The sequence below is a fragment of the Uranotaenia lowii genome, chromosome 2 (genome assembly GCF_029784155.1).
Source record: "Uranotaenia lowii strain MFRU-FL chromosome 2, ASM2978415v1, whole genome shotgun sequence".
Lineage (NCBI taxonomy): Eukaryota > Metazoa > Arthropoda > Insecta > Diptera > Culicidae > Uranotaenia > Uranotaenia lowii.
In genome coordinates, this window is record NC_073692.1 from 4,791,920 (window position 1) to 4,936,098 (window position 144,179).

A 144,179-nucleotide genomic window follows, 5' to 3' on the forward strand; every position below is an offset into this window, starting at 1 on the left:
CCGGTGACTCGTGTAATTAAGTTATGACTTGGCCCCCAGAGGCACAATTGTAGAATCTTTTGTACCTGAATACTACCTACCATCATCAGATATGCTGGAGTGCCCACCAGCACCAATTTCTTACAATGGATTGATGGACGCCGACAACGACCTGGTGGCGATTCCCTGGACTTTGTGGCCACCGGAGCGTGCTTCCTCCGTTGTTAATCATCGGCTTTTGTCTGTGTGTACACGCAAACACCGAAAATGATTTTATTTTCTTTCGAGCTCAAAAGTTTCCCCATCAAAGTTTTCATTCTAACTACGTGGACCCCCCCTTTAAAGTTAACGTATTCGCTAATTACCTTTCATTTGAGTTCGTTTATTTCCAGCAGGTTGTTTTCTGCATTTTACTGTTCTCCTTCGCTCGAGATCTCTGCTCATAATTATCGTGCTCAAGTTTATTCAAGGTCTTTTCCCTCCGTATCGCGAACATTCTAAACAGTTTTTTTTTGTGATTAACATTTATTCAAGCTTCGAGCCAAGAGGGTGGAAAATCCTTGAATAACAATTCCCAATCAACTTCCCTTGTTACAAACAAATCAATAAAATAGACATTTTTCCCGGCAAACAGACCAATTTCTCGAAACCGAAAAAGGTACTCCTGCTACCAAATGCACTTTCCAGGATAATACATATGACATGGAACAGATGGTTCTGACCTCCTTCTTATCGTGACAAACTTCCACCACACCGCGACGTGTCCCTTTTTCCGTTTTTTATTGTTGCATAGGCATAAACGACGATCAAATAAAAATCGAACTCCAGCGAGGGTTGGCCCAAACTCGTTTAGCAGTTTGTTTATTCCGATCAACTCCTCGGCACTCCTCAAGAGGCCGTCAGACCCAGGACCGAGCCAAGCTAGGCGAGGCGGAAAAAAGCGAAAACTTTCATTCTACCCCTACTTCACCACCCCGAAGACAAACGGACGAACGCCGGTGTGGTTTGGGAAAAATTGTTCACTTGCAGTTTTCTGCATAGTTAGGGACTCTTCCTGGGGGCCGTTAACAAAAGGACTGAAACCACCAACCAAGTCGAGCGACCCAATTTCCGCAAGCTGTCCTGAACAGGGAAAAGCCAGCCAAAAAATAAAAAAAAAGATGTTTTTACCAGGTCTATCAAATACAAATTTGCCACACGAGAATGTACAAGCGGGACCACCGGATGTCGGTTCGATTGCTTTCAATCGATGCTCGGGTTTGGAACCGGTAATCGGTTAAATTTGTCTTTCTCCGGTGGTTAAGCTGAAACAGGAGAACAAGACTATGAAAACTGAAAACTATGTATAGTCGGTCGATTTTAAGAGCTGCTGGTTTGATGGCCTGATTTTAACCTTCCCTCACTTTTTAATGGTTTTGAAAGCCATTTCATAAAATTTTAATTATGGCATCCAAAATGTAAACCAAGATAAATTAGAACAAAAGAAATCTTGTTTTCAATGCTGAAATTAATATTGAGTGCCACTACGATCGGTCATTGAGTACATTCCGTTTGTTTACCATTTAGAAAACTTTAACGACAAAGTAATAGGGAAGAGTGGGGATACTTGATCCCCTTTTCTTATTTTCACCATATCTTTTTGGAAAAATTTAGCAACTCGCCGTCTTTGACATTTTCTTACAGCTTGTAACTTCAAGTTTCTATGCTCCAAAAATTAGAACGATACTTGAACCCGTTGATGAACTAGAAGCATTTTCGTGGGAGTAAAAAAATTGCGATTTTTTAGGGGAGACTTGATCCCCTATTGAAGGAGACTTGATCTTTTATTCAGGAAGCCCTAATCCTTGTATAAAAATCAAACAAAACCCCAAGATAGAATGTTAATTGACTATTTTGGTCATTTTTGTTCTCATTTCACAATTTATAGCAGACATAAGAAGAAAATTCTATAGGGGAGAATGAGGATACTTGATCCCTGGGGATACTTGATTCCTTAGCTATATCTCGAAACTGGAATGTCTTACAAAGATCAAATGTTCTAGAAAAATGTGCCAAAATGAGCAAAATAACAATGCTTGTAGTTTAAAAAAATTCAACAAAATAATTGTTTGAGTAATTGAACTTTTTTGAAAAATTTCACAAAATGTAACTTGAAGATCTTTTTTCATTACTTTAAAATGTTCCTTACATGGGAAAATTATGAAAAAAATATTTGTTCCAATGTATCAATCGTTCGAGCGTAAATTGAACTTCATAATGCTATATTTTCAAAGCAATAGAAAACTCTCAACTTTTTTCAGAAAAAGTTTTCTAAAATGTTGATTATGGGTACAATTGATCCCCTAGAGTTGGGTACAATTGATCCCCCTTCCAAACGGCATATTCTTCTTCTGAATTGATCGTTATGATTGCTGATTACGAAATTACTAATATTTATCCAAAAACTAATATTTATCAAACAATTGTCTGAAGAAAAGAGTAAAAATAAATAATTTTCTCTTAATTATAAAAAATAGCGCCTTTAAGTATGCAATGTTATTAGCGTTGAGACAAAGTTATAGAATTTTCTTCTTATGTCTACTATAAGTTGTGAAATGAGAACAAACATGACCAAAATAGTCAATTAACATTCTATCTTGGGGTTTTGTTTGATTTTTATACAAGGATTAGGGCTTCTTGAATAAAAGATCAAGTCTCCTTCAATAGGGGATCAAGTCTCCCCTAACTTCAGAAAAATCGCAATTTTTTTACTCCTACGAAAATGCTTCTAGTTCATCAACGGGTTCAAGTATCGTTCTAAATTTTGGAGCATAGAAACTTGAAGTTACAAGCTGTCAGGAAATGCCAAAGACGGCGAGTTGCTAAATTTTTCCATAAAGATATGGTGAAAATAAGAAAAGGGGATCAAGTATCCCCACTCTCCCCTAACTTTGTCTCAACGCTAATGACATTGCATACTTAAAGGCGCTATTTTTTATAATTAAGAGAAAATTAATTATTTTTGCTCTTTTCTTCAGACAATTGTTTGATAAATATTAGTTTTTGTATAAATATTAGTAATTTCGTAATCAGCAATCATAACGATCAATTCAGAAGAAGAATATGCCGTTTGGAAGGGGGATCAATTGTACCCATAATCAACATTTGAGAAAACTTTTTCTAAAAAAAGTTGAGAGTTTTCCATTGCTTTGAAAATATGGCATTATGAAGTTCATTTTACGCTCAAACGATTGATACATTGGAACAAATATTCTTTTCATAATTTTCCCATGTAAGGAACATTTTAAAGTGATGGAAAAAGATCTTCAAATTACATTTTGTGAAATTTTTCAAACAAAGTTCAATTACTCAAACAATTATTTTGTTAAAAAATTTTAAGCTGCAAGCATTGTTATTTTGCTCATTTTGGCACATTTTTCTAGAACATTTGATCTTTGTAAGACATTCCAGTTTCGAGATATAGCCAAGGAATCAAGTATCCCCAGGGATCAAGTATCCTTATTCTCCCCTATCTAATTTTGCTATCATAAATAAAAAATCATGTTGCCCGAATCACGGTGGGCCGAAATGTGGGTATCAATCTCAATTTACGAATACCGCATGTAGGTATTCGAAAATTGTCATGTCAAATGTAGGTTTCATTGAAAGCTTATTGATTCCTCGTTTATTCACCGTGCCATCATGCATTTTGAGAGCACAATGCACGCACTTTTTAGAAGCAAGTGCACTTGGTTTCGCTGTGCTTTCTGACCTTTTTTTAAGCAAACATCGCATCAAGTGGCACTTTACCTACCTACCTAAGGGTCCAACGCCGATTGACCGGCGCATAGGGCTGAGATAAAAGATCTCCACTGCTGGCGATCCGGAGCCAGCGTCTTCACTTGCTGCCAGCCAAGGTTCTCGTCAACTGTGCGGATTTCAGTGGCTAGACTTCGCCGCCACGAGCTTTTGGGCCTGCCTCTTCTCCGATGCCCATCTGGATTCCAGTCAAGCGCCTCTCTGCAAATCTCGTTTTCATCTCTTCGCAGCGTGTGCCCAATCCATCTCCACTTACGTTCCCGAATCTCGATTTCTAGCGCCTTTTGATGACACCGGCTATGAAGTTCAACGTTTGAGATCCAGTTGCCAGGCCACCAAGCGCGGATGATGTTCCGCAGGCAGCGATTCACAAAAACTTGCAGTTTTCGCGTCGTCACCGCATATGTGCACCAAGTTTCACACCCGTACAGCAATACGGATTTGACGTTTGAGTTGAAGATTCGAATCTTAGTTCGTAGAGAGATCTGGCGTGACCGCCAGATGTTTCGGAGACTCGCAAACGCAAATCGGACTTTTCTGATCCGGGTCTCGATGTCCTTCTTGGTCCCACCATCAGGCGTAATCTGGCTACCAAGATACTGGAAGCACTCCACTATCTCAACCTGTTGTCCAGCTACCACGAAATTGGAACGATTTTCTGTATTGATTTCCATCGACTTGGTCTTTCCGACATTGATTTTGAGACCTGCTGCCTTGGAGCTTTCGGTGAGGTCGTCGAGTTTGCTCTGCATGTCTTGTTGTGTTTGGGCGAGCAAAACAATATCGTCTGCCAGGTCAAGGTCGTTCAGTTGCTCCATGGTTGAAGGATTCCACGGCAATCCTCGGTTTGGTCTACAGTCAATCGATCCAGTCAAGATCTCATCCATTACGATGAGAAAAAGCAGCGGTGACAAAATACATCCTTGTCTCACTCCAGCAGTTACCGGGATTGGTTCAGACAAGACACCGTCGTGCAAGACCTTGCACGAAAACGCCTCGTACTGTGCTTCGATGAGATGGACTAGTTTCTCTGGGACCCCTCGTCGTCTAAGAGCAGCCCAGATGTTTTCGTGGTTCAGTCGGTCAAATGCTTTTTCGAAATCAACGAACACCAGCAAAAGAGAGTCCTGGAATTCGTTGATTTGTTCCAGTATTATTCGTAGCGTAGTGATGTGGTCCACACATGATCGTCCGGATCGGAATCCAGCTTGTTGCCGTCGGAGTGTAGCGTCGATTTTCTCCTGGATCCTGTTCAGGATCACTTTGCAGAGTACTTTGAGGGTTGTACAGATCAAAGTTATGCCACGCCAGTTACCGCACTCTGTTAGGTCTCCTTTCTTTGGGACCTTTACGAGGATACCCTGCATCCAGTCGGCCGGGAATGTTGCAGTATCCCAAATGTCAGCGAAAAGACGGTGCAACATTTGTGCTGATAGGGCAGGGTCGGCTTTGAGCATTTCAGTGGCACTTTGCTATTGATAAATAATGGTTGCACTCCGTGAGTGATTCGAAAATGAAAGGTTGCTGGGATCAAGCTACACAATCTCACTGAACAGTTTTGAGAATTTCAAAATTCAATATGAACCAACCACGACACCGGCCAAGTCCGTGTAGTCGATAAGAAGAAGGGAAGTGCAGCACACTTAGAACCTGCCACTTAGCCACAACAGCCACTTAGATCCTGCGCTTCTTAGTCCTAAAACTGATAAGTTTCCTTGTATGAATAACTAATATTTTCTCCAAACGGTCAAAAATGAAAAAAATGCTGATTTTTAAATAAATTAAAATTAAAAATTGGTTGTGACGTAGGTTCATATTTAAGCTAAATTTTGGCAGTCATTAAAATTTTCCATTTTACACTGACTGTAGTTTTCTAAGCCTTACCTCCTCTAGAATTTTTTTCAAAAATCAATTATGTCATTTTTCTACAAAGTATATGAATTTTAAAAGAGGAACAAACATTATTAACCCTGCTGGAATGTAGCTATTGTGAATTATTTTTAATTATTTTCGCAGTTATACATAACTTAATAAATGAAATTGGTCCTCCTATCTCTTTTCCTGTTTTCTTGTCGTTTCTATCATTTTACGTTGAATTATGTTTAAATATATTAAGATTTCTAATAAGTTTATCTGTAGGGGAGAGTGGGGTATCGTGGGCCATGGGGAAACGTGGGCCACTTTTAATATCTCAGATGTGTGTTGAGATAAAAATCTCAAACGAACTGTCATCGTCGTCGCTTTGCGTGAGCATATATTCCTATATGTTGTTGACTGAAATACGCATCATATGCTTCTTTTATTTATCAAGCTAAAAATAGTTAGAAAAATTTACTTACATAATTAAAAAAACACCTGCTAATTTCATCGATGGGGAACCTAAAGTGCATAACAAAAATATGCCCATACGCTTATGATCTTAGTTTTGTCATGATCTTTCACATGGAAAATAATTTTTGATGAAACATCAATAAGTCACACAAACGCAACCAATTTGCAAATCATAGCTTGTGGGGAATCGTGGGCCACACATCTTGAATCACCTATATTTTTATGTTTTTATACACATTCAGAACTTAAAATACGTTTTACTTATCTGTAAAGTTTTCTTATGCCAAATGAAGAGTTATGAACAATATTTTGTCCATCCTATATAAGAAATTTTGCCAAAACGTTCGCGAGCCAGGTTTTGGAATCTTTTCGATCATACACAGCTCTCCCTTTTTATTTCATCATCTGGAATTGCTTAAAAATAACGAAATGAATTAAGAAATCACAGTTTTGGGTCAACTCATAAACTTTGCATGTTATTTGGTCAATTTGGATTTGGTGGCCCACGATTCCCCACCATTTTTCAAAATCCAAAAAATATTGCTTTTTTTCAAACAGTCAAAACTTTAGAAAAATAACTTATTAAAAATTAAAAAAAATACCTTATGATACCTTGAAAATATAGAAAACCATAACATTTTTTATTTGAATTTTATCTTTTATAATAAAGAAGTTATGGAACAACGAAAAAAAGTGGCCCATGATTCCCCACTCTCCCATATTCAATTGAAATTTCAATTGTTAAATAATATTTTAAGAAAAAAGATATAATTTAGATAATTAAAAAAACCCTTGTTCGTTAGAATTTTCCATCAAATACATTACAATTCAAACTTTATACCTAAACATGTTAGAGTTGCAAGAAAAAGTGCTAGAATTAGCGGTGAAACGACAATTGGTAGCTTTTATTGAGTCAGGAGATATTTTGATCGACGGACAGTCTGGATTCAGGAAGAAACATTCGACGGAGACTGCAGTAAATTTGTTGTTACGTAACTGGAAAGGTAACATTGAAAAAGGCAACTACACAGTCGCTGTATTCCTTGATTTTAAAAGAGCGTTCGAAACAATTGATCGAATGAAGCTATTGGAAGTTTTAGTAAGAATTGGGATAAACGGCACAGCCTTAAAGTGGTTTCAAAGTTATTTAGGTAAAAGGATGCAAAGGACTAAGTTTGGTTCTGCCTACTCGCAGTACAGAGAGAATAAATTGGGAGTTCCTCAAGGCAGTGTCTTGGGACCAATTTTGTTTATTCTATACATCAACGACTTGAAAATGTGTTTGCGAGGCGGTCACCTTAAATTGTTTGCAGATGATTCAGTGTCCTATTGGACTGGTGATAACTTGGACCTTGTGATGCAAAAAGCAAATGCTGATTTAGAAAACATTACCGAGTTTTTGAAACAAAGAAAATTGTGTCTGGATCTCGACAAAACCAACTGGATGATAATTGGAAATCGCAAAATTGTTGATTGTCCAAGCTTACTGATTGACTACACTGGTGTTCTTTGCCGAATAAACAGATTTTTGACTTTCTGGTCAAAAATTATTTATGTGAAGTCAGTTATTATGCCGCGTTTTGATGACTGTTCCACAATTTTACTTCACGCTTCAGACTCGCAAATCAAGCGACTACAGAGGATCCAGAACAAAATAATGAGAATTGTAATACGTTGTACGTTGCTACAATGGTTATCAGTCAAGCAAAGGATTGCCTACAATAGCTTAATGTTCGTGCATAAAATCAAAAACGGAATGTTACCGTCATACTTAACTGAGGATTTACAGTACGGGAATGCCATACATAGCCATAACACAAGAAGAGCACGAGATTTTAGATGACCAGATGCAAGGAAAGAAATGACAAAAAGATCTATTTTCTACAATGGCTTGAAAATGTACAACAGCTTACCACAATGCATCAAGGACTGCACAAACATAGTCAGCTTTAAGAAAATGACAGTACACTACGTAAAGCACAACATTTAAAATATGTACGAATTATAAAAATGTGATGGAAATGTCATGTGATATCAGACAGAGAATCTGTACAGTGATGGACATACGCGGGAGTTGAAAGACAACCAAGATGTACAGAAAAGACATAAATATGTTAACACAATTATCCAAAGGATAACCTGTCCCTCCCACTTCTAAAGAGGCGTATGGGGTGGAGGAAGGACCCAAATGGGCCTGTGGGACCATCATAATAAAAAAAAATAAGCCCATCGTAGAAAATATTGTTTTATGTATTTTTTTTTAAATTTATTTAATTTTGAAACATTGCTGTTTCTAAACTCACAAAAATAGTGAGAGAAAATGAGACATATTAAAGCTCGTTTATTTTTCAATAAATTCGATTGCATATTTTAAAAAGAAAGGTACAATTGTAAATGCGGTATCTTCAAATACAAATGTTCTTATCGAATACAATATTTTTGAAAATGATTTAACATCCACTTAAAAATAAACGAATTCTAGGATCCACTTAAAAATGAACGATTTGATATAAAAACCAATTTACGGGCGTCCCGTTAGAATGCAATACATGTGATGACAATATAATGATAAAAATGTTACTTATCTTTGAATACCGGTCCAAGAACTGTTAAATTCCTGCATCCAACTTTCTTCATCTTTGAACAGTCTTTAGTCCGGAGGTCTAGGGCACCTGATTTGATGCTTTGCTAATAGGTTAGGGAACCGGGTACCTGAGCAGCACAAATCCCTCTGCCAAATCACAACAAAACCGGCTTCATTCCCCGTTGCTCAAAACCAACTTAACAGAAACTTTAAAAAATATTCAATTTGTTTCAACACTTTAACAATTTTTGGAAGAGCAAAATTTTTCACGTCTTGACAGTTCTATGGGTTGCTTTGATCGATCTCTGGCACCAAGTGGCACTTTGATGTTGATTAGAGCAAGATCACTCGTTTTGGGAAAAAATGCTACAATTTTTGACACTCGTAGCTCATTTTGAAAATTTTACCATACAAAAATGTTTTCAAGATTTTTGGCCGTCAAGTTTTTCACAACATTTTTTCTCGAATCAAAGTCCACTCGGGTAGATCATTTTAATTTATCATCCCTATGTATATAAAAATGGATTTCTGTCTTTCTGATCGACCGCTAGTTTCCGAAACTTGCATAAAATTTGGCAGTTGGTAGTATTTGGATCGGGGAAGGTTTACATAATGGATTAAGATTTAGACTCCCCTCCTCACTGAAAGAAGAAGGGAGGGGGGGCTCCCGAACAAATGTTTGAAAAACTTGAGATCCAATCCATGCGAATACAATAGTAGAAAAATCTTAAGGATGGTTGAGACTCATAGGTACATCCTTCCGGTAGGGAGATAAAAAGGGAGAGCTGTGCAAAAACAAATTAATGGAGCCTCCCTATACATTTTTTTTTGCACAGCTCGATAACTAATAGAGCAAATGAAACCAAATTTAGCATGGGAGAGAAGTTGAATGCGAGAAAATTCTATGATTGTTTGAGACCCCCATTTTTCCCATTAGGGAGGTAGAGAGAGGGGTCTTATACATTTTTGTTGCATATCTCGAGAATTAATTATGTGAAAGGAGAAATATTGTTCTCATTTTTTTTGCATAACTCGAGAACTAATCGACCAAATTGTAGAAATTTTTTGAATTGGAAAGTGTTTAGGTACAAACTCTAAGGCTATTTGAGAACCTTCCTTCCTTCAAGTGGGGAGATTGTTAGAGTATGGTGGGGTAAAAGTACGACCTTAGTGCTATCCTATTTTTAGAAAATTTTGCCAGTTGTTTTCCAAAAAACCAAGAACAGCATTTGATTCTTTAGACTTTTACCTCTCTTCTACAAAATTACGAAGATAATCGATCGACGCATTTGATAACAGTAGTGAAAATGCCTAACTGCTATCGAAACGTACTCTTACCCCACCTCTGGGGCAAAAGTTCGAATGATGTGGGGTAAAAGTACGACCATTCAAAATTCCACATTTCTGCATTGAGTCAAGAGGAAAATTATTTTATATCAATCTTTGCTTACAAAAGCAGCTCCTGTGTTCGCTTCTCATACAAGTTCTAAACATGGGTGAATAACCTGCGCAAATTTTCAGCTCTTTACCAATTGTCAATATTCAACAGGTTTACAGTATCCAGTTCTCATTGAATTTGAGCAATTTTTCGCGCGAGCAAGTCTTGTGATAACAAGAATATGCGCTGATGTTTCCAGAGCATTTAAAAAATAAGTTTAAATTTTTCGTTCAGATTTACTTCAGTAGACCCTTCGTACTTTTGCCCCATTTGCAGTTCGTACTTTTGCCCCTTCATGGTTTCTCATGATTCACAGTTTATTATGCAGAACAGAGACATAGTAATTTAATTCTGTCTTCGGCATTCGATAGTAATTGAATACAACTAAAAAGACACATTAAAACTTTCATTGAAAGCCAGACTTTTGATTGCACAAACATGTTTGCCGTTATTTGAAATATTACATCATTCATGCAAAAAAGCTACTTTACCTCATTTTTCGGAGTATTTTCAATCTCTACGAAAAAAAATTATGGCTGGTTGTTGGCAGTCCAAATCACTATCAATCCACGCCAGAGTTTTGAATTTTACTGTTCTCGGTTTGTGATAATCCCAAAACGTACTTTTACCCGACTCGTACTTTTACCCCACCTTACTGGAGGAAAAAGGCTCTTATTCGTTTTTATCACATAGATCACGAACTAATCAATCAAATGAAACTTAATTTGACATGGTAGGTTTGTTGGGTCCGAAAAATGTTTATGACTATTTAATACCCCTCCCTTCTTCAAGATTCGAAAAATCTTGCTCCCTTATCAAGGAACTGGAATGTTTTACTAGTAGAAGAACTGGATTTTTGGAATCAGCTGTGTAGCCCAGAAGAGTAAATTGGAAGAAATGGCAATGAAAAGTCCGCAACTTGTTTGCACTATCTCGTTCCCTTCAAAATTTTTATTCAAGCTGCTTTTAGCAAAATGATTTCAATCAATATAAATATTATGAAACAGTTCATAATATTCTAATTCTTAAAACAAAATTAAAAATTTCAACGTTCATTCAAAAATTATCTTTAAACGCCACCAGAATCAGAAATTAATCGTTTCGGTCGTTTTCCGGTTCCCTTTGCAACCGTTGAACGTACGACTGACATCCTTTTTTCCCGGCCCGAGAACGCCCCGAGACAGATTACCAGCTGGAAGGACGACTGCGGGGTTATGTTGATGAATAAATTTCCCTTGCAGCTACAACACGATTTGGCTGCTCTGTTCTTCCAAAAAACCGGCTGCAGGTTGTAGGAGTATACGTGCGACGGGTAACCCGATTTTAGATTCAAAGGTGGGGAGGTTGAGATGAGGTAGACACGTAAAGACAATGTGCTTCCTCCTCTATCGATGTACCTACCATATACCTATTCAACGCCAACCGTTTGGTATGCATTGGCATAATAATTTGGCCGTTGCGGTTGCCACCATTCGGTGTGGCTTTTCCACATCTAGCCGAAGGAGGGTTCGACGGGAAACAGTAGCGGGGAGCAGGAAGGAGGTTTTGCAACTTCCGGTACCTACCTAACTACTCGAAGGCGGTGGCTTTTCAGCATAATGAATTGCACCCCCGAGCCAGGCCAGGAGGGTATCAGGTTGTTCTATCGCGCCCGCCCGCCAGTATGTTTGCAGAATGTAGAATTAATTTCCTTTTTTTATTCATCGCACTTCTTGGAATTGGCCCCGATGTGATATGTCCTCAAGACCCGGTCGGTGTTTTTGCTGCTGGTGGGGTAAGTTGGCGGATAGTCAGAACGTGAGAGTACCAACAAAAAATATGCCGATGGTACGTGATCCGGTTAAAAGTTTCAAGATCAGCGTGTGTTCACACGATTGTGGTTTCCGTGGCCATAATTTGTCACTTTTATTCTTGGAGGTGGATGCCTGCTGATGAGATCCGAGGAGGGCTTTCGTGTGACTTTGATGACACGAAGAGAAAACACGAAATACATGTGCGGGTGGTTGTTTCTGACGACACGCATTTGTCGATGCCATTAGCCTGCCTGTGTGCAATATTCAATAGAGAAAAATCGATAAAATCGTCGTTCCCGATGTTGGCCAGCATGTCTCGTCTCGCGTTCGAGGCCGGCAAATTAGGTCGGAGCAATTTCAACGCCGGAGTGCATCACACGTTGCAATTCCAGGCCATGGAAAGTAGAACTGATCCTCTTTAAAAATCTATCTATTTATTGTAAGATGGCGCTATAAAATTTACACTGATCTAATACAGAAGCGTTCACCTTTTAGTTTTATTACAAAATCGTGACATCATTCGACTGCTGAAATTTAACGAAGGTTGCCCATTCGATTGAATCTCGAATAATTTTATCGCTCTTGCATAAATTCATAATACGTCATATGTTAACCAACAAAAAGCTAATGAAATCGTTGAAGAAACCATATAAATAGTTCACGCTCTGGACAAATAACTCCTTTCGTATAAAATAAACACAAAGGAGCAATTTGTAACCCTTTGTGTTTGTCCAAAATATTTCCTAAAACGCGTCATAACCATAAAACGGTCGAATTTCGTTACAGCACTACAGCAACGAAAAAAAAGCACTTCCAGTCCAGTTTATGTTGTTGAATAATTCATTTCCTGCCTCGAGTGTAACCTTCTGTTTCTTGACTCGGCTTGCATTATAAGTGTATTATAATCCACTCCAACAGTCCCAAAAGTCCTGATTGATTGTCCGTTACGATAGCCGTCAGTTTCTTTCTCATTTGTTTCATTGCGAAATCAGGTGCCGTTTATGTTTTCCTTTTGTTTTCTGTTCGCTCGTTTTGGTTGAGTTGGGTCTTTCTTTCCTTGCAATCGATTCACAAAGTGTCTGACCTTTGGCTCGAATCCCTATGAGGGTTTGACCGCTTGCTTGCTTGCTGGCTCGTAAAAAAATCGTTAAACTTCAATACCTACATTCATCGATATGAAATGATGGGTGGCCGCATTCTCCCGTTGATGACGAAATTCCAGCCGGACGGACAAATATGTCGCCAAACACAGACACACCAACACATTAGTTTGATCATTTTTCATCTGCATTCTAATGGTCGCTGGTTTAATAGAGAGAAAAAATCGTCCTTGGGCTAACCTTCCCGAATGGGTCCCTGAGTACTGTTAGTTTTTTTTTCTCCCTGTTCCACCCTCATAGATCTTCAAAGCGTGTAAGCGTTGCTAGTCAGTCGAAGGAGGCCGCGGTGATCTAGTTGTAATTGTAAATTAAATAAATGTTGCAGTGTTGTTTGTGGGGGTTAAGGGGCTCTCCTTGGTGAAGCAGTCCACCAAGCCACGCTAACCTAGCGAACGACCGGGCGAAAGATGGTCGTTCAACAACCCACCACCAGAGCGCAGTGCAGAGATGTGAGCCGTAGTCTTCAGGCGAAGAGGCGAAGCGTGCGATAGGGCGAAGCGAAAACTAGCGCGGGACGGGGGCAATGAACGCGAATGGGGTCAGAGCCGGTCAAAATGGAAATGACCATTCACTCTGGAAATAGTTCGCGAACGCACCAAACCGATCCTAAAAGTAACTGAAGGATCATAAAATTCTTTGTAAAATTTTAATTGTGGTGATTTGTGTAATCAGATTCCTAAAGGAACAGGAATCACCACCAGCAGAAGATTCATAAAAGGAAAGGCCAATCTTGAGTCGTTTCCGATTGGAACTCCAGGTAACCCCACGCCATTTTGCCCCTGCCCAAAAATATCCCTCTAATATAACCCTGAATATTATCAGGACCCCGCTGTTTCGGTTTGATTTTAAATCAACCAAACCCCGAGAGCGCCACCGCGCTCTAGAACTTCAGCCGTCCACCACACCCGTCGGTGTGGTTCATTCCGGTACCTGGTTCAGCATCCAAGGTGGGGCCAGGTACGGCATCACCACGCGCTTTACTCACCGTAGAAGGTCCAAGCGCGCCGCCCGACAAAAACGACCGACCACCGTCGGTGTTACTTTCCCGGTACCTGTCTCAGCACCCAAGGTGGGGTCAGGTACTCCACAATCACGCCGTTTCGCTCAGCTACGACGGACCAGCAGTGCCCGGTTCAGCACCCAAGGTGGGGCCGGGTACAACAACACTACCCGCAAGAGCCAGCTAGCTTCTAAGCGGACCTCATCAAACCCGAGCTCGACGACAAGGAGGAACGGAATACTTACCAGGTCAGATAATTAGGTTAAGAAAGTGGTGGGTTAGCCAATTACTGCGAATCTGTTAAATTAAACGGTACCTAGACTTTATCCGAGGAGTTTTTCTTAGCTCTCCCGAACTTCCCTGCAACTTGGTTTTATGTAAGTTTGCCGACCCTAGGGATTATTAGGGGTTCACCACAAATCTACCGATTGGCTAACAGCCAGTCTTACACTTTGGCGCCCAACTAAAACTGCCTTACCGTTACTAGTTGTAGGGGTTCCACCGGTATCCGTTGCAGAATTCTCTGGGAAAACATCCAGGTTTCCTTTAAATAATTTTTGCAGTAATTGGTTGAATTACAAAACTTTCAACCGCTTTTGAAATTATTTCATATTTAACAGAGGGGTTCTGAAGTTCAAATGAACGAGGAAAACACGATTGTTTAAAAATTTAGTCGGAGAGAAATTGAGTTAAATAATTTGTTTCAAATTGGAGCAATTTTTATCTGTATGTTGTGGTAATTTTTGGTGTGATGATCTGTGATATTCAAAAGTAAAACAAAACAATACAAAACTCTTTATTTCATCTTAATGATATCTTACAATTACAATTTTAACATGTTCTTATTTTGTAGAAGTTCTTACTTTTGAACATTAATTATTTTTTAATTTATTATTATTTCATAATATTCGTTAAATTTTTTCCCTTGGTGCTATTTTAATCCTTAAGTTCATCTGATTGACTTTACATTCAATTATTTTGTGGTTCTATTCAACTTTTCTTTTGCTGTTCTTGTTAAATACCTTTGATTATTCAACTGTTGAATTCTAAACACGAAAATGGAATCGCAACTAAAACAACAATATTTATCCATAAACCCAGCTCATCTCTCTGATCACGAGCTTGATCATGAGTTGCGTATCCGCCACACAGACGTGTCCGATTTGAGGCGCAGCAACCAGGAACGCACTTTACGCGAACTTTTGAAAGCTGAAAAGAAAAAAAAAACAGTTGAATACGAAATTTTATGGGAAAAGCCAGAAGATGAAATAATCGAATGTGGGGTTAAGTTAGATGAGATTAGGAATGCATTAAAGGGTAAAAAGGCGAAAAAAGTTCCAGACCAATGTCACAAGACCAGACTGTTGCATGTATTTTTCAGAATGGAACGATTGAAATTGCACGCTAAGAATGTAGATGACGTCAACAGCATTGATATCTTTGCTGCTGAGTGCACTAAACTTCTGAGCATGTTCTTCTCAATCGTTTCCCCCATCCAAGAAGTCAGACAAGCAGAATTGAGCCTGATCAATGAAAGTATTCATCCTGTCATTGATAACGAACCAAATGAGAATGGAGAGGGTTTAAATGATCATCTTAGCAGCGAACCAAATCCAAACGAACAAGCTATGCTTGAGCGAGATGAATACGTTGATCCGGCAACAAATGCGAGTGAAGATCACGGCGAATTCGAAAACAACTCTTTTGATGAGGATCGAGTAGAAACAATGGGATTGTTAGACGAGAAAGATAAAGCTATTCTCAAACTCGTAGGCGAAAATCGTAAGTTGAAATCGGCGCTAAGCCAACTGCTCGAGCGCATCTCGGCATTGGAAAGCTCTCGCGATACTAATAAGCCCGCAGGGTATGCAAATGGGAAAAAGTCGAGCAGTTCTGTACGTTCAGAAACTGGCAGCATAAAAAAACCATCAAATTTCGATGAATGGTTGAAAATCAAAGGAGCTTCTTTGCCAAGTTTGGTCGAGGAAATTAGGCCTATTTCGACTCATGAAATCGTTGAAAATAACAACCAAATAATATCACGTCGCGATCGTCTACCCATCCACAAATGGACGGTTCGGTATGATGGGATGGATAACGGTAGGAGAATTAACGAGTTCCTAAAAGAAATCGAATTTAATGCTAGGTCTGAAGGCTTTTCAAAAGATGAACTGTTTGCGTCTGCGCATCATCTTTTTACGCGTAAGGCACGTGCTTGGTTTATGGAGATAAACGGCTCCAATGAATTAGGTTCATGGGATAACCTCGTGAAGGAGCTCAAAAATGAGTTTATGCCGATAGATATGGACTATCAATACGAGCGGTTAGTTAACGCGAGAAGGCAAGGGCCACGCGAAAAATTTCAGGATTTTTACCTGGATATAGTCCGTATTTTCCGTTGCATGTCCGAGCCATGGGATGACCGTCGGAAATTTGATACTCTTTTCCGCAATACCAGGGAAGATTGTAGAACTGCGATGTTAGCTGCCGGAACAGATTCGATCCCTAAAATGAGAGAGTTCGGTAAGCGGTTCGATGCTATTAATTGGCACATTTATGCAAAAAAAGATACCCAGTTTTCGATGAGATCTAATGCTGAAATCGGAGAATTGCACTACGGTAACAATCAGTCTGGTAACAATAATTATTACGAATATAATAAACATTCCAATAATAATTATCAAAAGAAAACGCCAAATTCTGATTATCAATCAATTAGTTATAATAAAAAAAATAATCAAAGAACAAATTACCGTACTGAACCAGAAAAACAAGAATTGGGGAAAAATGAAAGGTTTCCTCAAAGGAATAAACCATTCACTTCTGGAAATTCTTATGGTGGGAACCAAAATCCTGGTCCAAGTGGAACGGACCCAATTCAAAGAATTGTTAAAGCCTACATTCCCATAAAAAGGGGATTTTGTTTCAACTGCCACGAACAGGGACATGATTTTAAGGAATGTGAGGAATCTCGGAACGTGTTCTGCTGGGTTTGTGGTTTTCCCGGGTTCGCCACTTCGGAGTGTCCTTATTGTGATGCAAAAAACGCAGGAAAGGCTGTTCAGTGAGGCAGAGCAGTCAACGTAACTCCTTAAGGCCTCAAGTTCCCATTTCAAATGACCCAACAGACATTCTCCAACAATTGGGTTATGCGAAGGTATTCAATCATGCTAAGGATGACGAGATTGCAACGTTGCTCATCAACCTTAACAATGATTCAAGACCTTTCGCGAAAATCCATTTGATGGGGATTGAACTGGTTGGTCTTTTGGACAGTGGAGCTGCACGAACGGTTGTAGGGATCGGGGCAAGAAAAATTATTCAACTACTAAATTTAAATCTAGAAACGGCTCCTGTAAATTTGAAAACTGCTTCCGGAGAAAAACTTGAAATTTTAGGATGTGCGGATGTTCCAGTAACCTTTAACGATACAACAAAAATTTTAAATTTAATTTTCGCCCCAACCCTCAAACGCAAGTGCATTTTGGGGTATGACTTTTGGCAGAAATTTGGGATAACACCAACAATCCAGGATCTGCCATTAAGTTTTGCTGATAATGAAACCCACGAAATTATGGAAATCCAAGAAGAATTAACAGAAATCCAAAAACAAAAATTAGAAAAAGTCAAAAGTATGTTTTTTCACGCGGAGGAAGGAAAATTTGGAAAAACAAATGTATTAGAACATAAAATTGAATTTAAAAATGAATATAAAGATGCTGCACCATTGAGGCAAAATCCTTATCCATGGAGTCCACAAATAAGGGATAAAATAAATGATGCCTTGGATAAGTTACTGAAAGATGGAATAGTGGAACCTTCAAACTCTGAATGGTCACTTCCGATTATAGCAGTAGCTAAGAAGGACGCATCGGAAGTTAGAATATGTCTCGACGCCCGGAAGCTCAATGAGCGCACAAAAGGAGATGCTTACCCATTGCCGCACCAGAACCGAATACTGAGCCACCTGGGCCCAGTGAAGTACCTTTCTACCATAGACTTGTCGCAGGCCTTTTTTCAAATTCCGTTACACACCGAGTCCCGAAAATACACGGCATTTTCGGTCCCAGGAAGAGGACTCTTCCAGTGGACACGTTGTGTAATGGGGTTATGTAATTCGCCAGCCACTTTGAGCAAGTGTATGGATAGAATTCTGGACCATGGTGCTCTCGAGCCGTCAATATTCGTGTATCTGGACGACATTGTGGTAGCATCTCAAACGTTTGATGAACATATATTACGACTTGAAGATCTTGCTGAGCGCTTAAAAAAGGCAAACCTCTGCATAAATTTGAAAAAATCGAAGTTCTGCTGTCAGCAATTGCCGTATCTTGGATATGTCTTATCCCAAGATGGTTTACGGCCTAATCCCGATCGCATAAAAGCGATCGTTGGATATCAGGTTCCGAAATCGGTAAGACAACTCAGACGATTCCTCGGTATGACCAACTACTACCGTAGGTTTATCGAAAATTTCAGCGAGATTACAGCACCTCTCACTGACTTGTTGAAGAACAAGCCAAAGAGGGTGCAGTGGACCACGGCAGCAGACGCTTCTTTCAAAATCATAAAAGACCGACTCATATCAGCGCCTGTGATGGCTAATCCAAATTTCGCGCTTCAATTCACAGTCCAAACCGACGCGAGTGATTCGGCTATCGCAGGTGTCCTCACTCAAATTCAGAATGGCGAGGAAAAGGTAATAGCGTACCACTCCGAGAAACTAAAAGGCGCTGAGCTGAACTACCACGCGGCTGAAAAGGAAGGACTAGCTGCACTTCGCTGCATTGAAAAATTCAGGGGCTACATTGAGGGAACCAAATTCATTTTGGTTACCGATTCGTCTGCCCTGACTTTCATAATGCGTGCGAAGTGGAGGTCGTCCTCCCGTTTAAGTCGGTGGAGTATCACGCTTCAGCAATTCCAAATGGAAATACGCCACCGAAAAGGGAAGGAAAATGTGGTCGCTGATGCCCTTTCCCGGTCAATTGAAGCACTAGATTTGGAACAGAAAGATGAATGGTACAAAAAGCTTTTATCGGGGGTCAAAAAAGACCCAGAACTATACATTGACTTTAAAATTCAAAACAATAAACTGTATAAATTTGTTTCAGCGAAAACAGACACTATGGACTATCGCTATGAATGGAAACAGTGTGTCCCTTCTTCTTTGCGAACCCAAGTCATGGAGGATGAGCACGAGAAAAGCTTACATGTTGGGTATGACAAATGCGTAGAAAAAATAAAACGTCGCTTTTATTGGCCACGCATGTGCAGCGACATACGCAAGCACATAGCAAAATGCGTCCCGTGCAAACAAAACAAGCACTCAACAGTTTCAAGCGTGCCAGAAATGGGGAAGCAGAGAATCGCCAGCCGGCCCTTTCAACTCATTTGCATGGATTACATCCAATCTCTACCGCGGAGCAAGCAAGGCAATAGTCATTTGTTAGTAATTATGGACATTTTTTCAAAATATTCCTTGCTTGTCCCCGTTCGGAAGATTTCGAGTGTTAATCTGTGTAAAGTGTTGGAAGAGCAGTGGGTCAGGCGTTTCTCAGCCCCCCAAATAATCATATCCGACAACGCAAGCACGTTTTTGTCTAAGGATTTTTGTAATTTTGTCGAAAAGTACGAAATACAGCATTGGACTAACTCACGCCATCGTAGCCAAGCTAACCCAGCTGAACGTCTGAACCGTACGATCAACTCGATGATTAGATCGTACGTAAAAACAGACCAAACTTTGTGGGACACTAGAATTTCAGAAATCGAATACATGCTAAACAATACAATTCATTCGTCCACAAAGTTTAGTCCGCACTGCGTTATTTTTGGCCACGAAATTGTATCTAAAGGTTCCGATCACCGATTAGAATGTACCGAAGATCTTTCTGAAGAACAACGCATGAACAAATTCAGAGGCATAAGCAAAAAAATAAACGAATTTGTACAAGATCAGCTTAAGAAAACCCACGAATATACAAAAAAGACATACGACCTACGTCACAAACGTTACTCACCCTCATTCCAACCAGGCCAACGGATATTTAAAAGGAATTTCCAGCTGTCTTCCGCAAGCCAGAGGTACAATGCAAAAATAGGTCCTCAATTCGTTCCTTGTATTGTCCTCAGAAAAAAGGGTACAAGTTCGTACGAACTCGCCGACATGAACGGAAAACCTCTAGGGGTTTTCTCCGCCGCGGATCTAAAAGCATAACAAACTAAGCTATCGCGAAAAATTGCTGCGTAATATTACCAAAATCGGAACGAATGCGAGATTTCGGTAATAATAGATACCTGATCGTCGTGTGTAAGCAAAAAAAAAAAATTGAATCCTGCTTTAAGTACAGCATAACTTGTATACAAGTTTTCGCCAGACGTATATCAGCCGTCCCGGCAATCATCACTCAAAAGTGGGTGGCACAGCGGGTGCACTCATATTGTTCGTTCACGCAGTGTAACATTTGTGTATGCATGTTCATCCATCGGTCATTGGTCATTCAGTCATCTGTAATAAAATAAAAAAAAGAAATATATTAAAAAAAAATTTTAGATTTTAATTCTGTGTCATGAACTTTTAACCAGTAGTGTAAAGTTCAACCGATAGTTATGCGTTAATTTCGATACCTTGCCTTGCACATCACAACATAATTCTTATTGGAATGCAAGTACAAGAGAAAGCAACGATGAAACACATACAAGAACAAATTGGATCGAGCGGATGCGTTACACTAAAATTAACTGATCGAATGCATTTTCATAACACTTTACTTACCTATGATTGGCCAGGTTTTATTTGACAATTTTGATAGGAGACAGTTGAACTACCCGTAGTCATTCATTGATCCAAGAACTAACGGCCATAGTCCCTCAAAACCATTGAATGTAACAGGTATTTCAACTGACTCGTCGTTACAAAATTGCAAATAAAACCATACCTGTTATCAGCATCCCTCCGCATGTGATCCGCACAGAATTCTGTTTATCATTGTCACCAATTTGACAGATCGTATCCATTCTATCACACATACAGGTAAAAATATTAAAATTAGTCCTAAATCGCAACTCCGACAAGTCGCGTGAAATGTTTCATGGTTGAAGCACAAGCTTGTTCATGACTGTGATATTTTGTTTGTGAACGCTCCTTTAGTATTTATTCATTAGCTTTAATTAATTATTCAGTAGTTCAATTTTAATTTATTTTAGTTTATAATTTGTTTAATGCTTCTATTTATTTTTTTAACTTGTATTTCGTATGGTTTTGTTTTAGCTTTAAAATGTTTTTAAGCAATCTAAATAGAATTGGGCAGTATTGTGTGAGGTTATCAAGCCCTTGTGGTTTTGATATTTTGATCGCTGGAGACCGGAGTCGAAAGACGCTGATGGTAAGTACAGGACCATGTGTCCCAAAACTAAGAGGAGCCGGGAAACCGATGATGATAACTTATGACCCCGATACTCAAATCATAATACTCGAAAATTTTATGCGTTTCCCTCTAGTAAAATGTTTTTTTGGAATCTATTACGTTCGGTGTGAAATATTTCTCCAGCAACCGTAAAGTTATGTCAATTCAACCGTGCGATTATTATTTAGTGGAAACAGGTTCAGAGCTATGTGTTCTCGGTGTGTTCGCTCTAGACTAGTGATGGTTTAAAAGGAAAATATTTACTTTGTAAATATTTTTCCCCGAGCAGTGGGAGAGTGTAAGCGTTGCTAGTCAGTCGAAGGAGGCCGCGGTGATCTAGTTGTAATTGTAAATTAAATAAATGTTGCAGTGTTGTTTGTGGGGGTTAAGGGGCTCTCCTTGGTGAAGCAGTCCACCAAGCCACGCTAACCTAGCGAACGACCGGGCGAAAGATGGTCGTTCAACAACCCACCACCAGAGCGCAGTGCAGAGATGTGAGCCGTAGTCTTCAGGCGAAGAGGCGAAGCGTGCGATAGGGCGAAGCGAAAACTAGCGCGGGACGGGGGCAATGAACGCGAATGGGGTCAGAGCCGGTCAAAATGGAAATGACCATTCACTCTGGAAATAGTTCGCGAACGCACCAAACCGATCCTAAAAGTAACTGAAGGATCATAAAATTCTTTGTAAAATTTTAATTGTGGTGATTTGTGTAATCAGATTCCTAAAGGAACAGGAATCACCACCAGCAGAAGATTCATAAAAGGAAAGGCCAATCTTGAGTCGTTTCCGATTGGAACTCCAGGTAACCCCACGCCATTTTGCCCCTGCCCAAAAATATCCCTCTAATATAACCCTGAATATTATCAGGACCCCGCTGTTTCGGTTTGATTTTAAATCAACCAAACCCCGAGAGCGCCACCGCGCTCTAGAACTTCAGCCGTCCACCACACCCGTCGGTGTGGTTCATTCCGGTACCTGGTTCAGCATCCAAGGTGGGGCCAGGTACGGCATCACCACGCGCTTTACTCACCGTAGAAGGTCCAAGCGCGCCGCCCGACAAAAACGACCGACCACCGTCGGTGTTACTTTCCCGGTACCTGTCTCAGCACCCAAGGTGGGGTCAGGTACTCCACAATCACGCCGTTTCGCTCAGCTACGACGGACCAGCAGTGCCCGGTTCAGCACCCAAGGTGGGGCCGGGTACAACAACACTACCCGCAAGAGCCAGCTAGCTTCTAAGCGGACCTCATCAAACCCGAGCTCGACGACAAGGAGGAACGGAATACTTACCAGGTCAGATAATTAGGTTAAGAAAGTGGTGGGTTAGCCAATTACTGCGAATCTGTTAAATTAAACGGTACCTAGACTTTATCCGAGGAGTTTTTCTTAGCTCTCCCGAACTTCCCTGCAACTTGGTTTTATGTAAGTTTGCCGACCCTAGGGATTATTAGGGGTTCACCACAAATCTACCGATTGGCTAACAGCCAGTCTTACAAGCGCCACCGGGTAATCCATCATTCGGCGGTGATGTCCGGGATTTTGTAGTGCTGCTGCCTGTTGTTGTACCTGCTCTTCATTTCCACCCATTCGTGCTGACAGGTTGAGTGACGACATACTCTCGGATCCGCTTCTAGGGCTCACTTATGTATATTTACCGGCGGCATCTCTGTGTGCATTTTTTCAAATTATATTTCTGTTAGTTTTCAAGCAACGGTGTTTATGTTAGTTTATCGTTGAGCGAAACCAGACTTCTTTCAATCTACCGAGCAGATTGATGATGCTTCTCTGAAAGTGTTGAGTTTTGATGAAATGTTTTGCGTACAGCGTTTGAAATCTCTAAATACAAGTTTCTAACTTAAAATATTTATTCCCAAAAAACTTTCTTTTTAAACTTCAAAACCCACCTTAAAGGTTTAAAAGTTTAAAATACATTACATTACCCTTTAACAAGAATCAAAATTGAACCATCTCTAAACAACTTATAGCTGAACTTGTGGCTCCAGAGATGTTATAATGAAACAGTTTAACTTTTAACTATATTAAACCCGTTTTTGACGGTCGCCATAGCAGTACCTGAAGATTTTTTTTTAATGGAACTAAACTACTGTACGGTATCGATTGTTGATTGGGATTGTGAACTTCAACCATCCCTCAGAAACGAATAATTTATTTTCCGACCAATTTGAACTCATTACAAATCCACTTGAGTGGAACTTTGAAAAAGATTGTTAGCTTATCGCGCTTTCTTGTTAATGGTTTAACACGGTCTTATCTAAGAAAGCATCTGATGCGCAACCTAAAGTACTTAGAGTACTATTTAAGTACTTTGCAGATTTTGAATGAAGATATGGATAAATTGAATTAATGAATCATCTTACTTTTAAAACATGTTTACGTGTGATAAACTGAACGAGGTTTCCGTATTTCTCTATGATATTTTTGCCTATCTTCTCACCCGAAAAGTTATCCGTCAAACTATAGAAGTCCGACAGACCAGTAGTAGCGCGTTGAGTGATGGGTTGGTTGCGTAATTCAAGTTCAGGCCGCCCAAATCAGTTAACATATTAGCATATTGTTCGTGTCTCCGATGTTACCGAAATCCCAGCGTGTGACGACAGCTAGGTTCGGGTAATCTAAATATAATTGTTCCCTTCCTTCCCGCTCCCAAGATTACTTCCATTCGAGTTCATCCGGTTGAGTGAACTTGAAAAATAAAGCATGCATTTTGCCATGACTTTTGGAGCTGTTCCTCTTCTTTTGTTCGAAATTGCTCCAATTACCTATAGCATAGTGGCTCTATCGGAAATGGAAGTGCTCCTAATCTTGACCACGCCACACCATGGATGCCATAATTACTCCCACCCTCGTACTCACCTGTTTCCAAATGAATGACACCGCCGTGTAGTGTTGGCCCCGGAACCGTAGAATCTGGGACCACAATCCGAGAAGAAAAAAAAAAGCACCTCAGCTAGTAGACACAAAGAACGATAATCATTCCGCCGTTTGGTCATTAGCGTGTCGTGCTCGTGAACGTTCATTTTTGGAACGGCAGATCCATCATCGAGGTGGTGTGGTCGAACTAAATATTGCTGAATCGTGTCCGTGGTCGCGGCGTAAAACACCTACAAAAGTCCGGGAGTAGGTCGGCAAAGAAATCTGTAACGGAATGGATTGCGGATTCGATGAGTAATGCCACTCAATCTTCTGGTGAGAATCTGGTCGGTAGCCCCGAATCTGAATAAGGTAAATCGTGTGTCATTAGCTAGATTAATGATCTAGGCAAAGAGCAACCTAGTAAGCACGGATCAGAAAATATTTCCCAACTGTTACATATTCCATCGGTAGAACATTCTGTTAGTTAGCGCGAGGTATATGGACGAGAAACCACGTCCACGCACCGATGGAGTTTCCATTCGCAATACCAATCAGGCAGCGACGATCACATGCACACTTTTGAAAGCAACCGTAGGCGCTAAAACTTCGTCCATAATCTTGATAAAACCGTGATCATGTGGTTGAGTTGACTTGAAAAAATATTTCAAGACCATCCCAAGGAACAACGTGCGAAAAAAGGAAGATTAATCTTATGTCACAACTGGTCAAAATTCGATCCTTTGACTATTTGAGTTCTCAAATCGAACGATTTGCACGTTCGACCATCAACGCCGGTTGGCTGATCGGTCGATCGTGAACGTGACCCTCGATCGCGCGGGCGTATTACGCCTTTAATTTCTCAAGTCAGGCAGGCTCGCACAGCCGTCGTTCGTTGCGTTGTTATTGTTGTTGTTATCTCACGGCAACATAACTACAGCAAAAACAACACGTCCAAACTAAACATTTGCCATTTTTTGTTTTGAATTTGCTTCGGTTCAGTTTCCTTCATTCAGATGCGATTTGAATCCTTTTCTTTAAAGCACATGTATTGAGACAATATCAAGTTAAGGACATTACGATTTGCATTATGCTGTAAAAACTATAAACTTTACCATCCACAACTCGGTAGGTCACCATTTCGGGGAGAATTTTCTGCGAAAATAGACTCGAAACCAGTTAGAGGATGACATAATAATTGGTTATTTGTATGGTTCTGTTTACCTAACCATTTGAAATATTCTGCAAAACACATCGGAATGAGATGTGTCTGTCAGCTGAATGAACGGGATTGTTTCATCTCCTTGGCCGTCTAATCGTGTCGTGGGACGTTTCAACATATGCCTGTGCTGTTGATCATTTAAATCGATAGAACAATGGTTATCGTTATCTTGGAACAAAAGGCGTTTGCTGCTTAAATTGATAATGAACACAATTTAAGCAGCAAACGTTTCAACCGGTGAATAATTACGATCACTGTCATAATTTGCTTGTTGAAAAAGATGTCATAAAAATGTCGCCTCGCATGATCATCGTCTTCGGAAAAACAAGTGCCCCAGCGAATCGAAATCGGTTGTTGTGGATTGTTCCTACTTACATGTAAGGAGAATTCCAGTCATTCGTTTGACAACAGTTTTAGGTTTCACGCAAAAAACAGACATTATTTATGTATGCTATTCAGAAAAACTTTTAAGTGACGTGGATACAAGCACGTGTTAAATAAAGCATGGCAATGCCTACTACCACGTGAATGGTCGCGTTTGTCGCTAATCATTTACATGCCAATATTCGCAATGGGCCAACAGTGAATTTTAATCAGATATCTTTTCTTTAAAATTTTAAAAATTTGAAAAAATAAATTTTAATTTTGTTTCCCCTCTTTCTCCTTCCAGAGCACCCGGGAAGAACGAATCTCAAACCCGCACGGCAACAACAATGACTCGTCGGCCAACAATCTCACCGTACAGATTCCTTCGCAGACGACACGATCTCTGTTGCGGCATTCGAACAGTATGTCCTCGAATTCGCACTCCAACTCGAGCTCGACGCCTGCCTCGCCCCATCTGCTCTCGAACAGCTCCAGCGGTCACCTGCATCACACGCTGTCCAATGGCAGCTCGCTACATCACCATCCCCAGTACCAGAGCCAGTCGTCAGTGAGTTCGCAAAGTTCGTCCATCATTTCGGCAGTTCCGCCACTGCAGCGGCTACTCGAGGATCACCTCAGTAAACCTGCTCCCTATCAGATGATTGTGATACCAAATAGTGGCGGCTACTGGATCGACGGTACCGATCACGATGCCGGCTACGAAGTGCCCTCACACACGACGTGGCGAGTGGGCAAGATCGAATCGGACGACACAGCCAAGTGCTACCGAAGGTTTTTCATTTCTCGGGAACATTCGAATCTCGTTGGACACGACGACCAAATGGGACCGGTCCTGCTATCCATCAAGTCCGAAAACGTGGCCAATCAGGAACACATTCGGATATTGCTTCGTCTACGAACCGGAACCATGCACGAAATCATCCCAGCTTCCTGTCTCGGATCCAATCCATCCCCAATCAAAATGGCTCGTCTACTGAATGAGCAGATCAATGTCGACAACTTCATGCCCGTACTATGTCCCAAGGCATCCTCGTTGATCGCCAGTTACGACGAGCACGTGTTAGTCACCAATTTCAAATTCGGTGTTTTATACCAAAGGTACGGCCAAACGACGGAAGAAGAGCTGTTCTGCAATAGCGATACGACCCCAGCGCTCGAAGAGTTCCTAGATCTTCTCGGTCAACGAATACGTCTGCGAGATCACAAAGGCTATCGAGGTGGCCTGGATATCCAGAACGGACACACTGGTGACACCGCCGTCTACGAAGTATTCAAAGAGCGGGAAATTATGTTCCACGTGTCAACCCTTTTACCCTACACCGAAGGTGATCCGCAGCAGCTACAACGGAAACGGCACATTGGTAACGACATAGTCGCCATTGTGTTCCAAGAAGAAAACACCCCCTTCTCACCGGCAATGATCGCTAGCCACTTCCTGCACGCGTTCATCGTCGTACAACCAATCGAACCCAATACACCCAACTGTCGGTACAAAATTTCGGTAACTGCCCGAGATGATGTGCCGTTCTTCGGACCAACCCTGCCACAACCATCAGTATTCAAGAAGGGACCTGAACTGAAAGAATTTCTCCTCACTAAACTTATCAATGCCGAAAATGCGTGCTACAAGGCCGACAAATTTGCCCAACTCGAACTACGAACACGAACCTCCCTGCTGCAGAATCTGGTCGACGAACTGAAGGAAAAGACGCGAGACTTTTTGGGAGCCGATCTGCTTGGCGCCCCAACATCACCCACACCGGAAACACCTAAATCCGAAGGCGGTTTCACCGGATCTCGCTTTATCGACACCGTCAAGAAAGCGCTGAACGCCCGCCTCCGATCACAGAACTCCGATCCCACCAACAACGGGGGCGACAGCGGAACCAATACCAAGCATCACAACTCCATGAAAAAGTCAAAGGACGTGTCCGACGTTCCCTGTGGACCGGGACAAACTGTAAATGTAAGTATAAGCACTGAAACGATTTGACATTGATCTTAAACATGCCCTTCTCCCGCAGATCGGTCGATCGCTGTCCAAGAGCAGTACTACGGGTTCCCGTAAATCGCCCAACGATTCGGTGGCCTCGTCGCCGGACATCACATCCCGCTGTTCGCTGAATCCAAACAGCATGAACAACAACAATATGGCCGGCGCCAACCACAACAACAATAACAACCACCATTCTGGTCACGGCCATGGTCACGGCGTCGGCCAGAAGGGAAACAGTGGTGGCAGTAACAACAATAACAACAACAACGGTCCAGTGGCGATGTCCGAAACCAGCGACGACTCCAGCCTGAACAGCGTCGATCTCGATCCGATGGGTGAGTTTCGTTATGCTTGAATTGGTAACAGTAGAATCTTTAAAACCGCACCAGACTGGAGTAGACCACCTCAAAACTAACGATACGTTTTTTTTCTCCAAACTTCTTGCTTTTCCCTGCTTTGGATTCGTACATGCGCGATTGCCTTGTTTGCGTTCACCTTTGAAATGATTTTTTTGTTACCAAATTATGTTTGATATTCATCGAAAAAGTTTTTCCTAATGTAGATGCTGGAGCGACCTATATCGACAGCGACACCGGACTGGAATCGATGTCCTCGGCCGATGCCACCACCAAGGCCTGTTCGTTATGTCTGGATGGCGTGGTGGATCGGGCGGAGCAGCGATCGACAACGAGTGGTGCGGGTAGCGTGATCAGTGTCAACATCGGAACCGGAAGCACTACCGGCGGTGATAGCGGGCGGGATCTGCGGAGTAGTACCGGTAGTTCGGGTACCACGGGCAGCAACAGCAACGGAACCGGAAGCAACGCCATGGCCGCTGGATTGCTGCTAACCCAGGAAATGATGCAACAGGCGGAAGGGTACAAGCAGGAAATCACCCGGCTGAAGTGCGATAAACTGGATCTCCTCAGGCAGAATGTGGTGAGTAGTCAAAATATTGAACAATGATTGCATGAGAAAATGGGAGGTATAAAATTTGGCTTTATATACTTCATAGCAGATTGAGATTGCCGCCTATATATTATCATGTTACAATACTGAATTGAGAGTTCTGTTAGAAGACTTAGACTTCTGCTTAAGAATGTATACATATAGATCAAAATATACTGAATTGAGATCTGCTCATGGAAAGTTAAGACGACCGTTGTGAAAAATGGTAAAAAAAAGAAAAGCAGGATAGAGTGCATTGAGTCTTGTATGTATGGTAGCCACTTTGGGTGCACGGTCGTTCCGCAGTTGTGGCTAAGCTTCATCAACAAGTCAACGTAAGTTACTATATCAGCACCAACACGAGAAAAGGGTCTATGTTCATTTATGACGTTTCGAGAAAAACGCGTTTGAAAATTTTGCAATCTTTTTTAAATCGCTAATTAAAATTCACGAAGAATCTCCCAAGTCTTTGTGGTCAAAACGGTGCGTTGGATAATTCTAAATAAGTTTTTATCGATACGACGGTTTTATCATGTAAAAATAGCTCGCAATTGTTTATAGACCCTAGCTGGAGTATGAAATTCGTCTAAATGTTTTATACACCCTTCGCTTTGTACTGTATGTCTCATATGTGTGAGTGAGATGGAGATAAAATTTCCCCTATTTTTTGACAAAGGCTTATGGTTCTCGCAATGGGAGTGAGTGAATAGCTTTCCGCATTCTTCCCCTTTTAATGTTTTGCATCTAGACCGTTTGCTTTGTTGTGGAGTAAAGGGTGTATAAAACAATCTGTGTGAGGATAATGTCATTTTATGGCTCTAAATTTTATAGATCCTTTACTCAAACTGCTATATAAATCTTACGAAAACTGGAAAACTAAAAACGGTTTTTGTGTTAAGTAGAGCTTATATTGGGCTATTTGAATCCACTGAAAACCGGTTTTGTTTACTTTGTCTTTTATACCCTTTTCACATGTTGCTGCTGATATATCCAGTTAATAACTGCTGAATGAGACGTTCTAGGAAAAGATTCGTAAATAGAGTAACTTACGATATCCGAAGGGCTAGGATTGATTGGTCTCGAGTAGTTATTGCTGAATATAAAACTAACTCACTATGCAAGTCTCTGTAGTCCCCGCCCCCAAGATTTATTTTTAGAAGAGCGCGTCAAACAGCAGGAGAACTTAAAACGAGTAGTACTGCCACAGATACATACCCATGCGCCCAATCCCTTTGTTTGATGCCAGCAGTGCCAGAGTGCATTTAGTATTCTGTATAGATTTCCTTATCGTGTGATATTTGTGTTAGAAACGGCTAAGTTGAGTAATCACTTAGAAGAAAAAATCATTTCACTATTTGAAAAAACCTTATCTTGGGACTAATGTAACCACAGTCTTTCCAACAATATCGACAATCCACAAACTAATGTTTTTTCCGTTCTCTTTTCTCTTCTTCCAGACCTGCCAGCGTGACATCAAACGGTTGAGGGAACGCGAACTCTCACTCCAGGGTGATCTGGCGGCGGCCGGTAAGGAAATCCTGCGGCTTCGGGACCTTCTGAAGGAATACATGCCAACGGCCAGTAGTGAACCACTATAAACGAGTCGCGAAGCGTATTCAGCATATGCGTTGAGTGTGTCCAGCCCAGGATGATTTTTTTTGCCGGTTGTTACCAGAATAGAACGTCGTCTCAGTATCGTTTTTGTCTGTACTAATACGAGCCAGTCTCGAAAAATCCTAGCACTTTTAAGAACGAAGAACCACAACCCAACAGAGAAGTGGGTGGGTCGGTCATCCGTGCGTTCCATGGAAACCACAACTTTTTTTTCTTTAACCTTAGAATGTTATACTTTTACCATGTACATAAAGAGAGAAGTCTTTATTCGAACTATTATTTATTTAAACTTAAAACAAAAAACGATATATATATTTTCGCTACTTTGGCAATCTACCTTTTTTTGCGAGGAGCAAAACATCCTCCGAGCTTGTGTATGATAGTTGAATAAGATGCTATTTTTAGTATATCATTATTTCCAAACCCATCGATTGTTTTTGCGCCTATCCTCGTTTGTATTTTTCTTTTTGTTTCACCAATCAGTTAGTGGTGCGGGAAAATTCGTTACAGATTTTCATTTGAAATATTGAAATGTTTTTGTAAAGCACAACGCGTCTAGAATCAGAATAGAATTACGTGTGCTATGTAAATGTAAATAAAAGTTTTAAAACTCCTAATCAATAAATGTGACAGACATCCTACGGGATGGTTTTTGGGAACTCGTTTTGAAATCGAAAAAAATACTGGATAAAATACTGTAGATGTCAATTAACCATCCATCGTATGAGCTATTTTTACAAACCCCCTTGATAGAAAAGAAGTCCTTTCTAAAGATGGACAAAGAACTGCATATTTGTAGATGACGAAGAAGAGAATCTAGTATTTTAAAACATCGGAACAACGAATGTTGTCCAGTTTCCCTGTTCATTTTAATAAACGCTTAGAAGATGTGGTTTAAAAATTCCTTCGACTGTTGAAACTCGTAGAAAACCACATTGAGATGGGAAGAAAACTGTCTGTATGTATGATTTGTTTTGCAAAGGATTGCTAACCAAGAGAAAACCAAAAACTTAAGTTGAAAGTGTGGCAGAATCAAACGAATTAAATGGACTACCCGCTTGTTATTTCCTAGGTTTTAGATGAAATTAGTTTTAAAGCAACAAAAGCTGATCAATGTACACACCCAAATAACTTTAAACGAAATCATACAGCATAGTTGAATCTTTATGTGCAATACACCAGTGCGTGAAATGACATTGAAAGATATGACAAACGAAAATTTTGGAATTGGAAACTAAATAAAGCACTTCCCAATGGAATCTTTCAGGCCTTACTCAAAATATAACGCTACTTATTTCACCTTTTGTCAACACCACACTATCCTTGTTTAGATGAAAATTTCAAACAAAAAAAAACTCAAAAACCACATTATGAAAAACTAAACTGTATGTACGAAAAACTGCCTTCTACTGTTAATTCTTTTTTAGAAAGAATATATAGAGCTATTTCCAAAAACATTATAGACAAACGGTAAAATTCAAAATATTTCAAGAAAAATGGAAATGTTTATTTCCTCAAAAAGCACCACTGTCTCAAATAAAATTAAAAAAAAACGCAGGAGCTGAAATAAATTTTAATGAATTGATACCAAAGTTAACAACATTCCCAAGTCACAAACACACACAACAAGCACAGGCACGTGTCTAATTAGACCGCTAAATCTAAAAAAAAACTACGGAAGCATACACATTTTGAGCGTAACAATTTAACGGAAATTTTACAAAGTAAATAGACCAAGCAACAGAATTTTGCGCTCTTCAACACGCAACAACAGTCCTCTCTCGAATTGGTGTCAAAAAAATAAGACAAAGAACCGACCTAAAATTGTATCAGTAGCAACAGCCATTGTGTCCAGTGTGTTTAAATCTGCAAAAAACCAAATAAAACAAGTAAGAAGATCATTAATCTATACCCACACATATACATATATGAAGGAATTAAACCAAAACCGAACTAAACGGAAAAGTGTGAAAAGGAAGAACCCTACGGGAACCAATCTTGAGGCAACAAGCAACTATCTGTTGAAACGGAACAACAAGAATTCGTAATCTTATTTGGATCATTGGAAGAAAATCAAACACATAGATAATATATTTTAAACGTGTATTAGAAAAAAAAAACCTTGTATCAAAAATAACAAAAACAAAAGAAAAGAAATGTCCAATTGAGTGAGGTCTCAATCACCAACTGCTTCTTGTCCTGCTGCCTCTTGTCGTGCTGCCTCTTGTCCTGCTAATCCTTGCTCTGTTGCATCTCCATGTGCTTTCTCTAGATGTACGGAATCCTGGACTTTCGCTTCCTGTTCTGCTTGTTCTAGTCCTACGGCTTCCTGTCCTACAGCTTCCTGTCCTGTTGCTTCTTGTCCTACTGCGTCAAGTTCTGCTCCTGCTTCTTCGGTTCCTTCGGCTTTGCCATTGGTCATTGCTGTTGGGAGCAACACTGTCTGATCACCCGCGTCTGTTTCTTCGGCCTGTTGCGCAATGATACGTCTGATCTCCAATATTTCCCTTGCTACTCCACTCACGTTGGCCCAAATCACGCGATAGCTTAACGTGCGACAATCTATGAGCGCCTGCTCGAACTGCCGAAGGCCACCGCCGACTCCAAAGTAGTACGTTTTGGCCGCCAGTAAGCTAAATGTGAGTTTTGATTAAGGAATTTTTACGCTGAAGTGTTCTGAAAGAGTTTTTAAGAGGAGGTTCACAGTCACAAAATTACCGAGAACGTCGGTTTTATCGATTGAACTGTTAAATAAACGTGCAAAATCTTATATCGTCTTTAACTCAACACCGCGACGTAACGGTTTTGTGACATAGTGGAATCGATGGGGAATAGTTTAAAGATAAAAAAAACCATCTGGACTTGTTGTTCAAAACATCCTAGAACTGTTTTTATACCGATTCCTCTGCCATGATGAAATTCCCCAAAATGACCGAAATGTTTTCGACAACACAAATTTCGAGTTGTCAAAAATTACCAGGTACATAGTTATTGCACTTTCACTAAATAATGCAATACTATGCCGTGATTGAAAAAAGTAAAACGCACAAATGGTAATATTATCATGATAAGGTTTTTGAAATAGCCACGCATTTTTTCCGTGTACGGTCCAATACGGTTAAATATTTTAAAATATGTTAATAAATTTCTCATATTTTTGTTCTTTTCATTTAAACTTGTTTTCTCTAGAATTCTCAATTCTAGAAATATGATTACTAAAATAATAACCGATATAGCTGTAAAATATTACCTAAACATAACCATGTCATGTCCCTTCTGTAAGTTCGCCTGTGGCAGTTCAAGCACTGACCATACTATCTGGACACTCGATTTCGTTTTCTGGGCAATTTTTCAGTACGCATTATCGATTCCAGAGTGCGCATCGATCGATTTGAAGAAATGCTATCCCAGTTAGGAAATGCCACACAACTTCAAAGTAAAAACAGGCAATTTCTACAATAAAATCGGGCTAAACAGGTCCATATTTCCTACAGGGCATTTTTTGTCGAATTTTTCAGGTTCGCCACCTGCCGTCGATATTGCGAACCTACTAAGTCTGACAAAAAATAATTGAATTTTTGTTCTAAGTGTCAAGTCAGTGTGATCAGTGGTTCAAGCACATGGGCTCCCCAGTGCCATCTACTTGTCGCTAGCATAAGTTGTTATAGCATTGATCCTGCTTGGGCAGTATAACTCTGCCTAGTGTAGTGAGACAAATTTCTTCTTAAAAGTTAATATTCTTTTAATAAGATCATCTTAAAAACTTTCTATAAGGAATAGTATTAAAAACTTTGGATTTCTCCATATGATTACAGACTGTGTCTTATTTCAAGTGAGTTTGATTCGTGTTCATTTGAACGTACGAATGAAGCTACGTTTCAAAGCTGACTTTTTCCTATAAATAAGAAAAGGCAGTCTATTACAACATTATAAAGACTATTTCCGTTAAACCGAGATAGGTTTACTGGTATTATGTCCAGCAAAACCGGACTTAACCAAGAGGAACCAATATAGAACCACGCTAGTACTTATAAGAAATAGCCAAACGGGAGGGCTCGGATAAGGCACTAAAGACAACTAGTTAGGTTATAGTCACGAATAGAAGTGACCTGTTTATTCCAATTTGACAACGAGCTACAAAAGGCACTCGCAAGAGTGCTTCACTCATCTTTCCATTCTCCCGAATGGAACTCAAAGGGATTAGCTCGATTGCTATAAAACAACTTGTATAATTCTGGATACTACAACTCCTCATCCCTTAGGAGCAAACTATGTGTAGCTAACAAACTTAAATTTGTATTTTTTTTTCTTTACAATTAGGTATATAATTCATTTTCAGAACGCATTTTGAACTTATACATGCTTAGATTCATTCTGTTTCAATAATATAAAAAATCATTTATCTTCTTTTTCTTTGCGATTCTACTCGATTTCCTTTTCGGCACATTCTTTTCATGACGCGTAGGGGCTGCCAAGTCATCTTCCTCCGCAAAAATAAAAGATTCTGAGGGGAATCCGTAGAAATCGTCTTCAGAATCATCGGCGTTATCCCTCCTCCTTTTGCTGGAACCATTGCTTTCACTGTCGGTACTGCTGGGTAAAGTTTTTTGAACGGAAACTGATGTACCAGTATTTTCATGGGACAATCCAAAATCATTGCAATCTTCGAAAACGATCCTTCGTGTAGCATTGTGATGAGAGTTGGGGACGATTTTAAGCTGTTGTTTATGGGCTGAAATTGCCCGACCGCCGACCAAAATCTGTGAAATTGTAGGAGAAAGCCATTTTAGAAAAGTTGCAGGTAACCATTTTTTTATATCTGTAGGTTTAGGATTACGATAGTAAATCAGATTTCCATTCTTCACTTTCAGAAAAGGATCATCTACCTTAGGCAGCTTATGTTGAACAACAGCATTGTTATGCTCATCATTTGATTTTGTTAGGTTATTTTTAAAGCTATTCTTAGGATTGATTAGATCTAAAAGTGTTTTAGGTTTGAAAGCAAATAACCGTTCAGAAGGAAAAACACTATCGGGTTCTAGACAAGTATTTCTGTAATTGATTAAAAAGTATGAAACTTGATCTTCAACATCTAATCTTTTTGTTTCAGGATCGAGGAGAAATTTCTTTAAAACGTTTTTAACTGAACGCACCATCCTCTCTGCCTGCCCGTTGCTTTCCGGATGGTATGGTGGACTCTTTAAAATTTTAATTCCTTGTTTTTCTAAAAATTTCACAAAATACTCTGAATTAAAAGGTGGACCACCGTCTGTAACCATCACTTCTGGTAACCCATATCTCGAAAATATTCTTAGTAAAATACTTATAACTTTTTTACCATCCGTTCCGAATTTCATGTGCTCCAATTCTATCCACTTACTGAAACTGTCAACAACTAGTAAAAAGGTCTTTTGTTGAAAATGGAAGAAATCTGCATGGATCCGGGAAAACGGCTTATGTGTAGGTGTCCACTTCGAATACTCCACGGTTTTTCTAATTGGCGTCATTTCCATACAAATTCTGCATGATTTCACGTAATCCTCGATGTCCTTATTCAAACCGAACCAATACACCGTTCTCCTTGCCAGTTGCTTTATTTTGCTCATTCCAGAATGGTTTGTGTGTAGCATCTTCAGCATTTTTTGTTTTAAACTGGAAGGAATTATTACTCTGTCCTGGAATAATACGCAACCTTCTACTATTTCCAGATCATGATGCAAGGAGTAAACGTCACGAAACTTTTTGTCAATTCGTTCAGGCCATCTGTTTTTTAAATAATGTATTATCGTGAGAATAAATTCGTCCTTGCTGGATTCCTTGGCAATCTCTTTATAGTCGATAGGAAAACTGTCAGAAAAATTCAAACTCTTGACATATTCTTTTGCTAACTCCTCAGGTACCTCTTCTGCAAGAGGGAATCTAGAGCAGAAATCTGCGTTTCCCATTTTAGTGGATGGCCTGTAAATGATCTCATAATCATATATGGATAGTTCCATGACGTATCTTTGGAGCCTAGTAACTGCCATGGTATTTCTTCCTTCCTTGCCTAAAATACCTATTAAAGGCTTATGGTCTGTATAGATTGTAAATTTTTTCCCATATAAAAATTTGTGGAACTTTTTCACAGTGCTAACTACCGCAAGAGCTTCTAAATGAAGAATTGGATAATTTTTTTGAGCATTATTTAACGAAAAGGAAGTAAAACTGATGGGTCGTTCTTCTCCTTTGATCTCATGAGCAATAACACCACCAAGTCCGTAAATGCAGGCATCCGTAACCACAACAACAGGTTTATCAGGGTCAAAATACTCTAATAACTTAGGCTTCAGTAAGAACTGTTTACAATCGTTAAAAACTTTTTTACATTCTTCAGACCAGATAAATTTTACGTTTTTCTTTAAAAGTCTGTATAAGCAGCTGATACGGCTTGAAAGATTTGGTATGAATTTTGAATAATAAGAAACTAAACCTAGAAAAGCTTTCAGCTCTGTTATATTTTCTGGAGCCTTTGCTTCTCTAATTGTACGAATTTTATCGGAACATGGAAGAAGGCCTCTATCCGTCAAAACATGCCCCAAAAATGGTAAACTGTTAACGAAAAATTTGCATTTTTTTAAGTTAACCTTTATATTTGCCTTGGCTAATCTTTCCAAGACTAAAAAAAGGTTCATCTTGCATTCTTCCAAATTTGTTCCCGAAATCAAAATATCATCCAAATAACATACGACACTTTTCAAACCCCGAAGTACCTGATCAATGACTTTCTGAAAAATTGCTGCGCTGGATGACGCTCCTTGTGGTAATCTTTTGTAAACATAAAGCCCTTTTATAGTATTTATTACCATTATTTTTTTTGAACGTTTCGAAAGAAGCAGTTGTGTGTAAGCACCTGCCAAATCCAAAGAACAAAATACCTTTGACCCAGAAAGTGTAGCGAAAAGATCTTGAGGTAATGGTAATGGGTATGTATTCGGTACGATGACCTTATTAATAGAGACCTTGCAGTCAATAACTAAACGAATACCTTGGTCTTTTTTAACTACTACTATCACCGGAGAAGCCCATTCGCTAGCTTCAATTGGCTCAATAACACCATCATTTTCCAACTCATCCAGATAATCTATTACTTTCTGTCTCAACCGTAGTGGAACGTTATAAGCTTTCTTAAAAATCGGGTTATTATCTTTTAAAACCAGATCGCCAACGAACCCCTGAATGGGTTTGGAAAAATCTTTATCAAATACCGAAGGAAACTTACTTTTTATTTCACCAACAGTAAATTCTTCCTTAATCGCGTTTGAATATCCAACTGTAAATCTTGAAAAAGTGTCTCTCCAGCCATCGTAGAACAAATCCAACCAAGATCTTCCCATGAGTGGAATGAAATCGTTTTCGCAGGAAAGGACCACCAGGAAAAGCTGCTTGCGAATTCCATTAAGCTGTGCAGTTACTCGAATCTTTCCTAGAATTTTCAGTTTTTTTCCGTCAATTACGACCAAACGCTGATTACACTCCTGCAGGTCGAATATTCCGAAAATATTTTTGTATAACTTTTCTGAAATTACTGATTCTCCGGAACCACAGTCTATTTCCATTTTTAACCGTTTATTTTCAATTAAGACCTCAGTATAACATGGCTCATTAATGCGGTTAATGGATGATACCATCATGCAGGAAATATCATCATCGCTTTCATCTAGATCCTTTTTGAGACGCTTGAATAGACCAGAAGAACTTGATGCTTTAGGGGAGTCACAAAAGTTTACCACCGACTGTCGTTTACGTGGACTTCTACGCCTAAGACGGTAACAAAATTTTCTTGTGTGGCCCGGCTTATCACAAAATGAACATACGTACTGAGGTTTACTATTTCTTCGATTATCTAGTCTACTGTCACTCCGATCACGAAATGACCTACGATCTCGACTATTACTGTGACTAGATCTATATTTTGATTTAGGAGGTGATCTAGATATTCTGCGGCCCAATCTAGCTACCAAACTACCACGATTGTCTAAACGACTGTTCAAATGCTTTGCTCTGTCTTCAGCCAATTCCTGGTTCACCACTATCTGTTCCGCCTTCGCTGCCGTCAAATTTTCCTCATTAAAAAATCTTTTGCGAATCTCGTCATCTCTTACCCCGATCAATAAAAGGTCTCGAATATTCCGCTCTTTCCCTTCGCCAAAATTACATTGTTCCGCCATGTACTTTACATCAAGCACAAAATCAACATTCCTTTCCCCCTCTTGCTGTCGACGCAACCAAAAATCAAAACTTTGAGCTACGTCCGAGCTCGTATTATCATAACATTTAGTTAACTCGTCTATAATTTGCTTGTATGTTAAATCTTGTATGGCTTGGCCCGCAAAAATTAATTTAATTTTAGAATATACAGCTTGCCCACAGACAGCCAAGAAAGAAGATTTGAAACGATCCTCTTTATAATTGTTATGAATAAAAATCCACTGTAACTGTTCCACATACTGTTTAAAAGGAATTGATCCTGGTATATAAGGCTCCATCGTAGCAGCCAAAGACATCCTTAACAAGATAAATGTACAAAACCAACAGCGCGGTGAAAAGGGGAAAAAAAATATATATAAAAAAATAAATATCAATGTTTTGCACTCGTCAATAAATAAACTCAATAAAGAATAGAAAACAAATCACGTACCTGTACTGAAAAAACAGCAGTCGTCCAACCAACTCGAATGCAAAACTAAATCCAGTCAAAATCCAACAGCGTAAAAAAACAACTCTGAGTTGCAGTTTCTACAAGCTGTCCCCTCAACAGCAGCAACTCCACAGAATACAACAACAGCAGCTCCAAACAGTACCCCAACAGCAACAACTCCACGGGATACAACACCAGCAGCACACCAGCAGTTTCCTCTCGACTGTAAATTCGAAGCAATTCTATGCTTGTGAGATTCTCGTGCTTTTTTTTTTTACACACACAAAAATCTCACTGGTGAATGACTCGGAAATGCTCACTGCCAGCTCACCTTGGTGTCTCACTCACAAAACTTGGTGTCTCACTAACCAATGATTCAAGCGTTTGCTACTGCCGAACAAAATGGCGATTAAAACGCGCTGTGGAAAGATAACAATTATACTCTAGAACAAAAGCCAAAATGGCGGTGCTCTAAAACACAATGCTCTTTTGAAGAACAAAAAAAAACGTGCATTAGCAATTTGAGTTTTGCTGCAACCTAAATTACACTGCGCACAATTAAAAAATCTAGAAAAAGCGTATAATCCACTTTCCAGATCACTTAGGTAAAATTACTTACAAAACCGTCGAAAAAACACGTTTCGTTACTACGGAAAAAAAATTCCAAGTGCACTTTCCAACCAGCTCTCCGCTAGAACTTAATCCCGAATCGTCGCCAGTTATTATGTCCAGCAAAACCGGACTTAACCAAGAGGAACCAATATAGAACCACGCTAGTACTTATAAGAAATAGCCAAACGGGAGGGCTCGGATAAGGCACTAAAGACAACTAGTTAGGTTATAGTCACGAATAGAAGTGACCTGTTTATTCCAATTTGACAACGAGCTACAAAAGGCACTCGCAAGAGTGCTTCACTCATCTTTCCATTCTCCCGAATGGAACTCAAAGGGATTAGCTCGATTGCTATAAAACAACTTGTATAATTCTGGATACTACAACTGGTTGATATTTGAGTTTTATAGCTCAAAAGAAAAAAATACAATGCACACACTTATGGTTTCTGCTTTTAGGAAAAATGGTATAAAATCTTTTCTTATAGTCCGTGCAAATACTACACTTTGAGTAAAATTAATACTAATGATACTTACCAAGATTATTTACATCAAACACATCTTCCAAATGGTTGTACTTACTAGGATGAAAAAATATGGTCAAAATTGATATTTAAAAAGGATACACAACTCCATCCGGTTTCAGCTTGGTATTGAACAGGCGAATCAATTGATCGTAGCTTTTGTTACTGTAGATCGTCTCCGAAGTTACGATCACATCGTATTGCAAAACATCCACATGATCTGTAAAACTACTCCAACTTCCGGCAAAGAAGCGAACATCAGTTTTCGCTTGGTACTCGCCGGCTTCCGTGTCATCACCGCAGCAATTAATCGAATAATTCTTCATCGTCACATTTTCTATAACATCGTTGTTCTGAAAAGCGAATACTATTACTTTTTTGCTGTTAAGAATCAATAATGTCGAATATTTACATAATCTTGAAAATCCACATTCTTGGCACCCAACTTAACCGCCAAAATCCCCAAAATTCCAGATCCACATCCCAAATCCAAAACAGCACGATTGGCGAAGAATTTTTGATATTCCTCGTTCTCCGCCATCAGTTCACCTAGATCGAACGTACACTCCCACACCTTAAGTCCACCCTCGTAGCGGCCCGGAATCAAATCCGAGTGGTCAATTTCGGCATCCAAAATTTCCTGGCTAAGGTCCTCCTTCGGGATCGTCAGGCAGTTGATGTATTCCACCTGCATGTTAACACTGGCCAGGAAAACATGCAAGTCTTCCGGATCGATGGAAAAGCCCTTGCGTAGTCCTTCCGGAATTTTTAATTCGATGCATTCGAATTCATCGATTGATGAACCTTGTGCTGCAAGAGCTTTAAACGGTTGATTTTTACATTGAAGCTCAATTTGTTTTCATTACTAACCTGTTGCATCCTCGGAATCATCTTGACTATTTTCCGAAACATTGAAGGAAAACGAAAACATTTTAACTTAAAAGTTACAAAAACTCGATAATAATTGTTGAAATTTTATATTTTTTCAGAAAAAAACTTCGGTAAATTTCCAAAATACAACTTTTTCACGCCAAACATGCGGAGGAGAATGCATAGGTTTGTTCAATGTTCAATTTCAAATTTTAAAGTCAGAGCTGCCAGTTGGAGATTTCAAAAACAAATGGGAAGACAATTTTGATCAATCCGATATTTTTCCATAGAAATTTCTTTAATCTTTTACGGCTCTGATTAAATTTAAAAAAAAAGAAAATTCATTAAATTTTAATACATGTTTGATCAAAAAAGTGTACAAGTAGGACATTGTAACTAAAAACACATGCATTACATTAAAGATAAATAAATTAGAGTTTTCCGTCATTCTGTAGCTGTAGCGATGCATGTCTTCAAAAGTTTTAATCAAATGATTGTGTTAATTTGAACTAAACAGAAAATGAGTGCTTTTCAAACAATAATATATTTTCCACTTTAGCGTACATTGCCTTATCGGCCATGCACTTGATATTATTTGTTTGTATGCAAAATATTTTTGTTTTGAAAGATACTTCCCTAAAAATTTGCGTAATCTGCAAATCTCTTTAGTGATTTTTAAATTATTAATTTATTACGAAGAAATTATCCAAGAATGCCGGCTTCGTGTGTTGTTCCGGATTGCAAAATGAAATACGCACATAGTGAGGACGTTTCCTATCACAAGTAAGCCATACACAACAGTTTATCCGTTCTGTACGTTTTATGACAAAATAATATTTTTTCCGCTTCGTGCATTCAGATTTCCCTTTCGAAATACTGAACTGCTGGCCAAGTGGATTGAATTTACAGGTCGTGGTCCGGATTGGATTCCAACCAAATGGACCTCAATTTGTAGCCGTCATTTCAGATCGGATGACTTCAAGGATTGCATCTACAGGTTAGTTTAACTATTACCGTGGACCTTGTTCAAATTATGTATACTTATTATTCAAAATATTTTTTAGGAAAAATTTAAAACCTTCTGCTGTGCCCTGCATTGAATACAAAATAATCAAACAAGGAGAAGATCAGCATGAATCTTTTGCATTAAAACACAATCCCCAATTTATTCAATCGGGTTTGGAGTCGTCTGAAACAGAAACGGACCATGAAGAGTTGTCTTGTCCGGACGAATCACAGCTATTGGACATCACTTGTCGTTTGTGTGGAATTGTTTTCAGCAAATGGTGTCAAGGACTCCTTGTTGAAATCCGGCAGCATGCTACTGATATTTGTAAGTGTTTGCCATTTATCAATCTCGAGGTAACGCAATTTCCGCAGAAAGTGTGCAGTCACTGTATGAAAGTTATTCATGGATTTTCGGCTTTTTATGATAATGTGTCAAAGGCACAGCAAGATTTAGAAGACAAATACATCAGATCGTGTCAGGCTGATACCAGGTACCAGGTAGAGACTGTTGAACCCGCTAAAATAAGGATCAAGCAAGAGCCTTTCATCAAAATAAAGGAAGAAACCGTAGACTCTGGAACAAAAACAAAAGAATTGATTCCCGAAACGGTTGATAGTTCCTTAATTATAAAGAATCCCAGCGTCACAAATGATAAGAATAAGATTCTACTATTCAATAATCAAAACAATGATATCCAAGGTTCTAAACAATACAAAGATTCGAAAAGTTGTGAGATCTTGGAAATAGTAAACCTTTATCCACCGATTGTGGATATAACAAGTGCAACAATCAGAGAAGTTCAACCGTACGAAATAACACTGCCCTCAATGGCTGGCACCATGGTCACATTTCAGCAATCGAACCCACAAATAGTAAATTTGAAAACAGAAAATACGGCCGAAGAGGAAGAGGAAGAATACGACGAAGGTTCTGGCTACTATCCAGATCATGTGGCTGGCCTGGACAGTTTAGAAGAACATAGCTACTCGAAATTACCTATACAGGCAACAGATGACAACAAGGACGAAATATTTGCTAATTCACAGCACTCAACAGAATCGATAAACCTGGGAGAAAATGGTACAATTCGTGTTATACATGTAGAATTGCCACCACAACAGCATCTGATCGAGCAGCCGTTAGTTTTGAATTTCCCTTGCCAAACTTGTAACCAAAAGTTTTCGTCTCGGCTAAAACTCCTAAAGCACCGCGTTTTCAAATGTCCTTACACAGCGCCCTTCGCTTCCAAATGTGTTTATTGCCAAAAAACTATTCATAGTCTTTCGCGATCCAAAATTCACAAAATGGTGTGCTATAAGAAAATCTCTCAACGGAAAATTCGATTTACTAATGCTAAGAAAGTTCTATCTAAATTGAAAATAAGGAAACCAAAACCGGTAAAAACTTTCAAATGCACAATGTGCGATCGTACCTATTCCCGAATGTCCAATTTGAACAAGCACACTGCTAGTCATCGACCTTTGGAACAATGGAATCATAAATGTGGCATTTGTCTGAAAATATTCGACAAATTGTTCGATCTTAAACGGCACTTTCGGCTGTCAAAATGTGCTGGTGGAAGCGTTGATAACATGGCGATTCCTTCAGGTGATGGAGGACGTTTGCTGTACGTTTGTACGAGCTGCAACAAACAGTACAAAACATACAACGGGCTCAAGGTGCACGAAAATGAGCACACTAGGTTGAAAGCATTTGTTTGTGAAACCTGCGGAAAACGATTTGGCGGCCAGTTGAATTTAACACAGCACATGTTATGCCATGTGGACGTAAAAAGTTTTTCCTGTAAACTTTGTCCCAAGGTAAGCGATTCTATTTGAAGGTTGAAATACGTTTTAAATCACAATTTGATTTTGAAGGTTTTCAAACGGAACGGTGGTCTCACTCAGCATATTAAGGCATTCCACATGCAGATAAAACCATACCGGTGTACCGTTTGTGGGAGGGACTATGCTCTCAAAGCGGACATGACCAGATGTAGGCATTCGCGGCTGAAGGATGTCAATAGAGATTGTCTTTGATTGTTGATAAAAGATTGAATTTTCACTAAACAAAACTTGGCGGATTGCTTATTGGAAAGAATTAGTTTAAGGATTTTAGGTATGAATATTTCTATTATTTGTTTTTTTTTTTTCATTGTAGATTTATATTTCTTTTTTATTTATTTATATATAAAAAAAATTAAGATGTCGAAAACAATCAAATACTTTGATTTAGATAGTTAGCTTTACTCATGGCACGAAAAATCAAGGAAATTTCGGACTGATAAACTTATGAACAGCTTCAGATACATTTGGTATATTGTTTATCAACTTTTTGACATAGATCAATAGAACAGGATACTTGCTCACATGGTGTTGTTATATAGGTGTAAAGAATTGATTCATGAGATTCAAGTTCTGTCTCATATAAGCTTAAACCATATTATTTGTTCTACTCAAACTGTTCTCCTTTTCAAACCAAATTATACAGTGTATCCTTGATATCAAAAATATGTCTCATCTTTTTGAACTACCATACTCGTCAACCTTACCCTCTGACTGAAACATCATGAGACAACTCGTTCGTTGACATTTAGTCTCATGTCCTGGATATGCCTATTTTTTCTGAGATACAATCTATCTGCCGTTCAAATTTGTTTTGGTTGCACATGGACGCTAGGTTCTGCTTTTTATGCTATAGCAACGAGGGAACAATGTTGGTTATATTAGATTTTTGTTAAAACGTTTAAAAGAAATTAAAATAAAATGTTGGCAACTTTTACTACTGATGCCTCTTAGTAATCGAAAAAAAAGTAACTGAAATATGCTGCCCCTACTTTCATAACAGTCCCATATGCAAAAACAAGCAAGCGAGAAAATCAGCTTTTTCTGTTTTGGAATATATTTTTTAATTATGACCATTACTTTCAGCATCAACGAAAATCGTTTGATGGAATGTGTTCTAGGCTGTCATAATAAATCGTAAGACCTGAAAATTTAGAAATTGGGCCATCGGTAACGTCGGGAGCACCATTTTATTCGTTATGGGACTGTTATGCGAGCATATTTGAGACCTTCTTCAAATCTACTCGCATAACAGTCCCATACAGAATATGTTTTGCTAACCAAGCTACTTTCTAAAACTTAAATTAGATCATTTTTGAACTTCTAAATGCAGTTATCAGAAAAAGAAACACACTTTTGGAAAAATACCGTAAATTCTACATTGTAAGTTGAATCTTTTTACGATTTTGATTGCATCTGTTAGTTTTTTACTCAGGAAGACATTCCTTCCTTCTTACTGACCTGCCTTCGAGAACTAGTGTGCATAATTCGACATCAAGTGAGTTTAAATCTTTTTTAAATGATTCGAAGCAATAAATCAAAGACTATTTCGCCGAAAGAAGCATTGAAAAGTAACCAAATACGTAATATTTCACATATGGGACTGTTATGCGGGTATATTTCATATGGGACAGCCACAGGTTGTTATTTTTTTCAAAATTTCTAGAACAAAATCTCTTTTTTTATTGTTTTATATTGAAGCCCTATGTTCAAAATGACGAACTGTCAGATTAGATAAAAAATGACGAAAATTCATATGGGACTGTTATGCGAGTAGGGGCAGTATGGCCATGTGTTGAATTCTTGACTCGCTTTTTTTTGGTTACCAACACTAACTACTTTTAAGGCTTACTACTTTCTCTCTTAAATTCCTTTGATACGCTTTTATCACATGGTACTCAGATTCCTTGAATTACATTCCATATACTTGCAATGACAAAATAAAACTTTATCTGATAACTTTTTCGCAGATTAAAATGACACTTTTTTCAACTAACTTATGATTGAAACACTAACTTAAAGTGAAAAACTAGTTTCACAGTTTAGAACTAAAGGGGAAAAACATTTACACATTTACAAACTTGGTCGGTTCAATTCACACCTTATGAGTGAGCCGTTGTCAAACCTTCTGTTTCAAAACTACTTGTAGCGCGTTGAGCGTAACGATGATGATGAAATACACGAGACGAGAATTCCTGATTAGCAACTGTTGTGGGGCTACTTGATTTTTTTTTCAAATGTTGTCGGTTTTCAAAAGTTCGTCCATCGTTTCGGATACCACCACATCGCTCAAATATCGACTCCGGTAGCTGGAATTCACTGGAAAACGGCTGCGCGCTGCTGGAACTGTTGTCTTCGCATTATTCGTTCCTCTTCTTGGCGGCGTTTCTCCTCCTGTTCTTGCCTGGAAAGACAAAAATGAAACAATGGTAATATTTTTTTTTGAATATGTGAACGAAATATCGGCATAAAGTTTGCGTAAGCCTTCCAAATACGCATTAAGGTAAAATAAAGCTTTACTATTTCAATTTAAAACGTTCAGACCTGCTGAACGTGGTCATGTACATTAGACTGAGTCGATTTGGGGTCATTTTTGAATTTCTCAAACGCTGGGGTCTAAAAAGCTTTGTTTTGGTTCAAAACTCATCCATGATTTTTTACTGAATTTTTAGGCAACGTTTACATGAGTAAATTTGAACTTTTAGGTTTGTATGGGCAGGGAAAATGAATATTTTGTACTGAAAAATCAACATCTTTTTTGTTTTTTTCTGTGCAGCCGAGCCTGCTTATGGGTTTTGTGCCAATTTATAAATTCTCCAAAGAAAATTTTTCGCTGAACAACTTTGTCGAAGACCTTAACTTTGTATCATATATGCTATCAGTTTGCTGTTGACACCTTATTAAGGTCTTAGTTTACTATCAATTTGGGCATCAAAGTCTGCTCGGGTACTAGGAATAAAAGTTATTAGCTGTTTAACAGGGGTATGTCATTTGAAATTGATAAACAATAAATTCAATTGACATCACTGCTGGGTGCCTACACGGAAAAAAATTGAGTGGTCATCCCAAAGACGCTGTCATGATAATTTTACCATTTCAGCGCTATAGTATTTTCAACCACGAAAAGTTTAACATCGATTTTGTGAAAGTGCGCATGAAACAATATTGAAATTACTATGTACCTGGTAATTTTCGATAACTCTCAATGTTTGTTGTCTAAAATACTATGATCATGATAATTTCATCATAATTTCTATCACAACTACCGTCCGCATAGTAATTTTGACATTGCGGCACCAATTCATATCAACAAAATATTACGCACATCGTACTTTTGAGAACAAAACATATTTGACTCAAAAACATAAGTGCGTATGATAATTTTACTATGGTAAACATTCTTGTTGTTTACACTAATTCAGGATCATTAATCATCAAACCCGTTTGTAAAAAAACTAATTTTGAGCTGCTTTATAGTTACATAACTTTGAAAATCATTCCAGAGCAACGGGAGAACACACTAACATTGACCGACGTGTGTCGGAAGTGTGAATTTTCATGTTTCAAATAATGTCATAATGCATGCATGCAAATAAACAAACAAACATACATAGTAATTTTACTATTTAAATCAAGCTCCTCGCTCCTCCTAATCTTTATCATAATACATACTAGTTTCATCATGAAACATATTAATTTTACTAGGGACAAAGTAAAACAATGCATCATTTCATTGACAATTTTACTAAAACGCAGTCGAATTTACTATGCGCAGCCAAATTGAGCACATGGTAAAATAGCTATGCGTAAGGTATTATAAACAACAAAACATATTTGACTCAAAAATATGGTCGCCTGTTGTTCGTTTAAACCACGGATTTAGTAATTTTACTATGCTTTTTTTTTGTGTGTAACGAGGTATTGCATGACTACTTTTCATACAATGCTTTGTGGAGCACAAGCAGTGATGTCAATGGAATTTATTGTTTATCAATTCCGAAAGACATACCCCTGTTAAACAGCTAATTGTTCAGAGGGAAATTTCCTTTGGAAAATTTAAGGCTCGGCTTCAAAGAAAAAAACCATAAAAGATGTTGATTTTTCAGTACAACATATTAAATTTTCCCATACAAACATAAAAGTTCAAATTTACTCATGTAAACGTTATATAAAAATTCTGCAAAAAATCATGGATGAGTTTTGAACCAAAACGAAGCTTTTTAGACTTCAGGGGTTGAGAAATTCAATATCAATAAATATCAATCAATCAATAATAATAATTATTATTCTATTCTATTTTATTTTGATTGTTCATAGTCAGCTAGCTCATTCGTCCTCCTAACATAGCAACTGTTAGCATACGTTTCTTCTACATGTTTTATGAGAAAGAGCAGATTTTATAACCTATTAGCCAATACGAATTCTAGCTTTCGTAAGATTTTGAAAAAAACGGACAATAGGATATAATACAATAGTTATATGAATCAATTATAAGGTGATGATAGCACACTATTATTTTCAACTATGCTTCATGCTTTTATACTTGCTGTTCTTGTATTCTTCGTATTTTATGATTCCAACGACATATTTTACTTTTTTTTTATCAACGAGCGTTCAAGTATGGTATGCTTTAATAAAAAAAAATTCAAGTGCTTTTCTTCACTTTCCTATGCAGGATTGCCAGGTTTTAAAAAAAAATCGTCCAGATCAGGTCGCTTCAACCAAAAGTCTCTCCCTTTTTTGCTATGATCCCTACCTATTTATTGAAAATTCCTACCTGATCTCATCATGGAATTTGTTCGTCCGCAGTTGCTGTTCGATTTTTGCTTCGAAAAAGTTTTTAGCCCCATTAACGCCGACCTCGTCCACATTGATCTCGGTAAGACGTGCCAATTGATCCAGACCTGAATCGGACTCCAGCTCACCAGCACGTGCTTTTCTGTAAGATTTTTTTTACGGTCGGTTACACTTATACTTGTTCTGAAGCTTCGAAAAAAAAACTGCAATTCTGTACCTATAAATCAGCATAAACTCGCGGAACGAAATCTTGCCATCCTTGTCTTCGTCAACTTCCGCGATCATCGCTTTCAGGCCCAGGTGAGTCTGGGGGGCGCCGAGTTTTTCCATCATGAACTTGAGCTCGGCTAAATCCAGGAAACCATCAGCGCCGACATCGTACCTTTGAGGGAAGAGAAGAGAAGAAAAAAGAATAACGATGAATACCGGATTAGCATCACAGGATTGTGTCATGTGTCTCCAAGTATGTTTTCATTCGTATAGTTGATTCATTCGAGATATCTCGACGGCGGCACGACAGCCGTGCATTGATCAGTTGGGATGAGTCATACAGTCTGACTTAAAAAGGGATCGCACAGAGGGTAGAAATCGCTGCCTCTTGAGTTTGCTTATTCACATTTTTTTTTTCATGTGAGATATGCTATTGAAACCAGAGAACTGAACCAGCTGTCAAATCGCATACAAACGCACCGTACCAAATTTTTGGTACCAGAACGTCAGTGTGGTTCCCGAAATTAAACACTTCACCCCATAACAGACTCGAAATAGGGTAACATTTTGGTTGCCAAACGTATCTGTTGTTGTCATACTGCAGATTTAGAATCAATTTTAACAAGGATTATGCTGAAAACTCTGCATTTTGTGTCCAACCATAATTTATTTATGTTACCAAAGATCCCTTTGATTGACATTCCCGAGCCGCCGATATCATTTTAAGAATTATTTAAAAATTGCCTCTGGTTGAAATTTTTGCAATGAGGAAGCCATGTTGCCCCTATACGTGTTTCACTCGTTTCATTTTTCTTCTTCCTGCGGGTTTCTTGACTGAAAACTTGGTACGGGAATTTTTGTTTTCTTCAGCCCCTTGATTGAAACATGACCATTTGAAAAAAACTCATTTTAATGTTCAGTTCTAGTTTCATATTTTGACTCTGTGTTTCAAGTGATATCGGAATCTCATAGTGTCTATTTTTTTTCTTTTATTTTGATGGATTTTAACTTCTTGAAGTCATTCATCCCTCCTTTACTCTTTATATGTAGAACTGACTGCGTGTTAAACTTTCTATTCCAAGTTTCTGCACATTAGGAAGTGCACATCAAAGTAGGCGATACCGACCACACGACCCCAAATTCCAGCATTATCGTTATATTCGGTGGTTACTGGTTTTTTTTTCGTCCTCATTTCAACAAACATTCTTTACAACCATCGCAGTATGCACGTGGTCAGGCACTGTAAGGCGAAAGTTCCTTCTATATTCTAATCACATTCACGGACTACTATCTTTCCAATCCATATGCATTTTTGAGTTCTCCTTTCTCTTATAAACAGAAATACGGCACACGGCACACGCGAGTTCGTAACCCAACGAACTTTGAGGCTGAGCTCCTCGTGGTCTTATTTAATCGTCAATTTAGGAAACGACCCATGCGGGTCGTCAAGCTCGAATTATGGGTCGATACGAAAAAAAAACCATGCTAATTACGAAACAATACGTACACATGTCGGATGTGTTGCATTTAGCTACGCCGAAACAGGCAAAACGACATAGGTATCCCATGCGTTCGATTGATCGGTTGTGGTGACCAGTATATTTAGGTACACAGACATACCTCCTTGCGGCAGCGGCTTTGCTGACCGTAGCCAAAAGTTTTGTAGGGTTTCTTCTGCTGGCTGGAGGCTTTTCTCGAAGAGTTGACCGCAGATTATGCGATTAGTGCTCGTTTTCCATGTGACCGGGTGAGCTTCTTGCCAGGGGCTATAATTTTTTTGTTTGTTTGTTTTTTTTTCAAGCCCGCTCTACGCAACCAAACGTATTTATGAGCTAAACGATTTGTGAAGATGTGCCTATTCTGTACTGGAGGTTAGGATTAGATGGCTCCATTCCTTGGATTATTGCATAAATTATAAGCCTGCAAGCATTAAGTCGTTCACAATAGTCCAAGCTTATGGCATAGTCGCAAGGAGCCTTACTTTACACAAAGTAGGCCAATTCAAATGAAGGTATTTCAAACGGTTATGCCAAAAGGATGTAACTACTATATTTTTTTTAATATTCATAAGTTTCTCGAAAACGATACAATGGTTTAAACGACGCGACGGGACTAGAACCTAAAATCTCCGCTTGTACATTTTGGTCCATCAATGATCGTTGATCAGGAACTTAAGATGCTGATTCCAGGTGTTTTCTTTTTGATTTATAATTCTTTCTCCAGTGGAAAGGTTTAAAATTTGAATTAAAATTTAAAATATGGATGGTTGTGTCATTTCAGATTCATATTTTCTGTGTTCAAAAATCTTGATTTTTGGTAAGAATTCTGCTATGTTTTTTTACTGTGAATTTAGGATATTGTGATATTTTCGATATATTCGGATTTCGAATACATACTGCCCAAGTTTTATTTCTATGCAATTGAACTTAGTTCTTGTTTGATCAATAGAGGACGTCAACATTCAGCAATACCCATCTTTTACTTTCGTCAAACCCGGATTAAATAAGGCCTTATCGTTCAAAGAACAATCATTGTCGTAGGTAATTCCGTCACTTCCACAAACTGGTGCATCTTCTCTGATGCAATCATCTTCTTCGCCTTCAATTATGGTTTCGGGTTCCTGTTTCTTGTGCTTGAAAGCTTCACAAAGGACGAAAACGACGAGCAAAGCTATCAATCGTTTCATTGTACTTTTTCGGTTCTGTGTTCACACAAGTTCACCTGTTAATGTTGTACTGGATACATCATGTGCTAAGCTTATATACAACGAGCGATTACGAGCGGTCCGCGGTTATCTAACTTTGTTTAAAAAGCGTACTAGAAGAGGTCCAAAGAAAATTTCAAATTGCTACTGTGACAAAGATAAGGGCACGTGTAACACAATTCTCTTTCTAACTGCTCATGATGATACTGAATTCTTGCTTTTTTTAGTCACTGTTCCTACTGTTCCTTGAAAACATTTTCGTGTTTATCACCAAAAAACACAAATTTCCGAAATTTCTTTACCACGAGCGAAAAAAAACGCGTTTGTTTGACGTTGCTCAACGCCTACTTCCGCATATAGTCTTTATGCATCGTCCGCTATAAGATAGAAGTTGGAATTTCAGGGATCTAGTTAGCTTAGTTCAGGAAGCTATGTCAATAATATTAGATCCAGATGAGTCGTTGTTGGAAGGTATTTTACAAAAAATAACATTAAGTCTTTTAAGGAATATTTACATAACATTTTTGGAAAAGGCGTGGTAGAATTGGACCAAAAAATGAAAAATTAAACATCCACGGTTCTTTTGGAGAATTAGAAGTTGCTGCTGCTGCAGTTGCTAACGAGAATGAGTCCACTTCTGGATAGTCAACTGGTCATTCATCAAGGCTCCGAAAATGCCAACGAAATCAGACAGTCTGGAATTTCAACTTGCGGAAAAAGCTACGAAACTAAGGGGAAAAATACGTTGATTCTATCGGAAAAAGCGACCAGCTAAACAGTTGATTCCAATGGAACTTGCGAATCTTGTTCATTCTGAGTAGCATGGAAATTTGTAGCCCAAAAACGCAGAAAATCAAATATGTGAACAAAAACAAAACAGCTAGTGTCATACTAAAAATACTCGTTACATACATGTTCCAAAAGGATGCGATCATATTGTTTGGAGTCAGAGGGGTGCAAGTGTCATTCTTGGGATCAGAAGGGTGCAAGTGAAAAATATCAAAAAAAGTATTTCGCCGTTTCAACATAAATATCGCAAAAATTTTTGGTTTTTTTTTCAGAATCATTCATTTTAGATCTCTTGAGACACACTCCATCGAAAATTGAGTAGAAAAAGCGATTCGATAATTTTGATTTAGAAAAAAAAACTTTGAGGCCCGTTTTCTCGAAATCATCATTTCGGCACTTGCACCCCTCTGATCCTAAGCGCCTCAATTAATTTTTTGGCGTATGGTATAATTTTCATTTTTTTTAAGAATCAACCTTCGTTTGCATGTACAAATATCTGAGGGTCTTATGAAGGTTTTGGCCGCTTAGTGTCACTTTCATTTCAGAATTCTAATATCTGAATTCAAAATTCACTATTCGTGACTCACAATTCACTCAATTCATAATTTAGAAAGTTAGTATTATTAAAAAATGTGTCGATCAAAAGAGGTATGATTGTCAGAGAACGGCCAACGTATTACCGACTATACTGCAGGTGTCTTTAAATAGTACACCCAGTGAAATTTAAAAAAATAAAATTAAAAAAATACTAGGGCCTAAGAAAGTCGATATAGCTTGAAGATCCAGAGCGGCTCAAAGCGAACACTTGCGTAACTATATGTTCCAGTTTTCCGAATTATCCGGCATTTAATGACATCCAAATGACTAAACATCTGTTTGATTTAGCTTATGAATAAAGAGGAACTTCTTAGAGAACAATCGGTATTACAATATATAGGGAAACCTTGCCCGAAAGTTCTGATATAAATAATCAGGAAAGCTTTAGCGTTGCGTATTTTTTGGATTCCTGAATTGATTTTCTCTTAATGGCTTTCGATATATTCTTTGGAAAACAAGTGAGATTGCATTGGGATAATCAATCTGAACACCCCTCATTTTGAAGGTGTGTGTGTGTGTAGAATGTTGCTACTATTTTGATTTTGGAATTCACTCTTCAGTTGTCAAAATGCCGTCCAAGGAAGAAGAGCAGCGTATCAAAATTCTGCGCGCGTCGCGAAAATCCGAGCTACTCGCACGCAAAGCTGGCAAAATCGCTAAAAGTTGCCAAATCAACCGTTACAAATGTAATTAAAGTGTTTGGGGAACGTTTGTCAACAGCCAGGAAGTCTGGATCGGGGGGAATCGAAAACCGGAAGCCGCTGAGACAACGAAGAGAGTTGCCGGTAGTTTCAAGCGAAACCCTAACCTCTCTCTCCGAGATGCCGCAAATAAGCTGGATGTATCGTCTATAACCGTGCATCGAGCCAAAAACGAGCCGGACTATCGACTTACAAGAAGGTAGTGACTCCAAATCGCGATGATAAACAAAATACGACGGCCAAAGCGCGATCCCGGAGACTGTACAGGACGATGCTGACGAAGTTTGACTGCGTGGTAATGGACGACGAAACCTACGTCAAAGCCGACTACAAGCAGCTTCCGGTGCAGGAGTTTTATACGGCAAAAAGAAGGGGAAAAGTAGCAGATATTTTCAAGCACATGAAACTGTCAAAGTTCGCGAAGAAATATCTGGTTTGGCAAGCCATCTGTACCTGTGGCTTGAAAAGCAGCATTTTCATAGCTTCCGGGACTGTCAATCAAGAAATTTACGTGAAAGAGTGTTTGAATAAACGTCTGCTGCCTTTCCTGAAGAAACGCGGTTGTTCCGTACTGTTTTGGCCGGATTTGGCATCTTGCTATTACGGTAAAAAGGCCATGGAGTGGTACGCCGCCAACAACGTGCAGGTGGTTCCCAAGGACAAGAACCCTCCCAACACGCCAGAGCTCCGCCTAATTGAGAAATACTGGGCTATTGTCAAGCGGAACCTAAAGAAGACCAGAAAAACTGCTAAGGACGAGCAGCAGTTCAAGGCAAACTGGCTTTCTGCGGCGAAAAGATGGACAAGGTGGCTGTACAAAATCTGATGGCAGGGGTTAAGCGTAAGGCCCGGCTATTCGGATTTGGAAAAGCGGAAGCCTAACTGAATATTTTTTCTGAATTTTATACTAATTAAACTTGAAAAAGAAATTTATTTTAATTTTTTAAATAAACGACTTCACCAATTTACACGCTTTTTCCCTTGACCAAATTTTGACCGTATCACCCTTTAAGCATTTTTTTCAAATTTGTCATTTTTGAAATTTTTATCATAAGAGTCATTTTTTTTTGTTTTTAGTTTGGTATCAGAAAAGGGGTAGACTTAAAGCGGCACGTTATCCAAACAAACGGGATAATTGTGCCTAGCCTTTTTTTCACAGATTTCATCATATGAGAAACCTGAAATCCATAAAAGGATTAGAAAATAAATAAATATTTAGGGCATAAAGCCGATCCACGTAGAGATTTTGAAGCATTGAATAGCTTATAGGCATATTGGGTGAAAAATGACAGATTGTTATTTTAGTTTAAATTCTTAGAATTAGATACACTTATAACAGGATAGGCGAGAGTACCTAAAAGCTCCTAGCAAATGAAAAACAGGCATATATGATCTCAAATGAATTATACATTATTGATTTACAACTACAAAATTCAGGAGATTTAAGACAATGATCAGAAAATGTTCTAACCAGGATGCAGAAACGGGGGAAAATAAACGATTTTATAAAGTTTTGATCAAAAGCTTGATTTAATAGGGAGTTTTAAAGCCTTTTGGCAAACTAAAAGAAAATATTTTTTTTTAAACATTTTTTCCATGGAAACGATATTTGTACGGCTCGAATGATTGAATAACCATGACGGAATTTTAAAAATGAAAAATCTTTATATGAAAGGACATTTACCTCCACAAAATGTTGTTACCAATCCAAAGATAGAAGGGACTGAACACTTGTACATTATAAGAAAAATACACTAATTTTGTGCTTGATGTAGCAGATATAACTGATGTAATTTAGATCATATTCTTCTATGATTTCAAATCGATTAATATTAACAGATAGCCAAAAGCAATGGGACCGTAAGCGATGCGTTTGCGATTCGCATTTGAACACTTGTGAAGATATTTTATTAAACGGAGTTACTAGGAGAGCAAAAGGATTAGTTAAATGAAAAATCATATTCCAAATTGGCAAACAAGAAAATATGGAAGAATACAGCTTGTGCAAATGCATGTTCTACATGTGCACTATTAACATACCCTTCTCGAGAGGAAATACGTACACAATTTCAAAAATACTAGCAGGAATTTAAAACTGATTCAGATTCAAAACATTTTCTTCCAATGTTTTGAACTTGAAAAACTTCTAAACTCTGCATGCAATAATTGACCTTGACCTATTTTCTCCCCCTCCCAGATACAGCCTCAATGATTTCCAGTAGACAGAAATATGAGATAAACGTATCTGGGAAGTACTAAATAAGTCGCCTCGTACGACATTGACCAGTATCCCAGTGGCAGTATTCTTTAGGCCGCTGCCACACTGCCACACAGTAATTTGTCAGAAGTATAAGTCGATTTTCAACTCAGTCGATTTCTTTCGATTTAAGACCAGATCCGATATAACATCAGCATCAGAATCAAAATTTCGTTTTTCCCGATTTTCTTTCCTTCTTAAATTATGTTTGAGGAGCAAAAAATCGTAACTTTGAGCTCTTTGAGGCATCAAGCCTGAATGAGGTGAAATTTTGCACAGGTCGTTAATCCATTCTACAAATTTTTATGGTAGGTTTTCTTGTCTCGACATGACCCTTTTCATGAACTGCCACCAGCCAAGTTTACACTAGGAGACGGTTGGTCTCGTCTCGAGACGATCTCAATGTCTCCCATTTAATTCGGGATACACTTAAGCCTAGTCCACACTAGGAGACGGTTCGTCTCGAGACGGTCTCATAACAAAAACTGAAGTTCAAGTTGCCTAGTATGGAATAAGCTTAATATACATGTGTCAAGATGAGCCAGCATATCGTTTTTTGAACTAATCGTCTTACATGTCGATACTAGTGACATTGAAGCGAAAAAGATTGTTAGGAAGCCTCCTCTAGGACCATTTCTCAACTGAAACCAGGTTGTGTCATTTCAGATTCATATTTTCTGTGTTCAAAAATCTTCGTTTTTGGTAAGAATTCTGCTTTGTTTATTTACTGTGAATTTAAGATATTGTGTTACATTTTAGAAATATTCGGATACATACTGCCCAAGTTTTATTTCCATGCAACTGAACTTAACTCTTGTATGATCATTACAGGACGTCAACATGCAGCAATAGCCATCTTTTACTTTCGTCAAACCCGGATTAAATAAGGCCTTATCGTTCAAAGAACAATCATTGTCGTAGGTAATCCCGTCACTTCCACAAACGGGTGCATCTTCTCTGATGCAATCATCTTCTTCGCCTTCAATAATGGTTTCGGGTTCCTGTTTCTTGTGCTTGAAAGCTTCACAAAGGACGAAAACGACGAGCAAAGCTACCAATCGTTTCATTGTACTTTTTCGGTTCTGTGTTCACACAAGTTCACCTGTTAATGTTGTACTGGATACATCATGTGCTAAGCTTATATACAACGTCGATTATGAGCGGTCCACTGTTATCTAAAAGGCGTACAGTAGGGGAAAGGTTTCCTAAATGGGCCTATCGGGTTAAATGACCCTACTGCTGTTTGATGAAATGGCTGACTAGACAGCTTATATGACCAATGCATTTTGAGGGTGATATGCTTAGAACATAAGGCAAGAAAGAATTTTATGAATTTACAAACTCAAAAAAATTTAAAAAAATCATACAAGTTTTTGATACATTTTGATGTAATATTTCGACTTTTAAAAATTATACGTAAAGAAGCTTAAAACAAAAACTAGGATGGTTTCTGTTTCTTACTCAAATGAACCTTAGAAATTAAACATATTTCAGCTTTTGTGGACGTTTAAAAATGATAATATAATGGAATAATAGAATGTTTTTGTATGCCCCCATCATGTTTGTAAAATGCCTCCATCCTAAAATAACAGGTTAAATAGAATAAATAAATTATTCTTATCACTGAACCTTTAAATTTAAGCTCTGACTAACATCTTAAGAGAGAATTGAAGATCTAAAAACAGATTTGGTAATGTTTTTCTCATGGATGAACTGCCTCCATAGTATGGCAACCCTAACTTTTGTTTTATTCCATTAAATTATTATATACATAGATTTTTATGAAACTTCAGCTTTGTTGTACGGAAATTATTACTTTCTAGCAGTTTCAATGAAATTATACGGAAATATTGCCCAAAAAACAGAAATTTTGTTCAAAACACAAATAGGCGCATTTAGCCCGCACGGTTTGAGGTTCAGCATTTTAGACAACACTTACAATAAAATCGTTTTCTCGGAAACAGAATAAAATTTTAACATAAAAATTACTCCATTGTATAGAAAACAGATGCCTGCACACGTGTATATAGTTTTTGTACACATATTCGATGTGATATTTGATTAAATCAGTGTTCTGCTTAATAGGCGCATATAGCCCGCTCCTCCCCTACAAGTCACAGCAAATCTAGAAGAGGTCTAAAGAAAATTTCAAATTGCTACTGTGACAAAGATAAGGGCACGTGTAACACTATTCTCTTTCTAGCTGCTCATGATGATACTGAAAACATTTTCGTGTTAATCACCAAAAAACACAAATTTCCAAAGTTTTTTTTTACCACGAGCGAAAACAAAACGCGTTTGTTTGACGTTGCTCAACGCCTACTTCCGCACGGGGAACACTTTTTCTTTATAAACAAACAAAATCCTAACACGGGACGATGCATATAGTCTGTATGCATCGTCCGCTATAAGATAGAAGTTGGAATTTCAGGGATCTAGTTAGCTTAGATCAGGAAGCTATGTCAATAATATTAGATCCACCCGAGACGTCCAAAAGAAAATTTATCAAATTGAGAACTATTTTTCCATTTAATCTTGTATCGCAGATGTTAGACGTTCGGGAGTTGAAATCCGGAAAACGGCTGTATTTTATTGGACGATGAAACATACGTCATACGAACTTTGGACAAATCCCGGGTCGAACATTTTACCTTTGCGAACCGTAAGGGGAATGCTGTTAGATTGAAATTTGTTTTTGCGGATAAATTTTCCCGGAAGTTGATGATTTGGCAAGCTGTGGAACGAAGACAACTATTTTCAAGGAGGAAAAGTTCACAAGAAGAAATGGCTTTGGGGCATGTTTTCGCCGTGTCAGCAGAGTAATAAAAATATTGCAAACAGAATTAATCCAGCAGAGTCCCACTTTTCTGACTGGATCGATCGACTGTGCACCGAACCGAGGATTGCTGTGGAATCCTTCAACAATGGAGCAACTGAACGACCTTGACCTGACTGACGATATTGTTTTGTTCGCCCAAACACAACCGGATATGCAGAGCACCTTACCGAAAGTTCCAAGGCAGCTAGTCTCAAAGTCAATGTCGGAAAGACCAAGTCGATGGAGATCAACACAGGAAATCCCGCCAGTTTGATGGTAGCTGGGCAACAGCTTGAGAAAGTGGAGTGCTTCCAGTATCTTGGTTGCCAGATAACGCCTGATGGTGGTGCCAAGAAAGACATCGAAACCCGGATCGGAAAGGCCCGATTTGCGTTTGCGAGTCTCCGAAACATCCGGCAGTGACGTCAGATCTCTCTACGAACGAAAATCCGAATCTTCAACTCAAACTTCAAATCCGTATTGCTGTACGGGTGCGAAACTTGGTGCACATATGCGGTAACGACAAGAAAACTGCAAGTATTTGTAAACCGCTGCCTGCGGAATATCATCCGCGCTTGGTGTCCTGGCAACTGGATCTCAAATGAGGAACTACATCGCAGGTGTCATCAAAGGTAAAGCCCTAAAATAAAAGTGCGGCAGACTGTCACCGCGGAGTTCCAATCGAACTGTCAAAAGTTGTTCCAATCGAGCATAACCATTTTACAGTAGTCATTTTCTAGCATTTTCTGCCTTCTCGTATTGTGTAAAGCCCTACAGTAAAATGGTTATGCTCGATTGGAACGACTTTTGACAGTTCGATTGGAACTCCGCGGTAATAGTCTGCCGCACTTTTATTTTAGGGCTTTAATCAAAAAACGCTAGAAATCGAGATTCGGAAACGTAAGTGGAGATGGATTGGGCACACGCTGCGAAGAGATGAGAACGAGATTTGCTGAGAGGCGCTAGAATGGAATCCAGAGGGACATCGAAGAAGATGCAGACCCAGGAACTCGTGGCAGCGAAACCGAGCCGCCGAAACCGAACTGTCGACGAGAATCTTGGCTGGGACCGAGTGAAGACGCTGGCTCCGGATCGTCAACAGTGGAGGTCTTTTACCACGGCCCTAAGCACCGGAGGATCGACACGGGAACATTAAGTAAGCAAGTAGTAAACAGGCCATAACTTTTTAACCGTGTTAGTTAAAAATTAACCAAATTTTACACACTTCCTCACTTTCTCGCATGCTGTCACACTTCCTCGCATGCTGTCAAACTCGAAGTCGTGTTTTTCGATTCCATGAAAATGGAGGTGAACCAACGCGAGTCGAGAGAACAAATTCTTTCAAAACACCTGTAATTTCCTAACCTGTCGCATCGGCAGTTGGGAAAAATGTTGAACATTCACCGTTCAACCGTCTACAGAGTGCTGAAGCGTTTCCAGAAGCGGTTGTCGTTGGACCACGGCAAAGGAGCCGGAAGACAACCGGGACCGGAGAACAAAAAGGGGGAGGGGAAGGTGAAGCGGACAATTAAAGCAAATCCCAATGTCCCAAGCCGTGATTTGGCTAAAAAGATCGGCATGTCGCAGAGCTACGTCCAGAATGCAAAGAAGAGAGCTGGACTACATACATACAAGGTAGAGAACTTCAACAATCGACGGCTAAAACTCGGGCACGGATGCTCTACGAGAAGATGCTGACAAAATATGGCTACTATGAGATGGACGACGAAACGTTTATAATAGCCGATTTTAAGCAAATACTGACGACAAATTTAAGAAGAAGAAAATGTCGAAGTTCGCTTCCAAATATCCCGTTTGACAGGCCATCTGCTCTGGCGGACTGAGGAGTGAGCCTTTCGTGACAAAGGGCATAGTAAATGGCGAGAACTACAAATCTGAGTGCCTTGAGAAGCGCCTTTGCCGTTCTTGCAGCAGCACGACAAAGCTTCGCTATTTTGGCCAGATTTGGCATCATGCCACTATTCACTATTCTAAAAGTTTCTTGGAGTAAAATGAGGCCAATTCTGTCTATTTTATTCCAAGGAACTGGACATTATTGCCCAGTACTGCCCGGTGGAGCAGTACTGTTCAATAATGAAGAGGGATCTTCGGAAGAGCAAAAAGACAGTCAAAGATGCATACTTTGAACCCGATATAGGGTACAGGAGCTTTATCTGAAAAGGAGTCATCTCAATCTTATCTGGGTCAATAGTACAAATAAAGGTGTAGTCAGTGTGTGCAATCAAAACTTTAAAAAAGAATATTTTTTGATTATTTACCATTCATAACGTGTTTTATTTAATTGAATTTGTAATTAATTTTGTGTTGATCAATAGAAGACGTCAACGAAAAAGCCACATCAGCAAGGGCCGTCCTTTTCTTTCGTTATTCCCGAATATAGAAAGTTCGCAACATTCAACGAACACTCATTGTCGTAGGTTTCCCCGTCGCTTCCACAAACTGGTGCATCTTCTCTAACGCAAGCTGCGGCGCCTTCTTCACGTTTCAGTCTCATGGTAAAAGCTCCGCCAAGGAAAAAAATGACCAGCAATACTGCGAAATTTTTCATTATGCTTTTCCGGTCCTGTTTTCACACAAGTTCACCTGTTGATGCTGTACTGGATAGATTAATGGGACCGTCAATGCTTATATACAACGTCAATTAAGAGCGGTTTGTTGTTATCTGACTTTGTTTAACCCTTGAATGTATAGTGTTGTTCTAAAACAACACTAATCAAAATCCAAATATATCGAAAACGCGTGAATATTTTTGCGTGATATATTAACAAAAAATATTCTAGAGATTAAAAAATATTAGAATTGCACTTTATTACGATATTTTCATGTAGATATCGAACAAAGTATGCAGAAAAATTGCAAAAATCAAATTTATCAATTTTTTTTTTTTAAAGTAGTTTTTGGAATATCGTTGTTATTTCTTCATATTTGCAAATTCTAACACAGTTTTTAATCTCAATTAATCACAAACATCATCCTGCACCGAAATAACAAGGTTTTGAACTCTGTTGTGGTATGAGCCTACTTGGTTGAATGATTCAACTGAATCAAAGCAATCGAAAGATTCCTTTTAATTCAACCACGGTAAATGAAAAGTTCATATACTAGTATTTCGATAGCAACTTACTACCTAGGTAGTAAGGTACTACCTAGGTAGTAAGTTGCTATCGAAATACTGGTATATGAACTTTTCATTTACCGTGGTTGAATTAAAAGGAATCTTTCGATTGCTTTGATTCAAGGTTTTGAAGAAATTAACAAAATCGTATTGAAATTAAAAAAGAATTTCAAAAAATATTTTTCAACTTTGATAGGCTATAACTTTTAAAATATTCAAAATAACGACTTCAAACATGTTGAGTTTTGTAAATCGAATTAAAATGTTATTATTTCACTGAATCAATAATTGCAATTCTCATTTAGAAAAAGTCATGCATTAATAGGGTTAATGGGCATACAAGTCACAGCCAATCTGGTCCATCGAAAATTTCAGATTGCATCTGTGATAAAGATTAGTACACGTGTAACACACGAACCATTAATTAATTCTTTGGCGTATGGTATAATTTTCAATTTTTTTTAAGAATCAACCTTCGTTTGCATGTAAAAATATCTGAGGGTTTTATGAAGGTTTTGGCCGCTAAGCACCACTTTCTTTTCAGAATTCTTATATCCGAATTCAAAATTCACTATTCGAGACTCACAATTCACTGAATTCATAATTTAGAGTTAGTATTATTAAAAAATGAGTCGATCAAAAGAGGTATGATTGTCAGAGAAGTTAAAGAAAACCAAAAAACTTTTTATTTGGAAAATTTTGAAAAAAAAAACCGACTACACTGTGCAGGGTTTCAACCCGAAATCTCCGGCTTTCTAGGCCAACGAATTACCGATTATACTGCAGGTATCTTTAAATAGTACACTCAGTGAAATTTAAAAAAGTAAAATTCAAAAAATACTAGGGCTGATATAACTGGTTCAGCTTGAAGATCCAGAGCGGCTCAAAGCGAACACCTGTGTAACTATAAGTTCCTGTTTTCCGAAACATTTATTTTGAATCAGCAAATATTTATTTATATCTTAGTTCATATTACTAGTTTTCTAAGAGAACCTTGTGTTGGGTTGGAGGGAGTTATCCGAACGGCGGCATTTAATAACATCCAAACGAATACGGTTTGTTAGAATTAGGTAAACTTCTGTTCGATTTAGCTTATGAATGAAAAGGAACTTCTTAGAAAACATCCGACATTACAAAGTATAGGAAAATCTTTCCCGAAAGCTTCGATATACATTATCAGAATAGCTTGAACGTTTCGTAATTTTTCGGTTGTAGAATTGGTTTTCTCTGTATGGCGTGAGATTGCATCGGGATAATTAAAACCTCAGCCAACGGAACCTCAGTAAGGAAGTCGATTACATTCAATAATTAAAAATTTTGTCTTCTACGATTGCTCGCATTTCGAACTTTATTCAAATTATTACACACGTTTCGCATTCTTAAATCGTTTTCTGTAGGGGCCATACTTTTCTCTGTACAAGTCCTCCTCCGAGTCGGTTTCCAGGTGCGCTTTGATAGCGCAGTTCAAAAAACAATTGTTCTCGTATGTTACCCCAGTGTTTGCACAAACGGGCAAATAGAGGTGTGGACAACCACAGATTTGGTCATAGGTAAGTTTAATTTCCTCCTCTTCGTCTGCTTCATCTTCTTCGTCTTCCATTGCCACAGCTCCAAAAATTACCATAACGATCAGCAAAACTGTCCAGGCTTTCATGATGCGTTTGCAGGTTCTAGTTCAAGCACAAGTCCTCCTGATGATTTTGTACTGGATAAATCCATTGAATGCGACATTGATTTTATAAAACATTGATTATAATCGGTCGACACTTATCTGGTTTCCTTAACGAGGCGTGTGTACGCATATTGATACGATGTGCTTTCTTATGGTAAGTTCATAAACAAAAATAGCATAACGAATAGCAGTGGACCCGAATTGCTCCCTTATGGTACTGCAATGACAAATGGCGATTCTAACTGATTCAATTTTCGATAACATTGTTTAGTTTTATTGAACAAATTCGACAGGTGAGATGTTTTTAAATTACATTGCATGTCAACAGGCAACCAGCAATAACCTCTTTATATTTTGGGGATATTTTATTCAGAGGGACATTAACAAGGGCGAAATTCTCTTAATCACTGTCTAAACAACAGAAGTCTTCCGAAATGTATCTTGCTGCTTCAGCACTGATTACGTAAAAAAAAATCTCTCATAGCTCTAACAAAAAACAATAATCAAATCATTTCCATCTTATACCAACTGAACCGATGATTGCAACCGATAGCCAGTGAACCTGAGCCATCCATCGGCTGATGGCTGATGGATCGGAAAATGCCCATAACATCGGTAAACGATGGGTAAGTGGGAAATCATATTTTTTGTCTGTTCACGCCGCTCACAAATCATTCGAGTTGGAGCATTTTACATGGATTATCCATCTACTCTCTGCCGTTAATTTCCATGGGGTCGCATCGTAGGCTTTTGAACAAGAAAAAAATTACAAAATCTTAGGTGAAGTTGGAATTTTAAAAAAGTTGCAAAACAATCATCAGTTCAAAAGAGTCAAACTTCTCATATGATAAAAAAATTCATAGAAAGAAGAAAAAATGAACATATGAATAGTGAAAATTCTGATCTAAACTGCCTATCGCTCCCAAAAATCTTGAACGCTAAAATTTGAACAAAAAAACATATTGACAAGTAAATCTGTTGGCCATGGGGGACAGCAGTCAGCAGTTTTGTGAGTTTAATAAGTAGTACATCCAAAGACATACCTCCATTCAACTTTTATAAAATATTTGCTTAGTAAGATTACAATATGTAATAAGTTAAGGACCATAACTTAAGGTGACAACATAGTACTAATTGGAGATTTCAATACTAATATGCTGAACCCTTGTGATTCAACTTATAACCTCAGAGACACGTTAGACAATCTTGGCTTTAGTTGTGTTAATAGTAATCCAGCTCATTTCCATTCAAATGGAAGTTCTTTAATCGACCTTTTGATTACGAATAATAACAACTTTATTTTGTATCACGATCAAGTGTTTTTCGAAACAAGATATTCTTTATGCATCACTTAACATAAGTCAGAATCACGAAACCAATTTTTCATACTTTAGAGATTACTCAAATATAAACCTAGACCTTCTACACACTTCATTCAATTCCTATGATTGGACTTTTTGCAACCGGATTGATGATCCCGATCTCGTACTTGAAATTCTGAACAGGCGAATTTTAGAACTATTTAAAGCTTCCGTTCCGTTGAAGAAAACGTCTCCTTATCGTTGCTGGATTAGATCCAAACTGCAGGATGACTTTGCACGATATAAAAGATTACGAAATTTAGAGACAAACAAGATCAAGTGAGCCAAAATTGATTCTGTTTCTAATCGATTTCTAAAAGCTAATTCAAACCAGGGGCTGTGGAGAAAATTAAAATTAATCCAGAATTCTAAGCCAACTAAATATGGACTGTTCGATCATTCAAGTGATCAGATCAATGAGTATTTTGCTTCTAATTTTACTACTGACGATGAATTTATCTTCCTGTTCTACCACTGAATGAAAATGGATTCCATTTCACTTCAATTGACTCCAACGATATCGTAGGGTGATTTGCCAATCGTTGTCCTCTGCCCCATCGTTGCACAGGATGACTAAAATTGTCGATATTACCGCCGTCTTTCAAATTTTTTTTCAAAAATAATACCAAATCATGTTTTTTGGATTGTTTACTGATAATATGAGGCTTTTAACGATATTTTCTGCTGTGAATTAGGCATATAACGACAGTTTTACTTTTTCTTGTTTTTTTTCGCGCGGTTTTTGTGCAAAATGTTAACCAAAACCTTAAGATTCTTCAAAGGCAAATAAGGTTTCACGCCAGAACAAAACATTTTTCGTATCGGTTTTCTCTATGAATCGTTTGTTGGACTATTTTGAAACCATGATTTCTAAAAAAAAATCACGATCCCCATAGATCTAGAGAAAATATCGAATGGTGTAACAATTAGTCCGCTCAATCTTCTCTTACCCAATTATTGTACATCAATTAATTCTCTAGCTGGCTGCATTACTAATACGCTTGATAAGATACAAGTTATTAACTTGTTAAAACTTGTTAAAAATAAATTAAAGCAACTGATAAAACTCGAATTGTCTTTTAGGGATCCATATCGAACGTAACACGTCAAGGGGGATGGATGGGAAGTATGAATGAAAGCTTGTAACTATTTGTTGATTTGGGTTATAAAATCTCATACGAATTGGTTACGTAGGTAGGAGGGGATCGAAAATTCTCGAGAATTGCGTTTCTGTTTCTGCTAAATAATTGGAAACTGCGTTTGAAAAGTGATTTTAGTAATTTTTGTGCTCTGGTCAAATGTTTTCCTTTAGAATTTTCATATTGTTTTCAATATGAAATCTTCAATAACTTAACTTTAATTTAGAGACGTTTTGAATATGATTTAAAAAAAAATGATATTTTTGCCTTTAGTGTTTTCCTTTTTATACAAATTCTATTGTTTTAAAATTAATTATAATGAAAATTTTATTCATAGTTCCCAAAATATATTTTTCTTATCGTCAAATCTTCAAATGGAAGAATGAGTTCATTAAATTACTAGAAAATTTTAAAAGTAGCCTGAACGCACCTAAACTGCCTTGGTTTTGAGGGACTACTTTTATATCAGATTTATTTTGAAGCCCTTCTTCCCGACCATTCAAAATTTTATGAAAATAATTAAAAGATTGCATACCTAACCAATTTTTCCGACACTTCGAGATGATCTGCTGCATCTACTACGCAGATTGGAAGATCTGAAATACTTTTTATCTCATGAGAAGTTCTTATCTCAGAAGTTCAAATCTGTGGTCGGGTTAGGCTTACTACTCAACAAACACAGTCATAGCTTCGTGAAACTGAATTTGTTAAAAACAGTTTTTCAGCTGAAATGTCATTGGGAAACATTTAATGTGATGTGAATGTTCCATGAAGATTAATGAAATTCATTACAAATTATCCCATTTTCACGTAAACAATATTTTAATCAATTAAATTTTTCTTATACAAAACTGCATATCTTAGGCATAAATCAGTCGAATGATTTGAAGCTTTGGTCGTTGCATTCTTAGGATTTAAATTATTATTCAGTATGTTAAAATAAATCAACTTCTAAGTGAGACAAAAAGCAATTATTTTTAAAAAATTACATTTTCTTCATATGGGAGAGGTATCGATAAGAAATCAGCGCATTTTTTGACCAGGAATGGCGGAATGCCATCAGGGCCAGGTCCTTTCGTTTCATCTAAAGCAGCTATCTTACGAAGAACGTCATTCGGGGAAAAACTCAGCAGGCTCAGATTGAAATCTCTACTCTGCAAGCTACTCAGGTATGATTCAGACAAAGGTGTTGAGTTATTACTTAGCACGCTTTGAAAGAATGACGAGAGATAGATTTGCAGCATCATACGGCGTCTCGGCAGTTGCGTTGTTGAATCTGATGACTTGAGGTACTCCTTGAGCACCTTTCCGTTTTCTTACATACGACCAAAAGGATGCAGGATCAGTCCGGGCGTTGTTCTGAATACGATTCATGTAATCGCAAAAACTAGATACATGCAAAGAGTTGTATGCGCTCTCTAAGTCACGTAGTTCGTTCAAGCGATCCATGCCATCGTCGTTGTAAAACCTTTTCCTAGCTTTTCGAAGGCGGTTGCGCAGATTGCGAAGTTCAGGATTCGACCAAGGTTGACGTTTCACAGTGCGTGCACTCCGTTTTTCTACGGGTGCAATATCTTTTTCTTGATCCACGACGGATGACAAGACCATCCATCCGGTGAAAAGTTTGTAGACTCCAGACCATTTTATCATGCTAAATCATTAATTATTTACCATACCAAAAAAATTGAATATTAGCCTACTAATTTGATACCTACGTAGTGACCTACTTAAAACTAGTGTTATAAAGTTCTATTGTGAACAGTGCCGCTTAAAATGTCGCCATCGAGGCACTCAGGTTTGAAGAAATCCACGTCGCATGCATAGACGGGTGTTGAACTATTTCTTTCCCGTCCCCAGCATTTGGCCAGTCCAATTAAGCGAGTTCCGGTTGACGGAATTATCAGGAGAGCTAGGAAATTCTTTAGTGGACAGTGTCGCCTAAAAACATCGCCTTTGCGGCACTCAGGTTTGCTAAGGCCACGCTGCATGCAAAAACGGATGCGCTCAACCTTTCTTTATCCGTTCACAGCATTTGGCAAGTCCCATTTATCGAGTTCAGATAGGCGGGATTATTACAATAAGGATTGCAGCGAATTATGTAAGTCACAGTTTTTTCTTATACCATATCCCTAAACTCCCCTCCCCTTCGCAACCCCGAACAAATACCATAAGAGAAAAGATTCATTTTTAAGCGTATGCTATCAACAACATGTTTTATTTCACTTGATTTCTATTCAATAATAACTAGATCAATAGAAGACGCCAACGAAACGGCCACATCAGCAAGGGCCGTCCTTTTCTTTCGTTATTCCCGGAGTAATATAGTCCGCAACCTTCAACGAACACTCATTGTCGTAGGTTTTCCCGTCACTTCCACAAACCGGCGCAGGTTCTCTAACGCAACCTGCATCGGGGGCTTCTGCTGGGTCTTGACGTTTCAGTCGCATGGCTAGAGTACCGCCAAGGAATAAAACGACCAGTAAAACTGCGAAATGTTTCATTATGCTTTTCCGGTTCTGTTTTCACACAAGTTCACCTGTTGATACTGTACTGGATACATCAAGTGGTACCTGCAATGCTTATAAACAACGTCAATTATGAGCGGTTTGCTGTTATCTGACTTTGTTTAAAAAGCATACAAGTCACAGTAAATCTTCAAAAAAACCATGGAAAATTTTAGATTGGAACTGTGACAAAAATTAGTACACGTGGATCATTGAATGCAGCAAAACGGTTTGTTCAAATTCAAGAAGTGAGATTTTGCGGTGAGTGCTGTAAGCCAAGTCACGCGGCAACGTGACCAGGTTGAGCTTTTTTCCACTGTTCTGTTGCCAACTGCATTTTTTCAGAATTAAACACTAACGTGTTTCCGGGACATAATTATCTTAAAAGCACCATGATAAACTTGTTATATTTTTCAGCAATTATTTCGGCGCGAGTGATTAAAAAGTATAAGGAGATTTACAAGAATGTCCGCGTAGTTCAAACAAAGGGTCAGAGTAGAACACATGATCGCTTAAGTGAGCATACGATTGAAGATCCTCAGAAAAGTTAATGCTGGACCGCTGAACTGTGCTGCGAAATGTCTCCGGGAGGCTAAAAGTATTGCCTGATGCCTGATGCCACTACCTGATGAACGACAATATTGCTTCTGGTACACGAAATCGTTGAGCATCTGGAGATGTTCACTTTTAGCTTGCAACCGTTCACAAAAGTAGAGAACGCGTCCAATTCTTTTTAAAGTTTCTTTATATGTTCCATGTTTTTACGTGTAAAAATAATTTCACGTCATCGGCGTAGATCAAAACGAAAGAATCATTTAAAAAGTCAGGTAAGTTGTTGATTAACAAAATAAAGAGAAGTGGACCCAAATGGCTACCTTGAGGCACTCCAGAGGACGCTTCATAGGATGCAGATATAACCGAATTTACGGAAACATATTGAAGCCTACCCTCTAAATAGGATATTCCTCCTATACCAACATTCGATGATGCTTCCAGAATTTCTTTTATTCCTTCAACATCGAAAGCTTTCTATATGTCCGTATAAAAGCAGTCTACTTGAAATCCTTTTACCATCCACACGGGTAGTAAACTCGCAAAGGTTTGTTGCCACCGATCTCCTCTTGAAAATCTATGTTGACACGATGAAATTTTATTTTCTAAGACTGGATACAACCGTAGATATATCAACTTTCCTAAAAGTTGTTCTAAAAGTAACGCTTTGGAAACTTTCTTGTGACATTACGAATCGGCATATAAATCAAACATCCGTTAAAATAATATCGGTTTAAAAAAATTGGAACTTGAAGTTCACAGAAGGCTATTTGAGACCTTATTTGAATATATGTAATTAACTTTTATACTGTGTGGATGAGATTGACATGTCACAAAAAAAGGCTATTTGAGTCGATAGAAAGCTATTTGAGGCCCTATTTGAAACTTTAATACTGAGTGATACGATTGTCGTGTCACAAAAAGGCTATTTGAGGAAACTTTTGTAACTTTCATGCTCACATTCGAGAAAATTCGGTATCAATTCCCTTTGGAACCTTTGTTCAGCGAAATTTGAACCTTGGAGGCACGAGTTTTAGTAGATATGGAGCTTTTGGTTGCTTGAGGTATTATTTCATGCATTGCAGTCACAAAAGTTATTATTTAAAATTGTTCAGAACATTATATATACCTTAAGCCACTAGTTTTCGTATTATTCAGCATGATAGAAAAAATTCGAAAATACATGCCTCAGGAAAATTGCTGTAGTTCATGTATACACGTCCAAAAAAAATATTTGCCTTATGCATATGAAAGCTGAAGTTAATGTCTACATCGTGAAGCCAAGAAATATTTTTTTAAATTTTTTTAATGAAAGTTCGGGCCAATCAAAAGTATATTCATTGGAAAGCAAATTAAATCTACATTCTAGTGAGGTGCAACAATTCACGCTGTGAGATTTCACTAAAATATGAAAATTATAAACGTCATTCCTGAATTTCTGCATCAAAATCATTTGAAATTTTTGTTTTTTGAAGCTTCTGAAAAAAGTTACCAGCCTTCAAACTTGCAATAGTGTCAAAATGACACTCTAATGCGGATGAGGGTTAAAAACTTAAATATACATATGTAAATTAGGAGACGTGTTGACGGTTAGACTAGGCTTACCAGATACTTACAGAAAAAAAGCGGGACATCGTCGAAAAAAGCGGGATATTTTTGGAAACACTTTCAAACCTATTTTTTATGACCATTCCTATACATATGCATATGTTCCTTCAGCTAAATTAGTTCATAGAAAGTAATTAAATATAGAAAAACGAAATTTGTAAAAACTGAATTCTCAAGAAAACTTCCATCTTTGTATACTGAATATTTAAGGTGAAAATGTTGTAACTCAGAGTAATTTAAAGTCTGAAATTACAGCCGTTCTATATCATCTACCAAATTTATTTAATTTAACCCGTTCATTCATTCATTGTTTGATTAGTTTTGCTTCGCTCGGTAGTTCTGTTCTATTTTATCCGGAATTTGACATTATTTTTTAAGCTTTACATTTCAGGGATTCTGCTAGGATTCCGGAGAAACATCTGGAGCCATCATCCTTTGGTAGCAACTTTTCTTCAATCGAAAAATATTAACATCGTTAAAACGTGCTCAAAGTACACTCCACTGAACCAAATTGTTGTGATTATGCTAAGGGTGGCCAACATTTTCAACAGACGGGCCAAATTTCAAAAATGAGATTGGCTGGCGGGCCAAAAAAAACAAATTGTTCTGAAATATTCGAAGAAAACGAATAATAAACGAATTTTAAAATACTATAAACAACATTTGCCTGGGTCACATCAAGTATAGATAAAGCTTGCCAGATTACCCGATTTTATCCGGGTTTTCCCAGATATTTAATACAAAATTTGTGAAAAGTCCGGTCCGGTTGGTTGCCCGGATTTCATTAAAAAATGCTCGAATTTTGCCCGGATTTTCTCACGTTTTTTGAATTTTTTAGCAAGTTTTATAAAAATAATCATGAAAGGTTTTGTGGAAGCCTAAAATACAATTTAAAATCTGTTCTTACGTTTTACGGGATTTTTTTTTCAACTTTTCTTTTTTAGTAGTTCTTGGGTATTTACCAAATTTGCCCGGATTTTTATAGACAATTTTGTAATCAAATGCCCGGATTATGCCAGGTTTTTAGATAAAATAGCCTGGATCTGTCTGGCCTAGGTACGGACTGGAAAAACTCTGGAAACCTTAGTATAGTTTCATCTTAATGAGTCATTTTTGTTACAAGCATATTTTTACAAATTTTGCTCCATTTTAAAAACAGTAGGAATATTATTCAATACGAAATGATTTATTCCTTCCAACTTATGTAGATCAATCTTTAAGGCAATCAAAACTTTTTTGGTTTATTCATCCCAAACATGTCAAATAGTGTGACTAAAATGAATATTAAGTGAATTTCGTGGTATCTAAGTATTAAAAAATGACCGCCCATTTTTGAAAGTTTTCAAGTTTACCGTTCTTTTTAGAAAAGTTTTATAGGCAAATTTAAAAAACTCGCAGATTGTAATTGTTGAAATAAAGTAACGTCACATGCTTTTGACATTGAGAAGAATACTTTTTCAACGAACTCTAGTTAAATCATAAATAATATTGATATTTCGTACGGAACTCAACATCTCTTCAATCCAACTATTTTTTTTTAAATTCTCCAGCATGACAAGTGTATTGGAAAAGCCTTTTATAAACAGGATAAATACGAATTTGATTCTTTGATAATCATTGCACTTTTTGTAAGTTTAAAATTTGGGGAAAAAACCGTTCTTCAGAGAGATTTCTCAGTACAAAACCGATTCTAGTTGAATTCTACTACCGAACTGTAAATTCTGTTTAGTTTTTCATTATTGATGTACTTGTACATAAATACAAAGCAAGATGCCAATTAAAATGTATATGGAGTTGGTTTTATTTTCATAAAGCTTAGCAAAAAATAACTGCTGTGAAAAATGTTCACAGCAAACATTCGATATTTTACAATATTTGAAAAAGTTTTAAAATTTGGAAAGATGAACGAAGATGTTGAAATAGGATTCAAGTTACGAATGGTTGAAGTTGGTGTAAAATTATTTTTTTAATTACGATGTTGATAAAATTCGGTGTTTTTTTTTACGAGTTTCAAATGATTTTGAAACGATTTTACTATCTTTCTAAGGCTATTCAAACTCCTCAATTTTAAGACTAGAGTCCGCTTGAATGCTCTTTAAACCAATGATATGTAGTCACCAAATCCCAATCGGAAAATATTGAAAAAATTGTTATGGAATTCACAGATAATGTGTCAAATATCGTAAAATTTTGATAACTTGAAAACCGTAATTTCAGTAACTTTTTGGTATAATTATATGAGATCCTCAGAGCCAAAGACGTATATGTAAGTGCGAAACTAATCGATTTTGAGTAAATAATGCCAAACGATTGTCGATGATTCAAATTAAATTTGATGAATTTTTCAGATTTTATAATTATATCCTCATACTTGTACGCTCGAATGAAAATTACAACTGTTAGAAAAATAAATGGAAAATGGTAAAACACAATAATTTAAAAGCATGTTTACTCGAAATTAGTTTTTAAACACTTTGACTCTTTGGCTTATATCACTTCAAGGAGATTTTCAGATTTCTGAATATTGTTAGTTTAGATTCAGATATATTTATCCAAATGATATACGCAGACCAAGAAAAATGTCAAATTCTTAGACCAAAACATTTCCAAAAAGAGCTTGGCGGGCCACAAAAAGCTATGTGCTAAGATAAGCTTTTCCCGGTTTCACCTGGACTTGCCCGGATATTTGACACAGAATTAAGGAAAAGTTCTATCCGGCTCGGTTGCCCTGATTTCGTAGAAAAAAGCCTAGAATTTGCACAGATTTATTTACTTTATTCCAAAACTGAACAAAAACTTAAATTCAATTATTATATATTTTTCTATTTTTGCGTCCAAAAATTACTTTTTTTAGCAAGTTTAATCTTAGTAATCATGAACAGTTTTTAGGATGCCTAAAATATGATTTAAAATCTGTTGTGTTTTGATGAGAAAATATATTTTCAAATGTATTCTTTTTGATTTCCAATAGAATAACTCCGTGGTTCTGACAAAATTTACCGGATTTGGGTTGAAAATTTTGAAAACAGATGCCCAAGTTTTGAAAGATTTTTAGATAAAGTTGCCCGGGTTCGCCCGGTATGGATATGTCTTGTAAATAGCCTGGCAACCTTAAATGCTAAGAGCTAAACGAGTTTTTTTTTTTTAATTTTGTCTTAGATAAACTTTGAAAAATGCTGGTAATTCTGAGAAAAATAACACAAATGAACATAATATTTGAATGGTTTTCTGTGTTGAACCAATGAATTAAAATTGAGACTAAATTTTGGTTTTTCCAGTGTAAGTCAGCGAAACTTCATAGAAATGTTACCTTTTTAATTTTTACAGACTTATCGGTAAATGTAATTTTCTTTAAGCAAGAATATTTCTTGTTTTCAAAATCATAAATAGATAAAAGAAGATTAAATGGCAGGAGTTGAAAATGATCGAGGAGAGCTATATAAGAAGCTTTTTCATCAAGCTCGGAGTAACTATTTTCAAGATTTTCAAAAAAGCGGGACATGTCCCGCTTTTGCGGGACGGATGGCAACCCTAGGTTAGACGGTTTTTATAGCTGGTGATACTGGCTCATATTTTTTTCAGAATTTTTCAAAACTAACTTTTGCTAAATTCAGCAATGAATGATTGCTGATTGATCTTAGAGAGTATCCTACCTTCATCTCTCGTCGACTACTAGGACGTAGCCAGCGCCGTTATTGATCATTTTCAGCTTAGTTAAAATTACAACACTAACCCTGGAGCATATTCTAAAAAATCAAATAGGTACGCGGTTCGTCTTATTCAAAAATACCAAATTTGTAAAATTTAGTCTAATGGTTTTCGTCACAATATTGAAATTGCTTCGTCTTTTCAGGTACTGCTTAAAAACTAAGATGGTTTAAAAAAGTGTTTGAAATTTAGAAAATCCTCGATATGAAATCTTTCAAGATGTACCTTGAACTACGGTTAAAAACAACACAGTGTTGTAACAGTGTTTTCAGTTAGTGAAAAATTTCTAACAGTAGCCGGTAACCAGTGAAAAAATTCCCGCCTGAAAGACGTAAATAAAATATCACTCGGCTTCTAAGGCTTCACAGCAAACGAGCCGAGAGAAATCGACGATTAACTAGTCAATTATGGAAAAGTTAATACTGAGTCAAATAATTCAATTTATAAATAGAAATGCGATTTGATTAAATGCAATCTGAAAGACTGATTTTTAATTCATAAACCCAAATTAATTTTAGAATGATTCGTCATTGTTTGTCGATTGAGTGAATAATATATCTAAATGTCCAAGCTGTGCGTCAGATTAGGCACTAGAAAAATAAGAATAAGTTTAACATTCAACGGTTGGAATATAAAATAAGCTGATGACGCATAGAACTACGATTTCTTTGCTACTGTCTGCCTGGAGCCTCAATCGAAACTTAAATTTCGAAATGGGACGAAGTTCAACGCGACCACATTTCTTAAATTTCATAAGCTCGGTATTTAGTCAGCAGCCAGTTGCAGCTAGCAGCCGTGCTATGAATATCAATCACAACACCGGCCGGTGTGTGTTCGGTGTTTCGTGCTGAAGAAGTTTAGTCGAACAAAATTTCTATTCACCTCAACCACCTTGGAATTGTCCCTGTCGGAGACCTAAATTCCCCCAGACCGATACCGGCCGAAGGCACGCGGAAAGGTTGTTAATAATCTACTAAAATCACCCCACATTTCATAGTGTGCAGCATAACGTTTATCGTCCGACTGAAGCTACTAAACGATTCATGTGAACAACAATCCGGTGTGTATGGTGTGATCTCCCGCACCTTCCAAATCAACAAGATCCAGTCAACACAGGTTTAGATCACAGGCTTATAGATTTATGGAGCGATAAGAAGTAGAATAATTAGTCGTGCGCATCTAGCTTGCGCCACTTGGTAGGTCGTTCCAAGTCATCTTCGAGAGACAGGCTTCTCTTCTGTCTACTGATGGATGAGACAAGCGCCATGTTTTGATGAGTTTAATAGTTAGCAAGCACATATCGTCATTCATTTATTAATCATGTGTTTGCACTAAACTTTGAGCAACTTATTTTTTTCGTAATACTATTCCGATAGATCTTTTGATATTAAATAGTAATGAATTAGGTAGGTTAATTCTTATTCGAATTAATTCTGTACCAGCAACTCTATACTTCATCCATGAAGTAAGATTAACTTTTACCGTTTGTTGCACCACAACATACTCATCCCTGACTCGATAACAGGCGAATCACTTTTTTTCGAGAAACAAGCTATTAGGCGACTGCTTCAGGAGCCGGTTGACGGACGACCGCTGAATGAGTTGCGTAAGCTGGATTCGTTGTAAGGCAGAACGCGTTAGTAGTCCAATCTCCAAATTGAGGTATGGGGAAGTTACCCTGATGGATCATACGAGGTGTATGACGACAACTTACTGGACAACATTTAGGTTTGGTTTTTCCTTCATAAGTGGTTCTCCAGTCATACAAAGTCCTAGTATGAACTAATGAAGACAGGAGAAAAACCGGTCCGAAAAGCACAGCACAAGTAAATGCCCAAAACCCTCAAAGTTAGGTCATTACTTTGAGGTACTTAATAGCTCAAATGCGGTACTGTCCCGTGAGTCCCCTCTTTTAAAGACGATCACTTTCGGTACCCGAGTGAAGAGAAGCCGTCAGGGAAGCAATTTAGTAGCACAGCTGGAAATAGCCCGCGGTAAGGCCGAATTTGTTCAGCTGCATTTGACTGACGCCAGCTAGACTATTTAATGTCAACATTGACGGTAGTACCATTAATTTGGATGGTTAGTATTTTGGCATTAATTAATTGAATTTCCTGGGAAATATTTGATTTTGATTTAAGAGCTACCCAATTGTTAGAAACTCGTGCTGATAACCTTAATCTAAATCTCATTTTCTGATTTCTCCAGTTTGACATGGAAAATGAAATCGAAGCAATCAAGATTGTAAACATCCATTAGTTGTTAGTGAAAATTTTTCACTTTACTTTAGTAATAAACCAAACATCTTAGTATAAAGAACGTTCTTCAAACCATCCTGAGTCTCTCATAATTCAAGAGGTTATGGGTTCCCCTGCTAATAATGTTTGTGGAATTTCGGAGTTCCAAGGTGGACCAGACTTTTAACATTGACGGTGAATGTACCTGCATTGGCTATCGAGAGGACCAAGTTTGAGAGGCGAACCGGAAGGCAAAGGCGGTAATTGTCGGTTTTCTGGCAAATGATTGCCTGGAAGTGATCTGGGAGAAATCTATGGCAAAAGAGATGTGTTCGGTACTGGATGCGACGTTCGCGGAAAATTCTATCGGAACGCAGCATCTCATCGGGAAGCAATTGAACCGTTTGAAGCTGAAGGAGGGCAAGCCGTTAAAGCCTCATTTGCCAGTGTTTGATGACCTGTTCCGGCAAATGAAAACGACCAGCGCAACAGACGATGAAGTTGATCAAGTGATTTTGTAGTTCCAAACGTTGCTAGATTGATTTGAGCCTCTGGTAGCAGCGCTGGAGAACATTCTGGAAAATGATTTGAAAATTGACGTTGTCAAGCAACGCCTACTGGTTGAAGACATGAAGCGGATGGAACGTAGCGAAGGTCATGGAGAGCTGAAACTAGTTGCTTTTCGGGTGAGAAGACCAGAAAGTTATCCAAGTTCCATCCAAGTGTCGCAGATGCGAAAGGCGAGGTCACCTCAAGAAGGATTCAGGGTGGTGGTTCCAAGCGATCTGGCGGAAAATTGATCTTCAAGCTTAATTCGGGCTCAAGCGATCATTGAGTTAATACAAAAAACGTTTTTTGGAAGATCCCAAACTTGACTAAACCAATCATCATCAATGTGGCGGAGGATGGAGAATCGATTGTCGCTCGTAAGGCTGGAGAGACGAATTGCTAAAGCATAAAGCAGTTTTATACGACAAAAGGAAGGGGCAAAAGGTAGCAGATATTTTCAAGCACATGAAACTGTCAAAGTTCGCGAAGAAATATCTGGTTTGGCAAGCCTGTGACCTGTACCTGTATCTGTGGCTTGAAAAGCAGCATTTTCATAGCTTCCGGGACTGTCAACCAAGAAATTTACGTGAAAGAGTGTTTGAATAAACGTCTGCTGCCTTTTCTGAAGAAACACGGTTGTTCCGTACTGTTTTGGCCGGATTTGGCATCTTGCCCTTACGGCAAAAAGGCCATGAAGTGGTACGCCGCCAACAACGTGCAGGTGGACAAGAACCCTCCCAACACGCCAGAGCTCCGCCCAATTGAGAAATACTGGACTATTGTCAAGCGGAACCTAAAGAAGACCAAAAAAACTGCTAGGGACGAGCAGCAGTTCAAAGCAAACTGGCTTTCTGCGGCGAAGAAGGTGGACAAGGTAGCTGTACAAAATCTGATGGCAGGGGTTAAGCGTAAGGCCCGGCAATTCGGATTTGGAAAAGCGGAAGCCTGACTGAATATTTTTCCTGAACTTTATACTAATTAAACTTGAAACAGAAATTTAATTTGTTTTTTAAATAAACGATATCACCGATTTGACTAAATTTTGACCGTATCACCCTTTATTGCCTGTACGTGAGGTACAAACAAGGAAAGGGGCTGTACGTCAATCCAAAAACTCGAGAAAGAATTATCAGCAATGGTCGAAATGACTGTCACTTTTCTTCGGAATAAAGCTAACCTACGACCAAAATGCAGGAAGTCTATCGCTGTCACAGGAAGCTCAGATAAAAAAAATATTGCAGCGATTTGGTATGGCCGATTGCAATGCTTGCAGATATCCATGGAGGAAGGACTACAACTGAGCCATGAAGGCCCAACAACGAAGGAACCGTATCGAGAGCTGTTAAGCATTATGTATACCATGTTATGTGTACGACCGGACATCTGCTTTCCGTTTTGGGACGCTTCCAGCAGAATCCTGCGGAGAACCATTGACAGTTCCTGAAAGCGAATCGTCCAATATTTTCGAGGAAAGCCCCCACTTTCTCTGAAATATCAAGCTGACGAAAACTCGGAAGCTCTGATTGGATTTGCGGATGCAGACTGGGCCGCTGAAATCGATGAGCGGTTTCACGTTCAAGGTCTTCGGTTCAACGGTGTCTTGGACCAGTAAGAAGCGGACGACAGGACGGTGGTGATGTCTTCAAGCGAAGCAGAATATGTAGCCCTGAGCGCAGCAGCAGCAGAAGCCATCTGGTTGTCCGGACTCCTCGAAGACCTTCAGGTGAAGGATTTCAAAATTCCGGTCACCATTTTCGAGGACAACCGAGGTTGTAACGGTATGGCCAGAAAACCTCGAAACGAAGCAAGCACAAGGGCGGGAAGCACCATTTTATACGAGACCATGCTGCAGAAGGGCAATTGCTGATCGAAGCCAAGACCAGTTAGCCGACTTAAGATAGAAACACTGACGTACTCTACTAATTCCCGATGATGGTAAGTCTCAATAACGCATCTTCCCTACGCATTATATTGATTAAATTGAACTTGGATACACCCACTTGCTAAATAAGATCGAAAAACAGACTAGAAAGGTCATCAAGTCCATACTTTTATTGATCGAATCTGATGAACAAATGTTCTATTCGTCACGGCCCTTAGTTGATTGCATGTCGCGGCTATGAATGAATTTTGATTGCCCGCGTTCAATTCCGTATCGGTATTCCATAAATGGTAAACAGTTGCTTGCCGGTTGATTTTTATGTCTAATTTCAGTGGCCCAATCATGGCAAGGGGTGAAGGTGATGCCGGGTGATCAGTCAACCGTGACGAAGTTGACTTCAACGCTTTTGCCCGTGCGATTTGTCTGTTGATAAACAACAAGAGCAACAACAACGTAAAAGAAATCTCCCACCGTATTGTTCTGTGTTCTACCCGCTTATTTGTTTTGGTACTGTTGAAAACATGACTGCAAACAAGCAACCATTTGATTTATTTCGTAAAGAGTGCTATTTGCAAAAGCAGGCCTACTATTTCAATCGGTGCCTACTGCGATTAGTCGTCGGTGGAATGCGTGAACTGGAATGTTGTGCGGTGGCCTACTGTGCGGTGCGCTTTTCAAAACATGTAGGGTCGCTAATTCAAACTTGATTGTATGTATGGTTCCAAACCGTCAAGTGTGTATCACTTCAAAAAAGTGTATTACCGGGGTACAGTGTTCAAGTTGAGGCTCACCTTAAGTAATTATCATCTGGTTCGCATTGGGACACGTACTTATTCGATTTCTTCTGTTTTATGTCATAGATTTCTACACCTCAAAAGGTACTCATTTGCGAAACCAAAAGACAACCGTTGCGAAATCATTGCGCCTCGCCTCACATGGCTTAAGAATTCAAACCAACCTTCCTTGATTCAAAAGCGGAGCTTATGGTGGTATTAATTCAATAAACTTGATTCGTGCGTCTCTTTCATCTCTAAGACTGTCGCTGAAGATAACGATCTTGTTTGTAAGATGATACCTACTACAGGTACCTATTTAGAAGGTGTTTGATGTGGCTTTGCGTAAGTCAGTCACTGAACCTTATGCAAATATTTTTTCATTGCTGTATCTCTTAACTTGAAAATGAAAGTAAAATGAAACTATTGCTAATGTATGCGGAGCAATCACTTAGAAGCATGACCTAATCGAAAATGTAAATTCCGACAGTACAAGTTGACAAAATTCATATTCAAGGATCAGATTCTAAATTCTGATTTAGATTTCAAAATATTGCTGAAATATTGCTGAATCCGGATTCAGAATTCAGATTCATAGTACAGACTCAGAATTCTGATTCAGAACTCAAACTAAGTATTCAAAATTAGAAAATAAATTTTAACTTTTTAATTCGAGATTAGAATTAAAATTCAGGAACTTCGTAGGCTTTATTTCACACTTGCATGACACCAAATTTCCTGTTGATTGTGTCCATGACAATCAGCAAGCAGTGAAGCCTACTTTGTTTTTAAGCTTTATGCATTATGAGCGATTGTTTTTCATTGATGCTTTATCCAGCTAAACAGTCACCAGAAATGGTAACCCACCCATAAATCACCAATAAATTGGCCCAGAAATGGGCGCTCTGCTGGACGGAACTCCGTTAACCGAATTACTATTCATTCAATGAGGAAGTTTCGATCGATGCGCTCCCCTGGCTGAATAGACGACATTGTGCTGCTGACAATCAGTCTTGCAAGAAAACAATATATTCTATCTACTACACCGTAGCTTTTAGTCGACCGTTTTGAAAATTAAAACTGGTTCCAGCACATCCTCGAAGGCTCTCAACCAGAACGGCAGCGGACCAAAATAAAAGAGCAATCGAACCTGACCGTCCGGAAATGTGACCTGAGGCGGAAATGCCGCTGCGGGTTGATTTAATGCGTATGGCACCGTTCTTCGTTGCCTGGGTGCCCTGCTCTTTAGGGTGAGTAAATGAACTGTAGCATACTCATAACCTATTCCAAAATAGGAGGCCATGACACACAGCGAGCCTGTTAAATTAATCAGTCGTGTGTGCCAGTCGTGCTTGAGGTTACATAAAAACTCTTCCAAACTGGCCCGATTTGGTGTCAATTAATGCCTTTGACCAAGTTGTTGGCATTATGAGTGACCTGCTAACCAGTAGCAGGCAACTGATACTTAAATAATAGCAAGGTTTGGCGACTTAAACTGGATCTTTTGAGGCCATATTTTCAATTCAATCCGGAAGACGATATAATAAACAAACGAAGTCCTAAAATGTGCTTCAACGAAATTCTTGCCGATAGCAAAACAACACATGGACGGACAAACAGTTCTAAAAATAAATTACCTCCTCCAGCGCAATACAGTAAACAGCATGAGAGAAGGAAGGTTCATTCAAACTCACGCATAATCGTTACTACTTTACGCCGGAATAAATTAGAACAAAAATAACACGCCTCTTGAAGATATATGTGTTGTTCAGAGGCTTTTGAGATGGTACTTGTGCTATTAGACTAATTCATCGTCCTTGTACTTTAAATTCTTAGGAAATTTTTATGTACCTTCCAAGGAAATATTTAATACTCAGACTAGTCACGACCTTTAAGTTGACGAAGTATTCCGAGATAACTCACCTATTACTATCGCCTGGTTAGTCATTCACTTTCACAAAGTTCATAAGCAACTTGAGATGAGTCATACAAGTCTGATACAAAGCTTAACGGACTTCGTCAACACCAAGTTTAGTATGGGGACCTTTAATGAATATGTCCTCTTGTTGGCACATAATGTGTGGTTGATAACAGAATCTAAATAATTGCATTGCTCCGCAGTAAAAAAAAAGAACGTTTTACAAATACTCAACGTTACATGTGCGTGCCTTACTCACCCCCAACATCATCTCAATGAACAAGCGCCGACAATTGAAAATTACCGGGGTCTCGTGAAACACTGCAGTTTGTTTCCCCTCTCTGGCTGGTGTCTGTTGCGGTTGGATTTATTGTTGTGATTACTATGGATTGGATTGGAGAATTGTGGATCGCTGCGGCCGGTGGCCGGTAGTTGAACTTGATGTTGATGGAGAGATGACGGCGATTATGGTGTCGGTGTCAAGGTTCTTTGTTTCTGCGCTTTGTCCTGCCCAGCAGTATGCTCCTACCGCATTTGTTTCATGTCCAATAAAATTTCCGCCTGGTCCGACCGGGGAATGGGGAGTTGATAGTTTAAATTTTAAATTATAACCTTCTGGGAGATGTTTGTTGCGTGCGTGTGGTCACCCAAAGAAAGTATGACTCAACTCGGATGGTGGATTTCGGTTTTATATTTCAAACGGAAGCGGGTTCTTATTTTTTGAAAACATGGGAACGGTCAAGTCAGGTATTACTATCGAAACCAGTTTCGATGAGTCAGTTAAGTGAATGAATAAGATTTAAGAATCGACACCAGAATCACCTTCGTATGAATTTCATATACACTGAGGTTTTTTTTACGCGGTATTTCGTCCCGCATAAAAAAAACCGCGTAAAAAACCGCGTTAATTCGAAAATCCACGTAAAAAAAACCGCGTTAATTCGAAAATCCGCGTAAAAAAAACCTCGTTAATTCGAAAATAAACGCAAAAAATCCATTTTAATTAAAAAATTCGCGCAAAAAAAGCACGTTACTAAAAAAAACGCGTAAGAACCATGATTATTTAAAAATTTGCGTACAATGATAGTTTATTTTCAAGATTAAGAATCAATTAGATTAATAGAATAGTAGAATATAGTGAGACTTATTTGACAGTGTGGAATTCAGATTGTCTCATGTCTCATGTCTCAGGTCTCATGTCTCAGATCTCATGTTTCATGTCTCATGTTTCAGGTCTCATGTCTCATGTCTCAGGTCTCATATCTCAGATCTCATGTCTCAGGTCTCAGGTCTGAGGTCTCAGGTCTCATGTCTCATGTCTCATGTCTCAGGTCTCATGTCTCATGTCTTAGGTCTCATGTCTCATGTCTTAGGTCTTATGTCTCATGTTTCAGGTCTAATGTCTCAGGTCTCATGTCTCATGTCTCATGTTTCAGGTCTCATGTCTCATGTCTCATATCTCAGATCTCATGTCTCAGGTCTCAGGTCTGAGGTCTGAGGTCTGAGGTCTCAGGTCTCATGTCTCATGTCTCATGTCTCAGGTCTCATGTCTCAGGTCTCATGTCTCAGGTCTCATGTCTCATGTCTCATGTTTCAGGTCTCATATCTCAGATCTCATGTCTCAGGTCTCAGGTCTGAGGTCTCAGGTCTCATGTCTCATGTCTCATGTCTCATGTTTCAGGTCTCATGTCTCATGTCTTAGGTCTCATGTCTCAGGTCTCATGTCTTAGGTCTCATGTCTCATGTCTCAGGTCTAATGTCTCAGGTCTAATGTCTCAGGTCTCATGTCTCATGTTTCAGGTCTCATGTCTCATGTCTCAGGTCTCATATCTCAGATCTCATGTCTCAGGTCTCAGGTCTGAGGTCTCAGGTCTCAGGTCTCATGTCTCATGTCTCATGTCTCATGTCTTAGGTCTCATGTCTCATGTCTCATGTCTTAGGTCTTATGTCTCATGTCTCAGGTCTAATGTCTCAGGTCTCATGTCTCATGTCTCAAGTCTCAGGTCTCAGGTCTCATGTCTCAGGTCTCAAGTGTCAGGTCTCAGATCTCATGTATCACGTTCTTAGTCTCAGAGCTAAGATTTACCCAACTACAAAAAGATTCTAAGTGTTTTCCTTTGAAAAAGTCTTAGAATATTTTCTCTCAAAAACCGCGTTAATTCGAAAATCCGCGTAAAAAAAACCGCGTTAATTCAAACATCCGCGTAAAAAAAGCCGCGTAAAAAAATACCGTGTAAAAAAAAATCGCGCAAATGCAAAAACGACTGTTTTCAAATCTAAATTTTATAATAAAACCATTCGTATATTCGAAGGTCCATAAGGTATTAAATTGGGTACCCTGAAATTTCACATGTACATTTTCACGTTTTTGGTTATCACAACCGGAATTATGGGGATTAATCCTTATCTTAAAGTACTTTGACTTTTAAGCTTATAGCGCTGAGATAATCTTGCGGATAGACTGGCGCGAGTCTGGTTTTGGATTGCCAGGTGTACTGGGTGCGATTCCCGGTATCTGCCAGAAAACTTTTGGGTTCGAATCCCATAAGTTGCCGACAGGTAAGATGTGTTTCCCCTTATAATTGACTACTTATATAATAAAACTGTTCAATCATGTCAGTTTGTCAGTGTTTACAAACAAGTTTGAGTGGGGTTTTCGCAAAACGAATTTCTAAGATAATTTACATATTCAGACAATTTTTTTTTTCAGGGATCATCAACTGCATTAATTGTGTGTTATTCCAGAAAGTTCTGCCAGAGGGTTAGTGTCAACAATTTATCGATTTTAACATAAGAATGGGTATCTCTCAACCAAAACCAGTTCTCCGGGAATGAAAAATCCCCATCAGGATTGCGCCATTGTCCCTCCCCCTACCCGCAAGCACACAGACACATGGACACAGATTTGCGAATACGTCAGCCAGCATCCGAGAGATATTAAATCTGTAGAGGGTGGGCTACAATAAAATCAATATAAATACCTTGACAACAAATTAACTTTTTTCTGCCAATGTCTTAAGCCAAAAAAGGAAGACCCGTTTTCCCTTTATATTGTTAGGAAGAATGCCGTAATTTTAGGTAGAATAATTACCTTACACAGGAAGGCACGTTATCCAAACATTCGGGAAAATTATGCCTACATTCCACAACAAAGTGAACATATGACTGTGCAAGTGCTCCGAAAACAACAATGAACGAAACTCGTTTCCGTTCTTCCTTTTCAAGGACCCTTCCTCGGCTAGTCCGAAAGCATAAATAAAAACATCTGGGGGTTCATGCATGTTCATAACGATTCGAACAACTGACTGCAGCTACTACAGGGAGGGACTGCATCAGTATAGGTTCCAATAACTTCATTCAACAATCGCTTGCACGAATGCAGGCCTCACACAAATTAGGATTGCGTTTGAGTTTTGTACCTATTTGAATATATTCTGACTGAACCTTCTCATCGATCGGTCACCGGTATCGGTCAATCTTTAAGGCAATCAAAACTTTTTTGGTTTATTCATCCCAAACATGTCAAATAGTGTGACTACAATGAATATTAAGTGAATTTCGTGGTATCTAAGTATTAAAAAATGACCGCCCATTTTTGAAAGTTTTCAAGTTTACCGTTCTTTTTAGAAAAGTTTTATAGGCAAATTTAAAAAACTCGCAGATTGTAATTGTTGAAATAAAGTAACGTCACATGCTTTTGACATTGAGAAGAATACTTTTTCAACGAACTCTAGTTAAATCATAAATAATATTGATATTTCGTACGGAACTCAACATCTCTTCAATCCAACTATTTTTTTTTAAATTCTCCAGCATGACAAGTGTATTGGAAAAGCCTTTTATAAACAGGATAAATACGAATTTGATTCTTTGATAATCATTGCACTTTTTGTAAGTTTAAAATTTGGGGAAAAAACCGTTCTTCAGAGAGATTTCTCAGTACAAAACCGATTCTAGTTGAATTCTACTACCGAACTGTAAATTCTGTTTAGTTTTTCATTATTGATGTACTTGTACATAAATACAAAGCAAGATGCCAATTAAAATGTATATGGAGTTGGTTTTATTTTCATAAAGCTTAGCAAAAAATAACTGCTGTGAAAAATGTTCACAGCAAACATTCGATATTTTACAATATTTGAAAAAGTTTTAAAATTTGGAAAGATGAACGAAGATGTTGAAATAGGATTCAAGTTACGAATGGTTGAAGTTGGTGTAAAATTATTTTTTTAATTACGATGTTGATAAAATTCGGTGTTTTTTTTTACGAGTTTCAAATGATTTTGAAACGATTTTACTATCTTTCTAAGGCTATTCAAACTCCTCAATTTTAAGACTAGAGTCCGCTTGAATGCTCTTTAAACCAATGATATGTAGTCACCAAATCCCAATCGGAAAATATTGAAAAAATTGTTATGGAATTCACAGATAATGTGTCAAATATCGTAAAATTTTGATAACTTGAAAACCGTAATTTCAGTAACTTTTTGGTATAATTATATGAGATCCTCAGAGCCAAAGACGTATATGTAAGTGCGAAACTAATCGATTTTGAGTAAATAATGCCAAACGATTGTCGATGATTCAAATTAAATTTGATGAATTTTTCAGATTTTATAATTATATCCTCATACTTGTACGCTCGAATGAAAATTACAACTGTTAGAAAAATAAATGGAAAATGGTAAAACACAATAATTTAAAAGCATGTTTACTCGAAATTAGTTTTTAAACACTTTGACTCTTTGGCTTATATCACTTCAAGGAGATTTTCAGATTTCTGAATATTGTTAGTTTAGATTCAGATATATTTATCCAAATGATATACGCAGACCAAGAAAAATGTCAAATTCTTAGACCAAAACATTTCCAAAAAGAGCTTGGCGGGCCACAAAAAGCTATGTGCTAAGATAAGCTTTTCCCGGTTTCACCTGGACTTGCCCGGATATTTGACACAGAATTAAGGAAAAGTTCTATCCGGCTCGGTTGCCCTGATTTCGTAGAAAAAAGCCTAGAATTTGCACAGATTTATTTACTTTATTCCAAAACTGAACAAAAACTTAAATTCAATTATTATATATTTTTCTATTTTTGCGTCCAAAAATTACTTTTTTTAGCAAGTTTAATCTTAGTAATCATGAACAGTTTTTAGGATGCCTAAAATATGATTTAAAATCTGTTGTGTTTTGATGAGAAAATATATTTTCAAATGTATTCTTTTTGATTTCCAATAGAATAACTCCGTGGTTCTGACAAAATTTACCGGATTTGGGTTGAAAATTTTGAAAACAGATGCCCAAGTTTTGAAAGATTTTTAGATAAAGTTGCCCGGGTTCGCCCGGTATGGATATGTCTTGTAAATAGCCTGGCAACCTTAAATGCTAAGAGCTAAACGAGTTTTTTTTTTTTAATTTTGTCTTAGATAAACTTTGAAAAATGCTGGTAATTCTGAGAAAAATAACACAAATGAACATAATATTTGAATGGTTTTCTGTGTTGAACCAATGAATTAAAATTGAGACTAAATTTTGGTTTTTCCAGTGTAAGTCAGCGAAACTTCATAGAAATGTTACCTTTTTAATTTTTACAGACTTATCGGTAAATGTAATTTTCTTTAAGCAAGAATATTTCTTGTTTTCAAAATCATAAATAGATAAAAGAAGATTAAATGGCAGGAGTTGAAAATGATCGAGGAGAGCTATATAAGAAGCTTTTTCATCAAGCTCGGAGTAACTATTTTCAAGATTTTCAAAAAAGCGGGACATGTCCCGCTTTTGCGGGACGGATGGCAACCCTAGGTTAGACGGTTTTTATAGCTGGTGATACTGGCTCATATTTTTTTCAGAATTTTTCAAAACTAACTTTTGCTAAATTCAGCAATGAATGATTGCTGATTGATCTTAGAGAGTATCCTACCTTCATCTCTCGTCGACTACTAGGACGTAGCCAGCGCCGTTATTGATCATTTTCAGCTTAGTTAAAATTACAACACTAACCCTGGAGCATATTCTAAAAAATCAAATAGGTACGCGGTTCGTCTTATTCAAAAATACCAAATTTGTAAAATTTAGTCTAATGGTTTTCGTCACAATATTGAAATTGCTTCGTCTTTTCAGGTACTGCTTAAAAACTAAGATGGTTTAAAAAAGTGTTTGAAATTTAGAAAATCCTCGATATGAAATCTTTCAAGATGTACCTTGAACTACGGTTAAAAACAACACAGTGTTGTAACAGTGTTTTCAGTTAGTGAAAAATTTCTAACAGTAGCCGGTAACCAGTGAAAAAATTCCCGCCTGAAAGACGTAAATAAAATATCACTCGGCTTCTAAGGCTTCACAGCAAACGAGCCGAGAGAAATCGACGATTAACTAGTCAATTATGGAAAAGTTAATACTGAGTCAAATAATTCAATTTATAAATAGAAATGCGATTTGATTAAATGCAATCTGAAAGACTGATTTTTAATTCATAAACCCAAATTAATTTTAGAATGATTCGTCATTGTTTGTCGATTGAGTGAATAATATATCTAAATGTCCAAGCTGTGCGTCAGATTAGGCACTAGAAAAATAAGAATAAGTTTAACATTCAACGGTTGGAATATAAAATAAGCTGATGACGCATAGAACTACGATTTCTTTGCTACTGTCTGCCTGGAGCCTCAATCGAAACTTAAATTTCGAAATGGGACGAAGTTCAACGCGACCACATTTCTTAAATTTCATAAGCTCGGTATTTAGTCAGCAGCCAGTTGCAGCTAGCAGCCGTGCTATGAATATCAATCACAACACCGGCCGGTGTGTGTTCGGTGTTTCGTGCTGAAGAAGTTTAGTCGAACAAAATTTCTATTCACCTCAACCACCTTGGAATTGTCCCTGTCGGAGACCTAAATTCCCCCAGACCGATACCGGCCGAAGGCACGCGGAAAGGTTGTTAATAATCTACTAAAATCACCCCACATTTCATAGTGTGCAGCATAACGTTTATCGTCCGACTGAAGCTACTAAACGATTCATGTGAACAACAATCCGGTGTGTATGGTGTGATCTCCCGCACCTTCCAAATCAACAAGATCCAGTCAACACAGGTTTAGATCACAGGCTTATAGATTTATGGAGCGATAAGAAGTAGAATAATTAGTCGTGCGCATCTAGCTTGCGCCACTTGGTAGGTCGTTCCAAGTCATCTTCGAGAGACAGGCTTCTCTTCTGTCTACTGATGGATGAGACAAGCGCCATGTTTTGATGAGTTTAATAGTTAGCAAGCACATATCGTCATTCATTTATTAATCATGTGTTTGCACTAAACTTTGAGCAACTTATTTTTTTCGTAATACTATTCCGATAGATCTTTTGATATTAAATAGTAATGAATTAGGTAGGTTAATTCTTATTCGAATTAATTCTGTACCAGCAACTCTATACTTCATCCATGAAGTAAGATTAACTTTTACCGTTTGTTGCACCACAACATACTCATCCCTGACTCGATAACAGGCGAATCACTTTTTTTCGAGAAACAAGCTATTAGGCGACTGCTTCAGGAGCCGGTTGACGGACGACCGCTGAATGAGTTGCGTAAGCTGGATTCGTTGTAAGGCAGAACGCGTTAGTAGTCCAATCTCCAAATTGAGGTATGGGGAAGTTACCCTGATGGATCATACGAGGTGTATGACGACAACTTACTGGACAACATTTAGGTTTGGTTTTTCCTTCATAAGTGGTTCTCCAGTCATACAAAGTCCTAGTATGAACTAATGAAGACAGGAGAAAAACCGGTCCGAAAAGCACAGCACAAGTAAATGCCCAAAACCCTCAAAGTTAGGTCATTACTTTGAGGTACTTAATAGCTCAAATGCGGTACTGTCCCGTGAGTCCCCTCTTTTAAAGACGATCACTTTCGGTACCCGAGTGAAGAGAAGCCGTCAGGGAAGCAATTTAGTAGCACAGCTGGAAATAGCCCGCGGTAAGGCCGAATTTGTTCAGCTGCATTTGACTGACGCCAGCTAGACTATTTAATGTCAACATTGACGGTAGTACCATTAATTTGGATGGTTAGTATTTTGGCATTAATTAATTGAATTTCCTGGGAAATATTTGATTTTGATTTAAGAGCTACCCAATTGTTAGAAACTCGTGCTGATAACCTTAATCTAAATCTCATTTTCTGATTTCTCCAGTTTGACATGGAAAATGAAATCGAAGCAATCAAGATTGTAAACATCCATTAGTTGTTAGTGAAAATTTTTCACTTTACTTTAGTAATAAACCAAACATCTTAGTATAAAGAACGTTCTTCAAACCATCCTGAGTCTCTCATAATTCAAGAGGTTATGGGTTCCCCTGCTAATAATGTTTGTGGAATTTCGGAGTTCCAAGGTGGACCAGACTTTTAACATTGACGGTGAATGTACCTGCATTGGCTATCGAGAGGACCAAGTTTGAGAGGCGAACCGGAAGGCAAAGGCGGTAATTGTCGGTTTTCTGGCAAATGATTGCCTGGAAGTGATCTGGGAGAAATCTATGGCAAAAGAGATGTGTTCGGTACTGGATGCGACGTTCGCGGAAAATTCTATCGGAACGCAGCATCTCATCGGGAAGCAATTGAACCGTTTGAAGCTGAAGGAGGGCAAGCCGTTAAAGCCTCATTTGCCAGTGTTTGATGACCTGTTCCGGCAAATGAAAACGACCAGCGCAACAGACGATGAAGTTGATCAAGTGATTTTGTAGTTCCAAACGTTGCTAGATTGATTTGAGCCTCTGGTAGCAGCGCTGGAGAACATTCTGGAAAATGATTTGAAAATTGACGTTGTCAAGCAACGCCTACTGGTTGAAGACATGAAGCGGATGGAACGTAGCGAAGGTCATGGAGAGCTGAAACTAGTTGCTTTTCGGGTGAGAAGACCAGAAAGTTATCCAAGTTCCATCCAAGTGTCGCAGATGCGAAAGGCGAGGTCACCTCAAGAAGGATTCAGGGTGGTGGTTCCAAGCGATCTGGCGGAAAATTGATCTTCAAGCTTAATTCGGGCTCAAGCGATCATTGAGTTAATACAAAAAACGTTTTTTGGAAGATCCCAAACTTGACTAAACCAATCATCATCAATGTGGCGGAGGATGGAGAATCGATTGTCGCTCGTAAGGCTGGAGAGACGAATTGCTAAAGCATAAAGCAGTTTTATACGACAAAAGGAAGGGGCAAAAGGTAGCAGATATTTTCAAGCACATGAAACTGTCAAAGTTCGCGAAGAAATATCTGGTTTGGCAAGCCTGTGACCTGTACCTGTATCTGTGGCTTGAAAAGCAGCATTTTCATAGCTTCCGGGACTGTCAACCAAGAAATTTACGTGAAAGAGTGTTTGAATAAACGTCTGCTGCCTTTTCTGAAGAAACACGGTTGTTCCGTACTGTTTTGGCCGGATTTGGCATCTTGCCCTTACGGCAAAAAGGCCATGAAGTGGTACGCCGCCAACAACGTGCAGGTGGACAAGAACCCTCCCAACACGCCAGAGCTCCGCCCAATTGAGAAATACTGGACTATTGTCAAGCGGAACCTAAAGAAGACCAAAAAAACTGCTAGGGACGAGCAGCAGTTCAAAGCAAACTGGCTTTCTGCGGCGAAGAAGGTGGACAAGGTAGCTGTACAAAATCTGATGGCAGGGGTTAAGCGTAAGGCCCGGCAATTCGGATTTGGAAAAGCGGAAGCCTGACTGAATATTTTTCCTGAACTTTATACTAATTAAACTTGAAACAGAAATTTAATTTGTTTTTTAAATAAACGATATCACCGATTTGACTAAATTTTGACCGTATCACCCTTTATTGCCTGTACGTGAGGTACAAACAAGGAAAGGGGCTGTACGTCAATCCAAAAACTCGAGAAAGAATTATCAGCAATGGTCGAAATGACTGTCACTTTTCTTCGGAATAAAGCTAACCTACGACCAAAATGCAGGAAGTCTATCGCTGTCACAGGAAGCTCAGATAAAAAAAATATTGCAGCGATTTGGTATGGCCGATTGCAATGCTTGCAGATATCCATGGAGGAAGGACTACAACTGAGCCATGAAGGCCCAACAACGAAGGAACCGTATCGAGAGCTGTTAAGCATTATGTATACCATGTTATGTGTACGACCGGACATCTGCTTTCCGTTTTGGGACGCTTCCAGCAGAATCCTGCGGAGAACCATTGACAGTTCCTGAAAGCGAATCGTCCAATATTTTCGAGGAAAGCCCCCACTTTCTCTGAAATATCAAGCTGACGAAAACTCGGAAGCTCTGATTGGATTTGCGGATGCAGACTGGGCCGCTGAAATCGATGAGCGGTTTCACGTTCAAGGTCTTCGGTTCAACGGTGTCTTGGACCAGTAAGAAGCGGACGACAGGACGGTGGTGATGTCTTCAAGCGAAGCAGAATATGTAGCCCTGAGCGCAGCAGCAGCAGAAGCCATCTGGTTGTCCGGACTCCTCGAAGACCTTCAGGTGAAGGATTTCAAAATTCCGGTCACCATTTTCGAGGACAACCGAGGTTGTAACGGTATGGCCAGAAAACCTCGAAACGAAGCAAGCACAAGGGCGGGAAGCACCATTTTATACGAGACCATGCTGCAGAAGGACAATTGCTGATCGAAGCCAAGACCAGTTAGCCGACTTAAGATAGAAACACTGACGTACTCTACTAATTCCCGATGATGGTAAGTCTCAATAACGCATCTTCCCTACGCATTATATTGATTAAATTGAACTTGGATACACCCACTTGCTAAATAAGATCGAAAAACAGACTAGAAAGGTCATCAAGTCCATACTTTTATTGATCGAATCTGATGAACAAATGTTCTATTCGTCACGGCCCTTAGTTGATTGCATGTCGCGGCTATGAATGAATTTTGATTGCCCGCGTTCAATTCCGTATCGGTATTCCATAAATGGTAAACAGTTGCTTGCCGGTTGATTTTTATGTCTAATTTCAGTGGCCCAATCATGGCAAGGGGTGAAGGTGATGCCGGGTGATCAGTCAACCGTGACGAAGTTGACTTCAACGCTTTTGCCCGTGCGATTTGTCTGTTGATAAACAACAAGAGCAACAACAACGTAAAAGAAATCTCCCACCGTATTGTTCTGTGTTCTACCCGCTTATTTGTTTTGGTACTGTTGAAAACATGACTGCAAACAAGCAACCATTTGATTTATTTCGTAAAGAGTGCTATTTGCAAAAGCAGGCCTACTATTTCAATCGGTGCCTACTGCGATTAGTCGTCGGTGGAATGCGTGAACTGGAATGTTGTGCGGTGGCCTACTGTGCGGTGCGCTTTTCAAAACATGTAGGGTCGCTAATTCAAACTTGATTGTATGTATGGTTCCAAACCGTCAAGTGTGTATCACTTCAAAAAAGTGTATTACCGGGGTACAGTGTTCAAGTTGAGGCTCACCTTAAGTAATTATCATCTGGTTCGCATTGGGACACGTACTTATTCGATTTCTTCTGTTTTATGTCATAGATTTCTACACCTCAAAAGGTACTCATTTGCGAAACCAAAAGACAACCGTTGCGAAATCATTGCGCCTCGCCTCACATGGCTTAAGAATTCAAACCAACCTTCCTTGATTCAAAAGCGGAGCTTATGGTGGTATTAATTCAATAAACTTGATTCGTGCGTCTCTTTCATCTCTAAGACTGTCGCTGAAGATAACGATCTTGTTTGTAAGATGATACCTACTACAGGTACCTATTTAGAAGGTGTTTGATGTGGCTTTGCGTAAGTCAGTCACTGAACCTTATGCAAATATTTTTTCATTGCTGTATCTCTTAACTTGAAAATGAAAGTAAAATGAAACTATTGCTAATGTATGCGGAGCAATCACTTAGAAGCATGACCTAATCGAAAATGTAAATTCCGACAGTACAAGTTGACAAAATTCATATTCAAGGATCAGATTCTAAATTCTGATTTAGATTTCAAAATATTGCTGAAATATTGCTGAATCCGGATTCAGAATTCAGATTCATAGTACAGACTCAGAATTCTGATTCAGAACTCAAACTAAGTATTCAAAATTAGAAAATAAATTTTAACTTTTTAATTCGAGATTAGAATTAAAATTCAGGAACTTCGTAGGCTTTATTTCACACTTGCATGACACCAAATTTCCTGTTGATTGTGTCCATGACAATCAGCAAGCAGTGAAGCCTACTTTGTTTTAAGCTTTATGCATTATGAGCGATTGTTTTTCATTGATGCTTTATCCAGCTAAACAGTCACCAGAAATGGTAACCCACCCATAAATCACCAATAAATTGGCCCAGAAATGGGCGCTCTGCTGGACGGAACTCCGTTAACCGAATTACTATTCATTCAATGAGGAAGTTTCGATCGATGCGCTCCCCTGGCTGAATAGACGACATTGTGCTGCTGACAATCAGTCTTGCAAGAAAACAATATATTCTATCTACTACACCGTAGCTTTTAGTCGACCGTTTTGAAAATTAAACTGGTTCCAGCACATCCTCGAAGGCTCTCAACCAGAACGGCAGCGGACCAAAATAAAAGAGCAATCGAACCTGACCGTCCGGAAATGTGACCTGAGGCGGAAATGCCGCTGCGGGTTGATTTAATGCGTATGGCACCGTTCTTCGTTGCCTGGGTGCCCTGCTCTTTAGGGTGAGTAAATGAACTGTAGCATACTCATAACCTATTCCAAAATAGGAGGCCATGACACACAGCGAGCCTGTTAAATTAATCAGTCGTGTGTGCCAGTCGTGCTTGAGGTTACATAAAAACTCTTCCAAACTGGCCCGATTTGGGTGTCAATTAATGCCTTTGACCAAGTTGTTGGCATTATGAGTGACCTGCTAACCAGTAGCAGGCAACTGATACTTAAATAATAGCAAGGTTTGGCGACTTAAACTGGATCTTTTGAGGCCATATTTTCAATTCAATCCGGAAGACGATATAATAAACAAACGAAGTCCTAAAATGTGCTTCAACGAAATTCTTGCCGATAGCAAAACAACACATGGACGGACAAACAGTTCTAAAAATAAATTACCTCCTCCAGCGCAATACAGTAAACAGCATGAGAGAAGGAAGGTTCGTTCAAACTCACGCATAATCGTTACTACTTTACGCCGGAATAAATTAGAACAAAAATAACACGCCTCTTGAAGATATATGTGTTGTTCAGAGGCTTTTGAGATGGTACTTGTGCTATTAGACTAATTCATCGTCCTTGTACTTTAAATTCTTAGGAAATTTTTATGTACCTTCCAAGGAAATATTTAATACTCAGACTAGTCACGACCTTTAAGTTGACGAAGTATTCCGAGATAACTCACCTATTACTATCGCCTGGTTAGTCATTCACTTTCACAAAGTTCATAAGCAACTTGAGATGAGTCATACAAGTCTGATACAAAGCTTAACGACTTCGTCAACACCAAGTTTAGTATGGGGGACCTTTAATGAATATGTCCTCTTGTTGGCACATAATGTGTGGTTGATAACAGAATCTAAATAATTGCATTGCTCCGCAGTAAAAAAAAAGAACGTTTTACAAATACTCAACGTTACATGTGCGTGCCTTACTCACCCCAACATCATCTCAATGAACAAGCGCCGACAATTGAAAATTACCGGGGTCTCGTGAAACCACTGCAGTTTGTTTCCCCTCTCTGGCTGGTGTCTGTTGCGGTTGGATTTATTGTTGTGATTACTATGGATTGGATTGGAGAATTGTGGATCGCTGCGGCCGGTGGCCGGTAGTTGAACTTGATGTTGATGGAGAGATGACGGCGATTATGGTGTCGGTGTCAAGGTTCTTTGTTTCTGCGCTTTGTCCTGCCCAGCAGTATGCTCCTACCGCATTTGTTTCATGTCCAATAAAATTTCCGCCTGGTCCGACCGGGGAATGGGGAGTTGATAGTTTAAATTTTAAATTATAACCTTTCTGGGAGATGTTGTTGCGTGCGTGTGGTCACCCCAAAGAAAGTATGACTCAACTCGGATGGTGGATTTCGGTTTTATATTTCAAACGGAAGCGGGTTCTTATTTTTTGAAAACATGGGAACGGTCAAGTCAGGTATTACTATCGAAACCAGTTTCGATGAGTCAGTTAAGTGAATGAATAAGATTTAAGAATCGACACCAGAATCACCTTCGTATGAATTTCATATACACTGAGGTTTTTTTTACGCGGTATTTCGTCCCGCATAAAAAAAACCGCGTAAAAAACCGCGTTAATTCGAAAATCCACGTAAAAAAAACCGCGTTAATTCGAAAATCCGCGTAAAAAAAACCTCGTTAATTCGAAAATAAACGCAAAAAATCCATTTTAATTAAAAAATTCGCGCAAAAAAAGCACGTTACTAAAAAAAACGCGTAAGAACCATGATTATTTAAAAATTTGCGTACAATGATAGTTTATTTTCAAGATTAAGAATCAATTAGATTAATAGAATAGTAGAATATAGTGAGACTTATTTGACAGTGTGGAATTCAGATTGTCTCATGTCTCATGTCTCAGGTCTCATGTCTCAGATCTCATGTTTCATGTCTCATGTTTCAGGTCTCATGTCTCATGTCTCAGGTCTCATATCTCAGATCTCATGTCTCAGGTCTCAGGTCTGAGGTCTCAGGTCTCATGTCTCATGTCTCATGTCTCAGGTCTCATGTCTCATGTCTTAGGTCTCATGTCTCATGTCTTAGGTCTTATGTCTCATGTTTCAGGTCTAATGTCTCAGGTCTCATGTCTCATGTCTCATGTTTCAGGTCTCATGTCTCATGTCTCATATCTCAGATCTCATGTCTCAGGTCTCAGGTCTGAGGTCTGAGGTCTGAGGTCTCAGGTCTCATGTCTCATGTCTCATGTCTCAGGTCTCATGTCTCAGGTCTCATGTCTCAGGTCTCATGTCTCATGTCTCATGTTTCAGGTCTCATATCTCAGATCTCATGTCTCAGGTCTCAGGTCTGAGGTCTCAGGTCTCATGTCTCATGTCTCATGTCTCATGTTTCAGGTCTCATGTCTCATGTCTTAGGTCTCATGTCTCAGGTCTCATGTCTTAGGTCTCATGTCTCATGTCTCAGGTCTAATGTCTCAGGTCTAATGTCTCAGGTCTCATGTCTCATGTTTCAGGTCTCATGTCTCATGTCTCAGGTCTCATATCTCAGATCTCATGTCTCAGGTCTCAGGTCTGAGGTCTCAGGTCTCAGGTCTCATGTCTCATGTCTCATGTCTCATGTCTTAGGTCTCATGTCTCATGTCTCATGTCTTAGGTCTTATGTCTCATGTCTCAGGTCTAATGTCTCAGGTCTCATGTCTCATGTCTCAAGTCTCAGGTCTCAGGTCTCATGTCTCAGGTCTCAAGTGTCAGGTCTCAGATCTCATGTATCACGTTCTTAGTCTCAGAGCTAAGATTTACCCAACTACAAAAAGATTCTAAGTGTTTTCCTTTGAAAAAGTCTTAGAATATTTTCTCTCAAAAACCGCGTTAATTCGAAAATCCGCGTAAAAAAAACCGCGTTAATTCAAACATCCGCGTAAAAAAAGCCGCGTAAAAAAATACCGTGTAAAAAAAAATCGCGCAAATGCAAAAACGACTGTTTTCAAATCTAAATTTTATAATAAAACCATTCGTATATTCGAAGGTCCATAAGGTATTAAATTGGGTACCCTGAAATTTCACATGTACATTTTCACGTTTTTGGTTATCACAACCGGAATTATGGGGATTAATCCTTATCTTAAAGTACTTTGACTTTTAAGCTTATAGCGCTGAGATAATCTTGCGGATAGACTGGCGCGAGTCTGGTTTTGGATTGCCAGGTGTACTGGGTGCGATTCCCGGTATCTGCCAGAAAACTTTTGGGTTCGAATCCCATAAGTTGCCGACAGGTAAGATGTGTTTCCCCTTATAATTGACTACTTATATAATAAAACTGTTCAATCATGTCAGTTTGTCAGTGTTTACAAACAAGTTTGAGTGGGGTTTTCGCAAAACGAATTTCTAAGATAATTTACATATTCAGACAATTTTTTTTTTCAGGGATCATCAACTGCATTAATTGTGTGTTATTCCAGAAAGTTCTGCCAGAGGGTTAGTGTCAACAATTTATCGATTTTAACATAAGAATGGGTATCTCTCAACCAAAACCAGTTCTCCGGGAATGAAAAATCCCCATCAGGATTGCGCCATTGTCCCTCCCCCTACCCGCAAGCACACAGACACATGGACACAGATTTGCGAATACGTCAGCCAGCATCCGAGAGATATTAAATCTGTAGAGGGTGGGCTACAATAAAATCAATATAAATACCTTGACAACAAATTAACTTTTTTCTGCCAATGTCTTAAGCCAAAAAAGGAAGACCCGTTTTCCCTTTATATTGTTAGGAAGAATGCCGTAATTTTAGGTAGAATAATTACCTTACACAGGAAGGCACGTTATCCAAACATTCGGGAAAATTATGCCTACATTCCACAACAAAGTGAACATATGACTGTGCAAGTGCTCCGAAAACAACAATGAACGAAACTCGTTTCCGTTCTTCCTTTTCAAGGACCCTTCCTCGGCTAGTCCGAAAGCATAAATAAAAACATCTGGGGGTTCATGCATGTTCATAACGATTCGAACAACTGACTGCAGCTACTACAGGGAGGGACTGCATCAGTATAGGTTCCAATAACTTCATTCAACAATCGCTTGCACGAATGCAGGCCTCACACAAATTAGGATTGCGTTTGAGTTTTGTACCTATTTGAATATATTCTGACTGAACCTTCTCATCGATCGGTCACCGGTAGAGTTTTTGAAGGTAGCGATGATGGGCGACATAAAGGCGGGTGGGCGAACAGACACAGACAGCAAGCAGGACTTCGAAGCACTGAGACTGCCTCACGGCGCAGAAACGTGACCTCTAGATAAAGTCATTCTCTATATACTGTACACCCGTGTGTATGTATGCATTTTTTTGCCTGTCCTGTATCCTGACAGCTGTGAGCCCTCTGGAAAGGTTTGCCTTTGCTCTTACTTTGAGTAGAGCAAACAGGAAATGCTAAGTGCTTCTAATTATATTTTTCCTATGGGAAAATCATAAAAGCTAAGATTTTTTTCGTATAAAAATTACAATTTCCAAATAAACTGGTGTTTAACAAGTTTTCGAAACTGTCTTTAAAAGGTTATTAGTTTAAGCAGTTTCTAAATTACAACTTAAATCTAGAAACATAAAATCATCAACTACTGACTGAAGTAGAGGACCTTTCAAGTTATCAAGCAAAATTATCGATTATTCCACGAAATGGTTGGAAGTAATTGACCTTAGCATATTCTTTGTGTTGCTTGCGATGGGCTTGTTTTTGTTTTTCTAGGCATCATTCCCAAAGAGGATAAAAATCTACGATTAATGATTATGAAATCTGAGTCCTTCACTCCACTAGATAATTTGTACAAGGGTTGTCGACCTTTGATGGTTCCCAATACCCCAGCATCCGAAAAACAAAGAATTCCACCGTAATACCCCACCCCACCCAACCCCAACTACGGTAGTTTCCACACTTACTTGCTGAAGGTCGCCTGGTAGTCCTTTATTTCAGATCTCGAAAACTCGTGGAATTCGGTATAGATGTTAACCCGCCGATACGAGTGCTTCACCTCCTGCCCATTCTCGAGGGCGTCGTTTATTTGCTGGCGGCGGTTCAGGATCGACGAAAGCTCTCCGTCAGCTGACATTTTGCAGGTTACTGAATCCTTGGACGGATCAATACACTTCCTTTTGTTTTTTTTTTCACTTTATACCGAGAAATACCACACCGGAAATCCCGAAACAATTGAACAGCAACGATAATAGAGCTATTGAAATTGAACTTGTTCTTCTCAAACTTCAAGACCAAGACTCGGAGAGCGACGAGGGTCTCGGAAAGAAATAATCGGTTCCGATGGTATGATTATTATGCACCACACGCGTTGGATGCTGTGCGAAAGATGCACCTGCCGATGTTTCAATTTTAAGCCCAGTAATTTAACAACATTCAAGCAAGCATCGAGACCTGCAGATACACGTGCATCAACAATGAATGAAATAAGCACAAATCTATAACACAAGGGGAAAAACTGCGTACACACAAAAAAGGTGGCTCAACACCTGGCCGGACGGTTCTAAAACAATGAGCGGTGTTTGAAGATTTTTTCAAGAAATGTTAATATTCTCACGAGCCACGACCGAACAACGCCTACAGAACACGGACAACGACCGACTCCAACGAAAGTGGAAATGAAACTGAAAATTCAAACCAACTGGCAAAAGTCAAAACAAGACTTCTCTCTCTCCATCGAAGATTTAACGCACACATATGCATACTTGCATACAAGTTTGTTTGGTGTTTAACGGCTCCTGTTTCATACTAGGGTGGCTGCAATTCGATCAAATCATGAAAAAAATACATATTGAGCAAATTTTGAATTTAATTAATTCTTCTTATTTGAATTGGCACAACGTTAATATTTTGTTAGACCCTGTACTCTCATTGTACATTGACATATAAGAAAATTAATTAATTTGTCATTTTTGTCATTTTTTGTCATTTTTTGTCATTTTTGCCATTTTTGTCATTTTTGCCATTTTTGTCATTTTTGTCATTTTTGTCATTTTTGTCATTTTTGTCATTTTTGTCATTTTTGTCATTTTTGTCATTTTTGTCATTTTTGTCATTTTTGTCATTTTTGTCATTTTTGTCATTTTTGTCATTTTTGTCATTTCTGTTATTTTTGTCATTTTTGTCATTTTTGTCATTTTTGTCATTTTTGTCATTTTTGTCATTTTTGTCATTTTTGTCATTTTTGTCATTTTTGTTATTTTTGTTTTTTTGTTTTTTTGTTATTTTTGTTATTTTTGTCATTTTTGTCATTTTTGTCATTTTTGTCATTTTTGTCATTTTTGTCATTTTTGTCATTTTTGTCATTTTTGTCATTTTTGTCATTTTTGTCATTTTTGTCATTTTTGTCATTTTTGTCATTTTTGTCATTTTTGTCATTTTTGTCATTTTTGTCATTTTTGTCATTTTTGTCATTTTTGTCATTTTTGTCATTTTTGTCATTTTTGTCATTTTTGTCATTTTTGTCATTTTTGTCATTTTTGTCATTTTTGTCATTTTTGTCATTTTTGTCATTTTTGTCATTTTTGTCATTTTTGTCATTTTTGTCATTTTTGTCATTTTTGTCATTTTTGTCATTTTTGTCATTTTTGTCATTTTTGTCATTTTTGTCATTTTTGTCATTTTTGTCATTTTTGTCATTTTTGTCATTTTTGTCATTTTTGTCATTTTTGTCATTTTTGTCATTTTTGTCATTTTTGTCATTTTTGTCATTTTTGTCATTTTTGTCATTTTTGTCATTTTTGTCATTTTTGTTATTTTTGTCATTTTTGTCATTTTTGTCATTTATGTCATTTTTGTCATTTTTGTCATTTTTGTCATTTTTGTCATTTTTGTCATTTTTGTCATTTTTGTCATTTTTGTCATTTTTGTCATTTTTGTCATTTTTGTCATTTTTGTCATTTTTGTCATTTTTGTCATTTTTGTCATCAGATAAGAATTTTTTTGCATATGATGGCTGTTTCAATTGATGCGTTATTTTAGCATTGTTCACACGTAAAATAATTTTAAAATTTATTTTACGGTATTTTTCAAATAAATTAAGCTTTTGTGGCATCATTTCGATTCCACAAGTGGATATATTGGATAACTTCTTTAATTTTACGTAACTATAGCTCATGAATATCACATCCAAGTGAATGCATTTTTCTCAAGCTTGTGGCATGCAAATACTCATAGAAAAAAGATGCATTTTTGGCTTTTGAAAGAGCAGAGAGGACTGTAGTGGCCGGAGGAATTATCCTCGGCGCCATATTTTCTCTGCTACTTGCTTTTTTTCGAGTTCTAACATGGATACGAACTATTCTCGCCAAAATACTTTTCTTAACTGCCTTATCTTCTCCTCGGAACCACGCGGCTCGGAAAGGGAACGTTTCACCAACACAAACACTATTCTAGCCTCTCAATCGGTTTCTCTATCATATATATACGACCGGGCTCTCATCTCTTCTCAACATCTATTACAAACACATTGAAATGAGTTCACTTTATCTCATTTGACATAGGCTAACGGCACATAACGCTCACGCTTATACAATTTTATTCATCTTCTCCTTATTTTAATCTCAATTATTATGCATTGTGCCCGAACATATATTTAATTCAATTCATATTTATTTCATAATCAATCCCAATCCCTACAAGGACATATTTCAAGATGCCACTCTTGGGTTCACGGTGTATTTCGTAGAAGGACTTAAAGAAAAAAAATACAGTAACGCTAATTTTTGCATGGGCTGAAAGTAGAGCTTTTTCCGGTTCATTTTCACCAAAAATTAAAATATTCTGTCGGTGACCCCCCATACAAAATTGTTTTTTGAAAATTTTCTATTTTAATTCTTAAAAAAAAATATATATTTTTAGTGTTATAGAATTTCAGAGATGCTAATTATCTTAATTTTGACTTTCACTACTTTTAAATTAAACTGATAACTCAACAATCACATCAAAAACTTTGATAAATTTTCAATTTTTTTTTAAACTAGTAACAAAGCTGTTTAAACGTAAAAAAAATGCTTAGAAAGTGTCTTTTAATCCTAAAATTTAAATTTTGGCTGGCAAATCCTATCAGCAGTCTGAGACGGTCAAATTAACTGAAATTATTAGAATTATCTAGAATAATATGAATCCATATATGAATCCATTTTCATTCATTGTTTTAAGATTTTCTGATTGTGGCAACACTGAAGGGAACTTTATTTTAAAAAAAGCTCAATGATTAAGAAAATCAGCTAACACCGAGAAGCGCTTTATTTTTTTGTGATAACGCTTATCGTGATGCGATCTGGAGTAGAAACGTTTGTCTTAATTAAAGCTTTTAAAAAATTAAGAAAATCAATATTGAAAAGTAAACGATCCGTTAAAGACAATTTTTGATGAAAAATTAGTTTTTATATTTCTCCTGATTTAAATGTCTGAAAATTCCATTTGCACTTCAGACTCATTGCAAATCGCTACAGCAGTTCAATCTAGTTAAAATTTTGCTTGATACTGTCTTTTGATACAATCATAATTATAAGCTTGAAATAGACAAATTGCACTACCGGGGTCTGCCTCCTCTTTTGAACAACATCTTATACAGCTTGCTTTGTGAGAAACATCTGAACTTTGCTCACGGAGATATTGCAGTTAGGAGAACCTCTTACATGGGCCTCCCTCAGGGTTCATGTTTGAGTCCACTTTTGTACAACTTTCACGTGAGTGACATCGACAGTTGTCTCTCTGAAGGCTGCACTCTAAGACAACTTGCAGATGACGGCGTGGTGTCTGTCACAGGATCAACTGAGTCTCATCTGCACAGACCTTTACAAGATACTTTAGACAGATTGTCTTCCTGGGCTTTGGGGCTTGGGATTGAGTTTTCTCCACCGAAAACGGAGATGGTTGTTTTTTCTAAGAAACGTAGACCTGCTCAACCTAAGCTTCAACTCCTAGGCAGAACGATCACTCAATCGAGATGTTTCAAGTATCTTGGGGTTTGGTTTGATTCCAAGTGTACCTGGAGGGCTCATATTGAGTATCTGAAAGGAAAATGCCAACAAAGATAAAATTTTCTCCGTTCAATCTCTGGTACTTGGTGGGGAGCCCATCCAGAAGATCTTATAAAACTTTACCGAACAACTATTCTTTCAGTGATGGAATATGGTAGCTTCTGTTTCCAGTCAGCTGCCAAAACTCACCTCATAAAACTCGAGCGTATCCAATATCGTTGCCTGCGTATCGCTTTGGGATGTATGCCCTCAACGCATACCATGAGTCTTGAAGTTTTAGCAGGAATACTCCCTTTGAAAGATCAATTCAATCTACTATCACTTCGGTTCCTCATCAGGTGTGAGGTCATGAACCCATTATTGGTGATTGTAAATTTCGAAAGGTTACTTGAGCAAAATGTTCAAACAAGATTTATGTCTATATATCATGTCTTTATATCCATGGAGGTAAATCCTTCCTCGTACTATCCAACTCGTGTTTGCAACCCAGATTACGGCAATTCTTTTGTGAAGTTTGACTTGTCTATGCAGCAGGAAATTCGTGGAATTTCGGAAACGCATCGCCCACTTTTAATTCCGAGAATTTTTAATGCTAAATATAGGCACGTCGATTCTGATAAATTGTACTTTACCGATGGGTCACTCATAGATGAATCAACGGGATTTGGAGTGTTCAACGAAATCTCAAGCGCCTCTTACAATCTTCAGTCACCGTGTTCTGTATATATTGCAGAGCTAGCAGCTATTCATTGGGCTTTGGACAGCGTCGCCTCAAGATCAGTTGAACACTATTATATTGTAACGGATAGTCTCAGCTCTATTGAAGCAATCCGTTCATTAAGACATGAAAAGCACTCACCGTACTTCCTTGAGAAAATACGAGTTCTTTTGAGTGCTTTATCAAGACGTTGCTTTTCCATCACCTTTGTTTGGGTCCCTTCACATTGTTCGATTATGGGCAATGAGAAGGCTGACTCTCTGGCAAAGGTCGGTGCTACGGAAGGCGACACGTATCAGCGTGAAATCGTCTTCGACGAGTTTTACTTCCTGGTTCGAAGAAACTCTCTTGTCAACTGGCAGCGCAAATGGGACGAGGATGACAAGGGTCGGTGGCTCCACTCGATTATCCCAAAGGTAAGCCTTAAACCCTGGTTTAATAGGTTGGACCTGAGTCGGGATTTTATTCGTATATTTTCTCGTCTCATGTCCAATCATTATTCCTTAGACGCGGTACTCTATCGTATTAATCTTGCTGGCAGCAATCTATGTGGCTGTGGCAAAGGTTACCATGACATAGAGCATATTGTTTGGTCTTGTGAGGACCATCTTGTCGCCAGAGCGAATTTTATTGACTTCCTTAGGATTCGAGGAAAACCACTCAACGTTCCAGTGAGGGATGTATTGGCCGTGATGGACTTGGACTACATGTTCGAAATATACCTTTTCCTTAAAACTATTGACCTCCGATTATGATTCTCTTTATTTTCATGTTTCCCTTTCTATCTTACTTTTTTCTATGGAAAAGTGATAAGTTAAGCAATCCATTGTAAAAAAACAAAAAAAAAGGAGTTTGGCTCCTTAAAACCTAAAGGTACGAGGAATAAGTTTTCCAGAAAATCCAAATGACTTACCTCTCCAGGCGTTGACATTTTATATTGTTTAAGAATGACAAAAACTTGAATTAAAAAAAAATTTAACGAAAAAAGTTACTATTCCATTGCATTTGAATAATTTTACAGATAAATATTTCTAAATATGGACAGCAAATTTTCAAAAAAATAAAACGTATGGGGACTCACCGAGCAAATATTTTAATTTTTTCCTGAAAATGATTCAGAAAAGGCTAAATTTTCCATTTCTGAAAAAATTAGAGTTACTGTATTTTTTTTTAAACTTCTTCTATAAACACACCTTGGGTTATTTTCTTTCAGGGGAGGATGTCATATTTTAATTGTAGATTGAATCAGGGGCTTTTTGTATTTACAGAAAAATAAATTTTAAAGTAATAGCCATTTTATGTTTGTTTCTATTGCATTTCTACTATAATGTAAACAATTCATACAGCTTCATTCAATACAAAACCCCAGCAACTACATTCAGCAATAGCCGTCCTTTACTTTCACCAAACTGGAATCCCCTGAAGCTGCGATACGGCAGTTCAAAAGGCACTCGTTGTCGTAAGTGTTACCGTCACTTCCACAAACGGGATTCGGATCTCTATCGCATTCACAGGGGTCAGTATCAGTGGCAAGAGCTCCTCCAAGAATTAAAATGACAACCAAAACGGCCAAACGCTTCATGATACTTCTTTTTTTTTAGCACAATTTCATCCGTTGATGAAGCAGGTACTGAATGCCTCAGATGTTATCTTCAATGTTTTTATACGACAACCGTTATGAACGGTCGATTTTAAGCGGTCTTGAAAAGGCCCTTAGGAAACTTAAAGTTTCAAGCGTGAAAAAGATAAAAATTAATTTGGATGACTATTCGAAGCCTCGTGATAGCGGCAGAAGTTTGAACAGGATAGCAGATAAATAAGTTTCTATGAGTTCAACGGAGTTTTGATGGAATTTTGCAAAGATGGCCTCATGATATAGGGTTATCCGAGATAATTTCGAACAGACCTGTGAATGTCATTAAAGTTATGGTAGCAGTGGTTTTCAAACTTTTTCGACTCACAGCGCCTCGAAATTTTCGGCTTAACGTCCCCTTGAGTGACTTAAAATAAATAAAAAAAAAACAAAACGATTATTGGAATCGTTGAAAAACCACGTGCTTTTGGCATTATGTTGCTGTAAGACAAAACTGAAATTTATTCAAATTCATATTGCTTTAAGACTAAACATACCTACACTTTGTATACACTGTATAAACTAACTAGCTGTCATTTTAAATATACGTATGTTGTTTCGAAATTTGTAAAAAAGGTAATTTTAAAGTGAGCCCACTTGGAACGTGATCCCTTATTGATATTTGTTATAAAAATCTTCTAGATTATAAATGTTTTATTCTCAATTGTAGGGAAGTTGCCTTAACTTTTGTCAGCACAAGCTTTATCGTAAAATTTAGCTGCTCATCAAAGACGTGTCAATATCTTCTACAACATTTTCATCTAATTCCATCAAAAGAAGGGCTCAATCTCCTACTATTTTCTTCTCCATACTTTTGAAAAAAAAAAAGATTTTCTGAAATTCAATGCTTGTATATTTCTGTACGATTTTCAACATTGAGCTTTCTCAATCCAGGCTTTTCACGGAACAACATTTCCCAAATTTCAAGTTGTTACCGGTTGAGCGTCTTGCCCCATACCACCACATCAAGAACACTCAGGAAAAGCGAAGGTGGGTGTGAACGCACTCCACCTTAAGCTTAGCTGGCACCTGAAAGTAGGCAAGCGACAAATATTCGAGCTCGACGGAAGAACGTCCAACAAATCTAGTTGATTTAGTTTAATTATTAAATGTTCTTTTTGTATTTAGCATATTTAGTTTTAGTCGCTTCTAGGAAAATAGTTTACGTTATTACACAAATTCACTATAACATTCTAGGAAAGTTAACAGCTTAAGGACCCCCTACGGCCAACTTGAAAGGAGAAAACAGTTTTACACAATACACACATGAAAACACTTTACAAATCAAGGAACAGTACAAGAGGCTTTTTAATTGGAAAATGTTGGTCATGAATGATTATTAAACGGAAAAGGATAAGAAAAAGGAAAAGGTAGGGGTCTGCAGGCAAAAAGAAGATCAAGGCTAAGTCTTTCCACTCTGGAGCGCCAAGCTGATAAGTCGTTACTTATATTATCAGACAGTGTCGAGCAAAAGTGACAAAAGTGCCATATAGCTACATCCGGTGTGCACATCTAACACTAAGGATAAGTAGCGGTGGAAAGAGAAGAATCTCACTTGGGAATATAGAAGATCAGGTATTTTGCTGAAATAGCTAGACCCCGACCCTTAGTAAATCCGACACGTTTGTCTTAGGGCCCATAATTTTAACCTGCTGAATTCCGGCCGAAGTTAGGTTAGGCCAGGCGGTCTAAAGGTACATCTGACCATCACTAAGTGCGGTACCAAAAATTGGTTGGTCCGCCAAATCCAGCCAGCGACCCAGTAAAAGGCCACCTAACCAAACATTACTCCAGCTAACCGTCGGTGCAGCTCACCGTAAGTGGAGCCAGTAGCCGATTCAGTCGATCACGGGTTCCGTCATCCACCTGTGAGTCCGTCTATCCGTCCAACCAACCACACACTACAGCCAATACCAGCCATCGTCGAAGCAGAGTTCCTTGATCAGTCGGCCTACACTTCACACTACACGACACGAGGTTTGTAACAATACAATTCTTAAACTAAATGACCGGTGTTTTACTACTATTCAGTGGAAGTCCTTGCCTTGCCCAAGACCGCCCTCGAAGGCCTCCGTTGCCGTCGAGAGCCAGTCAAGTCGCCTAAAAAGAGGCCGATGTAGTGCCCACCCCGGATCAGTTCTCGTGGCTCTAGACCAAGAACTGGGGGGATTGCTCTTTGGTCGAGGTCCCTCCGACTTAGACAGTATTAAAGTTAACACGTATTTTAACCGTTAGTATCCAAACTTTGGGGCTAGATATTTGGCTTGTATTTCGTACTCAGATATATAAAAACATAGATTCATAATTTCCATACAGATTTCGCCACTGATACTAATACAGTGCTAATACTGATGTGATAAAAAAAATGTCATATAAACGAAATATTATCATAAAATGGCATTCCTAACAACTTTGTGTTATGCAAAAGAATTTGTAAAGCCTTACTGAAATTTCTTTATTTTGAATGAAGCACATTATGAATTGATAGGAGCGCGTGTTTGGACTTTTTTGAAATTTCAGTGTCTAAGTTTAGGGGCATTTTGTGATGGAAAATATGATTTGATTTTTTCATCAATCCCTGGAAGAAAAATTAAAAGGACAAAAACCTAGAGGTGTAGAAGCGATGTGATTTTCCAATGTATTGAAAAAAAGGAATTGAAAATCACTGACTTTTTGATTTCATAGTAAGTTATATTAAATAAAAGATTATTCGCTATGTACAGAACAGAAAATGATAGAAAAGCAAAAAATCTCAATGAAATTTTCTCAAAATGTTTATAGGTAGTCTAGATAAAAAAATACAACACCATCGAGAAACAAACAATCTAAATAATTGAGGTTGTGCTTTATTGAAAACTTATCTTAATCAGATTTTTTAAAGAACTTCAATACAGCCAGTAAGAATGATCCTAAGTTATTTGTATATTAATTCGATATTCTTTACATAAGAAATAAGAAACTTCATGCATTCGATATTCAGCCTATTGTGGATTTTGATGATTTGAATTTAGCATGGTCCATCTTTGACTTTCCTCAATCCGATAGCTTGGCCTTCTATCGTGTTGGCTACGCACTCAAGCTCACAAATGTTGATGTAGCTTTTCCCGTCGCTTCCACAAACGTACCGTAGAACACGAGGACACGCACAGAAAGGACCCTCGTCCTCTTGGAAGGCCAGAGCTCCCGATAGGACCAAAACGGCCAATAAAACTGTCATATGTTTCATGATGCTTTTCCGCGGTATTGTTTTTGCACAAACTCACCTGTTGCGCCTGTTGCACTATATGCATTCGAGTAAAATCGACAACAAATTTATATGAGTTATCGATTATATACGGTCGGCTGTTATCGACTTTTCTTGATTAGGAACACATGAGCTCTTTTAGAAGTAAAATTTCTTACGCCAGAATCAGAGTTTTAATTCTTAACGTTTCATAATTCTGCTGCTAAACTTGAATTTTGGAATCAGAAGAATCAATAGGTGTGTTCAACGAAACTCAATCGAAGTCAATTGAAATGGATTGACAGTTGATCAGCTGTTTTTTCCAATTGACTTCGATCGATTTCAATCAGGCTGCTGAATGAACAGTCAGACACTAATACTAATGCGCTTAGTTTGTTTTCATTTTTTATTTGGCTGTGCACTTTGAGGTTTCGAGATTATTTTCTTATAAAAAAAAGCATAATCGTAATCGTTTTTAGATAATTTGTTTTGTAATTCTACATTTTTTCAATATCGGCGGACGGAAACAATCCTGGTGTGTTCGAGGGACAAAGAACGGCCATCCTGGAGTTGGAAGCATATTTGTAACATGGCCCTACAGCTTTAGAATTTGAAATAATAGGATCCGGGAGGTGAAATGTTATGAAAACAACACTGCCTGGAATAGGTCAGCAGGAACCGGCTTCGATAATGTGCCGGGTCTACACCTTATGCGACAAAACTGATTTCCACAGTTACAGGATCTGCATAACCGTCAGCTCGAGTTCAAATTCTTCAAGAAAAAGTTTATCATATACCCGTGACGCTGACAAACAGAAACCCTCCTATTTATTTTATTTATTTATTTATTTTATATTTTTTGCCAGCCATTGGTGACATTTTTGATGCTGCAGGCCAGTGTCCAACTGGCCGAAGAAGGTACATCACCCCGACGGTCCTGGCCCAGGTCATAGCGGCACCGAACTTATACTCTCGACACTGGTATCTCCCAGAAGTAACGGGATCCGCCCACATAGGCGGGAATGCTCCGGGAGAGGCTTCCTTTGAGTCCGGACCAAAAGACAACACGCATGAGGACGTTTTCCTAGGAGGCTGCATTGGAAGCAGAATGGGAGGAATAAACGACGCAGCATGGGAAGAGCATTGGGCAAATTTGTGGAATCACAGTTGATGGATCCGGTTCGGATAAATACCCATAGAAAGTAAAAGTATAATAAACAATTTAGAATTCGAATTAAATGGTTTATTTAATTTTAAGTATACTATTTACATAATTGTTTTAACATTCCATAGATAAATCCGCTTGAGGAGTGCCTAATAAAAAAGCGCGTTCACTTTTCTTGGCGTGTGTGTTTCTTTACCAGTAAAATTTCACATGAAACTAATTTTCTAAAGTGGTTTTTAACTAGACTGAAAGATGCTCCTAAATAATGCACCACTGACACAGCACAGCACAGCAACACCTCATCGACCGACATCACTTTCACTGCGGTACTGCTCCACCGACTCAGAACACCTGGCACAGCAACACCGACTCAGCATGCCCGCACAGCACCATCGACCCAGCATTGATGACACAGCACCACCGACCAGCACCCCTAGCACAGCACCGCCGACCAGCACCACTAGCACAGCACCACCGACTCAGAATACCTGGCACAGCAACACAGACTCAGCATGAATGGCACAGCACCACCGACCCAGCATGGCAGCACCACCGACCAGCACAATTGACTCAGCACGACAAGCACCGCACCACCGACTCAGCACACGACAGAAAACACCGCACCGAATGACACCACTTTCATTTCTTTCTAATAATTTTTCACAACAAACCAAATCAGCTGTTTTTTGACAGAAAACAACTGCATTTGTGTTAGTGTGATAGAAATCGATAGAAACGAATCTTGCTCTCGAGCTTGATCGATTTCGATTGATTTCAATCGATTCCGATTGGCTTCATTGAACGTCAATTGGATTAGTTTCGACCAAAACATTGGCTGAGTGAACAACAATTTACCAATCGAAATCGATTGAAACCAATTTCAATTGCCTGTTGAACAGGCCTAATATTTCAGAAAAGATCAAAGAAAAATATCGCCTTTTGTCGAGACCGACCGATTCACTTCTCTCGCTCTCGCCGTCCCATTCGCCATCCTTTCTCGTTCAGACTTTTTCTTCCCGGGGAAAAACCACGCACACGGACCTTTCTCTGTGAAATCCTTCTGTAAACTGACTTATCAATCCCGACCAATGATTGCATTATCCCTTTCAGTTTTGCAGTGATATTCATTCCTCTCTCTCTCCCGTTAACGACCGTTATTTCTGGTTTTGGCTTAACGAACGTTCGTTTCCAGTTTCCGCAGGGTTGCCATTCTAGCATTTCCACTTGTTCTATTTGATTTAGACTACTTTTCTGTTAGATTTACATAATTCATTAATATCTTTCATCTTATTCTCTACATTCGCCTCCGCCTCTATACTCCTGAGCTAGTTTTCTTCTCCTTGAATTTTTGTTATATTTTCTCTTTTCTTATGTTTTTTTACCTTTTTTTTCGTTTTTTTTCATGTCCTTAGATTATGTGTTATCACTTCCAATTTTAAAATGCACTTTTCCTTTAGGCTTACTTACTTTTCGATTTTTTTTTTCATTGCATTACTCTTTTTCAGTGTGCCATTAGCAATTTTTTTCCAACCTCCTACTGCTCCTGCCATTGTCGAGACCGACCGATTCACTTCTCTCGCTCTTTAATTTCTTCTACGAAGACGCCGTCCGTCCTTTCTGAAATTAGTCTGTAAACTGATGCTTTTTTCTATCTGAAACGTTTTCGTCCTCTTCTCTTGCCATCTCTTTTTAATATCCTCTCCGTTTAACGACGTTAACGACATGTCTGTTCAATCAACTCTAGTAGAAACGGGTCGAAACAAGTAGAAATGGATTGATAGTTGATCACCTGTCTCTTTCCAATTGACTTCGACCGACTTCTACCAAGTCGAAACTAATCCTGCTGCCGAGCTGGATTGGTTTCGACTAGTTTCAACTTGCTCCATTGAACAACGACCTGACTAGTTTCGACCAAAACATTGGCTCGTTGAACATCTATCAGTTAACAGAAACCAGTTGAAACCGATTTTTACTAACGATTGAACGAAGCTGACCAGACCTGTCATCCGCAGGGTTGATGCTGAAAGTGTTGCCACATATTCAATCTAATTTCTCTTAATCATTTTATTCATTCTTTATATTCATATCTATATATTAATTCAATATATTACTTTATTGACACTCATCACAATTCCTTCAATTGTATAATTCAGACTATTTATCCTCATCTTATTTCCTACATTCGCCTCCGCCTCTATACAATTATTTAAGTTCTAAACGAAAATGCACATGTTTGTCTAGGTACTTTTCCAATTTATTTGACAGATAGTATAGCAAAATTTTTATTAGCTCCATTGATTTATGTCTTTCTGTTTCCATTTACCCTTTTCCATTCGTTTTTCTTTACTGTCATTTCAATTTTTCATTTAGCCACCCATAATAATGATGAAATGATGCTACTGTGCACCCCTTGTCACTACATCAAGTTAAGCGTGTTCATCGTTTTTGGCTGCACTGCCGCGAGCTGACTCGATGAGCGTATATGTGTTAGTTGTAAGTTTGCCGTTCTCCCGAATATACGTTTTTTATACTTTGCGCCGTGCGTTTTATTTCCCCGGATAAAACAGTTTTCCGATAGTGTCATTTTCCGTTCGCCCAACGTCGATTCCACTACGCACCTGTCCACCTTGTGTCTAACAGGTGCCAGTGCCCAGGGCCCAGTGGAGGTTTTCCGGAAGTGACTTTTTTGTGTTCGGAATTGTCGCGCAAGTGTTTTTTCGTTCGGACGCTGGCCGCCATTTTGTGAAATTCAAATTGTGGTGCGGGAGAAATTTTGCTTCGTGGTTTTTTTGTTTGCCGGTGTGCGGTTACGTGTATCCCGTGGCAACAATGGAAGCAATCAGCAAATTTGAAAAGCTGAACAACCAGAACTGGTCGTCCTGGAAGTTCAGGATGGAAATGCTCTTGGCAAGGGAGGGACTTTTCCATGTGGTAGAAGAGCCGAAGCCGGAGCCAGTATCGGCAAAGTGGTCACAGGATGACAAGAGGGCTCGAGCGACAATGGGGCTCTGCATTGAGGAAAACCAGTATAGCTTGGTTAAGGCAGCCCCGTCGGCAAGTGATTTCTTGGAGTGTTTGCGGAGGTATCACGAGAAGTGCTCCGTGACCTCCAGAGTGTCGTTATTGAAGAAACTGTGCAATCTGAATCTGAGGGAAGGTGGCGATTTAGAATCGCACCTGTTCGAAGTGGAAGAGCTTTTTGATAGATTGCAAAGTGCTGGGCAGGATCTGGAAGACTCGCTCAAAATTGCAATGATTTTGCGGAGCTTGCCAGATTCATACAGTGGGCTGGTGACAGCGCTGGAGGGTCGACCGGACGGGGATTTAACAGTGCAATTAGTGAAATCCAAACTGTTGGATGAATATGAGCGCAGGAAAGAACGCTCAGGTGGATTCTCTGGAGAAGCGAAAGCGCTGAAGAGCGGTGCAAATCCGCGAAGAGCCGGTGGGAGCAAACCGGAAGTGGAATGTTTTCAGTGTCGAAAAAAGGGTCATTTCAAACGAAATTGCCCAGATTTGAAGAAGAAAATAAACAAAAGTGAGCCTTCGAAGGCTAAGGTAGCTGTGGAGCGGAATGCTAGTGCAGTGTTGTTTATGGCCGGAAGAAAAATCCCAAATTGTTGTGTGATTGATAGTGGCGCCAGCAGCCATATGTGGAATGTGAGGGGAGTGTTTACGTCGCTCAACGAAGAGAGTGCCCAGGAAATTATTCTAGCGGATGGTTCGGTGGTAAAGTCAGCCGGATGTGGTACAGTGGAGGTGACTGGTGTTGACGGCTGCGGTGGGACAGTTACGATTACTCTCGAAGATGTCCTGTATGTTCCTTCATTAACCACTAGTTTGCTGTCAGTGTCAAAACTGGCATCAAAGAACTTTGAAGTGTTTTTTAATCAAAATGATTGTGACATTTGTGACCAATCAGGCAAAGTAGTTGTGAAGGGAATAAGGTCAGGCAGTTTGTACCACCTGAAGTTGATTGAGACTGTACAAAAGTGTGAAAGTAAGCAGCACAATGAACTTTGTCAACACCAGTGGCACCGAAGATTTGGACACCGAGATCCGACATCCGTTGATAGAATCGCAAAAGAAAAAATGGCTGCTGGCATGAAAGTGAAAGATTGCGGAATAAGAATGGTTTGCGAAACCTGCGTCGAGGGAAAGTTGTCGAGGACGCCGATTCCAAAATCGGCAGAACGGAAGTCAACGAAGGTGCTGGATTTGGTGCACACCGATTTGTGCGGGCCGATGCAGACATCGACACCCAGCGGCAACCGATATTTGATGACCGTAATCGACGACTACAGCAGGTATACGGTCGTGTATCTCCTCGCCAGAAAGTCGGACGCCACCGACAAGATTATTGAGTACGTCAGGTATGTAGAAACCCTATTTGATAGAAAGCCGCGTATTGTCCGCTCCGATGGTGGTGGAGAATATGACAATAAGAGGCTACAAGCATTTTTTGTTGAGGAAGGTATAAAAGCTCAATTTACTACCGCATATACGCCTCAGCAAAATGGCGTTGCGGAAAGGAAGAATAGATACCTCCAAGAAATGGCAACAACGATGCTTCTTGACGCGAATCTCGATAAAAAGTATTGGGGCGAGGCTGTTATCACCGCAAACTATTTACAAAATAGGCTACTTTCACGAGCGATCGATTCGACCCCTTTTGAAAAATGGTTTGGAAGGAAACCGAATGTTGGTCACCTGCGGGTTTTTGGGTCGAAGGCGTGGGTTCACATACCAGATGTTAAGCGAGGAAAATTTGACAGTAAGGCTCAGAAGTTAACATTTATAGGCTACTCAGGGCAGCACAAAGGTTACAAATTTGTCGATTTGGAAACAGAGAAAGTAACTATCAGTCGCGATGCCAAGTTCTTAGAGTTTGGTTGTCCAAAAGAACAAAATCCTGACACACCACAGATAGAGACAGAAGCATTGGTTCCCCTGACAAGTTCCGATTGTGACCAGACGCAGATCCCAACAAGAGAATCGGAGAGACACGCCGAACTCGACGATTCGGATGGAGATCAAAGTGAGGAGGAGCAGTTTTTTGAATTTAGCCCCGATTCAGCGTCAGAAGATCCATTGAGCGTTAAGTTAGAGCCTGATGAAATTGTCGAAGAAGTCCCTGGTAGCCGTAATTCTAGAAACCGAAAGTTGCCTGGTTATTTGTCAGATTTTGTAGTGGGAGTGGCATCTCAAGCAGTTGTGGAACCGGTATCGTTTACCGAAGCAACAAAGTGTCCCGAGCGTGATGCTTGGAAGATCGCGATGGAAGATGAGCTAAAGTCTCACAAGGACAACAACACGTGGGAACTACCCAAGTAACCATAAGCATTAAGCCAAAACCCTTAATCAGCATTAAATCAACATTTCTAATGCAAGTTAGCATGAAATCAACATTTCTAATGCAAGTTGGCATTATATCAACATTCATAATGCTTTTTAGTTTTATATAAGCATTATTAATGCATAGAAGCAAAAAAGAAAATTAGCACTAATGATAGCACTATATGCACATATAGAGCTCCTATATAAAGTTAACAAGCATTAAGAGTGATGTGACCCAAACAGTACTTTAAGTAAGAGTTTTTTTCACCCACCTTATCAGCATCGAGAGTGGTCGAAATGGTAAAGGCGTTAGGAAAGATAAAGGCTGCTGCGGGATCCTCGGTTCGAGACTCATCAAATGTAATCCATAATTCAATTATAATCACTTCTTATTTCACAGAAGAATTCATTAAGTAGGCATTATCCTTCATTCAGCAGGTTGATTGCTGTTGTAGATAATAATTATTTTTAGAATTTTTGTTCATTTTAATTATTCAAGAAATAATAATTAAATAAACAAAAGGTGTTCTAAGTATGCATTTTTAATGCTTTTATACGACTTGCGAAAAATGACGTTTTGATGGTGCTCTAATTCAGCATTTGTAATGCTTATTAAAGGCTATGTTGTGATAGCACTTAATCAGCCCGCTATTTCGCCTTTTTAGCATTAAATCTGCATTATATACGCATATAGTGCAAAACAAGCATTAATACAGAGTTATATATGGGAATATAGTGTTGGTTAAGGGCTATGTTTTAGTGCTTATGGTTACTTGGGTAGTGGATCTCCCACCTGGAAAGAAGGTTGTCGGTAGTCGCTGGGTGTATAAGGCGAAGACGAACGAGTCTGGCGAGGTGGCAAGATACAAGGCGCGTCTGGTGGCTCAAGGCCACACACAGCGGTACGGGGTTGATTTCGACGAGGTGTTTGCTCCGGTAATTCGCCATGCTACTCTGAGGACGCTTTTGGCCGTGGCTAGCAGAGACAAACTTGTACTCAAGCACCTGGACGTCCGTACTGCGTACTTGTACGGTGAGATCAACGAGGAAATCTACATGCGCCAGCCACCAGGATATGCGGTACGTGGACAGGAGGAGAAAGTGTGTCGTTTACGCAGAAGTATTTATGGTCTCCGCCAGTCCGCGCGGTGCTGGAACAAGAAGCTGTCGAATGTTCTGGCGAAGATGGAGTTCAAACCTAGTTCCACCGATCCGTGCTTGTTCACTGCCGTGAGGAATTCCCGTAAAGTCTACTTAATTGTCTATGTAGATGATATTTTGGTTGGATGTGCCAGTGAGGAGGAGATAGCCCAAGTTTACGAAGAGCTCATTACACATTTCGATATCAAGTGTTTGGGCGAAGCAAAGTATTTTCTGGGCTTGGAAGTAGCGAAAGACTCGGAAGGAATCTTCAGTTTGGGAGTGCAATCGTACATCGAGCGCTTGGTCGTTGCGTTCGGAATGAAAGATGCGAAGGTTGCCCGGACCCCAATGGACCAAGGTTTCTACAAGGATACGACCGACAGCAAGAAGTTTAAGGACATTACATTATATCGAAGCCTCGTTGGCGCTTTAATGTACGTCGCCGTATGTGCCCGATCCGACATCACCGCCTCTGCGGCTGCGTTGGGCAGAAAGTTCAGTGGTCCCACGGAGAAAGATTGGACTGCCGCAAAACGTGTGGTACGCTACCTTAAGGGAACTGCTGGTTGGAGGTTGAAACTCGGCGGTGTCAACGATGGAAGTCTCGAGGCGTTCTCCGATGCTGACTGGGCTGGTGATCCAGATTCCCGTAAATCAACGACTGGATTTGTGATTTACTTCGCTGGAGCTGCCGTCTCTTGGGCGAGCCGACGGCAATCGTGTGTCAGCCTCTCGTCCATGGAAGCGGAGTATGTGGCACTAGCGGAAACGTGCCAGGAAGTCTTGTGGATGCAGCGCTTGCTCGAAGACCTTGGTGAACAACGAGCGGGGCCCACCACAGTGCACGAAGACAACCAAGGGTGCTTGGCTTTCGTGCAATCAGAACGAACCAGCCGAAGATCGAAGCATATCAACACGAAGGAATGTTTCATACGCGACTTGTGTGAACGAGGAGTAGTAAAGCTGCAGTATTGCCCCACAGACGAAATGAGGGCAGACATATTCACCAAGCCGTTGGGAAAGGTGAAGCACCAGAAGTTTGCTGAGCTGATCGGTCTTCGAAGTAACGAAGGGGCACACGTAGAGGAGGAGTGATGAAATGATGCTACTGTGCACCCCTTGTCACTACATCAAGTTAAGCGTGTTCATCGTTTTTGGCTGCACTGCCGCGAGCTGACTCGATGAGCGTATATGTGTTAGTTGTAAGTTTGCCGTTCTCCCGAATATACGTTTTTTATACTTTGCGCCGTGCGTTTTATTTCCCCGGATAAAACAGTTTTCCGATAGTGTCATTTTCCGTTCGCCCAACGTCGATTCCACTACGCACCTGTCCACCTTGTGTCTAACAAATAATCCTTTTTTACTTTTCCATCGATTATTTGCCATTCACACACCATTTGTTTTTTTTCATATTTGCATATTTTTCTTATACACTATTTTAAAATTTTTCAAAATGTTAATTCTCCTATAACATCTTTTTCGAATAATCTCTATTTCTTTGTGTTCTCCAATTAAAATTTGTTTTCTGTAATTTTTATTTTATTTTTAACTTCTAATTTCTATTTATTGAAGTTATATCCTTCATTCTTTCTACACTATTTTTGGTACATATTTTTTAGTTGTTTTTGTTCATTCACTCCTTTGATACATGATCACCCATATTCTTTCTATTTTTTCTTCCAATTACATAAACCTTGTGAAATAATCTTAATTTCAATCCTCAATTTGTCCGATATCCATTTTCACTATTTCCTGATATCCATGTTTATTACTCTATTTATAACTTTTCATTTCCTTTTTGAATAATTTATTCTGCATGTTTTGTCCTTATTTTTTTTTCACTCCATTTTTTATTACTTCCTTATCCGAAATCCTTTGTTTTTTTTTCTTTTCTTTTTTTGTTTGTTTATGTCGTTATTCTCTTTTTTTTTTCATTCTCTTTTATATCATATTCCCAATAACACAATCATATTGAATTATCATTCTCCAACTGTCTAATTTTCATTCTCTTTCAATGCGCTCAATTTTTCCTTTTATTTTTTAAACACCTTATATTTTCCATTTTACACTTTTAATCACGATCCTTCAACTCAAAATTCGGTTTAAATTGGTTATTTCATTCTTCATTTCTAACTCCTGATGTCATTTTCTTGTTTTGTTCTGTTTATTCCCTTTTTCGATACACCATTTTTTATCCTTTAGTTTCCAAACACACGTTCTTTCTGAATAATCTAATTTTTCATTTTTCGTGTGTTTAATTCCGATGCAATTTTTGTTCGTTTTGCTCTCATTTTAAGTTTTGTTTTACTCTCACGATCCATTTTTCAATACCCTCGTTTTCATAATTCATTCTTTATTTCCTACTTCTGGTATCATTCCTTAATATTGTTTACGTTTTATAATTCATTTTGTAACCATATGGTATATGGAACATATCTAGAGTTTGTTTTGATTAGGTCGTATGAGCCACTCAACATGTTTTGAGAAAATCGATATTGAAGTTCCGAATCACTTTTTCAATTCTCATTTTATGAACGCTGTTCTAAATCGTCTACAAATTTGCAAGTCTACATTGAATTGGACGCAGAACATGATGGTGTATTCGAAATCGGCTTAAATGAAGTTCTAATGAATGAAAATGTACTTACGTCCTAATGCATTTCTCATTATGCGCAAACGTCCTTATGGTCAATCGATAAGTTTGGTACCAAAAAACTAATTTGAACATCTCAAATCTTCAACAAATCATTCGGGGTATATTGTAAAATCTAGAGTTTGTTTTGATTAAGTCGTATGAGCCACTCAACGAGTTTCGAAAAAATCCCTGTAGAAGTTCCGAAACACCTTTTTAATTCTAGATTTGAAACTATAGTTTAGAATTGTCTGAAAACTTGGTATTAAATTGCGAATATGATTAAGAAATCACCTATGTATTAGACATGCGCATTAATTTTGTTCTTATTAGCTAAAATGTACTTACAACCTTTTGCATTTATCGTTTGGCACAAACGTCGTTTTGTAATTTGAAGAATCCATTCTGAAAACATGATTGCATTTGTCCATGACTTCGCAATTCCATTTGAAGTTGTATGAAGAAAGGGTCAAAAGAATCGAGAGCACGCAGATTACTTGGAAGTGCCCGTTTAGATGTTTCTTGGATCGGGTTTCCTCGCATCTGTCCATGGCAGCAATATTCCTACTAAACTTGACACTGCTGGCTTTCACCTGTGACTTTGTTGACCGACCTAGGGCAGCATAAACGCATCCAACTCTGACGAATGTTTATGATGCATCTGTTGTAGAACAAAATAAAAGTTAAATTTCTCGCCAAGTGAAAAATGACACTTATTTTACTTACCCAGTCACAAATTCTACCTCAAAATTCATCTAGGATAGTTAAAATCACTCGTACAAACTTGTTTGTATTAATTAATCATCATTTTTCACAACATTTCAACACTTTCATAAAGACTTTCAGCGAAAGTGCAAAAGGACCGATGAACCAAATCCCCGAACTTTTGTATTGCGACCAATTGCATGCACGCCAATACAGAGCAACGCAAAACGTCGTTAAAACCAATTTCACTCGAAAATTGAAAAAGTCATTATACGTCTTAAATTCAAGTAGTTTTGCTGAAGTAATTTATCGACTAAACTGAACCAAGTTTTTACCGAAGATAGATTACATGTTTAACCACCATTTACAGTCAAAAACTCAGTTTTGTTTATAATGGTTCATACGACCTAATCAAAACAAACTCTAGATATGTTCTATCCTCCGTCTACCCTTCACAATTTTTATACTCCATATTCTATCTTTTTTTATTCTTCATTTTTCAACTATCCTTTCTCTTTGGCTCGTTATTATTTCTACTCTTCATTCTTTCAATTTTCATTCTCAGAGTCAAACATTCATGTCTCATTCACATTAATTTTTTTTTATATCTATAACATCTACATCTTCCAAATTATAGAACTGTCCCTCTCCGAGTTTAAACTTCCTCCATCACAAAACCTCTGTACTGCTCCCCTATGGAGTTTGTACCTTCTTTTCAATGGGTTTCCACACTTTTCCTCTCATGGGTTTGTATCTTCAGAATCATCTTGGTTCCCCTCTTCGGGGGTTGCACATTTTGTACATCTAATTACTGCTCCTCTCAGGAGTTTGTATCTAGGTGCTTCTCACTGTAAACTGTAGAGATCGAACATTTCACTGTGTTTTCAATTTTGATCTTTCAATTCAGATTTTATTTGTTATTTTTCATTTTTTATATGTATTTTTCTTATTACTTTGTTTTCTCCATTATCCATTCCTACAATTATTATTGATCCTTTTTTTTAAGTATTTATATTTATATAATTTTTTCATACTTTCTTTAAAACTCATATTTATTTTATCTTCATTTTTCTCTCTTTTTTCTACTCTTTCTAACTTTCATTTTTCCTTTTTTCTTCCACTTTGGACGTTTTGCTTTTTTTTTAAATTTCTTTTTTTTCTATGTTTTTTCTGCTCTTTTTATTAATTTTTGTTTTACTATACTCTTTTTTTGAATAATCCATTTGCCAATCTCAATGTTTCAAAGAAAATTTTTATCTTGTTTTCCCGTTCTTTCTCTGACCCTTTTTTCATTTCCCTTTTCTGCAAATCATTCTCTATCTCAACAACGAAATTATTCCTTTTTTTAGATTTAGGACCTCTTTTGACATTCGGATCCGTTTATCCTTTTTGAAAATTCTTCATCTATATTTTTAATTTGTTCCTCCTTTTTTCGTTATCCTTTTTTTCTCCATCTTCTGCTGATTTTTTCAATTTCTACACTTGATTAAATCTCCTTTCTTTAATACTTGCGTTTTTCATCCTCAGATTTCTAATATAACGTTTTCATACTCGTTATGGATTGAACTTTATTCTGCATTCTCTTGCTTCCACTCTGTTATTTTTTCTCTTCTCTTTTTTTTCTCATTCGTTCTCAAAATTTTTTATCCTCCATTTTCCTTCGTACTTTTTTTTTTAATAATTTTTTTCTCAATTTCTCATACCCTTTTTTAGAATCTCTACAGTTCGTTCTCCAATTAACAGATTCCGATTTTTTTCTCTTTTTATTTGAATTCTTCCTTTTTTTTTATCTTCACCTTTGTGATTCTTTCTCGCAAAGATTCTCTTTTCTTTCTTTCCCATCCTACATGCTATTCTTAATTTTTTTTAACTTAAGTATCTACTATCCCTTTTGATCGTTCCATTTTCGTTTGTACACTATTTTGTATTTCCAACTAAATTCCTATTTTAATTTCATTCTTTTTCTTTCTCTATTTTTCACACACTCTTTTATAATAACTCTATTCGTTCTTCATTTTACAGAATCCAGTTGTTGTTATAATTTTTTTTTTATTTGAATTCATCTTTTTTTCATTACCCATTCTCCATTGGAGCTCTAAAAATTCATACCATTTTTAAATATTCATACTATATTTTCCATTTAAGGTCTTTCAATACCATGGTTTTATTTTCGTTTCGCTTCTTTCCTTTCTTCTATGTTTTAAATTTTTTTTATACTCCATAGATTTTTATTTCAATTTTCCTTTTTTTCTATTCATGTTTTTCAATTGTTTTGTTTTTATTACAATATCCCACTCCTGGGTCTGTTCATTTCATTTTATGGTACTGCCTCTGTAAGATACAGTACTATAGTACCGTCCATCTCATATGTTTTTTCTCTTTACATCATGGTGCTGCCCCTCTCAGGGGTTTACACCTACCAATTTAAGCACTGCTCCTTTCAGCAGTTTGTTTATTTCATTTTATGGTGCTGCCCCTCTCAGGGGTTTGCACCTACCATTCCATTGTACTGCTCCTCTCAGGAGTTTGTACATTTCATCTCATGGTACTGCCCCTCTCAGCAGTTTGTACCTACCATTCCTACCGAACTCATCGTGCTGCCCCTCTCAGGGGTTTGCACCTTCCATTCCTACCGAACTCATGGTGCTGCCCCTCTCAGGGGTTTGCACCTACCATTCTATAGTACTGCTCCTCTCAGGAGTTTGTACATTTCATCTCATGGTACTACCCCTCTCAGGGGTTTGTACCTAACATTCCATTGTACTGCCCCTCTCAGGGGTTTGTACCTAGTATCCTTCTGTACTGCCCCACTCAGGGGTTTGTACTTATATGGGCTTATATTCTCTCAAGTACCACCCCACTTAGGGGTTTGTACTTCAAAGCTCCTGTCCAAAATAAGACCCTCTTTCAGAGACAAGCGAGAACTCTTATTTCCACTTTTGAACCGAAACAGTATCAATGATTCAAGAATTAGCCTCCAAAAAAAGACCAACAAAACATTTCTACGTGACATCCAGTCGACCATTATCTGTTCCTCAATTTACTCTCCGCCCTTGTTTGTTTCACACTTCAAATTCCAAAAAAGAAACCACTACACCCTGCTAACACGCTCCGAACCCAAAAATGTGGACACCATTCTCACTATTTGTGTCTACCACCAACAATTAATCACCTTTAAAAAAAATTGATATTTTACTCCATAGCATCCCGCATAATCAATTACAATATATAGAGAATATTCTATATTGTCTCTAAACGTTATCGTTTATTGTAAAGTGAACAGTATATGTACAATAACACAGACCATATTAACAATCTGTATTATGATTATCTGTTAAAGTACCATATGGGGAAAGGGCTGTTAAGCATGTTTACCATTCAAAAAGAGCGATTTTTTCGAACAAATATTTCATGCTACATTATTGGATACGGTTAAAATATCATCCACTTTTGGCGAGCAAAACAATCTACCTGAATGTTCTAGCTACGTTGGAATACAAAATCATAGATTTCATCAACTTCAATGGATATAGTTTGCTTATAGTAGTTTGTAGTAAAAATAACGCTCAATCATACGTTCCGCATATTGTAAAATATTTTTAAAAAGAGCTTCCCTGTACCATAACCAATATAGTTCCAATTCTTTCCCACAAAAAATAAAATAAAATTAAAAAATTTAAATGTTGAGATTTTTATTTTTTATTTCTGATATTATACATGGATTATACAATCTTACCTATTTGTGCAGATCTGCATTCTTCAGCCTTTCAGTAGATTTTTTTTCCGCTCTCCGCTCAGCAGAGATCTTTGTTTCTGTAATTTCATTAGTTTTATTTAATCTCACTAGTTTTTATCGATAATATAATATAGTTTTACTTACTTTTCGCGTTCTGTGTGTTTTTCTCAGCGTGATTCTTTTTTTTCGGAGCCATTTTGAACACAGTTTTCAGTTCCGAACCTGGCGTGGGGTTGCCGACACAAATTTTAACGAAGTGAAGTGAAAATTAGCAGATGCTGAACCCAAGAGCGAAAAAATGCATAAGCTCACAACTACATCTTAAAATAACAATATTAGTTATTATCCGCAAGAGGTGAAATGATAACGACTTGTCTAACTCATACAATGTTGTCAATGTTGTTTTTTTTTTTAATTTAATGTCTAATGCTAAGAAAATATAAGGAAACTTTGTCGTACACTGTTAGAGTCCTGGATAAGGTCCAGAGACAATATTCAAAGGTTGCAAATTTTTATTCTCTTATTATACTATACTTACTAAATCATATATCATATTGTCACTGTCACTGATACGATCCTGTCATAATTTATTGAGGTAATAAAATTTTGAACATGTATAATGAAATGATACTTGGAAGATATTTCATACTGGTACTGCTACCAATATATTAAGTTAATAGTTAGTACTATATCCCCAACTGTTTTTAATTATGCGGGATTCCACCAGTATCAAATTAAACGACAAAATACAAAAGAATCATGCGCATCACGAATATTAAAAAAAACTGTCGCATTATCCTTAAAAATCCACTTTTTCTTAATTCTGTTCCACATCAAAAACCTAACCGCGTCGCGTAGTGGAACCGACCACGCCATTGTCGAGACCGACCGATTCACTTCTCTCGCTCTTTAATTTCTTCTACGAAGACGCCGCCCGTCCTTTCTGAAATTAGTCTGTAAACTGATGCTTTTTTCTATCTGAAACGTTTTCGTCCTCTTCTCTTGCCATCTCTTTTTAATATCCTCTCCGTTTAACGACGTTAACGACCAGACCTGTCATCCGCAGGGTTGATGCTGAAAGTGTTGCCACATATTCAATCTAATTTCTCTTAATCATTTTATTCATTCTTTATATTCATATCTATATATTAATTCAATATATTACTTTATTGACACTCATCACAATTCCTTCAATTGTATAATTCAGACTATTTATCTTCATCTTATTTCCTACACCTTTGTCTCCGGATAGTTTCAAGTGTAATATTACCGGATAGGTACTTAAGAAATGAGATCACTTCAGGCTTAATCCTAGCAAATAACAATCTTTGTGAAATAATTATCAAACTATATTTCTCATTGTGAACGTGATGTGGGAGTAATTTTCTACGGATTTTCCATCGCAAAATGAATCACCCGATTTTTTTTTCGCAACCCAGATAAGGAATGTTGGGTCGAACTAGTGAGTCGTTTATTGATGCAATTCAATTTTATTTCAAGTTTTGATGAAGTTTAAACATATTTCATTAATCAAGAAGTTTTTTTTTATTATTGTAAATTCGCTGCCAGGGTGTCGCATTCGCCGTTGCTGAGTTTCGCCAGTCCGATTGATCTGCCCTTGGTTGATGCTGCGGCGCACTTCAAAACGCATTCGTTGCTGTAGGTCTCCATGTCGGTTCCACAAACGGGCATGTAGTTCCGGGGACAGGGGCAGCTGGCTATAGCTCCTCCGCTAAGGACCAAAACGGCCACCAAAATTGTCCAATATTTCATGATGCTTTTTTACCGGTTTTGTTTTCGCACAAGTTCCCCTGCTGTACTGAACGAATCGAATGGAAGCGACAATAATATGTATGACTTATCGATCGTAAGCGCTTGGCTGTTATCGGGTTTTATTGATAAGGCACACACGATTCATAGCAAATCTAGAAGAGGCCCGCTGGAAATTTCTAATCTCAAGTGTGACATACGTTTGGTTGGTACACGTAGACGGTTAAAGTTAGAAGAGGTTCGTCATCACATCGCTATGAGCTTTAGTCTTAACTTCATACATATGGCTGATCGTCCATATTTTCCAAATACGAAATATGAATACTTAATTCACCGAACCATAAGGAATGTTTCACTTGATCACAAAAATGAAGGAGTATAAAACGAAATAATCAAAACATATTTTTATTCCATTCGCGTCCAGTTTAGAATTCCGAATTTTCACAGGAACCTCCGCGCGCTTTTTGCAGCCTAATCTTGATCCCGGTCGGAGTGGCGATGGCACAGTTGAGGACACAATCGTTCGAGTAGGTTACATTATCACTTCCGCAGACCGGTTGATATAGCAATGGGCAGGCGCACGTTGCCATTTCGGCGTAGATGTCTTCGGTCGTTCCGGCCTCGGTTAGCTCGACCAGATACAGTCCGGTCACCAGCAAAGCGAGACCAATGAAAGCAATCGAACGTAATTGGGCCATTATTGTGCTTCCGAAAAAGGTGCTAACGATTTGAATGTTTCTCTGCTACTGGATCGGATTGATGGAAAACGGTTCCTCTGCGGGGTCAAGATAAGATAAACAGTTTCCCTTTTTTTTAAAGATAAGAAAGATGAAATTTTCGGATTTTTGTTTATCAATGGAAACTCCAATGAACCAGACAATTTCACCATTAACGGTATTTAGTATCAGAAATAACTAAAACACACCACCGACAAGCTGGAAGAGTTAAATTTTAAACTATTGCATCTGAGAAAGATTGGGAACATTTCTTATAGCAACAGTGATTTCTCGATAGTCCTCGAAAGAGCCAAACATCTTCGAAAGACTTCCATCTGGCATCCAGGAAATCTTCATATTCAGGGTCCTGAATATCAGGATTCCAGGATGGTTTAGATATAAGGGGTTAGGCCGGAACAAATATCAATTTCTTGTTTTGTCCCCCTCTCCTTCGAAATTTCCAAAAACCCCGAAGTGGGTGTAGTGAATAGAAATAATAAATGAATATAATATAGTTTGATGTATTTTATGTAAATTTTGAAAAATTTATCAAATATTCGAAAGATTTCAAGAGCAAAAAACAGATTGTGGGAGATGGGAGTTTTATCACCTTTTGTTTTATTGATTTTATTGAATTTTTCGATAAAAAAATATTAGGTTTTTGCAATAATATAGTATGCAATTGCACGCAAGATTTCGTGCAATTTATTCAAATTTTGGTTTTGCTTTTTTTTTACCCCTCCCCCCCCCCCCCCCCCCTCCCTCACGATGTTCCAAACCCGAGAGACAAAAGAAAGATTTTAAATTTGTTCAGGCCTTATTCTAAACGAGTTATTTTTAATCAATAGCCTGCAGCCTGGTACATTTTTTAGTATGAAATAATTCAAAAAATGCATTCAGTTTTTGCTTAATGATGTTTGGCCAACGTTTAAATTTTTAATATAGATAAACAACGCCTTAGGCCGATGACATAGTGAGTGCGATGCGATGCGAATTGGCGGAAAATTTACGGACGCAGCCTACGCGAACTCGAGCGGCGGAACAAATTGACATCTGCTTCGCCGCGTTGACTATGTCAGGTTTAAGCGATTCACATACATTTTCATCAAATGTGGTTCACCGCATTGAATCGCATTCACCGCATCGCATCGCATCGTATTCACTATGTCATCGGCCTTACACAATTTTCAGAGCACCCAAGGAATATTAAACATGCGGTCTCTAGTGGTGAGTAGTAGAACCGACAGTCATGGCTGCGTGCTTTGGAATTGATCAGTTTTTTTAATAGTTAGGTATTAGAATGGTTCGTTAAAATGCTCAATCTGAATTATCAAGAGATTATTTTGAAGGAACAAAACAAATTGCAAACTATTCAAGGTTTGCAGTATACTACCAACGACTACCACTGACCAACAACTATGGCCCGGTTTATGGAACCGAGTGCCTGACGTGACAAATACATACATTGCATCTTACAAAATTTCTTCTCGGAAGTGTATAAAGAATTTTTGAACAGTTGAAGAATTTGGTTGGAATGAATAGAAATGAACTTAATAAGACTAAAAAAAAGTTTTAATAATGATAATTCTTATGAAAAAAAGTTCGTTACTTGCCGGAGGTCGGTGATTCAATCAGACCAATTTGACATTTGAGCGTTTTTCTGTTATCCACGACTTCCACCCCTAGAATTATATTAGATTAATGGTCCCGCGCCGATCCTCCGGTGCATAGGGCCGTGGTAAAAGACCTCCACTGTTGACGATCCGGAGCCAGCGTCTTCATCTGGTCCTAGACGCCTAGAATTCGTTCAGTTTTATTTCGGCATTGCAATTCGATGCCTTAAAGTTTGTGTCTGGGCTAGATGACACTGAAAAAAATTAGCGAATTACACGGTTGCCAGCTTCCATGAAAAGTTTGCTTGCAGTACAAAAAGTTATACGCATTGACTAAATCATTGCAGTACTTCAAATCAAGAAAGTTCAAGTTATTTTTAACGAAAAAAGAGTTATTTCTTCTTATTTGTCTCGAGAATTCTTTTATGTTTTCTGATTAACTAAAATTTATTAAACTTATGCGACTCGATAGAATTTTCGATCAAATTAAAAATGGACGATTTTTTAATAGAGGTTTTAGCTTGATTTGTTGGTCTATGATTAATAATCAAAGGTTCGTGATTCTTATTTCGAAATTTACTGCTGTTAATTTAAAAAAATGTGAGATTGTGTCAATAAATCAGTACAACTGGCAACGCTTTCCGCTGAATCTTTTGACATTTGCTGAATGTCGGTCGTTTTCAGTTTGACAGCAAAAGTGGCAGCGTAAAATTCCCCAAAACTCTTTAATCTTGTATTCGTGTCATCGTTGCATATTAACATTTTTTGTGTGGAGAAACGTTGTCTCCTCGGAACACTGGAATACGGTATAGAAAAATTTACAGATTCCATCGGTCTGCTCGTTCCGGTCGTCGGAATTCGTGTGACTATGTGTAGTAAACCCACGGGGCGACGTTTTGCGTCCAATTCCGGCTGAGGATTTACCCAATCGAGTAAGTACGCTTTGGAAATATGTTATCCATACGGGGTTTTTCTTGTTTGCCACCGTGGACTCTCCCAAGTTTTTACAGCTTCTCGGAATTTCCGCCGGATAGCTGAAGGATTGCTGATGAGTTCTGTCTAGTGTTGATGGTGAACTTTCTTTCCTGGAATTGTTCCAACTGATAAGCGTTCCGCTATAATCTTGCAGGCGAGAAACGAAAATCTCAGTCCCATCTTTCCTTTGCACAAGTGGAAAGTGGCCAGCAGGAGAAGGGAATAATAGCATATGCAGTTAGGTGTATGTATACTTTGGACTTTTCTCGCATAATGTGGCCAAGAAGCTGGAAGTTGTATCCGTCAATTATTTCGTAAAAAGTACAATAAGTCTCAGGACATAGTGTAGGCGGAACAGGCTACGATGCATTTAGTCTGATCTTACATCCGTCGTGTGGGTGGTGGGTGGTTGGGTGAAATGTCTATGACATTTACCAGTAGCATCCAGCCAACCAATAAAAAAGCGACCCGAATCGTGTGATGGGAATAGTGCCACGACAAAAAATGAATAGTATTCCAGCCTAAGTAAGACAAAACAATAGTCTTCTTCTTGGATGATACTGCAAAGTACTCGTTTTGCATACCATCGATTTGTATTTTGTTTTTAATAGAAAAGTATGATGCAAATTCTTTTCATTGCAATCGCATACAAAATAATGCGCATTCCAAGAAATCAACTTCATTATCAGTGCAACAACAATATCAACAAGCCAGTATTATTGTGATTTAGAATTGATATTCTCTTCCGAGAAATCAAATTCCGTTCTATGCATCCAATTGGCAATAGAGGTAGTGAAGAAAAAAGATAAAAAAATATTAGATCATCAACAATCAGAGCCACCGCAAGAGTGGGGAATTTTTCAACCACTAGAAAGCAATGTTGAAATGTTAGTTTTTCTATTTCCAACCTTTGCACTCGACAATCTCCGTCAGTCAATTTTTGCTTCTTCAACTAAATCATATAAACAATCATGCATGACAACGAAGCTTCTGTATTTGAAACACTTTTGCGAAACATGATGTGGTAAAGAAGGGTGCAGACTATCAGCTATCGAACGTCTCGATGATGATTTCCTTCCTAGATGACTTTAAACCCGATCTATGGAGGCTATCAGATGATTTTTTATTTTTAGCTATGCGTAGAAGGACGAAATTATGACTAGGTAACCGCAATAAAATGTCCAGCATGTGCTAGCATCTATCATGTAGTCCTGGCATTTCTTCTGATTTTTCCTTTTGAAACATTCGTGATCGTCTCTCAATAATAAACATTATAAACAACGATGCAAGGATAGACGTTCGGGAATGATTGAGGGAGCGACGTTCAAAATGTATCACCAAGTATGTCGATCACCGTCGATTAGCCACGTGACGAATAGCAACGGTAGCCTCCGATGGGGCATGGTGTATTTTCATGTACCAAGTTAGTGTTGATTTTCAACATATATTCAAAGGGTACTTTTACCACGTGCGTATCACACACAGCACTCGGGGGTATCAGTATTCTAGCTAGAAACAAATCCTGATTGCTTTTTTAGCGATTTTCCGAACATTGGTACGCGGGTCCTCCTCGAGCAATATCCATGTATCGTGCGCGTAGAGAACAACCGGTCTAATAAGCGTCATATATAGGTTACACTTCGTGTGAGGGCTGACTCTTCTAGACCGCAGTTGTTTGTGGAGTCCATAGTAGGCACGACTTCCGCTGATAACTTGCCGTCGGATCTCACGGCTGGTGAAATTGTCTGTGGTCACCAGTGAGCCGCGATAGACAAGATCTTCGACTACATCCAGCTCGTTGCCGTCGATCGTGACCTTATTTTATCAATCCTTCCTGCTTCGTGTATATCAATGTCATCGGCAAAGCAGATAGGTTGACTGGATCTGTTGAAAATCTTGCCCCGTATTTCATCCACCGCTCGTCGAATAACACCTTCTACCGCCACCCGAAATCCGTACACAGCACTAAGTTTTATCCATCGTCGCCTTGATCAGTCTGGTCAGTTTTCCGGAAAAGCGGATCTCGTCCATGATTTTCCATAGCTGGTCACGGTAAATGCGGCTTTGAGTGCTCTGACACTAGATGAGTGATCATTCGTTAGAGAAAAAATTTCTCTTGGCTCTCTCAGCAGCAGGTGATAAAATGCTCATTTAAAATCTCCTCACAATTCTTAGGAGCGAAAAAGTTCACTGTCTCCTTTTGGGCAAGATGAGCAAAATGAAGCCTGGAATAGATGATGCATAGGGACTTGGTATTTTTGGAGGATTTCCCGTAATGTGAAGATCTGGTCCGGCGTAGACAGTCTCTTCATGAAGCCGGCCTGGTGACTTCCCACGAATCTGTTTGCTTGTGTTTTGGGCGCATCTTCACCATCACCAGATAATGGTCTGACTCGATGCTGGCGCCTCGACAGGATCTGACGTCGATAATGTCCGAGAAGTGCCGGCTGTCTATCAAAAAACGGCCTCAGACTAATAGCCGCCTCCAAACAAATGGCCGTACGTAATACCTTTTTTCAGCACCGCCTCTCACAGAAGTACACCTGGAGATCACCGTACCAAACGCAATCACAGATTGACCACGTTTTGATAGACAGCCGGAATCTTTATTAGGATTGACCAAGTAAAAACATCTAATTTTGGTGGACGGGCTTGAGTAACAAAAGTCTGAAAAAAGATTATAGGACGGGTAAAACGGACACATAGGGCCCTATTAGGATATATTGACAGTTTTACACGAACACCACCTTAACAGGAGGCCTCAGCCCTAACCTCAAACCATGGGAGAACAAAATCGATTTTTGAGAAGGGCGCACGATAAACGCGATTTTGCGGTACTAATATCGACAAATTCGCCGTGTGGAAAAGCTGCACACAGATGCTCGTGTTTTGATTTTTTGGGTGTTCAGGGCTGCCAAGTGCATTGATATTTGGAAAATGATTATATTTTTTTAATTGCATTTTTATTGAAAAACGTTTTCATGAGTACTGAGAATTTGCAAATTTCCCGTAGATTTTTATTAGAATATAAAATTAAACGCAACATTTATCTGAACTGAATAACAACTGTCTGTATCGCACACTTAAACGATGTAGCGAATTATGTGAAAATATTATAAATAATCAGAGCATGCAGGCTATTATTATCATAGTCAAAATAGATGTGGCTTTCATTAATTTCCTTTTTTTCTGTAACAGTGAATGATTTTGCATTCCTTTAGAAGTTAGAAACAACTCTTTTTAATTTACCGAGTAGTACATGAAAATATATTTCAGATGTTTTAAATTCACCTTGAAAATTCATTAGCGAAATATGGCTTATCTTCATCTATTTAGGGGCCGTTCACATACCACGTGGACAACTTAGGGGGAGGGGGGGTGTATGGAAATATCCACGCTTGTCCACGGAGAGGGGGGTAGGGGTTTAGGTCATGTCCACGTGGACATACTTACTGTATGAATCTTAAAATTACAAAGCTTTCCAGTTTAAGTTTAAACAATTAAAAACAACTTGAAAGCAAGTAATAAATATGATAATTAAGAAATTCAAAAATTTGAAAATTATTTCATATCAAGTAATGCTATTTCTTTTTTTTTTAATCACCCATTCCAATAACAAATACGCAGAAAGTAGTGTTTTCTAACTGTCAAATGAGTTTTTGAAAAAAAAAATCAAATCTGTCCACGTGGACATCTGGGGAGGGGGGTTGGGGTTTGCCAAATGTCCACGCTTGTCCACGGAGCGGGAGAGGGGTGTCAAAAATCTCATTTTTCTGTCCACGTGGTATCTGAACGGCCCCTTAGAGACGCCCCGTAATGAATTCAAACGTTTTGCTGTTGATTGTTATAAAATTTAATCAATTCAGAAATATTATAATTAGTTTTAAACAAGCAAATACTGATTTTAGTAACGCACCTAGCATCACTGGTGAGGCCGTCAGCTCATCAAAGTTTGAGGTTATGGCTGAGGCCAATTTTTCGCCAATACTATCGTCCGTATATACCCTTATTACATAAGTCGAGTCACGAGTCATTTTACTCGATTGACCCATTTTGGCATTATAGTAGTCGAATCGAGTCAAACTTCAGTCGAGTTGCTCGACTGAGTCGACTGCTTGAAAGTTCGTGACTCAGCTGTCACGATTAAGCGAGCCAAGTTTGTTTTGATCTGGTCCTGCAGCAGAGGTGCCAGGTGTCCTGATTTATCAGGATTTGTCCTGATTTTCGAGAGACCGCAAATTCTAAAACTTTCAGTTATTCGGTGAAATCGTTCGCAAAAATCCATAATAAATGAAATGTGCAAAATGAACGTCGTCTCCCAATGCATGAACAAAATTGAACTGACTGAGAAAACTGCATGCCTCGTGGATTTCACGGTACCGTTTCCTGAGAGCTGCATCGAATTCGACAAAATGCTTTAATTAGCTAATGGTAAATAATTTTAGTCTTTTGTTTTGATTTTCGTTCGATTTCCATATTTCATTTATTGTAGACCCCTGGGCAGTGGTCAGATGGGGTTGAAATAATCGAAATCGAGAGCTGATCCTCGGCAAGAACCTATATCGGAGAATGCTGGCAGCAGCACCCCGAATGTGGGGCACGCAGCACGCAACAGCAGGACCTTTCCGGGAGAGTGCTAGCAGCAGCCAAATAATATTCCCAATAATGTGTGGTTTGAAAAGAACGTAACAACTGAATCCTTCCGGGAGAGTACTAGCAGAGTTTGGCCTGTAATTAATTAATAATCTCCCGAACAACTCAACTTTATTACTACAACCTGTAAAAAGCAGTAAAACACACGCACACAATCTTGTGAAATTTTAAATAAAAACACTTATTTTCATTTCCCAATCTATAATAGCATTGATGCATGGTATGGTTAAGTTTTATTGAGGAATATTTTCCATCTTTCTAATTTAACGATTAATTCGAAAGCATAGGAAGTTGTCTTTGTTTCAAAGGGATTAATTTTAGCTTTGTACAGCCACAAAAACAATTTCTGTTCAAAAAATTAATGGAAGGTTTGTGTATAAGAATATTACCATTTATTGTAACTTATCATAAGCAAAAATAAATAATTTGATACAATTAATAAAATAAGTAAAACAATCTCCATCGTTTATGGAATTTTTCTAGGTCATGACTTTGATATCACAATATCAGGCCTCTCGAAAATCAGGACAGATCCTGAATGATCAGGACACCTGACACCCCTGCTGATATTTGACATGAGGAAATATTTCAAGCGGTTTGAAAAATGTCAACATGACAGTCGCACGCTCCTTGTTTTAAACTCAAAATTAAGTACTTTTGGTTCAAAACAGCACTCACTGAACCTCGAAAATACCCAAACTTGAGAACTTTCCCCGCCAACCCGAATGAAACTCCCTCCCTACAGGTTTGGCTATTGGTGGCATAGCACAAAGTTAAGCTCTTAAAGGAGAACTCATCCCCCAAAATCTGATACCACAATAAAATGGAAATCAAAATAAAAAAAAATATCGCCAGGTTTAGGAATCACACCCATATCTGCAATAGCTTTGCGATTACCATCTCAGGAACCGCTCGACCACCGGAGAGTTGTTGAGAGAGGAAGCTACCCAGCAAACATTTTTGTAGGTATATTTCTCAACAAACTTTGCTATACGTTTCATATACATTATAAAATCATCTTATATAACTTGAAAAAACAGCATTTACGTACTAAAGTGGAGGCAATATACATATATATTTTTAACTTCTGGCTTAAGCGATAAGAGTTCTAAAAATTGGACGATATACAACACCTTTTACCGTATATCCTGACAGTATGAGAAAGAGCGCAAGTTTTGCTCTCAATGCATGCAAACCGTTGCCAGCGACAATATTTGCTGCTTCTCTCATTGGCCAGTTTATCCAAATAGACCCTCCGATTTTTAGAAATCTGGTTGCACTGCTTATCGCAAAGAGAACAACAAGGTTGTTTTCTCATTTGAATCCTGCACGTTGGAGACAAATTTGCAAACATGGCGGACTTTTGTCATATACGAGTCGGTAGGCTTTAACTAACCATTTTTACGATCATTTACTTGGTTTGGTAGGAATTACGATTCGCATTAACATTGTTAACGAGTTGAGCTGACATTTCTAATGCGATGTTATGTTTGCTGGGTACATCTTCGTATATGTGAGACTTTCTGCGAACGAAGCGGGAGTAAAAGTTATCCCCCAAAAAAAACAGTTCTTCGCTTTGAACTTACCCCCCAAACCTAAATCTGCCACGATGGAGGTAACAGAATCAGATGCGCTTACAACAAAAACCCCCCAAAAAAACAGTTCTTCGCTTGAAGGACAAGTTTGGCTTATTGGCAAGCTGTGATTTTTTCACAAACTTAAGTTGTCAATCTTGAACTTAGGTTTGGCGGGTGGCAGTTCTCAAGTTTGGGTATTTTCGATTTTCAGTGCTTCAGTCGCAGCCATCAACTTTGAGTAAGACTGAGCAAACGCAAAAACTAAGTTCTGACTGGCATACTTAAACCTAAGTTCGAAAGCGAGTTCCATTTTTTGAACTTTCTTTATGCCTTTATTCGTAGCTACCCAAAATGCAGTTCTCGCAGCCGAACTCGCTAAGTGCTTTCAGTTCAACACACGCGAGGAGGGTTCAATTTTTAGTTCATTAGATCGATCTCAGTTTTGCTCCTTCGCCGAAGGAAAAATGGGATTAGTTTGAGTTCGCAGTTCGAACTTCCTTTTGAACCATCGCAAGGAGGAAAAAAGGAACTCAACTTTAGTTCATACAATCGAACTATGATTTGACCACGGTCAAACAGCACTTCAGTGGCAGCCCTCAGCTTTGAGTTTGATTGGGCTGACAAGCATACTCAAAACTAAGTTCAAAAGCGAGTACCATTTTTTGAACCGTTTTTTATGCCCTTGTTCGTAGCTACCTGAAATGCGGCTCGGCAAAAATGGCACGAATGGGATTAGTTTTGAGTTCGCAGTTCGAACTCCATTTTGAACAATCGCGAGGAGGAAAAAGGGTACTTAACTTTAAGTTCATAGAATCGAACTATGTTTTGAACCTCGGTCGTACTTAATTTTGAGTTTAAAAAAAGGAGCGTGCGCCATTCGAGCAGTTTCACTCGAATACCATAATACGACATTTTGCTCGACTCGTCAGTGACTGGAGTCGAGTGGAGTTGCTCGACTCGTTTTATGTAATAGGCCCCATAAGTTTCTCCAGATATTTAAAAATTTCCGTTGATTTGATCCTTCATATTGTTGAAACCCATGATTCGGCTATTCGCGTATTGACGATCGCTGGAGAAACTAGCAATCGCTAGAATATAGTGTAGCAATGTAAGGACCTTACTGAAGTAGTGAACTCTATTCCACCACTTAGTTTTCAACAGGTTATGGACCCAGATTCGTCTGGATATGGAAGAAAAGCTAGCCTGAGAGGGGTACTCTCAATACCTGCGGTTAGCAAGTGGGCAATCAAGAAGCGAACCAGCTGCCAAAGGACTATCGCAGAGATATCAGCCAGCGCCGAGACGAACCAGGGCAGAGACCCATTTCAGAGAAATGTCCCAGGCTAGCCAAAAGGTGTCACCAGAGGTGTGCGCTTGTCGTCTGCATGAAAATGCTGATCAAAGCACAGCGGGCCACCAGCACAGAAGAGGGCACGCGCACGATATGCTCCAGGCCGGAAGGCTAGTTTTGAGAGGGTTACTCTCCATGTCGTTACGAGCCATGCTGCGGTTAGCAGTATGAGTTCATTTTCGAAGGCCCGTTATCCGAAATCAGGAGTGGTCAGCGCAGAGGTCGAGTGATCCAGCTGGTGAATAAATCATGAGCGGAGCTTGGATGCAGCTTATCGCCAAGAGGGTTATTCTCGTGGTGTGGTGTTACGCTGCGGTCTGCACGCTTGAGCTCGCATCTGATACCACAATAAAATGGAAATCAAAATAAAAAAAAATATCGCCAGGTTTAGGAATCACACCCATATCTGCAATAGGCTTTGCGATTACCATCTCAGGAACCGCTCGACCACCGGAGAGTTGTTGAGAGAGGAAGCTACCCAGCAAACATTTTTGTAGGTATATTTCTCAACAAACTTTGCTATACGTTTCATATACATTATAAAATCATCTTATATAACTTGAAAAAACAGCATTTACGTACTAAAGTGGAGGCAATATACATATATATTTTTAACTTCTGGCTTAAGCGATAAGAGTTCTAAAAATTGGACGATATACAACACCTTTTACCGTATATCCTGACAGTATGAGAAAGAGCGCAAGTTTTGCTCTCAATGCATGCAAACCGTTGCCAGCGACAATATTTGCTGCTTCTCTCATTGGCCAGTTTATCCAAATAGACCCTCCGATTTTTAGAAATCTGGTTGCACTGCTTATCGCAAAGAGAACAACAAGGTTGTTTTCTCATTTGAATCCTGCACGTTGGAGACAAATTTGCAAACATGGCGGACTTTTGTCATATACGAGTCGGTAGGCTTTAACTAACCATTTTTACGATCATTTACTTGGTTTGGTAGGAATTACGATTCGCATTAACATTGTTAACGAGTTGAGCTGACATTTCTAATGCGATGTTATGTTTGCTGGGTACATCTTCGTATATGTGAGACTTTCTGCGAACGAAGCGGGAGTAAAAGTTATCCCCCAAAAAAAACAGTTCTTCGCTTTGAACTTACCCCCCAAACCTAAATCTGCCACGATGGAGGTAACAGAATCAGATGCGCTTACAACAAAAACCCCCCAAAAAAACAGTTCTTCGCTTGAAGGACAAGTTTGGCTTATTGGCAAGCTGTGATTTTTTCACAAACTTAAGTTGTCAATCTTGAACTTAGGTTTGGCGGGTGGCAGTTCTCAAGTTTGGGTATTTTCGATTTTCAGTGCTTCAGTCGCAGCCATCAACTTTGAGTAAGACTGAGCAAACGCAAAAACTAAGTTCTGACTGGCATACTTAAACCTAAGTTCGAAAGCGAGTTCCATTTTTTGAACTTTCTTTATGCCTTTATTCGTAGCTACCCAAAATGCAGTTCTCGCAGCCGAACTCGCTAAGTGCTTTCAGTTCAACACACGCGAGGAGGGTTCAATTTTTAGTTCATTAGATCGATCTCAGTTTTGCTCCTTCGCCGAAGGAAAAATGGGATTAGTTTGAGTTCGCAGTTCGAACTTCCTTTTGAACCATCGCAAGGAGGAAAAAAGGAACTCAACTTTAGTTCATACAATCGAACTATGATTTGACCACGGTCAAACAGCACTTCAGTGGCAGCCCTCAGCTTTGAGTTTGATTGGGCTGACAAGCATACTCAAAACTAAGTTCAAAAGCGAGTACCATTTTTTGAACCGTTTTTTATGCCCTTGTTCGTAGCTACCTGAAATGCGGCTCGGCAAAAATGGCACGAATGGGATTAGTTTTGAGTTCGCAGTTCGAACTCCATTTTGAACAATCGCGAGGAGGAAAAAGGGTACTTAACTTTAAGTTCATAGAATCGAACTATGTTTTGAACCTCGGTCGTACTTAATTTTGAGTTTAAAAAAAGGAGCGTGCGCCATTCGAGCAGTTTCACTCGAATACCATAATACGACATTTTGCTCGACTCGTCAGTGACTGGAGTCGAGTGGAGTTGCTCGACTCGTTTTATGTAATAGGCCCCATAAGTTTCTCCAGATATTTAAAAATTTCCGTTGATTTGATCCTTCATATTGTTGAAACCCATGATTCGGCTATTCGCGTATTGACGATCGCTGGAGAAACTAGCAATCGCTAGAATATAGTGTAGCAATGTAAGGACCTTACTGAAGTAGTGAACTCTATTCCACCACTTAGTTTTCAACAGGTTATGGACCCAGATTCGTCTGGATATGGAAGAAAAGCTAGCCTGAGAGGGGTACTCTCAATACCTGCGGTTAGCAAGTGGGCAATCAAGAAGCGAACCAGCTGCCAAAGGACTATCGCAGAGATATCAGCCAGCGCCGAGACGAACCAGGGCAGAGACCCATTTCAGAGAAATGTCCCAGGCTAGCCAAAAGGTGTCACCAGAGGTGTGCGCTTGTCGTCTGCATGAAAATGCTGATCAAAGCACAGCGGGCCACCAGCACAGAAGAGGGCACGCGCACGATATGCTCCAGGCCGGAAGGCTAGTTTTGAGAGGGTTACTCTCCATGTCGTTACGAGCCATGCTGCGGTTAGCAGTATGAGTTCATTTTCGAAGGCCCGTTATCCGAAATCAGGAGTGGTCAGCGCAGAGGTCGAGTGATCCAGCTGGTGAATAAATCATGAGCGGAGCTTGGATGCAGCTTATCGCCAAGAGGGTTATTCTCGTGGTGTGGTGTTACGCTGCGGTCTGCACGCTTGAGCTCGCATGGACCGGCGTTCTGGCACTTTGGGAAAGGTTGTTTAGGCGCCGACGGTCAGTTGCCAGCCTTAACTCATTGCTGACTCCAGAGCCAAGCTGGATGACAGTTATTGTTAAGGTTCGAGTTTGGGAGGAAACTTGCAATATGCAGTTTCGCTGCAGTTAGAATGCGTCTGTTGATTTCCGATAACTGGAAGAAATTGTTGGTGTAGCGGAAAAGCTCGACAAAGGACGATGCTGTTCAACATTCTCAATCTGCGAATTCAGGGAAGGTGTTGGAACCAACAATACGGAAATTCACCTAAACAACCTTAACTACCCATATGTACGAAAACAGCGATGAAAAAAACAATATCTGATTTTCTATTGCGATTCTAGGGTGTCCGACTTACCGACTTTCTTACACTCTTTAAAGTTTAAAAGTGTCATTTTGATGCTATATCTCCTGCGGCGTTCAGATACCGGTATTCCAGTAACAACTTACTATCTTCTTCAGTGAGCGTTTCCGAATGTTATTTTTAGACGACATGATAAAAAGCAGACCTTCCCAAGCAACATTTTAGGTTTTATAAACGGCTACATGATCAAGTTTTGGTTTTAAAAGAGGCCTGAAGAGTTTAATAAATCAAACAGTGCTACTTGGGCTTATACGTTGGATTTGGTGGCGCTGCCATTTTTCATACCGCTGACTGTTAAATACATAACTCTCTACGTATCTCTGGCAATCTCTCGGTTAAGTTGACTATAAATGAAACTAAAGACCCGTGAATTCCAGGCATAACTTCTAGCTTTGAAATCAGTCAATCATATTTAAATGGGTTTGTGTTTTAAATTATAAAATTGCAAAGCAATTCTCAACTTTACTAGTTATCGTTTAAAATTCTACACTGAACCACATTCAACAAAAATAAATCTATTATCGCTGGAGCTTTTATCTAATAAACAACACAGCACTTTAATGCTACTAGGTACTGATAACACTGAATTAAAAACCTATGTCGACGGCAAAATTACACCTAATTTGAGCAAATCACATTCAATCAATCTTGGTACGCTTCCTGGCCATTTCTCGCACTCAAAGCGAACCTCACGTTGTCAGCCCGAACAAAAGTGACGATGCATCGATGTGATTTCGTGTCATTGGGTCTCTCTATTGACGGTGATGATTTCTGTGCCGTTATCCATCGATTAGTATGACGTAATTGCTGTGATGATTTTTTTTTCACCTACATTTTAATCCTCATCTACCATAGCTCTGTGAATGATATCGTCGTCCAAGTGTCCCTATTGGCGGCAACCCAATTGTTGCAAAGGAAAATCTTTCTCCCTACCCCCCCCCCCCCCCTTCTTTTTTATTCCCTTCCGTGTGGAGGCGGTTTTTGGCAGATACATAGACTGCTATGCTGGGGACACCCAGGCACATTTTCCAGCCAGCCAACGACGACGACGGCCAGATCCAGAAAATCTGCGCCATTTCGAGCGAGTAAAAACTCCAGCAGTGGGCGGAAGTTGAATAGGACAACCAGATGAATCGCGATAATGATTTCACCATATGGAATAGACACCGGCCACGAGACATGGGCTTCCTGGTGTTTGAATTTTTGGTTCACTACTAACAGAAAAAGTAGATTGTTACGTCTCCTAACAGTCAGGAATTATTCACAACTCGCAATCGCACAATCACACTAGCCTTAATAGTGCAACATTGTAGCGAGTGCGAGTGAATAATAGGTCCGATATCTCTCTATTCATATGGCGTATTTGCGCATTCATTCATAAACCATCTGCTGAATGGCAAACAATGAGTGTAAGAAATAAAAAAAAAGCTACATCACGTACTTACATACTACTCTAGTGATTGGAGAGTTTGTGATATGGCTACCGGTTTTTACTGTATTTATTTATTTATCAGAAGGCCTGAGTTTGTAATAATCATGAATCAAAGAAGTAGTATGTGCAACAACATCATAAGTTTTTGCTGCAAGATGTTAACTTTCATTCGCTCAAAGTTTTACTTTCGATGTTGATTTACCCCGCTGCCAATGAGCGTGCCAATGACAATGACACAAGCAGTATGGAATGCGATCGTTTGTTATTATATTATGTTATTTAATTTGTTGAACGAATATTCTATCGGATCTAAGTATGGAATTTCTTCTTAAATTTGATGTTGTAGTTTGTGAACCTGTAGCCTTCTGGAAGAAGTTATCATTGGATTTTATTGTATCAAAAATTAAATTTCAGTTTAACAATCAACTCTAAAGATCCGCAGTTTGCGAAATAGCCCGAAATTTGATATGATACTTTCGAATTCGAGTCTCGGTTAAAGTATACAAAATATTGCAATATAGAAAACAACAAAACTCGATTCTATTGATTAGCTTGGCTAGAAATCTGTTGAAGAAGTAGCAATCCATGATATCCTTCCAACAATTCTGGTTTTTCCATAGCAACAGTGCTTAACACTAAACGCAGACTTCTCTTTTTAAACGAGAATGTGCATCCCATTATATTCTGGCCTGATTCTATCTATGGTGTTTTGTTATTGTCAGATAAATTCTAACAAAAAGTAACAGGTTTCTGGAAGAAAGTTATCAAAAGATGTTGCTACTATTGTTGGAAAAATGAATAACTAACAAATGCATAAACTGAGAACACGAAACTTATGAGTTGAAACGAAAAAACTAAAAAAACTGTTCAAAAATCGTAACTTTTCATATCGTTTCAAATATAAGGCTAGAAGAAAAATTCATATAAAAAACAATTCTTTTTTCTTCTGACACGCTTATAAAATTTCATATTCTTGCTCGATTTGTTTTTAGTTTTGAAATCATTATTTAAAGTAAATATGTTTGAGAAAAATCGAAAGAAACTTTTTTATAACGGAATTTCATAAGGAAATAGTATATAGGAAAATGTAAGATGTAACAAAACACTAGTCAAAAGTGTCTCCCAATTGAATCCTCCTACCCCATATACAACAAATATTTTTTTGCTAGGATGCAGAGGTGACCTCGGTCCTAAAGCACAACATTGTTCTTTCATCCTTTTCTCTATTTTCCATCCTATCTATTGACTACTAGGACGTGGCCGGCGCCGTTATTGATGTGAAAGAGAGAGCATCAGTTTTGTTCTTTGTGAATGTGCTGTCAATCCCAGATACCATTCTTTTGACCTCTGGACAAAATTGATGGCCTCGGTCAATCACGGAGTAGCAACCATTGGCGATGTGGAATTTGTTCTGCTGAGCCACGCCTGCAACGATGGAGCTCTAAATGCAGCTAAAACAATATATTTCTGTTAAGGCAATCATTTTATGACTAGAAAAAACATAGTATTGTAAACATATAAGTTCACGCATTTCGGGTTTTATAGTTCAGGTGGATGTGAGTAGTCAATCAAGCTAAGCTAAGCTAAGCAACAGTGCTTAACACTAAACGTACCGGAGGCGGTCAAATGACGGTTTTTGAACTTTGAATGATGATTACACCTTATATAAATTTTTTTTCGCAAATTTAACGACAGGACTATTTTTATTTTCAAAATGCAAGTATTTTTGCGTTTTCTAAGTGTTGTGGTTTTCGAATAACGCATGTGGTATACCTATTCATACCGCGAGCGGTCAAATGACGGTTTACACTGTTTTCGCTAAAACTTTCTTGTTTCTCAACCGATTTCTTTGAAGTTTATAGTTTTGAAAAGCCTATAATGTGACTCAAATATGTTTCTCAGACAATTTTCAGCTACAATCAATTATTTTAAAGTTACGTTAAGTCCAAGAATTTTTTTATGAAAAAACATGCTTCAGGAAAATTGCTATTAATCTGTACATCAGTGCTCAAAAAAAATTTCACTTAGTGCATAAGAAAGCTAAAGTTAGAAGCTTTATGTTGCACATACGGAAATTTTTATCAAATTTTTTTTAAGATCATGGCCACAAAAAATGTAAAAAAGTTGTGTAAAACTAGTACTTTTCAATAAATCAACCGGCAAAGCTGTTCCTGTTACAGTAGAAAAATTTCAAAAAATGAATTGGAAAGTTGACGTAATTTGTCACATTTTGGCATCTTTAGATTTTTTAAAATACGAAATACATAATTTATGACGAATTTTAAAAGGTAGCTGTTTTTCAAACATTTCATCAATTCGGATTTTTGATACAATTCCTACACCTAAATTCAGCTTTGCACTGGATTTTGAGTATGTTATCGTAAGGTTTAGGCAAAAAATTTATATGCAAAGAAAGAAAATTTCATACTGGTTCTAGTGACGTAACTACATTGGCGGTGCGATGCTTGACAAAAATATGATAAATAAAACAGTGAGGTAGTTTCTGAATTTTAAAAAGTCAGCACAAATTCTTGCTTGGCAGACGGACGCAGTGGGTGGTAATATCTCACAGCTATTTTGCACACGAAGACGGGTGAAAGGAAACGAAAAAATAAACGAGCATTCGCTCAAATTTTCTGGTTTTACTTTCAGAAATATATTTATTATATTTTTGTCAAGCATCGCACCGCCTATGTAGTTACGTCACTAGAACCGGTATGAAATTCTGTTTCTTTTGCATATAAATTTTTTGCCTAAACCTTACAATAACATACTCAAAATCCAGTGCAAAGCTTAATTTAGGTGTAGGAATTGTATCAAAAATCCGAATTGATGAAATGTTTGAAAAACAGCTACCTTTGAAAATTCGTCATAAATTATGTATTTCGTATTTTAAAAAATCTAAAGATGCCAAAATGTGACAAATTACGTCAACTTTCCAATTCATTTTTTGAAATTTTTCTACTGTAACAGGAACAGCTTTGGCGGTTGATTGATTGAAA

General features: G+C 38.5%; 6 protein-coding genes across 8 annotated transcripts in view; 3 read left to right on the forward strand and 3 right to left on the reverse strand.

Annotated features, from left to right (window-relative positions):
• Positions 1 to 26,255: 26,255 nt before the first annotated feature.
• On the forward strand, positions 26,256 to 32,641 carry LOC129749819 (rap1 GTPase-activating protein 1-like). Of its 2 annotated transcripts, none has more exons than XM_055744909.1 (4): positions 26,256 to 27,938; positions 27,997 to 28,303; positions 28,516 to 28,907; positions 30,374 to 32,641. In XM_055744909.1, exons 1-4 carry the CDS (start codon positions 26,376 to 26,378, stop codon positions 30,512 to 30,514), a joined length of 2,403 nt encoding a protein of 800 aa, XP_055600884.1. In that variant the 5' UTR covers positions 26,256 to 26,375; the 3' UTR covers positions 30,515 to 32,641. The 2 variants fall into 2 exon arrangements, with proteins under 2 accessions (XP_055600884.1, XP_055600885.1); XM_055744910.1 differs by having other exon boundaries at positions 28,531 to 28,907.
• Positions 32,619 to 41,378, reverse strand: LOC129749821 (histidine protein methyltransferase 1 homolog). Of its 2 annotated transcripts, none has more exons than XM_055744912.1 (4): positions 41,214 to 41,378; positions 40,756 to 41,153; positions 40,446 to 40,696; positions 32,619 to 33,163 (listed from the first exon to the last, which is right to left on the reverse strand). In XM_055744912.1, exons 1-4 carry the CDS (start codon positions 41,272 to 41,274, stop codon positions 32,707 to 32,709), a joined length of 1,167 nt encoding a protein of 388 aa, XP_055600887.1. In that variant the 5' UTR covers positions 41,275 to 41,378; the 3' UTR covers positions 32,619 to 32,706. The 2 variants fall into 2 exon arrangements, with proteins under 2 accessions (XP_055600887.1, XP_055600886.1); XM_055744911.1 differs by having other exon boundaries at positions 40,756 to 41,162.
• Positions 41,379 to 41,838: 460 nt separating this feature from the next.
• LOC129746789 (zinc finger protein 460-like) lies at positions 41,839 to 44,296 on the forward strand. The gene is made up of 4 exons (XM_055740667.1): positions 41,839 to 41,996; positions 42,073 to 42,210; positions 42,278 to 44,042; positions 44,100 to 44,296. The coding sequence occupies exons 1-4, from the start codon at positions 41,926 to 41,928 to the stop codon at positions 44,259 to 44,261; spliced, it is 2,136 nt and encodes a 711-aa protein (XP_055596642.1). The 5' UTR covers positions 41,839 to 41,925; the 3' UTR covers positions 44,262 to 44,296.
• Positions 44,297 to 44,522: 226 nt separating this feature from the next.
• LOC129746790 (EF-hand domain-containing protein D2 homolog) lies at positions 44,523 to 100,233 on the reverse strand. Its single transcript, XM_055740668.1, has 4 exons — positions 99,533 to 100,233; positions 49,081 to 49,245; positions 48,844 to 49,005; positions 44,523 to 46,470 (listed from the first exon to the last, which is right to left on the reverse strand). Exons 1-4 carry the CDS (start codon positions 99,700 to 99,702, stop codon positions 46,383 to 46,385), a joined length of 585 nt encoding a protein of 194 aa, XP_055596643.1. The 5' UTR covers positions 99,703 to 100,233; the 3' UTR covers positions 44,523 to 46,382.
• Positions 100,234 to 126,063: 25,830 nt separating this feature from the next.
• Positions 126,064 to 126,578, reverse strand: LOC129749128 (serine protease inhibitor Kazal-type 1-like). Its single transcript, XM_055744014.1, has one exon. It carries the CDS (start codon positions 126,370 to 126,372, stop codon positions 126,100 to 126,102), a length of 273 nt encoding a protein of 90 aa, XP_055599989.1. The 5' UTR covers positions 126,373 to 126,578; the 3' UTR covers positions 126,064 to 126,099.
• Positions 126,579 to 128,760: 2,182 nt separating this feature from the next.
• The window catches only part of LOC129743698 (fibronectin type-III domain-containing protein 3A-like), a 104,223-nt gene continuing 88,804 nt past the window's right edge, over positions 128,761 to 144,179 (forward strand). Inside the window, exon 1 of the mRNA XM_055735804.1 lies at positions 128,761 to 128,935. The gene's annotated coding sequence lies outside the window, so the exon portion shown is untranslated. The remainder of the gene's footprint in view (positions 128,936 to 144,179) is intronic.

Bases quoted from the DNA above. Each gene is read 5' to 3' on its own strand.
- LOC129749819 (XM_055744909.1), top strand. From the start codon at position 26,376: ATGTCCTCGAATTCGCACTCCAACTCGAGCTCGACGCCTGCCTCGCCC. The intron at 27,939-27,996 runs GTAAGTATAAGC...CTTCTCCCGCAG, and splicing joins GACCGGGACAAACTGTAAAT to ATCGGTCGATCGCTGTCCAA. The intron at 28,908-30,373 runs GTGAGTAGTCAA...CTCTTCTTCCAG, and splicing joins ATCTCCTCAGGCAGAATGTG to ACCTGCCAGCGTGACATCAA.
- LOC129749128 (XM_055744014.1), bottom strand. From the start codon at position 126,372: ATGGCCCAATTACGTTCGATTGCTTTCATTGGTCTCGCTTTGCTGGTG.
- LOC129746789 (XM_055740667.1), top strand. From the start codon at position 41,926: ATGCCGGCTTCGTGTGTTGTTCCGGATTGCAAAATGAAATACGCACAT. The intron at 41,997-42,072 runs GTAAGCCATACA...TCGTGCATTCAG, and splicing joins GAGGACGTTTCCTATCACAA to ATTTCCCTTTCGAAATACTG. The intron at 44,043-44,099 runs GTAAGCGATTCT...TTGATTTTGAAG, and splicing joins CCTGTAAACTTTGTCCCAAG to GTTTTCAAACGGAACGGTGG.
- LOC129749821 (XM_055744911.1), bottom strand. From the start codon at position 41,274: ATGTTTTCGTTTTCCTTCAATGTTTCGGAAAATAGTCAAGATGATTCC. The intron at 40,697-40,755 runs GTAAATATTCGA...TTCGCTTTTCAG, and splicing joins ATGTGGATTTTCAAGATTAT to AACAACGATGTTATAGAAAA. The intron at 33,164-40,445 runs GTATCCTTTTTA...ACTCACATTTAG, and splicing joins CTGAAACCGGATGGAGTTGT to CTTACTGGCGGCCAAAACGT.
- LOC129746790 (XM_055740668.1), bottom strand. From the start codon at position 99,702: ATGTCAGCTGACGGAGAGCTTTCGTCGATCCTGAACCGCCGCCAGCAA. The intron at 49,246-99,532 runs GTAAGTGTGGAA...CTTCCCTCAAAG, and splicing joins TACCAGGCGACCTTCAGCAA to GTACGATGTCGGCGCTGATG. The intron at 46,471-48,843 runs GTAGGAATTTTC...TTGTCTTTCCAG, and splicing joins AAATTCCATGATGAGATCAG to GCAAGAACAGGAGGAGAAAC.